The 144,179-nt window shown below is 34.5% G+C and overlaps 5 protein-coding genes across 9 annotated transcripts; all 5 read left to right on the top strand.

Moving 5' to 3' along the window:
- The first annotated feature begins 94,482 nt into the window (after positions 1 to 94,482).
- On the top strand, positions 94,483 to 94,812 carry LOC141659095 (uncharacterized). Its single transcript, XM_074465849.1, has one exon. It carries the CDS (start codon positions 94,483 to 94,485, stop codon positions 94,810 to 94,812), a length of 330 nt encoding a protein of 109 aa, XP_074321950.1.
- Positions 94,813 to 94,893: 81 nt separating this feature from the next.
- LOC141659094 (uncharacterized) lies at positions 94,894 to 95,829 on the top strand. The gene has a single exon (XM_074465837.1). The coding sequence runs from the start codon at positions 94,894 to 94,896 to the stop codon at positions 95,827 to 95,829; it is 936 nt and encodes a 311-aa protein (XP_074321938.1).
- Positions 95,830 to 97,697: 1,868 nt separating this feature from the next.
- Positions 97,698 to 99,532, top strand: LOC141659083 (uncharacterized). The gene is made up of 2 exons (XM_074465818.1): positions 97,698 to 98,844; positions 99,015 to 99,532. Exons 1-2 carry the CDS (start codon positions 97,698 to 97,700, stop codon positions 99,530 to 99,532), a joined length of 1,665 nt encoding a protein of 554 aa, XP_074321919.1.
- Positions 99,533 to 112,838: 13,306 nt separating this feature from the next.
- Positions 112,839 to 138,971, top strand: LOC141659641 (histone-lysine N-methyltransferase ATX2-like). Of its 5 annotated transcripts, none has more exons than XR_012549856.1 (26): positions 112,839 to 113,307; positions 113,998 to 114,046; positions 114,117 to 114,191; positions 114,280 to 114,505; positions 114,989 to 115,112; positions 115,245 to 115,349; positions 116,090 to 116,292; positions 117,064 to 117,156; positions 117,247 to 117,344; positions 124,467 to 124,634; positions 126,293 to 126,430; positions 126,744 to 126,791; positions 128,481 to 128,598; positions 128,691 to 128,756; positions 128,867 to 128,928; positions 129,040 to 129,096; positions 130,219 to 130,287; positions 130,474 to 130,672; positions 131,555 to 131,785; positions 134,894 to 134,955; positions 135,031 to 135,108; positions 135,523 to 135,699; positions 135,941 to 136,044; positions 136,120 to 136,262; positions 137,445 to 137,556; positions 138,342 to 138,971. XR_012549856.1 is itself a non-coding variant. In XM_074466584.1 (26 exons), the coding sequence occupies exons 1-26, from the start codon at positions 112,955 to 112,957 to the stop codon at positions 138,362 to 138,364; spliced, it is 3,069 nt and encodes a 1,022-aa protein (XP_074322685.1). In that variant the 5' UTR covers positions 112,839 to 112,954; the 3' UTR covers positions 138,365 to 138,971. The 5 variants fall into 5 exon arrangements, 3 of the variants coding, with proteins under 3 accessions (XP_074322685.1, XP_074322682.1, XP_074322696.1); XM_074466584.1 differs by having other exon boundaries at positions 135,523 to 135,618; positions 137,476 to 137,556; XM_074466581.1 differs by having other exon boundaries at positions 137,476 to 137,556.
- A 1,290-nt stretch (positions 138,972 to 140,261) lies between these two features.
- On the top strand, positions 140,262 to 142,044 carry LOC141659627 (crocetin glucosyltransferase 3-like). Its single transcript, XM_074466579.1, has one exon. The coding sequence runs from the start codon at positions 140,550 to 140,552 to the stop codon at positions 142,020 to 142,022; it is 1,473 nt and encodes a 490-aa protein (XP_074322680.1). The 5' UTR covers positions 140,262 to 140,549; the 3' UTR covers positions 142,023 to 142,044.
- Positions 142,045 to 144,179: the final 2,135 nt, after the last annotated feature.

Below are 144,179 nucleotides of genomic sequence, written 5' to 3'. Positions count from 1 at the left end.
AGAGTAGAAGTAGGGGTCTTTGGTTTATCACGTTGGTACGAGTTTCTAGCTTTCTGTTTTGCTTTCATTCCTATATATGTATTATTTTTCAAAAAAATAATTTTATTTATCAACAATATAATTGTTATCTTTAAATTGTTGAACTCAAATAATTTTTTATATGTATAAAAAATTTGTGTAAACATAATATTTTATATATATGCATACACACAATAAATTTAATATAAGAGATTTGATATTATTTAAATATTTAAATATAATATATATTTATTCGGATTCAGATATTATCGGATACAAATATGCCTATACCAGTATCTATATCAGCTTTGTTTTGGATACGAATAATATCCGCTTCATTTCGGATATGAATGCGGATTTTTCGAATTTTTTGATAGCCCTAGTTTTTCTAAGGTAAACACGAAAAAAGATCTTGACATCTTTTTGTACAATACTTTGGACTTTTTTTTATTGTGTAAATTTCACTAATATTCAATCATAAAATTATTGTAGACAAAATATGATATTTTTTAGGAAGGAAGAACATATACATTACAGATTATTGGTACTTTGTCGAGGCTGTACAATGCGAGGATAAGGAAGGAACATTATTTAATATGTACTAATAATGATGGTAATGATAAAATAAAAAACATGCCTGATCTTATTCTAGTCAAAGAGGTATATATAGATAAGTTGGACAATACTTATTCATTTTTACGATTTGGTTTTGAAATTTATTTTAACTGATTTGATATACATAATTTACAGTATATATAGATGTAATTATAATTTTAGATACTGAGTGGTGCAAAATGAGGTAAGACAAATGCAGAAAATCATCAAAAGATTATACAAACGCATAATGTTGGGCCCAAAAGCTTTGCGCAAATTGGAGAGAAAATAGTGTGTTCCAATTTTAAAAATTTCTTTAATTTGTATGAGTTTATCAAATCCCAACTCTTATATTCCTTTCCAACATATATTTAACATAATTCATTACTTGGGTCATCTCTGCAAAAAGTAGCGAAGAAGATCCGAGCTGCAAAACTTGCTCCAATGCATGATATTTATGAGAAAACATGCAAACGTTATCCAAAACACTAATATAAAGTAATAGTCTTTTTTCATCATTTTAAAAATATGTGTAGTTCTTCTATTAAAGGGACACTATCAGTATTAATGTGTGTTTTTATGTATAATCATCTTTATTTGCTAAACAAAAATACTTGACAGAGTTGGTAATTGGGAGCAAGTCAAAAAATAAGCCATGGACCGAATTGGCCTTTGGACAGATCTGATAAATGTAGAAAAACAAAAAAAATTGAACTCGAGGAGAAACTTCTTAGTTCCAGGACTACTATGACCACTAATATTGATGAGTTGATAAAGATAATTAAGAAGTATGTTATGACTTAAATGGACAGAAACAAGTGTGATAGAATGAGGAGGCTAATGGAAAAATTTGGAGAAATCAATCTTGATTTCATACACATTTATATTGACGAATTATGGGTTGATGGTTAAGAAAGTGAGGATGATAATCAAGAGGACACCAACGACAAAGAAGATGATAATGAGGAAGATGACAAGAGTGAGGAAGATGACATTGTCGAAGAAAATGGCAGTAGAGAGGAAGATAATAATGAATATCTTCGTGACTGATGATCAGTACTTTCTTTGTTAATTATTTGCAGAATTTTGGTACGTTGGTTGTTTTGGAATGAAATTAAATTTCATGTAGAATTGTGTAAGTCAATAATGTGTTTCAACTTTAAACTTAAGTTCTATAAGTAAGGTGATATAACCGGTAATAGCTGAGTTAGTTTTAGCCTAATATATTTTGTCAAAATTGGTGTGAGAATCAAATTTTGAATATTGTTGTGGTTTGGTATATTTTTATAATGTCATATTGAAAATGCAAACATAGAATTGTAATTTGAATTAAGGAAAAATATTGCACACATGTGTTGCAAATTTTGTTTAAATGTATTATAACAGCCTCATATTTGTTGCATTAATGTGTCGTAAAAAAATCAAAATGTATTGGAGAAAGTGATAAAATATTAAACATATAGGTTACTAAAATAATCAAAAACTGTTATAATATTATTTAAATATTGCAACTAAATGTTTCAAGTAATGTTACAAAAGATCACAAAAATGTTACAAAAGGGTCTCAAAGTTTTGCACCTATGTAATAATTGTTCCTTAAAAGCATTACAAATATGTGTTACCGTAACTTGTAAAAGTGTTAAACAAAGTTTCTATTGCAATACCAAAAAATGCATTACCATAAGCACCAGATACGATGCTATAGGGTTCTATCGTACCGGCAACAAATGCAATACCGATTTTTGGAAAATATATTAGATTAGAATATATTTTAATACTTTTGAGGCTTAACATTACGATTTTTTGGCAATGTAATACGCAATATTTTGTGTAGTTAATTTTAGATATGTCACAACACATGATTATTAACCATTTACAGGGCTACCAACACGTTATAATAATAAAAAAAGACAACATACAATTTAAAAATATCATTTCCCATTACATGATCTTCCAAAAATCATCAACATATACAATCCAAAACAATAAAAAGGTACAAGCTGGAGTTTTGCAAAAGAGAGGGCTTGATTCTTGTCACAAATGGGGCCTATAATTTTATTCTCTAATTTACTCAGTTATGCGTCCATTTTTATTTCCTATGAGCACCATTCATAACTTGAACGGTTTCTAGTCCATAATGTAAATTAATGTTAGACATTATCACCATATGTGTATTTTGTTCCATCATTATCTTCCACTATTTCGTGTCTATTTCGGGCTAGTGACACGCCTTGAAAATGCGTGTCTTTTACTAGCCCTTCAAACTATAGAAACTTGGGAGGTGCATCACTGAGATGTGAAACCGGCTTTTCGGAATGGCAAAATTCATGAACATGTATATGTTGCACAACTAGAGAGTTTCTTTTATCAGGGTAAAAAAATTAGTTTACAAACTTTTAAACGAGTGGTATGACTTGAGACAAGCCCCACATGCTTGGTATGAAAAACAACATAAGTGTCTTGAAAATGTCTGTTTCTTGTATTATATATTAAGATGTTGCAATATCATAATAAAACTTACTGTATTTAAAATGACTGAAATAATCAAATTTTATATTGGTAAAACAATTAAAAATATAACATAATGAAAAATAAAATTTACAAGCAATTAATCAGTTACTTATTTCTTACTAACATGATTACAAGCATTTCCAAGTACATATATTCATTTATTATACACAAATATGACCATATTTTTAATAAACTAACTATTATTTTATCTAGGTTTGGTCGATTATGTCTCTTTTTCAGTGAGAGCTAAGTATTGGTTCCATTGACACATTCACTCAAAAGTATTTTTCCACTCTAGGATTGTTTCTTCGAGTACCTCTGTTTCACCAATTGATTGTTTCCATAAGTCCTGATCTTCATCCACGATGGATCAGGAACTTCGGTCAATTTTCTGAATCGAAGCTCCATGCATCTTTATTCTTCGTAGCGCCAAATTTTTGAAAGGTTACAAAAGTTCTATAAATAAAAAAGAATAATTATTTTGAATCAAAAGTTCTTTCAAAGCATACATAATTGACTGAACAGACTAAAAATTATTGTCTCACCATTGCGTAGCGCCCATCTTTTTGGAAAGCTGCAAATTTTAAAGGCAAATAATTTTATAAATGAAAATATGCAATAAAGAAAAGTTTTGTAAAAAACATAACGAACTGTCTCAGAGGACAGAAAAAATCAATATCTCACCATTGTATTAGCAGCAAAATTTGAATTTTTTCTTCGAGTTTCTAAGTATTGCTTCACCTCAATCTTAGAACCAAATCTCTTTTTGGTTATTGGCTCTCATATTTTTGTTATACTCCTCGGTCCTCGTAAAATTTTGAATAGTTCTCTCAATCATCTCGATTATCGGTCACAAATATTCTTTGAAAGGCCTATCCTCGGATAGGAGCTGATTCAAATCATGTAGTTTTATTGGTGAGGATGGAAAAAATGAAGTTAAATAGTTATGTGGGACCTTGTATAAATCGGGAACTCATATTAGGGGAAATATATATAATACTTTACAATGGTTTGAAATACACATTTAGCTTGATATATATAATTGAAAATAAAAACAATACACCCCAAATAGATGTACGTTTATTAAATGCAATTAAATGGATTAAAAATATTCATTCTATAATTCTAGATAATAAATGATACAAAAGTACCGAGAAGAAGCTTACACCTTGGACGTGGAGAAATAGAAGGGATGTGGAGCATTTTCTTCATTGTTTACCTAACTAGCATGAAATAAGCAGAAAAATATAATTACTTCACATTCTTCTCAAATAAGGTCATGTACAAACATAAAAATAAAATAAATTTAGTAATATAAATAAACAAAAATGTTAATCAAAGACAAATAGTATGTTTACAAGTAGTTTGCATTCATATTTACATATGATACTTCTTTATACCATTTATATTTTGAAGTATTTGATAATTAACTAGTCACCAAAATATTCATATCTACATGTTGTACTTCTTTATACCTTTGATACTTTCAAGTAATTGATGAATAACGAGGAACCAAAAAGTTAATATTTAATAGAAAATATTTTCTTACCTACATATAAAATCTTTAAATGAAATACTTCTTGAGCTTTGAGGCCAAGTAAAAACAAATGGAAGCCATCTTGACATTTTATGTGAACAACCTACATATAGAGATACAAGATAAATGTAATATTTTGTGAGATGTTTAAAGTTTTAACATTAGTCCTCTAAAAAATACAAATATACAAACAAATGAAAATGGAGAATTAAAGAAATATAAATTATTACCGTAACCTTATTAGCCAACATCAATTCATGATCTTCTTCACTTAATCCTCCTCCATTCATTTCTGTTATGTGTTTAACGTGACCACATAAAACACTATTTAACACTATTTTATAGAAAATACATAGAGACTTATACAACTTCATTTATCTTATTTATAAAGTTGGGCGCCTGATAGAAGGCCTATACAACTTCATTCACCTTATTTATAAGGAGGCGCTCACATTAGGGTTTTTTTTCTAAATTTTAAATATTGCTTGCACGGCCCAATTTGTGAATCATGGCTTTAAGATTATGGGCCAATATATGATCGAAGATTATGGGCCAATTTTGTCTCAACTGATTTTTGAATAAATTTATGTGGGTTTCATATTATAAATTTTGAAAACTATTGTTGTTACCTTGAAAAATAGGATTTTACTTATAAAATTAATGGAATCAAGAAGATGTACAAGCCTAAGTAAATAATTTTACCCAAATTTATGTTGTCTTGTAAATAAAATAAAATTTTAAAATTAAGTGGTAAGCATTGTATAATAAATAATAATTTTAAAATGATATATTTTTAAAAAAATTATATTTAATTTAGGTACTTGATATATCAATTCTTTACGAATATGGGATAACAATAATATAACTACCCCAATAATACATACATGTCTATAAGACCTCACAAATTAATTATCATATACAAATTGATATTTACATAAAAAAAAATTAATCAAATACAAATTTTGGACAATTTTTTAAGGCAGAAGACATAATAGAAAATTTTATAAAATTTAGATAATCAAATAAAAAATTTAGAAGTTTAAGATTCAATAAATTTTTATAAAAATTATAACAATTTAAGTATACTCACACGAGTTTGGTAACTTAATACTAGAAATAGTGGATAATACTCCCTAAAAAAAGTGGATAATAGGTGGATGTGTGGACATCTACACCCAATGCAAGTAATTTAGCCCATGCTAATAGAGTTTTTAACATGTGTTAAGTTAAGCTATTAACATGAATATTGATATATAGATTTTGTATACTAGTTCTACTCTTTCTTGAATTGAAAAACATTTTAATATCATATCTCCCTATTTTTTCCAACTCTCTCTCTCTCAAAAAAAATCAGAGCAGCTCTCTTAGTCAAACCTAACTCTACCTCCCTTTTTCTCTCAAAGATGTTTGAATACAATCTGAAATAATATATTATTATTTAGTGTTAATTAGATTAAGTCAAAATAAATTTGATATATTTAATTTGTTTTAATCAGACATTATGATAATTTTGAAGGTTGTTCCTGCATAGTAGCAACCACCTTGTATCAGAGCTCACACGTCCTGGTTGTGTGAATGAATTAAGAATTAGACTATCTCTTACTCTGATAGGTGGTGTTCGTGTCAAGACACATGGCTGCATTTGCAGCAGGATCATGCGCGTTGGACTGTTGGATGAGCTTCAGTTAGAAAGATGACCATCCTAGAAGAGGATGTTCGAATCTGAGATGAAGTGTTCATCAATGGAGATATAGATCTACCTCAAAAGGAAATTCAGATGCGTTAGGTGGCCCTGGTAGTGGTGCACAGGCAGGTGACTCTAGTGGTGGTGCAGCGGTACACACATGTCAGTCCCTAGGTAGTGCCAGATATGCAAATAGGAGATATGGTGGAGCTGATGCATCTTTTGAAAATTTATCCGCATATATTGCAGGTGAAGTTCAGCTTCGGAGTTGTCCAAATAGCAATTTTAGTGCAGGCGGATTCAGGGGAAAGTAAGCCATGGCCAATGGAAAACTAGGACTTGCCAAATGGGCAAAAAAAGGAAGTTCCACACCGGAAAAAGTTGTAAGAGATCTTCGGCATGGATTTTGAAAGCCAAACCGGCCAAGTTGAAAGCCAAATTGGTTGATCACAAATTTTAGATTAAGAGTGTAATTGTTGAAATTTAATCTAAAATAATATTTTATTGTTTAGTGTTATATAGAATAATTGGAAATAAGTTTGATGTATTTAGTTTGTTTTAATCAGCAAGACTAGGTCGTAGTCCACTAGCTAGTAATTAGGCAATTATGTAGTAGTGGAGATAATTTAGGAGGTAGCAACCACGTTGTAGTTGATAAATTATTTCTATCTTTCATGTACACGGTGAATAAGAAAACTCAATAACACAATGTAAACTCAATAACACAATGTAAACGATCATGTGAAAACAACATAGAGAAAATGTTAAAATTATATATATATATATAATGTGTATAAGAATTTTAGAGTGTGTTCGGGTGCATACGGGGTAAACCCTAACCCGTAACCAAGAGGATAGTTATCCCTCTTTAATCAACTTAGCACATGTTCTTTGTTATTAAGACTTGAAACAAAATTATAGCCATTTATAAAAGTAAAAACAAATGCACACATAAAGTAGTGCCTACAAAATAAAAACTGAATGCACAAAATACTTCTACACTATATCAACTACCAACTCTCCTTAAAACCTCGTCTACTGATGTGACTAAGTCTTCGATCTCCAACTAGATACTTAGTCCTAATTTATTTCCCTAGTTTGGATTAAATAAAATAACTAATAAATATAATAAGCCAACATTCTCTCCCTTAATCCAAATTCCTTCGGTTTGTTGCATATGTGAATGGGCTCTAATAAAAATATTCTAATTATAAACACATTTTTTTATAACTGGATAACACACACTAATATTAATATCATAAACAAGATTTACAACTTCTATTACTTATACAACTTCAACCTAGAGCTTGATGTTCTTTCACCAGGCTTCAGCCTTTTTCTTTTCCTCTCACAAGAGCTTCGGTTCTTTTCTTTATCTCTAGATTCACTGGGATGTGTTATTTTATTAACACATCTAGGTTCTATTTATTACACACCAAGACTTTTGCGACTAAGACTTTTAATAAACTATGACTAATAACTATAGTTGTATAATTTATTTCTCGTGTGTACGAACTAATTTAGTTCTATTTTAATTCTAACCTCTCTAGGCAATCTTATGCCCAACTTTAATTTCTCATTCCTTATTTAATGGTAAAACATTAAGAGTCATGTATGAAATTTGGACTTCAACTCCTCTGCATCTTTAGATAAGTGTGTGCATCTTTTAGATAAGTGTTTCACCACCACCTTACATGTAGTTTACAAATTTCAATGCTCGCTGCATGTTGACAACCCACAGAAATAAATTCAGTAGTAGTTGATGATATTAACAAGCTGGGTTTGAATTCTAACACTCCCCCTCAAACCCAGCTTTGTATTTTGATATGCATACAAAGGTGGAGAAGTGCTTAAAGTCGGTTATTAAAAATATCTCATCATTGTGGCATTTAAGGTATGGTCATCTTAGATTTTCTGACTTAAAATTATTGTCAAAGACAAAGATGGTGAATGGTTTTGCATAAATCAACGAACCAGGAAATTTGTGTGAAACATATGTCAAAGGGAAGCAACACCGAAAATTTTTTCCCGTTGGAGATCATGGAAGCCACGAGACCATTGGAGATAGCTTACACAGAAATTGCGGGTCCATTTGATGTTGCATCTCTTGGTGGTAACAGGTACTACCTAACATTTATTGATGATATCAGCTGGAAAAATTGGGTGTATATCCTGCAAGAAAAATTGAAGGCACTTCATAAACTCAAGGAGTTCAATGCATTGGCAGAAAGGAAAAATGGCCAGTATCAGAAGATACTCAGATCAGACAGAAAAGTCGATTATACTTCATACTTGTTTAGAAGTTTCTGTAGAGCACATGGAATCGATCATCAGTTAACAACGACATATACTACTCAACAAAATGGCTTTTGCAGAAATAAAGAATCGCGCAATTCTTGATATGGCGAGAAGCATGGTGAAACCAAAGCACTTGTCAAGAACTTTTTGGGCTGAAGCCATTTTATGTAAAGTTTGTTTGTTGAATCGTTGTCTAACAAAAAGCAAAGTTGCTGGTTTGTTCTTTAATGGTGATGATGATTACAATGGGGACGACCCCAACAGTGAAGATGGCGGAGATGATGATCAAACTCCTCCACAAAGTCTGAATTAACAAACTCCTGTATCGACACCATCAACGGGAGGAAGCAGCAGTTTTGGGGGAGCACCGAGAAAAAATTGAAGTCTAGATAATATCTATGAAGCAACAAGTCCGGTACAAATATCCTTTGATTATTCTTTATTTTGTTTGATGGTTGAATGTGATCCAGTTATATTTGAGGAAGCTTCTGAGGAAAGCAAATGAAACAAAGTCATGGATGAAGAAATCGGCACAATCAAGAAGAATGATACATGGGAGCTCATAGATCTTCCAGAAGGACACAAAGCAATTATTTTCAAGTGGGTCTATAAAACCAAGACGAATCAAGATGGAGAAGTGGAGAAATACAAGGTGAGGTTGGTGGCTAAAGGCTACAAGTAGAGATATGGCATTGATTATGATGAGGTATTCGCTCCAGTTGTAAGAATTGATACTATACGACTTCTGACAGCAATTGCAGCTCAAAACCGGTGGAAGATATTTCAGATGGATGTCAAGTCAGCATTTTTGAATGGTTATCTTGAAGAAAAAGTCTATATTGAGCAGCCTCCCGGATACGTTCAGAAAGGCCGAGAAAAAAAGTCTGCAGACTTAAGAAAGCCTTATATGGTTTGAAGCAAGCTTCGCGAGCATGTAACATGCGGGTTGATGAATTTTTCCAGAAAAATGGTTTTGTGAAGAATCCATACGAGCATGCTCTTTACACGAAAATAAATTCAAAAGGAGATATTATGATTGTTTACTTATATGTGGACGACATGATCTTTACCGGAAATAACCATTAACGGTATTTTTAATTTATTTAAAATCTATATAAAAATTATTATAATTTTTGAAAAGACGGATATGACCCTAATGAATAAATGATTTTAAAATCTTTTATACCAATTATGTATAGGATATTATATATATGTATATATATTGATGATTGATTGAATATGAGAATTAGGGCCATTTCGTGATGATTAATTATGGGGTTAAACTTGTTCATTTTTTAATTAATTTGCTCGTTTATTTTAGTATCATGAATATAAATTGTTTATTATAATTGAAGTTAACTGGTGTGCTTGTTTATTCGAGTGTGGAGACGAAAAATATTCATTATTTGGGTGAAATTTATCAAAATACCTTTTTTAAAAATATACGACGGAAAATATTATTTCAGTCACCTATTTCTTAATTGAGTAATGATAATAAGTATAAGCTGTAAGGTATGTCAAAAAATTATAAAAGATACTTATTTTTAATTTGGGTATTCCTTTTGAGACAACATGAACTACTAAATGCGTATAATAAAAACATATTTTTTAAAAAAAATATTTATTTTGTATACTATTTCATCAAATGCATACATAATAAAAATATGATACCCACTTACAAAAAAAAAATGTGCATCCAATCCAGAATATGATTCCCAAATGACAAATATGAATCAACGGCCCGACAAAAATTGATTTTTTTGTCAGAACCCGGCCATAATTTTTTTATCTTTGTTATCTTGGAAGAAGGCCACAAATAACAATTTTTTAAAAAAAGTTTAACAAAAATACCAAAGCACGAGAAGGATGGCTTTTTTACCGGCCTATTACGAATTGACTATCTGGGTATTTGCTAATATGCAATTCTAGTATACATAATATATTTTCTTTTTAAAAAAAAATTAACAAAGCCTAATACGCACACCAAAAACGGGTAATCAGTAATAAGACTTTATAGAATGCGTATTACACACTATAACACATTGTTCCAATACGTATATTCATTTTTTTATTTATTTTAAATTATAAACTTTTACCCATTTCGAATACGGGTAATGACTAATATGCATTCCATATATGTGTATTACAACCAATAATTTTTTTAAAAAACAGAAAAGAATATACATTTTATAATAAAACATATTACGCATTGGCATAATGGGTGTTTCCATTTTAAAAAAAGCATATTAGCTCTTCTTTTTGATAATGTTGATGAGACTGTATAGTTGTATGAACAGTATACATGATAACTCAACACTAGAACAGAACAGGTAAATAACAATACGTCTACACAAGAAATCAGGAAGAAAAGAAGACACGACAAATTCAAAGAATCAAAAGATTAGAAGAAGGCTTGAAGTCTGTTTACAGGTCACTGAAAGAAGTTCATTAATATATTCATTTCTCAGTGAAGAATAAAGGTTAAAGACTTTCAGGGTTTCAGAAATGATGAAGATCCAGTGTAAAAGTGCCACCAGAAGATTTCAGTGTATTAGCATTGATTGAAGATAGACCGTGTTTGAAGCATAGAATTTTGAAGAATTAAAGACAACATATGGACAAAGGTTGAAGAAGACATATGAAGTCTTGAAGCTATACTCACTGAAAAGAGTTTATTTATATGTTCAAGCGTCAGTGAAGAACAATTAATGAATGAAATATTCATGATTGTAGTAGGAATGAAGACATTTCCTAAGTATTAGAAAAGATTCCAGTGCAAGTACATTTGTTTATTCAAGGATATAATATGAAAACCTGAATCGAAGTTAGTCGTCTGTGAACCAGAACAGTTGCACTAGGCGTCAGCAGTTAGTGAAAGGAATCTGAGTATTATCATTAGAAGAATTATTAAGTGAGGATTCGTGTCTGAAGATGAAGGTTATATGGTTTATACGAAGACTCGGAGAGAAGACTTAAAGACGGGGTAGTTTAAGGGTTACAGCATTCCACAGAAACTAAGTCAAAGTGATCACTAATTTGTAGTAGGATTCATCGAGATCATTATATTTCTTATTACAAGCAAGAACATTGAAATAAAACTCAATATCTAAGTAAAGGAATTGGTCTGGACCTATTTGGACCAACAGTTAAGAAACTATAGCAGAAACTGAGTTCATGTGAGCTTGTTTGTTACTGTAGTCACCACTTAGGAGTCAGGAATTATCCCAAGGCATAAGTGGTTACTCTAAGGGTCTTTAGGTCACAACTAAGCCTTCTAAGGAGGACCAGGGTCGCAACTAAACCTTACTAGTGTTCTAGAGGTCGCAACTTATGAAATTGGACAAGGCAAAGTTCCCTCCAATGAGATCCAGACATAAGTTTGCTTTCCGAGGGAAGCTTGATTGTAACCTAAAGCTACAAAGAGTACTATATGGTCGTTAGTTACATGATTTGTCTAAGGCAAACTTCCATCTGCTCACAAGTTAGCACTACAAGATATCCTAGGTCGCAACTTATAGACAAAGGAGAAGGAACTAGCAACTTAGCTTATCCAGCAGCCTATGATCGCAAGTAAGGCCTATGAGCTCCTCTCTAGTCACCACCTAGCTCTACAAAGGTGATCCAATTGTAAGTTGGGATGTTAGGGAGTACTATTAGTCTCCACCAACATACTTACTGAGGAAAAAATATTTCATAGGCCTCGCATATGCGCAAGTAAAAGAAAATAAGCTCCCAAGGGCACAAGTCAACTCTCAGCCATACTTTATTAATTCCATCAATTGATTTATGTGGTAAATAATTATCCATGTATTTCTAATTGATATAAAGTCTACACAACAGAAGCAGAATAAAAAAAATGGTAGTTGTTCTGTTTATCTTCTTCTCCAACGAGAGCTGATAAAACAAGAAATATGGACATACAGAGAAGACCAACACATTGAATATCTGTTAAACTTCACACCGGAGAAATGTTATAATATCCTGTTGAACTCTTGTATATTCATAAGGGGCAATAAAATCGTTATTTGGTAATTAGATCTTTACATAAACAAAAAACTAGATCATTGTAAATGATAATTTGTATATCTTTGTAGAAGTAAGAAAATTTTTGTTTTTGGATTGTAACTGGTTAATTTATTTACTGCAGTTTAGAAACACCCCTCGAGGATTTATACATGCTTATATACTTCCATGAATATCTTGTGTTCGTTATTTTATTGTCCTAAACACTATTCACCTAAAGAATACAGAACCACTAAGCCAACACTAAATTATATATTCGCAAAAGATTCGAAAGAATTTTTTAATTTAGTAAGTATCGTATTCAACCCCCTCCCTTCTATGATACTTCGGGACCTAACAATTGGCATCAGGGCTTGTTGATCGATATACAGATCAGATCCGGTGTGATAGAACAAACAGTTAAGTTCTCATATTTTCAAATTTTTTAATTTTCAAATATTATCAACTCTTGAGATTTTTTAATTTTAAATACTATGTACTTACCTAAGAAAAAGGTTCTTAAAGGATTGGAAGACTCAAAATTCTTCCGAGTGTTACAGATGATTTTAATCTTTTAAAGAAAATGAAGGCCATGTGCCATTTAGACGAAAAATTCCCGAATACGGAAATTAAAGATAATGGTTTTTTTATTACAATAAAGGTGATTTTAAGTCTTATAGAAGAAAATTATGGAATATCCTCAAAGTCTTACTCCATAGGATACCATTGGATTTTCAGATACGGAAAGAATGAAGTTTCTAGGGATACAATTTTTGCGAGGATTTTAAGACAGCTCTAATGATTCAAGATTATACAATCACACCATGGTTTGAACCAATGCTACATTTATCCAAGAATCAAAGACATTGTAAAGAAAGGAATTGATGAGGTGAGAGAGAATAGTGTGGACATACAAACATCTCAGTTGCAGGCATTAGTATTGGAACCTCTAAACAAAGTCGAAGAGTTATTGGTAATTGAATCAAAGGAAGCTCATGAAGATTAAAGTGCGGGATTGGACGACAGGTTAGTGTTTCACATGTCATGGAAGTTTAGTCACATCAGATTTAAAAGGAATACATAAACAATATCCAAGGATCAAGCCTATCTATTCTAAAGCAGAGACTATTTAGGATTCAGTTCAAGAGGTGGTTACAAGACTCAGATGGTGACATAAAAAAGATTTGATAGCTATAGTTTTGACAAATATGTCATGGAAGGGTTTTCTACAACAAAACATGAATATTGACAAACAAGAATGAGTAGGGACTCAGTTGACGAGTTGAGACAAAGGTGGAATATTTTTTAAGGAATCATCTAGTCAAAACTTATAGTGCATAGGGAAATAGTTGGGATGAATAAGATGACGAGAAGAAAGATCATGAGTATCTTGCTTTCATAGCAATCTTTAAGGATGATTCAACTCATATATCTCAGGTTTCAATTTTTTGAATCACTGCAATATTTTGCTCTTAATATTCAATGCATGATTGAGATCTTAGTGGTTTAATTTTTTAACACTCGCACAAGCATGATAGCAAGTGGACTTATTCACCTTCCCTTGCTCCTTATTTGTTGACTTTTTGCACTATGAAATGGAAGAAGATCAAGAAGAAGAATAAGAGTAACCAAAACAAGTGGAAAGTGAAGTAGAGGAAGAAAATGCAAGGGAAGGTGAAGAAGAAGAAGATGGTTATGATACTATTGACGTTGAAAGTAAAGATGAGTAAGAAATGTACTTTATCATTTTAGGCTAATTTCTATTCTTGTATGAATCAAAATATGTAATGTGATATGTTTGTGAAAGGAAATGAGATGATTTTATAATTTTAGTCATATTTTTATTTTAAATGTATTTTCGGTTTACTAACATTTTTTCGAATTAACTTTTCTCACAATTTCAACTTTTTAACTAATTAGACGGTTTGAAAATATTTTAAATGTATAATATGATGTGTTCATGCAAAAAAAAATATTTTTTTATCATTAACGACACTTTCTTAATTTTAAATGAATTAAAATGAATTTTTGGCTCACTAACATTATTTTCAACTAACTTTTCTTGCTATTCAATCTTTTTAACCAATTTGACATTTCGGAAATCTTATAAATATATAATATGATGTGTTGGTGCAAAAAAATTGGATGATTTATCATTCTTGGCAAATTTCTTAATTTTAAATGAATTAAAATGAATTTGTCGTTTACTTGCATTTTTTCAACTTTTTTCATTATCCTAATTTGTTCACTAAATTGAAGATTTGAAAATCTTAAGAATATGTAATGTCATATGTTTGTGCAAAGAAATTTGACAATTTTATCAATCTAGGCATATTCCTAATTTAAAATGAATTAAAATAGATTTTCCGCTTACAAATACCATTTTTAACTAACTTCTCTTACTATTCAAACTTATTAACCAATTTGATGGTTTGGAAATTTGATAAATATATAATATGATGTGTTGGTGCATAAATATTGGACAATTTATTATTCTAGGCAATTTTTTTAGTTTAGATGAATTGAAATGAATTTTCCTTTTTACTTGCATTTTTTAACTTTTTTTGTAATCCTAAATTTTTCACCAATTTGAAGGTTACGAAATCTTAACAATATATAAAGTGATATGTTTGTGCAAAGAGATTTACAGATTTTATCATTATAGGCACATTTCTAATTTTTAAGAATTAAGATGAATTTCCCGTTAATCCATCAAGATTTTCATATAAGGTTTGTGATTACTTGTGTTTTGCTAAGATTCTTTTATTATTTTGTTATAATATGATTTACAGTATTTTTTTTAGTTTAAAATGAGTGGTTTAGTGATGTAGATTTGGATAATAAATTGCAGCAGGGAAAAAGTTTGAAATGAGTGGTTTAGTGATGTAGATTTGGATAATAATTTGTCAAGCAGCAACTAACCCACTTATTGGGTAAACTGCTTATTAATAAAAAGAATGATTAGGTTTGAATAACCTATCAATAATGATTCAATTAACGTTTTTCCCCTATTTTCTCTTCATGTCGGGTCACTAAATTTTTTCTTTTAGCCCTTAGTCCGTAATAGTACTCCTGGGATGCATTCCCTATCTCAATTTACAAATGTTTATCAAATTCTTCACTTTTACTTCTGGCCCTCATAATACCCATATCCTACCTACATCATGGCATCTTATAATTTTTCTTTATCATCCTTTTGATTCCACCTTCTTTCCTATTTAAGTTCTTTATTCTCATAGTTCATTATTTCTTCTTAACACACGTAAGTCTTCCAATAGTATTGTTCGGTTCTTCATCAAATAAACCATTCTTGTGGCTAACTCTGGATCGAAATCTTTTAATTCATATACGTTATTATCATTATTAATTTCTACCATACGTTGGATACTTGTATTCGCGAGTTTTCCCGTATTTTGGAGTAATTCTAATTACATAGTCGTTCTATATTGGTATACCTTTAAGTCCTTTAATAAAACCTTATTACAAATGATAAAATCTATTTGATCGTCTAGAAAAATCCATATTTGTGTAGTTACTAATTTCTTAGTTATTCCACCTCCCTTTTTCCTTTCCTTCCTTTCTTCTCTTTGCTCTATCTTAAATCTTTAGTTCTTGAAAACATTTTTCTCATTTGTTTATACAGATAACTTTTTATTTCTCTTGTCTATTACAAAGGACATATTCATCCAAGTAAATCCTCACATGCTTGCAGCAACTTCTAAATCCTACAGTTGTCCTTACTTCTTCCAACCTCCTTATTGCTTTGATTTCGGATTTGAAAATCACATCATAATTTGACTTAATTTAATTGGATCGATTTTCATCTAACTAACCATTAATTGGTAAAATTAACCAATTAACTCACTTAATTGATCAATTGCACCAAACGATGACTAGCTAAATGAAATCAAAGACCAATTATATATAGTCGGATTGGCTGTAACAACCTCTTTCAAGAAACGAGATCAAAATTATTTGGAGTATCAACAGAAATATCAATATTATACGGAAGTATACATTCTATCTTTAAAAGTAGGGTATTTTCCGAAAATTTAGGCAGCATCTACTTTATATTATTGACTATCAGTCGTACTCAAGCCGACACCAACAATCAATCAAACAACCAACAATCAATCAAATAACCAACAATCAACCCACAAGTATGCCAATCAACTGCCACCTTCTAAACTCACCATTTCACCACCACATATAATACTAGCCGGTATAACCCATATTTTTAGTTCAACTTAAGATTATAGTGAATAATTCTTATTATACCATACATTTTCTTATTTCTTCTAATTATAACAGAGTATCAGTAATGAGTACATGTAATATCCAGGATATATCGTGTAATTATTTTTGCTAATAAATAATTATTATATGTGTTTCGTATCTATTCTGTGAATTATTTGTAAAGTGTTAAATGTGTTTGGATGTTTAAAAATATTATTAATTGAGTATTTTGATTTTTATATGTCCAAAATAAAATATAGATAATCGTCATATCTTCCTAATTATTTTTATGTTGATTTATGGATTTATAAGGATCATATGAAATTTATAAAATCTTTTTCCGAGTATTTAAAATCTATTTTATAAAAACGGGAACCAACCGACGTCATCCGTTGTTACGTTTTTGGAACCCGAAACTCTTCCGACAACTCCTTCCTAACCTAATTGTAATATTCCGAGCATATTCCATGTTTCGACTTTTTCGATCCGGTGTACGGTTTGTCCTGCGCGGGTCCCGGCGCAACATTTTCGATACAATATTCATTTCGGTAAATCAATAAAACTCATATTTTCGATAAACAGGAGCTTTCTATTAAACTATCCCAATTATCACCTCGTAGTACACGTAATCAGTCGTTGAGACCAAGACCGCAGTACAAATTGTACTGATTTGGATAATTATCCTGAAAACCGATACCGTTTGGATTAGTTTTTATAAATAAACGTACCGTTTTATATCCGGAATGATCCAACGGGATACTAATTTTTCGTAATTATAAATAGCCTTTTACCGTATTTCGTATCAAAATCATTTGCAGACAGATAATTATATAATTTTCCAGAGAAAAATCTTATATTCATATAATCTTTCGAGAATCAAACAAGCTTTTGGAGGTGTTATTGAATTCAGTTTGGAAAGCTCGAGTAACCTATCTGAAGGTTTTGAAGAGCTCTACCAGATTCTGTGATCCATACACCTGCAGAAATCAAGGTTTATTTTCTATATTTTCATATATTTTCGAATTAATTTTATTAAAATATGAATTTTTGTTCGGATGATTGTTTGTATGATTTGATGCTTGCATGTTGTAGAGCTTGTTTTCCTGATGATTTTGATATATTATATGACTGATTTGGAGTTCAATAACATGTTCAAAATTGAGTTTGATTTTCGAATTTTGAAATTAGGGTTTATAACCCGTATGAATGTTTTCAATTGAAATTTGGGGGTTTTTGATTTAGGGGTTATTAACTGTTGATTTATAGTGGGTTGTATTCCTTATGAAATTTGCAATCGATTAGTATATAGTTCGTTAACAGAGGATGTCAGAATCAAAGGGAGTTGTGATTTTAAAGTTACGTTGAGTTCGCCGGAAACCGGCGAACTTCTCGACCATTTTTCGGCCTATTCGGGGGTTGTCTGTGTGATTGAATGGTATGGTTAGATTCCTGGTGAATTGTAGATTAAATCTGGAGCTTGTGAAGGTATGAGGATTCCGGGAACGTCGTCTCCGGGGAGACGGGACGTTTTCCGGCGACGGGGTGCAAAATTGCACTTTAGCCCCTGTTATTTTGAAAACGATGAAGTTCAGTCCCTGAACTTTCCAGAACTTGCAAATTTAGGATTCCTGTTTTAAAAATATTTAAAAATCATATTTCCTATTTATTTTATTATAGAAATTCGTTTTTAATTTCTGAAAATTCTAAGAATTATTATTTTAATTCCAAAAAAATTATTTTTAATTCAAAAATAAATCTGAATTAATTAGTTAATTAATTTCAGTTAATTTTTAATTGATTAATTGGTCAATTAATTCGGAAATTAATTGATTAATTGATTTAATTAATTATTATTTGATTTTAATTAATTATTTAATTAGATTTAATTATTTAAAAATTCCGAAAAATAGTTTCGAGCTTTAAAATATTATTCTAAATTATTTCCAAGGCTCGATAATTATTATAAAATTATTTCAAAGCCAAAATCGGCCAACCGAACCCTGTTTGTTACTCTAAAATTGATCTAACGACCCATTTTAATTTCGAAAAATGTTTTAAAAAGCATTTTAACTAGAAAGCTTGTTTATGACCCGAGATTTATTTATAAATGATATATTATTGATTATGTGACGTGCTATGTGTTATATGTGACTTGTTGGTTGATTGTCGGTCTGTATATTCGATATTTACTTGTTTATTGTGTATCTTTCAATCCGTTAATCGGATTTGGGTGAAACGAAGGGTAGATAGAAGTATGTGTCGAATAGAATCGTATGAGTTAAATATTGATAGATGCTTATGATATGTGAGCAGAAGAGGCAAGGCATAGGAAAGGGAAACAAATAGTCAAGGAGTAAGACAATGGTGATTGAGAGCAAGTGCAGTGTAGTAAGCTAGTACCAGGCAAGTGTTCTGAACTTTCTCGAGATATTGTAGTAATTGATATTCCTGTTTTATATTGCAAGTGCTTTGAAGCACTGAACCCTAAACCTTGATTCCAGTTATTGATCTTGAGCCGTAAACCTGATTCTTTCTAGACCATTGATTGTTGTATACCCAAATACGAACCTCAAATATACGATACTACTCCACAAATACATACAAACTAAATATTAAACACTGAACCAGATTGCTTACACATTCAAACCATTGTATCTTATGCTTTGAAAGACCAAATCCTTAGAACCTGAAATGTTGATTCCTTTGTTATCCAATTCTTTCATTACCTAACAGCCAAGCTTTGGAAATGCCATATTGATCTTTACACAGATTGAAACCATTTTCATTATTGAACGTCCAATGTTGTTAATGATCCTGTTTATTATTTATTACTGCTTGTTCTGTTATTCTGGTAGAATTGGATTGTTTTTATAAAATTGTGGACCAGATTCGTGGTCAGACCATATAATGGTCAAGTTAGGCCAATGTGTGCCTTGGATCCAGTAGTTAGAGCAGTGATGTGTGCTCTGCTCGGGGTTAGTATGTGACTGATCAGCAGCCTAACCTTGGTTTTTAAAATGAAAATATAATATCCAATTCTAAATCATAATCCATTGTTCACTTGATATCATAACCATATTTCCCTGATGATCATTATTCTCAGTTTTGTCATTGTGACTTGCTGAGCTAGTTAGCTAATTTGTGCGATGTTGTTTATGTTCTTTTCTAGTTAAGAAGGAACCGGTTGATACCGAGGATCCCCAGTCCAGCGCGAGAGCTAGGGGTTCAGGTTGATCGAGTTGAGCTAGTAGGCTTCTTTTGGAATAATTTTAAGTTTGTAAAAGTTTGTAATAATGTTTAATACTCAATTCTGAGTTTGGTTAGTTGGGATTTGAACGGTTTGTAATATAAGTAGATGTGTTTGGCTTGTGTGCATACTTTAACCTATTGCGGTCCGTGGTAGTTGGTAAGTAGGATCACTGCATATTATTATTATCTTTATTACTGTTATAAGCAGGTTATAAATAAGGTATGTGTGTGGACCCCAAACTTCTGACCCAGGTTTGGAGGGCGCCACAGGTTTGGTATCAGAGCTACAGGTTATAAGTCACTGACACAAGCCTAGGTTGACGGGAATGGGTAGAGGGTTAGGATTTGAAGTAAGGAATAGAAAGATAGAACGTCGAGAGGTTGAGTGCTTCGGTATAACAGGTATTAGTATGATTCGCGTTATAGTTCGAGATTCTTATATTGCGATATGATTTCAGATAGCAGCGATGGCCGACTCTTTCATCCCCGTATTAGCTGATCACTCAGAGCCTTCGGTTGGAGGACCATCTTCAGACCCACGTCCAATTGTTCTACCAGTGTTGGCTATTCTACCTCCACCTGTGTTGCAGCCCGTACCACTGTAGGCCATTCCACCCCCAGGCATGAGGCCACCTATCAGAGGAACCCCACCAGCTGATTCAGATTCTACTGGGCATTCAGTTGTGAGTGCCCCATTCCAATCTACATTGCCCCCGGTTCCTTACTACCGGTATGAGGCTCTTCTATTGGAGCGTGATTCCTTGTTGGCCCAAATCAGAGAGCTACAGCATATCATTAGGACTACTGATGTTGATCGTGGTGTGAGGGAGCTTCGAGAGGAGATTCATGTGACACGGAGGGTTCTTGAGGCTAGGCTACATGGAGCTACACTACCTGGCAGAGGCCTTGATACACTGATGGGCTGGGCTACTGAGGTGATGGAGGACTTTGAGAGGCTGGCAGGACCAGAGTTTCCTTGGAGTTGAGTCAGAGATCCAGAGATAGAGATGCTGAGCAATGTTGTTATATTTGTGTAGTATGTACAGTAGTGTGTAGTGTGTATTAGTAGACTTTAGAGCTATATTTATAGACTAGCTATGCTGACTAGTGAGTAGGTTATTGTACCCTTTTACTTTTACTTTTAAATCGTTTTTACGCTTGTACTACCTAAAACTTTTGATCTATATATATCAGCACCTTTTCCTTTCCAGTATTGTCATTCATTTTACTGCACTTGTTTTACTTTACCTTATTTATTGTACCAGTTATACCCTTGTGATACCATATACCCTGTTTTTCATAACTGTTTATATTCGGTAAAGAAGCATGCAATTTACTTAGTTATAACTGTTTTCAAAAAGAAATATTTCTGTTTTACAAAACTTTTCTTTTATGCAAAGAATTTGATTTAAAAGCTAAATAAGTTGTTTGCTTCTTTACAGAAAAATGCCTCCAAGAAGAAATACCCGCACCAACACCCATAATGAAGAAACCAACAACAATAACAATAACAACCAAGATGATACAAATCTGAATGTGAACCCAGGACCCATAGACCCAGTAATAGCCCAGATTCTCCAAATTTTGACCCAACAAACAGTTCATATGGCACAACAACAACAAAGACAGACCAATCCCCAGGTAACTTTCAAAACTTTTCAGGCAATAAACCCACCAGAATTCAAGGGATCCCTAGAGCCGATTGAAGCAAATGTTTGGTTAAAGGAAATAGAGAAGGCATTTTCCTTAGTGAAAGTAAAGGAAGTACCAAAGGTTGAGTTTGCAAGTTACTATTTGAAGAATGAGGCCACCTATTGGTGGGAGATGGTGAAGACATTGGAAGGTACAGATGTTATTACTTGGGAGAGGTTTAAGGAATTGTTTTTAGAAAAGTATTTTCCTCAGTTTGTCCAAGATCAGATGGAGCTGAAGTTTTTAGAATTAAAGCAAGGGAATACGTCGATGGCAGATTATGAGAGTAAGTTTGAGAAATTGTCAAGGTATGTGTCGTCGTATGTGGATACTGATAGAAAGAAGGCTAAAAGATTCCAGCAAGGTTTGAAACCATGGATCAGAGGGAAGGTAGCCATTTTTGAATTGGATACCTATGCAGGAGTGGTACAGAAGGCTATGATCGCAGAGACAGAGAGTGAGATGTCACAGAAGGAGAAGGAAAGCAAGAAAAGGAAATTTGAAGGGAATGAGGGTCAGTCACAACCAGGGAAGTTTCCAAATTTTACGAAGGGCAAGTTTCAGCCAGGGAGGAATTTTAACCTCAGGAGACAAAATGCAAGCGACGGAAGCCAGGGCAACCGTCCAGTTAATGCGAATCAGCCAAATTAGTTGAGATTAACTTTTCCAGATTGTCAAGTATGTGAGAAGAAGCATGGGGGAGTTTGTAATAAGTTGAATGTAGTTTGTTTCAAGTGCAATCAGAAAGGGCACTATTCAAGGGAGTGCCGAAATCAGCCAGCAAGAGAGCCAGCAATTAAGGATCAGCCTATCCGGAATCCAGCAGTGAAGGTTCCAACCATTGGATTTACGTGTTTTAAATATGGGAAACCAGGACATATAGCTAGGGATTGCAAGACACTAGCCCCAGTCAGTAATGCATTGAGGATTATGGGATCTACCCCAGCAGTAAATGAGATTCCAAGGGCTAGAGTTTTTGACATGTCTGTGAAGGAAGCTATCCAAGATACGGATGTCGTGGCAGGTACGCTTAATGTGAATTCTTTATGTGCCAAAGTGTTATTAGATTCGGGAGCAACTCGATCGTTTGTTTCACAAGATTTTGTTAGTAAGTTAAATTGTCCAGTTGAGTATTTAAATGAAATAATGACTGTGGAATTGGCAAATCAAGAACGAGTATCTGTTAATAAGTTTATGGGAGTTGTGAGATTGAGATTTCTGGTAGTAAATTTTGTGTAGATTTGATACCATTTAAGTTAAGAGAATTTGATGTTATCTTAGTAATGGATTGGTTATCTAAGCACGATGCCCAGATAGATTGTCGAAATAAGAAGGTAATGGTGAAAACGCTAGACGAATGAATAGTAACGTTCAAGGGCCAGAAGCAAGTAAGGAAGTTCTTAACAATGATTCAAGCCAAGAAGTTATTATGGCAAGGATGCGAGCATTTCGTAGCATATGTGATTGATAGAAGTCAGGAGCCAGCAAAACTTGAAGATATTCCAGTAGTGAATGAATTTCCAGACGTGTTTCCCGACGAGTTACCAGGACTTCCTCCAGATAGAGAAATTGAGTTTGCAATCGACTTAGCACCTGGAACAGAACCAGTATCCAAGGCCATGTATAGGATGGCGCCCGTTGAGATGAAAGAGCTAGCGAAGCAATTGCAAGAGCTGTTAGAGAAAGGAGTAATCAGACCCAGTGTATCCCCGTGGGGAGCCCCAGTATTATTTGTCAAGAAGAAAGATGGAAGCATGAGACTGTGTATCGACTATAGGGAGCTCAACAAGCTTACAATCAAGAACAAGTATCCGTTACCTAGAATTGATGATCTGTTTGATCAACTGAAGGGAGCCAACTATTTCTCCAAGATTGATTTGAGATCAGGATATCATCAACTGAAGATCAAGCCAGAAGATATACCAAAGATAGCTTTCAGAATAAGGTATGGGCATTACGAGTTTTTAGTAATGTCTTTTGGATTGACCAATGCCCCGGCAGCGTTTATGGATCTGATGAATAGAATTTTCAAGGAGTATTTGGACAAGTTCGTTATTGTGTTTATAGACAATATTTTAATTTATTTAAAAACGGAAGAGGATCATGCGGAACATTTGAGAACAGCTTTGGAGATTTTGAGGAAAAAGAAATTATATGCTAAATTCACGAAGTGTGAGTTTTGGTTACAGGAGGTTCAGTCCTTAGGACACATAGTTAGTAACGAATGGATCAAAGTGGACCCACCAAAGATCGAGGCAATTGCAAATTGGGAAAGACCGAGAACACCCACCGAGGTAAGAAGTTTATTGGGATTAGCCGGATATTATCATCGATTCGTTCAAAAATTTTCAAGGATTGCAACACCATTGACAAAGCTTACATGGAAGAATGAAAAGTTTTTATGGAATGACAAGTGCGAAGAAAGTTTTCAGAAACTAAAGCAACGATTAATCACAGCACCTGTTTTGTCACTTCCAGACGATCAAGGGAATTTCGTAATTTATAGCGATGCTTCTCACAAGGGACTAGGATGTGTTCTAATGCAGCACAATAAGGTGATTTCGTATGCGTCAAAGCAATTGAAACCACACGAACAGAAATATCCTACTCATGATTTGGAGCTAGCAGCCATAGTTTTAACTTTGAAAATTTGGAGACATTATCTGTATGGAGAAAAGTGCGAGATTTACACAGATCATAAAAGTTTGAAATATATATTCACACAAAAAGAACTTAATATGAGGCAAAGGAGATGGTTAGAATTGATCAAGGATTACGATTGCTCGATTAATTATCACTCTGGTAAAGCGAACGTTGTAGCAGACGCGTTGAGTCGGAAGGAAAAATTAAATGTGTTATCAGTACCTGAAGAGATATATAAGGAATTTCAGAAACTGGAATTGGAGATTAGAGTTTGCAAGCCTGAGGAAGTGAAAGTGTATAGTATGACTTTCCAGCCGGAATTGTTAGAAAAGATAAAGAAATGTCAGGAAAATGTAATGGATCAAGATATAAATCATTTAGTAGGTGAGGAATTGTGCACGCAGAAGGATGATCAAGGTATTCTGAGGTTTTCTTCAAGAATTTGGATTCCACCGGTGACGGAGCTAAAGAATGAAATTCTACAGGAAGCTCATAATTCAAGGTATTCAATCCATCCAGGAAGTACCAAGATGTACAGAGATTTAAAAGAGAATTATTGGTGGCCAGACATGAAAAGGGAAATTACGGAATGGGTTAGCAAATGTTATACATGTCAGAGAGTTAAAGCAGAACATCAGAGACCAAGTGGATTACTACAGCCATTGGAGATTCCAGAGTGGAAGTGGGAACATATTGCCATGGATTTCATAGTTAGATTACCAAGGACAAGAGCTAATCATGATGCCATTTGGGTTATAGTGGACAGACTTACCAAGTCAGCTCATTTTCTCCCTATAAATGAAAGATTTTCACTCGACAAGTTGGTCTATATGTACCTGAAGGAAATTGTAGTTCATCATGGAGTTCCTGTGTCTATCGTATCTGATCGAGACCCAAGATTTAATTCAAGATTTTGGAAAAGTTTTCAAGAATATTTGGGAACAAAATTGAATATGAGTACGGCTTATCAGCCCCAGACGGACGGCCAAAGTGAAAGAACGATCCAAACAATCGAGGACATGTTACGTGTTTGTACTATTGATTTCAAAGGAAGTTGGGACGAGCATTTACCTCTCATAGAGTTTGCTTATAACAACAGTTATCACGCCAGTATTGGGATGCCACCTTATGAAGCCCTTTATGGACGCAAGTGTAGATCTCCAGTGTATTGGGACGAAGTAGGAGAACGCAAAATACTTGGACCTGAATTGGTGCAGCAGACAAAGAAAGTTGTTGAAGTAATCCAAAAAAAGATTGATAGCAGCACAAGACCGTCAAAGGAAATATGCAGACCAGTCAAGGAAAGACATGGAATTTGAAGAAGGAAGCTTTATATTACTGAAAGTATCACCATGGAAAGGACTAACGAGATTTGGAAAGAAAGGAAAGCTGAGCCCAAGATATGTCGGACCTTTTGAGATTCTAAAGCACGTTGGAAAAGTAGCTTACGAGTTGGCGTTACCTCCGCACATGGAGCACATTCACAATGTTTTTCACGTATCAATGCTTAAGAAGTATAATCCAGACTCCAGGCATGTAATAGAATATGAGCCAATAGAGCTTCAGGAAGATTTGTCATATGTAGAGAGTCCAATAGAGATTCTAGAGGAAAGAGAGAAGGTATTGAGGAATAAAGTGGTAAAGCTAGTAAGAGTGTTATGGAGAAACCCAAAGGTTGAAGAGTCAACCTGGGAGTTAGAAAGTGATATGAGAGAAAAGTATCCTCATTTATTTTCTTAGGAGATTCTGAGGACAGCATCCTTTTAAGGGGGAAGGATGTAATATCCAAGATATATCGTGTAATTATTTTTTCTAATAAATAATTATTATATGTGTTTCGTATCTATTCTGTGAATTATTTGTAAAGTGTTAAATATGTTTGGATGTTTAAAAATATTATTAATTGAGTATTTTGATTTTTATATATCCAAAATAAAATATAGATAATTGTCATATCTTCCTAATTATTTTTATGTTGATTTATGGATTTATAAGGATCATATGAAATTTATAAAATCTTTTTCCGAGTATTTAAAATCTATTTTATAAAAACGGGAACCAACCGACGTCATCCGTTGTTACGTTTTTGGAACCCGAAACTCTTCCGAGAACTCCTTCCTAAACTAATTGTAATATTTTGAGCATATTCCATGTTTCGACTTTTTCGATCCGGTGTATGATTTGTCCTGCGCGGGTCCCGGCGCAATATTTTCGATACAATATTTATTTCGGTAAATCAATAAAACTCATATTTTCGATAAACGGGAGCTTTTTATTAATCTATCCCAATTATCACCTCGTAGTACGTGTAAACAGGCGCTGAGACCAAGACCGCAGTACAAATTGTACTGATTTGGATAATTATCCCGAAAATCGATACCGTTTGGATCAGTTTTTATAAATAAACGTACCGTTTTATATCCGGAATGATCCAACGGGATACTAATTTTCCGTAATTATAAATAGCCTTTACCGTATTTTATTTCATATCAAAATTATTTGCAGACAGATAATTATATAATTTTCCAGAGAAAAACCTTATATTCATATAATCTTTCGAGAATCAAACAAGCTTTTGGAGATGTTATTAAATTCAGTTTGGAAAGCTCGAGTAACCAATCTAAAGGTTTTGAAGAGCTCTAACAGATTCTGTGATCCATACACCTGCAGAAATCAAGGTTTATTTTCTATATTTTTATTTATTTTCGAATTAATTTTATTAAAAATATGAATTTTTGTTCGGATGATTGTTTGTATGATTTGATGCTTACATGTTGTAGAGCTTGTTTTCCTGATGATTTTGATATATTATATAACTGATTTGGAGTTCAATAACATGTTCAAAATTGAGTTTGATTTTCGAATTTTGAAATTAGGGTTTATAACCCGTATGAATGTTTTCAATTGAAATTTGGGGGTTTTTGATTTAGGGGTTATTAGCTGTTGATTTATAGTGGGTTGTATTCCTTATGAAATTTGCAATCGATTAGTATATAGTTCGTTAACAGAGGATGTCTGAATCAAAGGGAGTTGTGATTTTAAAGTTACGTTGAGTTCACCGGAAACCGGCGAACTTCTCGACCATTTTCCGGCCTATTCAGGGGTTGTCTGTGTGATTGAATGGTATGGTTAGATTCCTAGTGAATTGTAGATTAAATCTGGAGCTTGTGAATGTATGAGGATTCCGGGAACATCATCTCCGGCGAGACAGGATGTTTTTCCGGCGACGGGGGTGCAAAATTGAACTTAACCCCTCTTGTTTTGAAAACGATGAAGTTCAGTCCCTGAACTTTCCAGAACTTGCAAATTTAGGATTCCTGTTTTAAAAATATTCAAAAATCATATTTCCTATTTATTTTATTATAGAAATTCGTTTTTAATTTCTGAAAATTCTAAGAATTATTATTGTAATTCCAAAAAAATTATTTTTAATTCAAAAATAAATCTGAATTAATTAGTTAATTAATTTCAGCTAATTTTTAATTGATTAATTGGTCAATTAATTCGAAAATTAATTGATTAAATGATTTAATTAATTATTAATTGATTTTAATTAATTATTTAATTAGATTTAATTATCTAAAAATGATTTAAAAATTCTGAAAAATAGTTTCGAACTTTAAAATATTATTCTAAATTATTTCCAAGGCTCGATAATTATTATAAAATTATTTCAAAGCCAAAATCGGCCAACTGAACCCTGTTTATTACTCCAAAATTGATTTAACGACTCATTTTAATTCTGAAAAATTTTTTAAAAAGCATTTTAAATACCAGAAAGCTTGTTTATGACCCAAGATTTATTTATAAATGATGTATTATTGATTATATGATGTGCTATGTGTTATATGTGACTTGTTGGTTTACTGTCGGTCTGTATATTCGATATTTACTTGTTTATTACGTATCTTTCAATCCGTTAATCGGATTTGGGTGGAACGAAGGGTAGATAGAAGTATGTGTCGAATAGAATCGTATGAGTTAAATATTGATAGATGCTTATGATATGTGAGCAGAAGAGGCAAGGCGTAGGAAAGGGAAACAGATAGTCAAGGAGTAAGACAGTGGTGATTGAGAGCAAGTGCAGTGTAGTAAGCTAGTACCAGGCAAGTGTTCTGAACTTTCTCGAGATATTATAGTAATTGATATTCCTGTTTTATATTGCAAGTGCTTTGAAGCATTGAACCCTAAACCTTGATTTCAGTTATTGATCTTGAGCCGTAAACCTGATTCTTTCTAGACCATTGATTGTTGTATACCCAAATACGAACCTCAAATATACGATACTACTCCACAAATACATACAAACTAAATATTAAACACTGAACCAGATTGCTTACACATTCAAACCATTGTATCTTATGCTTTGAAAGACCGAATCCTTGGAACCTGAAATGTTGATTCCTTTGTTATCCAATTCTAACTACCTAACAGCCAAGCTTTGGAAATGCCATATTGATCTTTACACAGATTGAAACCATTTTCATTATTGAACGTCCAACGTTGTTAATGATCCTGTTTATTATTTATTACTGCTTATTCTGTTATTCTGGTAGAATTGGATTGTTTTTATAAAATTGTGGACCAGATTCGTGGTCAGACCATATAATGGTCAAGTTAGACCAATGTGTGCCTTGGATCCAGTAGTTAGAGCAGTGTTGTGTGCTCTGCTCGGGGTTAATGTGTGACTGATCAGCAGCCTAACCTTGGTTTTTAAAATGAAAATATAATATCCAATTCTAAATCGTAATCCATTGTTCACTTGATATCATAACCATATATCCCTGATTATCATTATTCTCAGTTTTGTCATTGTGACTTGCTGAGCTAGTTAGCTCATTTGTGTGATGTTGTTTATGATATTTTCCAGTTAAGAAGGAACCGGTTAGTACCGAGGATCCCCAGTCCAGCACGAGAGCTAGGGGTTCAGGTTGATCGAGTTGAGCTAGTAGGCTTCTTTTGGAATAATTTTAAGTTTGTAAGAGTTTGTAATAATGTTTAATACTCAGTTCTGAGTTTGGTTAGTTGGGATTTGAACGGTTTGTAATATAAGTAGATGTGTTTGGCTTGTGTGCATATTTTAACCTGTTGCGGTCCATGGTAGTTGGTAAGTAGGGTCACTGCATATTATTATTATCTTTATTATTGTTATAAGCAGGTTATAAATAAGGTATGTGTGTGTGGACCCCAAATTTCTGACCCGGGTTTGGAGGGCGCCACAGTATAATTTTAAATTATCCTAGAATTCTTCTAGTTCATGTTTCAATTCAAGCTCTCTAATTAACAATTTATCTATCCTTTACGATATACATTTGTTCTTATTAGTTAACTTGTTCAATTTCTGATAACCAACACATGGTCTCAACCAACACTATCATAATATTGTGAAAGAATTCAATTAGTTTTAAAGCATTACTTCTTAAAAATATTTGTAGTTGAATCACCATATCCTCATCTCCACTTATGTCTTTTTATACTGAACTTCCTTCACTGGCTCAGTTTTGAGCATCAAATCTACCATGACTCATTTACTTAAGTTGAAAAAGCCAACCATTCCTTGAAGAACACCCTTGAATTTTATTCGTAACTAGAATTTCTTCGATCTTGAATCTTCATGACAAGTATTTCCCACATTATTGAGGTACCTTCATAATATATTAATCGATTGTCCGGTTATTATTAAAAATTTCTTTATTCGCTTATGTTGTACAATCAATCATTTGCCTTATCTGGAATATGCAGCTTTACTTTCTGATTTCTACGGTTAATTTACCTCATACGATTCGCTAACTACTCCAATTCACGCCAAAATCTCAGACTTGAAACGTATCATGTATACAGATTTCCGCCTCTGATTTAATGTCCTCGTAACAACCACGTTATTGGCATAATGATTCTCCTTTGCCGTAAATGTCCACCATTTATTGGCTTGTAATTATCCATACTCAACATGTAACTTTATCTGCTACACGGAATCATTTCATTTCCTTTTAAAACACTCAAAGAATAGACCTTACACAAGAAGGAAATTTGTATATATGATTCTGATTGGAAACCTTTTGTAAAGAATATATAGTGCAAGGAAACAATCGGAAGGATCCATAAATTAATAAATCATAAATGAAGAATAAAGAATGAATGATGATTTAAGTATGAGTGAGACAACCATATTTGTACTCAAAATGGCCAGTCTTTCATACTATTTGGCATACAGCACATGATTTGGTGGCGTCCCACCAGACTCTTCGTTATTTTGACAAAGAGTCACACTATAGCACTGCCTGTCTCAATAAGAAAACAAGACTTGAGGGGGAAAATGATTTTAAAAGGAATACAACGATTTTCTTATTACCTCATAGAGTTGATTATGAAAGAAGTTCATACTTTATTCAAGATTCACAATAATATATAGTTTTATAGAAAATAATGATATCATTGGTCGTCATCCATATTTCATCTATTTACAGCTTCAATGCTGGTTCAATCAATATTCCATTCCGAGTCATATATTAACTTCAGAAAGTTCTCTGAAATGCCTTCATAAATTGATCATTATAATAGATTCCTACTTATTACGTCTTGTACCTTTAGCGTCGCGCTTCCATGTTCAATATTTTTATAATTCGACCCTGTTTGCAAGCTTACGAGATTTACAATCATAACTTCAAATTTCTCTTTTGCTACTGATCATCCAACATATCGATTCTTTTGTTAATAATATTTTTCCTTTAGAAAAGTCTGGAAATTTGATCAAACTCCTTCGATCATGCTCAGGCTTCTTTTAAATCAACTTATTCATTAAACTCTAATAGTCTCAGAGATTTGATGAATAGTTTCTCTGCACGCTGAGTCTATTATTAACATTATCAAACAAAATTTGCATTCCTCTATTGAGAACAATCGAAACTTCTTCGTAATAGCGAGTCTACTTGACCACCTAAATTAACCATACTAATTCTAGAACAAGTATTTTTCTGGATAATCTGAATCTTATGACAAACAAGAAACTCCAGTAGTGGTTTGACAACCAGGTTTCTAAAACTTTCTTTGTTTAAAGGACTTTTTAGAAAAAAAATTGTTTGGAAAGTCTCTTTTGAAAACTGGTTTAAAATTTTGAAAATCATACACCTGGTCGTCATTACTATATGAGTTGGTTATCGGCTTTCTCAACTACCGCAAGGTATCCAATTAGGGAAATAGTCAGATAAGAGCCCACTTATTTCCATATATCTTCTACCCCTTATTGGGTCTATTTTGCCTTTATTGGTCGATAAAAACTTCAGTTATCGTTGCATATTATCTTATTCGTAACTTCACTTCTAGTCTTCCATACTGGTAACACTCCTATCATCATCTCTTACGATTGCTAAGTATAACAGGTCTATCCAATAATCATCAAATCTATTTTATAAAACAAGATCGGCTACTATCATATCACATTATTATTATATGTATCACGTATGGTCATAACACCATCATCTAATTCGAAGAAAACTCTCGATCTCCAATCTTCTCAAACTCCTTTAAAATCCATCTAGCTCACTCCACAAGATAATCATGGGTGGCATACTTACTAGTGGCTCTATATAACCTGGTAGAAGCTATTCTCCAGAACAGACGAATCCTCTCTCCAGGTTTCTTCTCACCTTTCTTAATATCTCGTGTACTCACTATATGTTGTAGCTCTCGAATCCATCCTCATAGGTGTTGTTATAAAACAGGCTTCAAACGAATGGTAGGGGATAAGATGTGGCATAAATTGAAAAGATACACTTACAACTGAATGTTCGGTAGAACCAGAATCAATAGGTGGGGAACCTTGAATAGATGGTCTCACATCAGGGGATAGAATAATAGCTTGAAAAGGTGTAACTGTCACAACAGGAGGTAATATGGCTAACACTGGTTGAAGAGCAGAACATGAATCAAATGATGGTCCTCCGACTGAATGCTCCGAATAATCAGACGATCCTGGAATAAAAAAATATGACATCGATGCTATCTGAAAATTGCATTGCTAGATAAGAATCTCGAATCTCATCACGAATCATACCAAAACCTATTATACAGTCGCACTCAACCTCTCGACATCCTACCTTTCTATTTCTTAATCCTAATCCTAATCCTAACCCTCTATCCCTTTCCGACAAACTAGGCTTGTTTCAATGACTTATAACTTGTGGCTCTGATACCAAACCTATGACACCCTCCAAACCCGGGTCAGAAGTTTGGGGTTTACAATACACATAATATATAAACCTGTATATATAAAATACTATATGTATTGACCCTTCTTTACACAACCACATATTACAACAGGTTAAAGTATGAAAAAATGCCACAACCTTAACTTTTATTACATCGTACCAAATCCCAACTAGTTCAACTTACAACTGATAATGATGTCATTCTTACAATCTTGCATAACTCATCTACAATAATAAGCTCCTGCTAGCTCGATCCAACTTAACCTAGAATCCTAGCTCGCACACTGGATAGCGAATCCTCGTTACCAATAATTTCCTTTTCCACTGTAGAATAACATAAACAGATTTGCAAGAGTGAGCTAACTAGCTCAACAAGTCATAATAGCAAAAACTGAGGTTAAACAATTATCAATTCAAATGATTCAGAAGAATCAAGTCTCTGGATAAGCAGGGATTAGAATTGGATATTCACTTTCATTTTAAAAATCAAGGTTAGGCTGCTGATCGGTCACGCACTAACCGCGAGCAAGGCACACAGCTCTGCTCTCTATACTGGATCCAAGGCACACATTGGCCTAATATGACCACGAATCTGGTCTGACCATGAATCTGGTCCACATGTATAAAATTATCCAATTCTAAAATGATTCAATATGATAACCATTGTAATTCAATAAAAACAGAATCATAATTAACATTGATAAAACATTTATCTCAGAGCATAAAACATCTTATAGGTATCACCAGGGTATATCAAGATATACATATATATATATATGAAGAATGGCTTCAAGTCTGTTGAAGAATCAAGTATCTTATGAACAATGGTTCAATGATAATACAGGGTATAGATCTTTGATGTCATAGGGTATTCCAGGATATATAAGTTTATGTATGCTCAAGAAATTCTGTTGCTATACTTGGTTTATGGTGTGTATGTATTTGTGGAGTAGTATTGTGTTTGTATGGTTTAACATCTAGAAAATCAACCATCAGTGGTTGAAATAAAGCTTACAGTACAAGTTCAATGATATGATCAGGGTTCAAGCACTACACCATATTTGACCTGTAGCAACGCCAAAAAAAAAGTGTTAAAATGGCCAAAAAAATGTTACCTAAAGCAAAAAAAATGGGCTATGGTTACATTTTTTGAAAATTTGGGGGTGTTGGATTTGCCCCTGCTACAATAGGTGTCTACGGTTATACTTTTTAAAATTTTGGTAACACCTCTCAATGTGTTACAATAGAGTACATATAGTTACATTTTCTATTTCTATGGTAACAAGTTGAAGGTGTAACCACAGTTCTATTGCAACACATCTTACCCTTTAGTAAAACCAAAAATATGTTGGAATAGACTCTTTTGTAACACCATATTTGCTATTGTAACACTCAATTCAATCTTTTGGTAACATTTGTATATCTTATTGTAACATTTTTGTGAACACTCTAGTATTTTTTTTAGGTAAATGAGGTCTAAGCCTCGTAAAATATATAAAAGAGAAAGAATTTACACGAGTCACTTCTCTAAATTTCTCTTAGAACAGGCTCTAAGAAAAACAAAGAGAAAAAAGAAAAAACAAAAATAAATTACATCAAAAATCAAACCTAACTTAAAATAAGAAAGGCAAAGCTAAAAGACTTAACCAAAAATTCCACTAGCAATCTAAAAACAAACACCAGCCCACCATCTCCAAAAAAGAGAGCCCAAAGATATCCCTGGCCCATACGGCCCAACAGCAACCAAAAGAAAATGCCTTCCCTGATCCACTCAAATTTGAACAGAAGAAAAGAAAAACCACAAAAATACTACTGCTCTCGGGAAATTCCTACAGAAAAAAAAACCAGTCCAAAATTACATGATAAATATAAGCACAAGATCATAAAAATAAATCACTTCAAACAGGAACCTATAGTGGCCTATCTAATTAAACTCCTAAAATCATCCATCCCTTTAGCACCATTAGGAAAATAAGGTGGAGAAATTAGCAAGTTCAAATCTAGAAACTGACCACTGCCTACATATGATTTATTAACTGATTTACCAAAACATTAGTATAGAAGATGTTAGATCTGTCAAGCATGAACTACACGCACTAGTTACTAATAAAACATAGTGTCAAGGAAGTTTTACCTTCAGTTTCAGCTTCAGAACATAAATCGCTCTCATATGTACTTGGCTCGAAATTGGTTACTGCATCCCTACCATTGCATTTTATTGCCGCTTTGTCATAAGCTCTGATTAAAATGACCAAAACAGAATTAGGCCAGAAGGTCTATGTGGATATATCAGTGGATAAATGCAAGTGAATATAAAGGTAAGCTATTAAGCAAAAAAGTAAACATTAATGACTTTGATAACCTAAACACAGTCATGCAACACAACTGATAACTGCCTCGCAGCAAGTACAATAATGACATCGCACATCAGATGATAGCTTCTCTAAACTACCCTGACCAATCATTATGAAAAACATGAAATTTACTTAGCTTTTGTCATTGATTTAAACCAATAAAATATATTAACCACAAACCGAGATTTGAACCTGATTGAAGTCTGATTACCAATATCAAACGACCTCTCAAGGCTTATAACTTCTCCATTATTTAAAAAATTATAACGGAGTTCCCTTTTCCAGTATGCAACCAAGAACGCAAAAAGAACCAATAAAATTGCGATCTCTTTCCACGTCCCTCGTGATGAACTTAGCAATTTATTTTGAAGCGGTCTGCCACTTGCTGTAATGGTACCTCTGGCACCACAGTCATGCAAACATATTAATAAAATAATAGATACTATTTTACAATTGTATAGCTAAATATCCGGATAGCAATAATATTTAGGTTAAGCAAGCACATTGGAAGAATTACATACATGCTTGATGTACCTAGGCAGAAATGGATATTGGTATAATGGTTCGTACACCTGCAACTTTGCAATTGAAATTTCAACTAAATCTTACAAAATACCTTCATTCATCTACCTAAGGACACCATTACCTGTACAACAATATTAGTATGAATATATTAGCATCATATCAAGTACATGGTCGAAGATAACATTCGATAACTATGATTGCACAGGTTTATCATCTACAAACAATATCTCAACCCCAGTGGAGGGTAACGCATCACTACAATTTTAACAATTTGAAACAGTAAATCAAGTAATATTATATATACCTCAGGTACGAGGAATATGACCATAAAAGTAGTATTCCTTGGAGCCTCAGAAAACCCTGTAGCAGTTTGACACTTTGTAATATACCGGTGTTCTTCAAATTTTTCTATTGAGGTCAATTCTATGCAGGCATGATTCGCTGTTCATCTGTGTCACAATAATTTTAATTTAGATAAATATCGTAGACATCCACTCTTGATATCATACACATACAATCTTCATAATGTGCAGCTGAAAATAAAAAGAAACATTATCTGAGAATCTAATGAACACTCCAATAGATTCACCCAATTTTCTTCAAATGTCTAAACCTTTACAGAAAAAATTTATCCCTATCTCCATATCCCAATATCTCCCTGAATAGTTAAATTGCCTACACTATCTGTTGACTCTGATAATGACATGATAAGATAGCAATATACTAGGTACACTATAATTCGTTTGTTCATAAAAATATCTGGATTCCTATATATATTTAAACAACTCTGATGTATTATAAATGCGTCGACATAAACTATTTCCATACATCATACAAACAGTAGGCGGTAGATCCAGAAAACCGTGATGTGCTGCATATAAACATTTTAAACCGCTTTGTAAACATTTATTTAAAATTTTACCTTTTTAACGACCTGATTCAGAAAACCGTGTTGTGCTGCATATATTTTTCCACTTTATCTTTATCAAAGATTGAAAATGAAAAGTAATTACATTAACTAGTTACACTTGCCATTAAGCAAAAAAGCAAGTTCAACAAATTTAGAAGCTGATTTCACAAGTTAGTACGCGGAACTGAATATTAATTCTTCAAGTTAGTAACAAAATCAAAAAATCTATATCTAAAGATAGTAAATGAAACTAAAAACTAGTTTCTCAAGTTAATAAACGAAACTAAAAGCTAATTCCTCAAGTTCGTAAGTAGAACTAAATATTGATTCTTCGAATAAGTTAGTAAATGAAACAAAATAAAATATTTATCCTCGGATTAGTAAAACCAGACCATGTTAGTAACAATTCCGGAAAACAAGGCATTAGCATCAGTCAAAAGTACAGCATCAATCCGCCTAGCAGCCATCCTCTGACAAGCATCATAAACCGTAGTCCCCTCTGGAATCGAAAGAGCCTTCGATAATCTCAGATTCTTCACGGTCATCTCACTACGAACACAAAAACACCAAAACAATTCATAACAATCAAAACTTTATCCACTAATTAAACTAATAACTAATTCAATTAAACTAAATTAAAACACAATAATCAAAATTAAACATACATATATATAAATACAAGCAGTATTAAATGGAATAAAAATAAAACGAACTGACGTGGAGTGAACAGGAGAAAGAGGCTTCGATAAGCTTCCATTAGTGGCGGTGGTGGCAGTGCCGTTCTCCGATTGAGTAGCCGGTTTTTTAGGGTTACTTTTTTGTACTAAACTGCTGCGGCGAGAAGCTTGTGTACTCATTTTTCAATTCTAATATTTTAATTAATGATTGTATACTTGTATGTGTAGAGGCGATGTATGTTGAATCGAACAAGAAGACAGCCTCAAATTGCAAATTCCAACTGTTGAACTCATTAGAGAAGAAAACCCCAATTTCTACGAATCCCAATTACTAGAACCCTAATTAAAATCCCCGAGACCCCAACTGAGAAGAAAGCTCAATTTCTTCAAAAATTAGAATCAGAATATTTGAGAGCGGTTTTTTGACTCCGAGTGTTTTTGCAGAAGTAAGAATGTCTAGTTGAGTGTAAATTTTATTATGCAAAATAAAATGAGCGGGTCTTGGGCCGCTTAAAATTTGGTTAAAATTTTGCCAAAATTTGGTCCGCCAATATAATGCCCCCAAAATATTAGTCCTATGGTAAAACTAACTACAATATCAATACTAACACTCTATTTTGTGTTACAATATCACTGTCATAATGTCTATGGTAACATTTCGTATCCTCTGCTGTAAAAAAAAATAAAATGTTATCTTATATCAAATTTTAGTGCTCTAAGGCAATATTTTTGCTTGTAACATAAAAATAAGTGTTGGTACAGGTCAAATATGGTGTAGTGAAGGTTAAATAGTTTAAAGCGCTTAAAATATAAAATAGGACTTATTTTGAAAACTAACAACATGTTATGAGAAAGTTCAGAAATCTTTGTAAATTATCTCAAGAAAGGTTCATAAGTACTTGCCTTATCACATATGATTTCAAACTTTACTTGTACTCATCTAACAGTTCTACTCATCAATCACGTTCCTTCCTTTTCTATACCTTGTTTTTATTCATCGATCACTTGCTTTCTTTTTCAACGCTTCAGTTCAATTTACTGATCACTAGCATTCTTTTCTATGCATCACTTACTCTGCTAGACAGCACAAGTATCTATCAATATTCAATCTCATATTATTATAATCATCAAATGGACGTCATAAGCTTTTATCTACCGTTCGTTTTACCCAAATCCGATTTACGGATTGAAAGTTACAGTAAAAACCGTAAAATAATAACCACATGGCATATAACACATCAATAAGATAGCACGCAACACAAAGCACGCAATATATCTGATCAAAATAATTTTTCATAGAAGATTCGGGGTTAATATAATTTTCTAGGTATTTAATACAAATTTTTGAACATTTCTCGGAATTAAAACGGGTCTCTGAATCATTCTTTAATAAAATAATAGGGTCTGAACACCCGAATCTGGCTTTAAAAATCAATTAATAATAATTATCGAGCTTTGAAAATAATTTAAAATAATATTTTAAAGCTTTAAACTATTTTTCAGAATTTTTAAATCAAAATAAATAATTAAATCTAATTAAAAATAAATATATAATTAATTAATAATTAATTAAATCAATTAATCAATTAATATTTGACTTTATTGATCAATTAACTAATTAATTAAATCTAATTAAAACTGCAATTTGCCCCCTTCTTCCTCGGTCGCCGGCGGGAGCCATTGTCGGCCAGCCTCGAGCTCGCAAACCTGTCCAGAATCCCCTCAAAAACTGCAGATTACTTCGTTATCATGTGAGAAATTTATCCATGTAATTATCTTTTGCAAACAAGTAACAGGATTAACCGTATTTTTGTCTGAAAGAAAACAAACGCCGCCGGTACTAAAAATTTTTGGCGAGCTCGATTATGCCATTACAGGAATCATTCGCACAATTCATTTACACCAATAATTCCCTGTTCTACGATCATTCCATTCATGCAATCAATTTCAATAGATAATCCTTAACAGAGAAACGCCTAATTTCCAATTAAAAACGTTCAAACACATAAACCATAATTTTAATATTTCGAGAATCAAACTCAATTTTATATATGCTATGGAACTCCAAATCCATCATATAATATACCAAAATGACCAGGATAAAATTCTCCATCAAATCACAAAAACAACATCAACCTCAAAATTTCATATATTAATCTTTAATTAATTTGAATTAAAATTAATAAATAAGAAAATCACCTTGATTTCTGCATTAAAATGGATACTTGATTATGAAAGAACTTTTCGAGAGCTTCGATTCGATATATGGCACGCTTGCTTTCGAGTTCGATAACGCTTTCATTTTTGGATTTGATTCTCAAGAACGCAATGATTTTAGGGGTTTTTCTCTGTAATTTCTATGTTTTTAATGATCAATTATGGTTATACGAATAAAATGAAATAAGAAATAGGCTATTTATATTTATGGAATATTAATACGTGTTGGATCGTATTGGATCGAAAAATAAGTTACTTAGCCGCTAAGTGACTGCAAAAACGATCCGTTTTGGATAATTTTCAACCTGTTTTGGATAATTATCAAAACTTTTTGATAACTATTTTTGGATAATTATCAAGACCGAACTTCTTATAAAACACTTTATATGAAAATAATGTTATCGAAATGATTATCATATCGAAAATTTTGCGCCGGGACGCGCATGGGTCCAACCGTAATGCGGATCGAAGTCAAAATACGAAAAATGTCTCAAGTAATCAGATTAGGGTAGAAAGGAGTTTTCTGAAGAGTTTTGGGTGGTAAAAACGTAAAAACGGTTGAAGTTGGACGATTCTCGGCTTTATAAAAATAGTTTTGTAATTATTCAGAAAATAATTAATAAATTAATAAATCATTATAAAATCATCTAACACTCCAAAATTACCAGAAAAATATCATAATTATCTATATTTTATTATGGACATAATAAAATTAACATACCTATACTTTACCACATATATACATCCGCATATCAACACCAATCAGTAGATAATTCACCAAAAATCACATAACAATCACATAATAATTATGTACTGATAAAAATAGCATACGCTATGTCTCGGATATTACACCAACTCTCCTGAAAACCTCGTCTACTAATGTGACTAAGTCTTCGAGCTCCAACTAGATACTTAGTCCTAATTTATTTCCCTAGTTTGGATTAAATAAAACAACTAATAAATATAATAAGCCAACATTCTCTCCCTTAATCCAAACTCCTTCAGTTTGTTGGAGATATGAATGGGCTCTAATAAAAATATTTTAATTATAAACACATTTTTTTATAACTGGATAACACACACTAATATTAATATTAGAAACAAGATTTACAACTTCTCTTACTTTTACAACTTCAAGCTATAGCTTAATGTTCTTACACCAGGCTTGAGCCTTTTTCTTTTCCTCTCACAAGAGCTTCCGTTCTTTTCTTTATCTCTTTATTCACTTGGATGTGTTATTTTATTAACACATCTAGGTTCTATTTATTACACACTAAGACTTTTGCCACTAAGACTTTTTCCAGCTTACAAACTATGACTAATAACTATGGTTGTATACTTTATTTCCCCTCCATGTGTACGCACTAACTTTTATAAAATACATCTTCTTTTTTAATTCTAACCTCTCTAGGAAATCTTATGCCCAACTTTAATTTCCCATTCCTTATTTAATGGTAAAACATTAAGAGTCATGTGTGAACTTTGGACTTCAACTCCTGATCTGCATCTTTAGATAAGTGTGTGCAATTTTTAGATAAGTGTTTGACCACCACCTTACATGTAGTTTACAAATTTCAACGCTTGCTGCATGTTGACAACCCGCAGAAATAAACTCAGCAGTAGTTGATGACATTAACAAGCTAGGTTTGAATTCTAACACTCCCCCTCAAACCCAGCTTTGCATTTTAATATGCATACAAAGGTGCAGAAGTGCTTAAAGTCAGTTATTAAAAATGACTCGTGGTTGTGGCATTTAAGGTATGGTCATCTTGGATTTTCTGGCTTAAAATTATTGTCAAAGACAAAGATGGTGAATATTTTTCCATAAATCAACGAAACGGGAAATTTGTGTGAAATATGTGTCAAAGGGAAGCAACACCGAAAAAAATTTCCCTTTGGAGATCATGGAGAGCCAGGAGACCATTAGAGATAGCTTACACAGATATTGTTGGTCCATTTGATGTTGCATCTCTTGGTGGTAACAGGTGTTACCTAACATTTATTGATGATATCAGCAAGAAAAGTTGGGTATATATCCTTTGATTATTCTTTATTTTGTTTGATGGTTGAATGTGATCCAGTTATATTTGAGAAAGCTTTTGACGAAAGCAAATGAAACAAAGTAACGGATGAAAAAATTGGCACAATCAAGAAGAATGATACATGGGAGCTCATAGATCTTCCAGAAGGACACAAAGCAATTATTTTCAAGTGGGTCTAGAAAACCAAGACAAATCAAGATGGAGAAGTGGAGAAATACAAGGAGAGGTCGGTGGCTAAAGGCTACAAGCAGAGATATGGCATTGATTATGATGAGGTATTCACTCCAGTTGCAAGAGTTGATACTGTACAACTTCTGATAGCCATTGCAGCTCAAAACCAGTGGAAGATATTTCAGATGGATGTCAAGTCAGCATTTTGAATGGTTATCTTGAAGAAATAATATATATTGAGCAGCCTCCCGGATATGTTCTGAATGGATGAGAAAACAAAGTCTGCAGACTTAAGAAAGCCTTATATGGTTTGAAGCAAGCTTCGCGAGCATGGAACACGCGGGTTGATGAATGTTTCCTGAAAAATGGTTTTGTGAAGAGTCCCTACAAGCATGCTCTTTACACGAAAACAAATTCAGGAGGAGATATTATGATTGTTTATTTATATGTGGACGACATGATCTTTACCAGAAATAACCATTAACAGTATTTTTAATTTATTTAAAATCTATATAAAAATTATTATAAATTTTGAAATGACGGATATGACCCTGATGAATAAATTATTTTAACTCTCTTATACCAATTATGTATAGGATATTACATATATGTATATATATATTGATGATTGATTGAATATGAGATTTAGGGCCATTTCATGATGATTATTTATGGGGTTAAATTTGTTCATTTTTTAAATAATTCGCTCGTCTATTTTAGTATCATGAAAATAAATTGTTTATTTTGATTGAAGTTAACTCGTGTTCTTGTTTATTCGAGTGTGGAGACGAAAAAATCCATTTTTTGGGTGAAATTCATCAAAATACCCATTTTGAAAATTTATGACGGAAAATATTATTCCAGTCATGTATTTCTTAATTGAATAATGATAATAAGTATAAGTTGTGAGGTATGTCAAAAAATTATAATAAAAACATATTTTTTAAAAAAATTATTTAACTTGGGTATTCCTTTTGAGACATACAACTACCAAATGCGTATAATAAAAACATATTTTTTAAAAAAAATTATTTATTTTGTATACTATTTCATCATATGCGTATATAATACAAAATATGATACTTACTTACAAAACAAATGTGTATCCAATTCAGAATATGATTCCCAAATGACAAATATGAATCAACGGCCCAGCCAAAATTGTTTTTTTTTTGTCAGAACCCGGCCAAAATTGTTATATCTTTGTTATCTTGGAAGAAGGCCACAAATAACAATTTTTTAAAAAAGTTTAACACAAATACCAAAGCGCGAGAAGGATGGCCATTTTTACCAGTCTATTACGCATTGACTAACTGGGTAATTGCTAATATGCAATTTTAGTATGCATAATACATTTAATTTTTTTTTAAAAAAATAAGTAAGCCTAATACGCACAACAAAAATGGGTAATCAGTAATAAGACTTTAAAGAATGCGTATTACAAACTATTACCCATTGTTCCAATGGGTATATTCAGTTTCTTATTTATTTTAAATTATAAACTATTACCCATTTTGAATACGGGTAATGACTAATATGCATTCCATATATGTGTATTACAACCGATAATTTTTTCAAAAAAAATAAAAAGAATATACATTTTGTAATAAAACATATTACACATTAGCATAATGGGTGTTTCCATTTTAAATTAAAAAAAGCATATTAGTTCTTTTTATGAAAATGTTGGTGAGACTGCATAGCTGTATGAACAGTATACGCGATAACTCAATACTACAACAGGACAGGTAAATAACACTACGTCTACACAAGAAATCAGGAAGAAAAGAAGACATGGCAAATTCAAAGAATCAAATGATTATAAGAAGGCTTGAAGTCTATTTACAGGTCATTGAAATAAGTTCATTAATATATTCATGTCTCAGTGAAGAATAAAGGTTAAAGACTTTCAGAGTTTTAGAAATGATGAAGATTCAGTGTAAAAGTGCCACCAGAAGATTTCAGTGTATTAGCATTGATTGAAGATAGACAGTGTTTGAAGCATAGAAATTTGAAGAATTAAAGACAGTGTATAGACAAAGGTTGAAGAAGACATATTCAGTCTTGAAGTTATACTCACTGAAAGGAGTTCATTTATATGTTCAAGCATCAGTGAAGAACGGTGAATGAAATATTCAAGATTGTAGTAGGAATAAAGACATTGCCTAAGTACCAGAAAAGATTCCATTGCAAGTACATTTGTTTATTGACAGTCACTCTTTGAAGCGATAAAGTTATTACAAGATTAACAATGTAGTCAAGGATATAATACGAAGACCTGAATCGAAGTTAGTCGTCTGTGAACCAGAACAGTTGCACTAGGCGCCAGTAGTTTGTGAAAGAAATATGAGTATTATCATTAGAAGAATTGTTAAGTGAGGATTTGTATCTGAAGATGAAGGTTATATGGTTTATACGAAGACTTGGAGAGAAGACTTAAAGACGGGGTAGTTTAAGAGTTAAAGCGTTCTACGGAAACTAAGTCAAAGTGATCACTACCTTGTAGTAGGAATCACTGAGATCATTATATTTCTTAGTAGAAGCAAGAACATTGAAGTACAACTCAATATCTAAGTAAAGGAATTGGTCTTGACCTATTAGGAGCAACATGCAAGAAACTAGAGCAGAAATTGAGTTCAAATGAGCTTGTCTGTTACCCTAGTCACCACATAGGAGTCAGGAATTATTCCAAGGCATAAGTGGTTACTCCAAGGGTCTCTAGGTCACAACTAAGACTTCCAAGGAGGGCCAGTGTCGCAACTAAACCTTACTAGTGTTCTAGAGGTCGCAACTTATAAAATTGGCTAAGGCAAAGTTCCCTCCAAGGAGATCCAGACACAAGTTTGCTTTCCTAGGGAAGCTTGATCGCAACCTAAAGCTACAAGGAGTACTATGGTTGCTAGTTACATGATTTATCTAAGGTAAACTTCCATCTATTCGCAAGTTAGCACTACAAGCTATCCTAAGTCGCAACTTATAGACAAAGGAGAGGGGAACTAGCAACTTAGCTTATCTAGCAGCCTATGGTCACAAGTATGGCCTATGAGCTCCTCTCTAGTTGCCACCTAGCTCTACAAAGGTGATCCAATTTCAAGTTAGGATGTCAGGGAGTACTAGTAGTCACCACCAACATACTTACTGAGGAAAAAATATTACATAGGCTTCACATATGTGCAAGTAAAAATATAAATGAGCTCCCAGGGACACAAGTCAACTCTCAGCCATACTTTATTAATTCAATCAATTGATTTATATGGTAAACAATTATCCATGTATTTCTAATTGATATAAAGTCTACACAATAGAAGCAGAATAAAAAAACTGGTAGTTGTTTTGTTTATCTTCTTGTCCATCGAGAGCTGATAAAACAAGAAACAAAGATATACAAAGAAGCCCAACACATTGAATATATGTTAAACTTCTTACTGGAGAAATTTATAATGCCCTGTTGAACTCTTGTATATTCATAAGGGGAAATATATTAATTGATTTATGTGGTAAATAATTATCCATGTATTTCTAATTGATATAAAGTCTACACAACAGAAGCAGAATAAAAAAACTGGTAGTTGTTCTGTTTATCTTTTTCTCCAACGAGAGCTGATAAAACAAGAAACAAAGAGATACAGAGAAGCCCAACATAATGAATATATGTTAAACTTCTCACCAGAGAAATGTTATAATGCCATGTTGAACTCTATATTCATAAGGGGCATTATAATCGTTATCCGGTAATTATATACTTAGACAAATAAAGAGCTAGATCATTGTATAGGATTTAATTTGTATATCTTTATAGAAGCAAGAACATTGTTGTTCTTGGATTGTAACTGGTTAATTTATTTACTGCAGTGTAGCAACACCCCCCGAGGATTTATATATGCTTATATACTTCCATGAATATCTTGTGTTCGTTATTTTATTGTCCCAAACACTATTCACCTCAAGAATACTGAACCACTAACCAAACACTAAATTATATATTCACAAAAGAGTCGAAAGAATTTTTTAATTTAGTGAGTATCGTATTCAACCCACCCCCCTTCTATGATACTTCGGGACCTAACAATTGGCATCAGGGCTTGTTGATCGATATACAGATCAGATCCGGTGTGATAGACCAAACAGTCAAGTTCTCAAATTTTCAAATTTTTTAATTTTCAAAAATATCAACTCTTGAGATTTTTAAATTTTAAATAATTTGAACTTACCTAAGCCAAAGGTTCTCAAAGGATTGGTAGACTCAAAATTCTTCTGAGTGTTAAAGATGATTTTAATCATTTAAAGAAAATGAAGGCCATATGCTATTTAGATGAAAAATTCCTGAATACGGAAATTAAAGATAATGGTTTTCTTATTACAATGAAACTGATTTTAAGACTTAAGGAAGAACATTTTGGAATTTCCTCAAAGTCTTACTCTATAGGATACCATAGGATTTTCAGATACAGGAAAAGAATAAAGTTTCTAAGGATACAATTTTTCTCGAAGATTTTAAGAAAACTCTAATGATTCAAGATTATACAATCACACCATGGTTTGAACCAATGCTACATTTATCCAAGAATCAAAGAGATTGTAAAGAAAGGAATTGATGAGGTGAAAGAGAATAGCGTGGATATACAAACATCTCAGTTACAGGCATTAATATTGGAACCTCAGAACAGAGTCGAAAAGTTATTGGTAATTGAATCAAAGGAAGCTCATGCAGATGAAAATGACTTATACACTTTAAAAATCCTTGAGGGACTGGACTACAAGTCAGTTTTTCACATGTCAGGGAAGTTTAGTCGTATCAGATTTAAAAGGAATACATAAGAGATATCAAAGGATCAAGCCTATCTATTCTGAAGAAAAGACTTTTTAGGATTCAGTTCAAGAGGTGGTTACAAGACTGAGATGGTGACATAAACAAGATTTGATAGCTAAAATCTTGACAAGAAATATGTGTCAAATAACTATCAAGGGTATTCTACAACAAAATAAGAATATCGATAAACAAGGATGAGTAGGGACTCGGTTGAGGAGTTGAGACAAAGGTGGAATGTTTTCTTAAGGAAGCATCCAGTCAAAACTTATAGTGCATAGGGAAATAGTTTGGATGGATAAGATGATGAAAAGGAAGATCATGAGTATCTTGCTTTCATAGAAATCTCTAGAGATGATTTAACTCACATATCTCATATTTTAATTTCTTGAACCACTGCAATATTTTGCTCTTAATATTCAATGCATGATTAAGATCTTAGTGGTTAAATGTTTAACACTCGCACAAGCATGATAGCATCACACATAGATAATGCTGAACTAGTTCTCTAGAATATTTTTTGGTAACTAGAAATGATGTTAACTTGTGCATGATACTTTAGATGATCTTAAGTACCTGTTTGAATATTTGTCGAACATGATTTATTGCATTAGTGAGATATATGTTGTCCAGTATATAAGACCTTTGTTTCTGCTTATTTTCTATATCCTATTACAATGTGATTTGCTCATTTTATCTGAATTGTTTGTTAAGGTTTATAAGTTGGATAGAGACGTTAGATGTCATACAACAATATGATTGGACTATATAGAATTAGTGATTTATTTGTTAATTCTTTTTATTTCATATCATGCTTGTATTGCTTAAGCCTTATGTGTAATATTTCTGAATGAATGTCATGTATTCTTAATGCAATGCTTGCTTTTTTGAATGTCATGAATGCATCTCTTATTACTTGCATTAATTGTAGAAAAGCATGCTTAAGAATTACAATAGGGCAAAGACTGTTAGTCCTTCTTATGTAAGGTTGGAGCCATTTCTCTCCAAGCCTAGAGAAAATTTTGTCAAGGGTAATAAAATGGTGAAAATGGTCAGTCAAAGATAAGAATTAACATGTTAAGGTTGAAGTTGTTGTTATCACTGTTAATAGAAAAATATCTAATCCATCCAGACCCAAACTAATAAGTTGGGTATCAAGAACTGTTATTCCATTTGTGAGTGTAGGATATAATAGGTTAAATGATTCATATGTATTCTTGGTAATTGACACTCAAGGCATATGATCAAGAAAGAGCCTCACAAATAAATATAATTGACAAAAGTTATTCCGTCAATCATCTTTGGAGATGACAATAAAGGTTTTCATTATGGGGCAAAGCTATGTAGAAGAATGAATGTCATCATGGATTTAACAATTGGTATCACTGATAAAAAATAATCATTGGTGTCACTAATAACAATTGGAAGCATCTTTCATGTTGGAGAATTAAGGTACAAAACTTTTTATCAGACGGTTCTGCATCAAAGGACAGAATGTCAATTCAATGATAGAGTAGTGTTTTATCTCAAGCAAGAAGGTTGAGAAGCTTGCTCTTGTTAGAGTAAGGAAATGATATACTCGTAGTTGAACTGGAAACTCAATAAAAGGTGAAGTCAATGATTTCTACTGTAAAGCTTCATCTAGTAAAAGTTTAGTTATAGCAATAGAAGCTCTAACCCTTGAACATCAACACAAGGAACTCTTCTGTAAAAAAATGTTTAATGAGAGGACTGCCTCATCTGGAATTCAAAAGGATGAAATATGTGAGTCATGTCAAAAAGAGAAGTCAAAGACAACATCAAACAGAAGTAAAGATATTGTTAACATTACTGAGCTGCTTCAAATTCTAAGAATGAATTTCTATAAACCATAAAATGTCATGTCTACATCAAAGTAATGAATTACTTTAGTGATGGTGGATGACTAATGTAACGCCCTCCAAACCCGGGTCAGAAGTTTGGGGTCTACAACACACACACACACACACACATACACACTATATTTAAACTTGTATATAAAATATTATATGCATTGACTCTTCTTTTCACAACCATGGATCGCAACAGGTTCAAGTATGAAAATAAGCCACAACCTTATCTTTTATTACATCACACCAAATCCCAACTAATTCAACTTACATCTGATAATGATATCATTCGTACAATCTTGCAAAACTCATCTACAATATAAAGCTCCTGCTAGCTCGTTCCAACTTAACCTGGAATCCTAGCTCGCACACTGGACTTGAAATCTTTGTTACCCACAATTTTCCTTTTCAACTGTTAAAAACATAAAAAGGTTTGTAAGAGTGAGCTAACCAGCTCAGCAAGTCATAATAGCAATAACTGAGGTTAAACAATAACCAATTGAAATGATTCAGAAGAATCAAGTTTTTGGATAAGCAATGATTATAATTGGATATTCACTTTTCATTTTAAAAACCAAGGTTAGGCTGCTGATCAGTCACGCACTAATCCCGAGTAAGGCACACAGCTCTGCTCTCTATACTGGATCCAAGGCACACATTGGCCTATTATGACCACGAATCTGGTCCGACCATGAATCTGGTCCTTAATTTAAAAACAATCCAATTACAGAATAACAATATGATAAACAATGTAAATCAATAAACTGAATCATAAACAACATTTATCTCGAAGCATATGGTGCTTCACCACACCATGAAGGTATAACAAGGATTTCAAAAAGATTGGCTTTTAATCAAGAAAAGAATCAGAAAGTAGAAGACCAAGGGGCTCAAGGGTTACAAAAATTGGTCTTCTGATAAACAAGCATAAGGGTTGGTATATTAAGCAATTCAGTATCAAGAATCAGTATGTGATAGATATGTATTTTTGGAGTAGTATCATATAGGTGTGGTTCGTATCTGAAAATTCAACGATCAATGGTTTATGAAGAATAAGGCTTATGGCTCAAGATCAATAAGAATCACGGTTCAAGGTTGAATAGTTTAAAGTGCTTGCAATATAAACAAGAGTTATTTTTGTATCATAGCAACATATTATGAGAAAGTTTGAAAATATTTGCAATATATCTTGAAGAATGGTTCAGAAGTACTTGCCTTATCACAGATGATTTCCAACTTTACTTGTACTCATCTAACAGTTTTACTTTTCCATCACTTTCCTTCTTTTCCTATGTCTTTCTTATATTCATCAATCACTTGCCTTCCCTTTCTACGCTTCAATTCTATTTACGGATCACTGGCTTTCTTTTCTATGCTTTATTTACTCTGTTAGGCATCACAAGTATCTATCAATACTCAATCTCATATCATTTTAATCGTCACATAGACGTCATAAGCTTTTATCTACCCTTCATTTTACCCAAATCCAATTTACGGATTGAAAGTTATGACTAAAACAGTCGAACAATAACCACAGAGGCATATAACACATCAATCAGAGAGCATATAGCACATAGCACGCAAGATATTCGATATTATTTCAAAGAAGATTCGGGGTCAAAATGATTTTCTAGGTATTTATTACGAATTTTTGAACATTTTTCGGAATTAAAACGGGACTCCGAATCAATTTATAATTAAATAATAGGGTTCGAACACCTGAATCTGACTTTAAAATAATTTTATAATAATTATTGAGCCTTGAAATTCAGTTTAAATAATATTTTAAAGCTCGAAACTATTTTTCAGAATTTTTAAATCAAAAGAAATAATTAAATCTAATTATTAAATCAATTAAAATCAATTAATAATTAATTAAATTAATTAATCAATTAACATTAAATTAATTGATTATTTAAAATAATTAAAAACTAATTAAAATAAATTAATAAAATAAATCAGATTTATTTTTGAATTTTTAAATAAATAAAAAATGATTTTTGGATTTTGAAATAATTAAAAACCATTTTATGAAATTAATATAAAAAGGAAATACTATTTTTGAAAATCTTTAAAATAACAATACTGTTTTTGTAAGGTTTTGAAATCGAAATATAGGATTGGGAAGTTTTGCAAACCATGGGGGGTTAAATTACACTTTCCCCCTGCCGCCTGTTCCGGCCACAGCGCTGCCACCGGCCGGTGACCAGCCGTCTTCTACCTACACAGAACTCCTCCAGGAACTGCAGATTCAAAGAGTGGCTTCCCAGGAACCCGTTTCTGTAGTTTAATTCACTAATAGACTCGTTTCTTGGCCGTGATTCGCGAGCGAAGCTCGCCGGCGGCGGGCCTCGTTTCCAAAATCCGGCGAGTGAAATCGAGGTCGTTGATTCGATTTAATTATACGAATAGATTCCTTTGAACAAGATAAATACTCTGGTATACTCAGTTTCATCCCAGAATTCCCCAATCACAAACCCCCAAATTCCAATCAAGAACATTCATCGACCTAAACCCTAATTTCAATAATTCGATAATCAAACCATGATATCTCTGTGATATAGAATCCAAATATAGTAGTATGATATACCAAATTGACCAGGAAAAAAGATCTACATGATTATAGTATCAAATCATATCAACAATATCAAGGACAAATTTTCATAATTTAATCTTTAAATAATTCGAATTAAAATAATTAAATAAGAAAAATACCTTGATTTCTTCATAAAAACGGATGATTGATTATGAAAGTACTTTTCAAGAACTTCGTTTTGATATATTGCACGCCCGAATCAGAGTTCGATAACGCCTTCGTTCGTGCGTTTGATTCTCAAGAACGTAATGTTTTTAGGGTTTGTCTCTGTAAATCAATAGTTTTAACTGACTGATTGTGATTATACAAATAAAATGAAATAATAAAAGGGCTATATATATTTATGAAATATTGGTTCCTTTGGATCATTTTGGATCGTTAAATTAGTTTCTTAGCCGCTAAGTAACTGCAAAAACGATCCGATTTGATACCCGTATTGGATAATTATCCAAACCGGGCTTCTTATGAAACACTTTATATGAGAATAACGTAAAAATATCCCGTCTTTCGAGAATAAGGGTTTTGTTGGTACATTGAAATGATTATCGTATCGAAAATTGTGCGTCGGGTCGCGCACGGGTCAAACCGTAATCCGGATTGAAAAAGTCAAAACACGGAAAATGTCTGGAATTACTAGATTAGGTTAGGAAGGAGTTTTCGGAAGAGTTTCGGGTTGTAAAAACGTAAAAACGGTTGAAGTAGGACGATTCCCAGCTTTATAAAAGAATTTTATAATTATTCAGAAAATAATTAATAAATTCATAAATCATTATAAAATCAAATTAACAGCCCAAATATTAACAGAAAAATATCGTAATTATCTATATTTTATTCTGGTCGTAATAAAATTAACATACTTATACTATATCACATTTAAGCATTCACATATCCACACCAATCATCAGATAATTCACCAAAAAAATCACATAATAATCATATAAAAATTATTTATTGATAAAAATAATTTCACGCGATATCCCGGATATTACAACTACTCTTAATAAAAAAAATTATGGTTCATGCATTCTCAAGATAAGACATCACAAATAGTGATTGATCACATCAAGATGATCAAGCAAGAAGCAATTGTAATTATAATAATCTTGTGGTCAGGTAATGGGACTGAATTCAAGAAGCAGTTCTGATTAATATCTGTAACAACAAGAATATTTTGAGAAAATATTCAGCACTGGGAACTCCATGTCAGAATGGACTGGTACAAAAGAAGAACCGGAACTTGATTAAAGCAACAAGGACAATGTCAATAAAATCAAAACTTTTTAAATACCAAAGGGATGAAGTAGTCAATATAGTTTGCTACAAGTAAGATCGGGCTTTGATCAGGAGGTATACATGATGACCACTAACGAGTTAATGGCCAACAAAAGCAAATACTGAATAACCTGAAAGTGTTTGGAGAGAATATTTTACAGAAGTAAACAGTGAAATATTTTTAGTTATTTGGAGATCTTGGCATTTACAGCTAAGACTCATAAGGATATTTTTCATGGCTACTCAGTGGAGTCTACAACTTACAGGTGTTTGTGGTTGATCAACAGAATATTATTGAAAGTCAAAATGCATAGTTCAACAACTCCATGCTCCAAGCTATTAGAGGTGAAAATAATGGCAATGATGATTCGTATCCAAGCTGTGGAGTGATAGTGTATTTACACAACTCAGTACTTCAATGAAGCCACTGATCAATTAGTCAGACACGACACCATATTGAAAATTAAGAGGATACAACAAGAACATATCTGCTGAGACAAAGGGTTTGATGTAAAGACCATTCCCAGAGTCTAGTTCTTAAGTGATCCAGAGGTGGAGTAATGATTAGCAAGGCTACTAAGCATGAATGAGCATTTCTCTAGTTTCTATCTAAAGAAGAAACTAAGAAAGTTACAAGAGCGCTGTTAGATCCGGATTGGGTGATTACAAAGCAAAATGAGCTCAATCAGTGAAAAAGCAGATTTTAGGGAAGCTGATATCCAAACCAAATGGCAGTTTTGTAATTGGGACAAGGATAACCAAAAGTCAAACTGGATGATAATGGCATTGTTACGAGGGACAGGGCCAAACTGGATGTTAGGCTATTATCAGGAAGCAATATCTAACAGAGAGCACCAGTGACGAGACTTAAGAATATTATGACATATCCAGCACTTGATGCACATTCAAAACTTTAATATCTATAAGGACAATGTGAACAAGTATACTCCTAGTTGGTGAGTCAAAAGAGAAAGTCAATGACAATAGTTCATGGACTTTGTAGTTGCAGATCAATTGGACCCTGTATATCTCTTCTTCACAAGCTCACTACAGGTTGGTATAAACTAGTATCTTACTCAGAAAATCGTCAAGGACATGGTATGACACTCTAACTGAATTTATAATTGAATATGAATTAGTAAAGTCATCGTATAAATAACTCTCATTATCATAAGGCATAAACATATTATTTTATATGAGCAGTGATATAATGATAATGTTATGTGTTGGTCCACTAACAAAAACTTGTGCAAGGTTGTTTTCTTAGAAAATTACAGAGTAGGTATAAAGGAGCGTGTTGGAAAAGTTTCAATTATATTTAGAGTTACTACAAGCAATCCAAAAGACTAATTCTTTTAGAAGCACAGGTAAACCAAAAAATGATGGCAATAGAAGTAAGTTAAGGATCTTTGAAAGACATAAAATTTTGAAAATTCTAAACATGCCAAGACTATTTACCAGCAGAAACCACTAAAGCTTTATCAGTGCAACTCAAGTATAATGACAAGCTATGGAGGTATGACCAGCTCACTCTTTTCCTCAAATGCAAATAGATAACATGTGATGTTCTCAAGATGCCAATATGCAAGGTTCCAAGTGGATCCTAGAGAATCCAATCTTATAGCTATTAACAACATAATTAGATATTTTAATGGACTACCAACACTTGGAGTATTGTACCCTAAAGATAATGTGCTTAACATGTTTGGCTATATATTTATAGATTACGCAGGTTGTAAGAAAGACAGGAGAAGCATCTCTGGAAGTTGTCAACTTAAGTGACAGGAGAAGCATCTCCGGAAGCTATCAACCTCGTGGAAGAGGATTAATTTCTTGTTATGATAAGAAGCATATTCAACATCTACCATTGCAGCAAAAGAATAATCTCATGCAGCTGATGATTATTGTACACATCTTATAGATAATAAAACAAATTCAACTCCAACAACTTTGTGGAACACTCTAAGTTAATGCACCTTGACACTAGGTATCATTTATTTTGAGAGCATGTCTTTTAGTCAAAGAGTTACTTGTAGAAACGTGTACTAAATCACTTCATGAAATTAATTTTTCAAGACTGGTTTGTGCACTTGGGATACTACTTATTACATATTAGTTGGAAATCCCACTTACAAGGAATTCTTTAAATAAGTTCACAAGTATTAAATCTTCAATATTTAAATGACTTTTGAATTTATCAGTAATCCAGTACCTCGTACTTAGTGCTACTATCTTGATTATCATAATTACAATGTCATATACATTTGTGGTAATTAAGTCTTATAACATTAAGTTTGAATATTAGTTATTTGTCTCATTTACAAATAATTGTGACATTTTTATTATTAATGATATTATTTAGAATTTTTATTATGAGTAATCAATGTTCATTACTAAAATTACTAATATTGGAAGTTGAAGTATTTTCTAAGTCATGTGTATAAAACTTTTAATATTTTATATGCTTAGGAACTATTTATAAAAGTATTAATTATCTAGAAAATAATTATCTTGTGTGTAATTCATATATTTTACTGATAATTATTCAAGGATAATTGTGACGCCCTCAAACTCGGGATTAGGAATGAGGAGCCACAATACCACTAATATTATTATAATACCAACAGAAAAATATTAAACCCCGACACTAATAGGATCTAACCGGATAAAGTATGAGATAAGATTACAACTACCAACCAAAATATTTTTATTACAACCCAAAATATAATTAAAACCAAATTATCTGATTTTGACTTGGAATCGACAGATAACCCAAAAGTATCCGATTCAGCTAATACATTTCCCACCATCTAATTATCGCTTCCTCACACAGCATCTACCTTATCTGGCATCTGAAATCCCACAACATGGTAGGGACCGCCAGGAACGCTCTTGCGAGCGGTGCGCCTAAGTTTGACCATATTCTTGTTTAACTGTCATTGTTAGATCAAAGCAAATAAATGAGCAAAATAAGCTCAGCAAGTAACTATATAAGCAGTTCTAAATATCAACGTAATCAATATTTTTTGAGGCATTCTATCTTAGAAAAAACTAAGCTAGGTGGCGGTATTCTTTTAATGGATAAGTAAAGGTGTTGAAAAAGGATCCTGGGCTTTCAAGATTCAAAGTTGAGAGAAAGACGACATTCATCACAATCAATAAAGGGGTTTTCACGGAGTTTCTCACTTTAAAAGAAGCAATCATTCAAGATTCGAGAATCAATAACAAAGTAAAGTTACAGGTTTCTCGATCAAGTTTCATAACTTTAAAGAAGATGAAATTCATTATGTTTCATTTCAAGTAAAAGAAGCAAACTACTTTACTAAAGATAAACATTTCCTCTTTTATAAATTACTAAAAGAACCCTTAATTGGAATATCCATATTTTAAATGTAATACGGGTGATCAACCTGTACCGACCTCCATCTGTTTATTAAGGTACCTATGGCATTATTTCAACCTTATATTGGACTAGCCCCGCTAGCCTCTTATATGACTGAACTACTCCCACTAGTCTCTTATGTCTCTATCCAATCTTCAAGAAATTCATTTGGAAAATATTTGTGTTGGACTATAAGAAAGTTTGACTATATTCAGTATTAACATTACCGATAAGTGAAATCATTTGGACTCTTTCAAGTCGAAACTCATTCTTGAGTCCAATTTAAAAGTTCAAGGAAAAAGAACAAATCGAAAGTAAGCAGGGATCATAAATTAAAGATATTGATCAAATGTTAAATAGGGTGTATAAGGTCGCAGTAAGGATAGTTCCAAAGAACGATGCATAACAAGGCATAAGGGATTATCAAGGAGTCTAGGTTAACAAGATGTAGCTGAAAGGAATATGTCCTAAGTCCAATCATGTATGAGGATTTAGGAATAACTTTTATGTAATCTGTTTTGATTTCATTGATATTAATAAAAGACTTGTTTTGTTTTTATTACGGGCTTTATCTATTTAAGTGTTTAAATAAGATATACCATAGTTTAGAGTAAAGCTTTTTATGGATTATGATGAGATCATAATAGTGAGACCTAAAAAGATGATAACTCTAAACTTAAATAGTTCCTGGTCATAGGATTACTAACTGGTAATTAATAATCCGCAAAGATCGGTACATACTATGCTTGCTTCATTATGAAGGATGTCTGTTCTCATAGACATTTGTGTGGTGACACTATAGCTAGTATGTAGGTGCTTATTATAGAATAAGTTCATTAAACATGACTCGCACAGCTGAACAACTGATGAAGTTCACTCACGTGTCAGCAGTTGTTCACCTAGTGATAGTTGTACAAGTATCCTTAGACTTGAGGTCATCATAGTCATCTTGTGTACACTGAACTATGCTTAGGTTTAGTTCTTAGTCTCCAGGGACAATTATTAGGGCTCTACTGGGTATAGGAATTTGTACACGAAGATAGTGTATGATCAATAAAGGATCTACCCCTTCCAGTGAAGGAAGCGAATGTTCAAGGCTGATCCACTTATGCTAGTTCAGGAATCTCTGGCCAGAGTAAATGAAATTAGAAAGGAGTTTCTGATTTGCATAGAACTACGCATAGTAAATGGTAAGCAAGTGATTAAATTAGATAGGCTTGACACGAGATCCATGCCTTGTATTTAATCGGGACATTGTAGGGTAGAAGGAGTTTATTGTACGGTAACTATTCACTGACAGGTTCTTGGTATTCTAAGCAGTGAATTCATATTATCCGGATAGTCGCGATATGTTGAGAAGCATCACTCACGATGTAGAATAAATGTGATTAATTAATTAATCATATTTAATAAATTAGAGAATTTATATAAATAATGATAAAATAGTTTTATTATTATTTATTTCTACTACCGGCTTAATATTGAACCTACAGGGTCACACCATAAAAGAGAATGATTTTTTGGTGGAGGAATTAATTAATAATGGCTAATAATTATTTATTTGTGAAATAAATAATTAATTGGCAAATTTAATAATTGATTAAAATGAGATTTAATTGATTATAAATTAATTAAGAAAAGTTCTTAATATTATTAATTAAGGATTTAATTTTTTGGAAATTAAATCAAGAGAGAGAATTATTTCTAAAGTGTTTAGAAAAAGGATTAATAATTAAAAGGTGTTTTAATTATTAATGAGAATAATAAATGGGATAATAATAATAATATTTATGGGAAAATTTCAGCTGAAAATTTTGCCTATAAATACACTATTATAGACCCTAATTTTATTCTAACCTCGAAACCCGAAAACCCAAAAAGTTTGAAAAACCCAATTCTCTCCACCTCCTTCCTCCTCCTTAACATCGTTTTCTTGGTGGATACCGGTGGAGTGCTTCACACTTGAGGAGCAACTGCTAAGGATCTTTGATCGTTGTCTCCGAATTATTTTTAAAGGTTAGATTCGATCCCTCGAATTTTTATTCACGATTTATATGCTTTTATTTGGATTTTGTGTGTGTAAAAGTGTTTTTCTATGCCCCGCTGCGTTTAAAAATCCAACATTGGTATCAGAGCATAGGTTGTACGCATATAGATCTGTGGTAAAAATTTCAGAATTTTATGTGCTTGTATGAATTAATTATGATTTTTACAAGTTATGTTATGGATTAATTTTGTCTGATGAGAAATCGTTTCTCAGAATAATTTTTAATGTTGATCTGGGTTCTACAAGTCTTGTAGATCGTCTGGGTATTTTTTTCATAATTTTAGGATGTATAGATTTTTTATTATGAATTTTTGAAGTTATTACAATTAAATTCGTAATTAAATAATTATATATATGTATATATTGTATATATATATGTTTGTATACCTGTTGAAATCTGCATCTACTGTTGTGCTGCACGGACAAAGAAAAGCAAGGGTACAGGGTACAGTACGGCGGCACGCTGTTCGAGGCAAGAAAAAGAAGACGGCTGCTACAAAAATTAAAAAAAAAAAAAAATAGGGGTGTAACGCATTCCGGGAATGCGTTACACACCTGTGGCGCATTCACGGGATGCGTTACACCCTTTAATGGCTTAAAAGGGGTGTAATGCATCACCGGAATGCGTTACAGGACTTGTAACGCGTTCGTGTAATGCGTTACAGCCCGACTGTCCATATTAAATTTGATTTTCTGGGAGTTTCGTAACTCCGTTTTGGGCGTGTAATATACCATTGGATTTGTTTTTCCGAGACGGATCTAATGGAGTGATCAATTTTAGTTTATATAAAAGTTTTGAACTGTTTATATTTCCATGAAGTGTTTTAAAGCTGTTTTTGACTGTTTTTGATTGCTTTTAAATGCTTCATGTGATACATAGAGATGTATAATGCTTAGACTAATGTGCTAGATGATGTAACATGCCTACCTTGATATTTATTCATATTGATATATGTGATATATGCTTAGTTTATCATGCGATGATAGATTTAGGTGAACTTAAATGAACATAAGGCGTTTGTTAGACAACCTAGTATAGTGAAATTGTTTCATAACCTTAAGAATAATATTATGAATACAATCATGAGATTCTTGTGTTTTTGAAACACGTAATTGAATATGAATTTTCGATATGAGAGAAAGGATGATTCTGTCAACAACAGATTTCTATCTGTAAGAAAGGGTTATTAAGTGACGCCTCTTGACAATGCTCCACCCGATCTGGGAATCATCTGATTATTGATTATTGATTTGAAATATTTAATTTAAAAGGAAGAATTTCTTTATAATATGATTATGATTGTAACGTAATATAATCCCTCTAAAATTAAATAATATCAAGTAGTAATTGGCCAATGATACAACGGGCTTGTGTCGGTCATAGCCTTCCAACATGATAGAAAGTAGTTCTTATTTTTGAATCATTGTCGATTCGTGCTACAGCTGAGGGCTTTGATTTCGAAATAAGAAATAATTGTCTATTACATAGAGATGTGTACATTGAATAAAAATCTAAAGGTCGGTACGTGCTACAACCGTGGGCCTTTGGGGACTGATTCAACTGTACGGAATGTTGGGTTAGACTTGACTTAGAATATTGAGTTTGTCGTGCTACAGCCGAGACTCAATTATTCAAGAGGCTAAAGTTTGATTAGGGAATAACATGAGATGTAATTGACAAGAGTTGTCTGCCTATTGAACATTACATGGCGGTTCGTGCTACAGTCGGGGTCGTGTAATGGAATGTAGGATCCCTTTTCCCACTAGCATTATGAATGCTTAATTTTTCACGTAGGGGGTTGAATAAATTAGGAAAACTAGTGGGAGCCACTTATGAATAAAGACCCGATTCATATAGTATTTTAAAATGAAATCGAATATTTGCTAAGTGTTGTTTTGTGTTTATCATTTACAGATTTACTTTGTACGTTATGTCTTCTGCACTATCACTCAGGAGCATACTAGATGCTCATAAATTGACTGGTCCTAATTATGCTGACTGGCTTCGAAACTTGAGAATTGTTCTCAGGATTGAGAAGCTGGAATACGTGATTGACTCACCTAAGCCTACTGAACCTGCTAGTGATGCACATAATGATGAACATGTTGTGTATCGTAAGTGGATAGATGATGCAAATGCTGCTCAATGCATCATGCTAGCTTCCATGAACATTGAGCTACAGAAGCAACATGAGCATATGGATGCTCACACTATCCTAATGCATCTACAAGAGTTGTATGATGTGGCGGGGAGGACAGCTCGATATGAGATATCGAAGGAGTTTTTCGGTTGTAGGATGTCTGAGGGATCATCTGTGAATGACCATATACTTAAGATGATCAATTTGATTGAACGTCTTGGACAACTTGGTTTTGCCATGGATGGGGAGCTGAGCCAAGACTTGGTCTTGCAATCGCTTCCGAGTTCGTTCTCGCAGTTTGTTGTGAACTTTCACATGAATAAGTTGGATGTCAGCCTGCCTGAACTCCACAACATGTTGAGACTGCGGAATCGAATTTTCCCCCTAAGAAGAGTTCTGTTCTTCTAATTGGTGAAGGTTCCAATCCTAAGAAAAGGAAGAGAAACTCTTCCAAGAAGAAGAAAGTAGGTGAGAAAACGCCGGTTCCACCAAAAGATGAAGACCCCAAGAGCAAAGTTGTTTGCTTTCACTGTAACAAGGTGGGGCACTGGAAGAGGAACTGCAAGGTTTACCTTGCAGAATTGAAGAAGAAGGGTAGTGAGACTACCGCTTCTGATTCAGGTATGTTCGTGATAGAAGTGAATATGTCATTTCTACTTGGGTATTAGATACCGCCTGTGGTTCTCATATCTGCAATTTGTTGCAGGGACCAAGGAGAAGTAGGACTCTTGAGGAAGAGGAGGTGATTCTACTGATGGAAATGGAGCAAGAGTTGCTGTTGTAGATGTAGAATCGTTTCATTTACATAGGCCTACGGGCAAGACTATTGTTTGAAATAATTGTTATTTTGTTCCCTCGATTGTGAGGAATATTATTCCCATGTTAGACTTAGGTGGATTTTTCATTTATTATTGAGAATAATGAATGTTCTATTCTTAGAGATAATATTCTTTATGGACGTGGTACTTTAAATAATGGTCTGTATATATGTGACATAATTTACTTCAGATTGAACAAACTAATAAAAGAAAAGGGATGATGAAAATCTCACTTCATAGTGGCACTGCAGTCTCCATTTAGTGGACATGGAGAGAGGGCTGCAGATTTGCTAGGAATGGTACACAAAGTTGTATGTGGACCAATGTCTACGCAAGCCATGGGTGGATTTTCATACTTCATTACTTTCATAGATGATAGATCTGGATTCGGATATGTGTTTAATGAAACACAAGTCTGAGGCCTTTGAAAAGTTCAAAGAATATAAGTATGAAGTGGAGAAACAACCGAACATAGTATTATAACTCTTCGATCAGATCGAGGTGGTGAATACTTTAATGGAGTGTTTCTAGATTATCTCTAAGTAAATGGTATAGTCTCCCACTGGACTCCTCCAGATTGGTATCTAAAAGGAGAAATCGAACTTTGTTAGACATAGTTCGGTCCATGATGAGCTATGCAAATCTTCCAGTATTCCTATGGGGTTATGCATTGGAACCTCAGCATATTTACTGAATAAGGTGCCTTCCAAATCTGTTCCTCAAACTCCATATGAGATATGGAAAGAAAGGAAACCGAGTCTTAAACACGTTAAGATTTGGGGATGTCCAGCTTAAGTCAAGTAAGTTGACCCAGATAAGGTGGAATATCGATCTGTAAAATGTAGTTTTGTGGGATATCCTAAAGAGACTTTAGGGTGTTGCTTTTACACCGATCATCGGGTGTTTGTATCCAGACATGCTACCTTCTTGGAAAAGGAGTTTATCCTTGAAGGAAACAGTGGGAGCAAAATTAAACTTGATGAAGTTCAAGAAGCACAAACTACTACGGATCAAGTGGAAACACCTGTTCTGACTAAACAACCTTTTGTGGAACAGCCCATTCGTAGGTCAGGGAGAGTGTCTCGCCAACCTGAGAGGTAATATGGCCTTGTCATTGAGAATGACAATGAGTTGTCAATCATTTGATGATGACGACCCTGTGACCTATAATGTGGCTATGAGTAGTGTTGACTCAGAGAAATGGCATAGTGCCATGAAATCCAGAATGGAATCTATGTATACGGTATACAAAAGATAGATTAGAGCAGATGGCCAGGTGGAGACCTTTAAGGCCAGGCTTGTGGCAAAAGGATTCAAACAAAGGCAATGGATTGACTTTGATGAAACCTTTTACCTATAGCCCTGTTATAATCAGTTCGGATTTTGCTTGCGATTGCTGCTTACTACGACTATGAGATCTGGAAAATAGCCAGATGGTTTTCTTTCCAAGAGAAATGAAAACCTAGTGTATAAGATACTGCGAACCATATATGGTTTAAAGCAAGCTTCTCGTAGATGGAACATCCGTTTTAATGAGACAATCAAAGAGTTTGATTTTATCAAAAATGTGGATGAACCATGCGTCTACAAAAGGGTTAGTGGGAGCACGGTAACATTTCTTGTATTGTATTGAATTAGAGTTGACACACATAACAACATAGCAGACCCACTCATAAAGCTACTTTATGAAAGTCACTTTGATCGTCATAATGACGGGATGGGTATTAGATACCAGAGTGATTGGCTTTAGTACAAGTGGGAGATTGAAAGGAATATGTCCTAAGTCCAATCATGTATGAGGATTTAGGAATAACTTTTATGTAATCTGTTTTGATTTCATTGATATTAATAAAAGACTTGTTTTGTTTTTATTACGGGCTTTATCTATTTATGTGTTTAAATAAGATATACCATAGTTTAGAGTAAAGCTTTTTATGGATTATGATGAGATCATAATAGTGAGACCTAAAAAGATGATAACTCTAAACTTAAATAGTTCCTGGTCATAGGATTACTAACTGGTAATTAATAATCCGCAAAGATCGGTACATACTATGCTTGCTTCATTATGAAGGATGTCTGTTCTCATAGACATTTGTGTGGTGACACTATAGCTAGTATGTAGGTGCTTATTATAGAATAAGTTCACTGAACATGACTCGCACAGCTGAACAACTGATGGAGTTCACTCACGTGTTAGCAGTTGTTCACCTAGTGATAGTTGTACAAGTATCCTTAGACTTGAGGTCATCATAGTCATCTTGTGTACACTGAACTATGCTTTGGTTTAGTTCTTAGTCTCCAGGGACAATTATTAGGGCTCTTCTGGGTATAGGAATTTGTATACGAAGATAGTGTATGATCAATAAAGGATCTACCCCTTCCAGTGAAGGAAGCGAATGTTCAAGGCTGATCCACTTATGCAAGTTCAGGAATCTCTGGCCAGAGTAAATGAAATTAGAAAGGAGTTTCTGATTTGCATAGAACTACGCATAGTAAATGGTAAGCAAGTGATTAAATTAGATAGGCTTGACACGAGATCCATGCCTTGTATTTAATCGGGACATTGTAGGGTAGAAGGAGTTTATTGTACGGTAACTATTCACTGACAGGTTCTTGGTATTCTAAGTAGTGAATTCATATTATCCGGATAGTCGCGATATGTTGAGAAGCATCACTCACGATGTAGAATAAAAGTGATTAATTAATTAATCATATTTAATAAATTAGAGAATTTATATAAATAATGATAAAATAGTTTTATTATTATTTATTTCTACTACCGGCTTAATATTGAACCTACAGGGTCACACCATAAAAGAGAATGATTTTTTGGTGGAGGAATTAATTAATAATGGCTAATAATTATTTATTTGTGAAATAAATAATTAATTGGAAAATTTAATAATTGATTAAAATGAGATTTAATTGATTATAAATTAATTAAGAAAAGTTCTTAATATTGTTAATTAAGGATTTAATTTTTTGGAAATTAAAGCAAGAGAGAGAATTATTTCTAAAGTGTTTAGAAAAAGGATTAATAATTAAAAGGTGTTTTAATTATTAATGAGAATAATAAATGGGATAATAATAATAATATTTATGGAAAAATTTCAGCTGAAAATTTTACCTATAAATACACTATTATAGACCCTATTTTTATTCTAACCTCAGAAACCCAAAAGTTTTAGAAAACCAAATTCTCTCCACCTCCTCCTAAAAGTCGTTTTCTTGGTGGATACCGGTGGAGTACTTCACACTTGAGGAGCAACTGCTAAGGATCTCTGATCGTTGTCTCCGAATTATTTTTAAAGGTTAGATTCGATCCCTCAAATTTTTATTCACGATTTATATGCTTTTATTTGGATTTTGTGTGTGTAAAAGTGTTTTTTCACGCCCCGCTGCGTTTAAAAATCCAACAGTAGCATATGAAAAGTTCATAAAGACTCTCTTATGTTCAAGGGATGATAAGTTAACAAAATACAAGGATAGGGTATACGTACTTGAAGCAAAGGGTTACTAGTAGGGTACATCACAAGGATTGATAACAGGTTTATCACAGGGAACAATAACAGGGTTTTCATAAAAATCAATAACAATTTCTAAAAAAGAACCTTTACTCTATCATGGTATCAACAATAATCTTTTTGTAATCTTCATTATAGAAGGCAGAGTTACTTGCCTCAAAAATATTTCATGTTGAATGGAACCTGAGCTACTGCCACCTAAAACTTCCTTCCCTTTACTAGCCTGAATGCCTCTGCTATCCAAATCTAAAATACAAAATAGAACTCTAATTAGATACTTGATCAATTCCCGATGTTTATCAGAACGTCTAAATTCAATCCCAATCACATTAAATATTTATCTTTTATATGCATACATAACACATAGCACATAATAAGATATACCCTTATATTCTTTATATCACCGACTATCTCAATACTTTACATATAGCAAGTAAACACATAGTCTCATAATACGACACTAAATCTTATTATAAGTCATATCAATTAGACCTCATATACTTATCTATATACTTCTTTCTCGTGAATCGGGCATGACGTATTCGTACCACGCTTACCCTTATCATCTCAATCAATCAATCAATCAAGTATACTTAATCATTTTGAACACTTAACAATCATCTCAATTCTATACGATTAAAAACTAATGACTTAGCATAACGAGTCAAAGCTACAATACAAGACTCAAATCCTTAGTTCTTTTAAAACCGAATACAAATTCTTGCGATCATCTTAACGATAAACACATACCACTTCGTATGCAATTCGAATTTAGTATATTCAATCCAACTAACATATAATCTCCTTAACAAACTATCATGCATATTTTAATAATGATCCAAATCATGAGTTAATCCTTATCATCCTTAAAACCATTCTTTTTCACCATTTTTTATAAAAATTTGAACCACAAGTTTCCCTAATTCGACCCAAACTCAAAATTTTAACATACAACAAGTTTCTTAGTTTTTACACAATTCTCAATCAATCAATACAATACTTCTAAACAATAACTACCTTTAAAAATCATTTCCCCACAATTTTTATCAAAATTTCAAACCTAACCTATGCCAAAACCGAATGAAACTTTTAAAAATCAACATGCATCCATTTTTAATGATATGCATAAAGAGTTTAGTGACATGCATCAACATTTACGCAACTAGTCACATAAACAACTACCAATAATTATTATCTCCAAGCTTATAAACATAAAATTTGATTTAAAAACGAAAAATCCAAGAAAACACTAATCAAGTAACATGCACTTTATATTACATCATTCTTATACTAAACCAAGTTGAGAATCAAACTTAAAAAAACCCACCGGCTCCCATTTGGTCATGGCCGGTTGTGGTCGAATTCGAAGGTGCCCATGTAAGGGTCTCCCTTCGGATTTTAGACCTCTAAGCTACAAAAAACTAGTGTACTATGCACTCTTTTGAATCCACATCAAGAAATTATATTTTCTTGAATAAATTCTAAGAGAGGGTTTTGTAGAACTTGATCAACGACTTACATGCAAAAGGGTGTAATGTAGAGGTTGGAAAAGAGGAAGATTGATGGTAAAATCTTTAAAAACCAAGTAGTTCTTGATGTTGCATGCGAGAGAGAGGGAGAGAGAGAGAGAGAGAGCCAAGAGGAGGAAGAAGAAGAAGAATAAGGTGGGGGCAGAAGGAGGGTGTATTTATAAGAGAGTGTACGGGAAAAAGGGTAATTGCCCATTTTTTTCTATTTCTTTTATTAACAAATTGCTATAAAAAGATTTAAATATTAAAAACAACTTTATAGGACCCGAAAATGCCACAAATCCATTTTTAATATAAGTAATACGAAATTAACTATCTCTCTGTATTTTCGGAATAATTTTTGAGTGAATGGATTAATTACTATGGATTTTACAAATAAATCCCAAATAATAGAAATAAACTCTATAAAATTATTTTAAAATTTCAGAAAATTTAAACAACTTCAGCTATCATTTTTAAAAAGTCCCTTGGACTATTTTAGAGATAACAAAAAAAAATCTCACACCTTGATCGTATTTTAATAATTTTCTAAAAAAATACAAGGACCAATAAATTCCTTATTTAAATCAAATAAATCCTTTTAAAAATATTTAAAAGCTCACGAATTCACAAATTCACATACGTACTCACAAATAACACATTATTCACATGATAACATCAAACATATTCCACATTCGTACATATAAACACATTATTCCCCTTTTTCATTTTATTCCCTTTTTATATTCCGGGTTCTGTTCAACATGACAGCCCGACAATCCACGTATCTCATGCCTTCACTAACTCATCAAACTGGAACGAGACTTTGTTCGTTCCTTCTTACGATTTCACAGAAGTTCATATTAACCACGAAATCATATAACTTAATATTTTATACTACATAAATCCCCATAGTCCACAATTATAACACAAAACTGTATTTTATTCATATAAATATTTCGCGAAAATCCCAGTCGTTATAATAATAATAAATATTTAAGTGCTAGTATCTAACTCATAGATATTTAGTATGTATTTATTATTTATTTATTTATTTATTTATTATTTTAAGTAGTTTATATTATTGAAATTGAAACAGTTCAATTATTTTTATTTGCTCCATAATTCAAACTAACTTAAAATAAATAAGTAGAATGATTAAATATGACTAAGGGGTCATTTGGTTCGACTAATTCTGGTATCAGGTATGGGTTTCGTTCATTCCAAACCCATACCTGGTGTTTGGCTGACTGTTTTTAAATTCTGATACCCATTCCTTATACCCGTCTGGAATCAGATTTGATACCCTAAGGGGGAGGTGGGTTTGAGAGAGGGGTATGAGGTATCAAAATAAATTTTATTATTTCATTACTTATAAAGTTAAATACAATCTTAAAACATATATTCGACATATGCAATATATAAAAGTTTAATTTAATCAATAAATAAAAAATATTTAAATAAAACATATTTCATTCCAGTATCGAACCAAACACATGATATTAGGAATGATTCCTCAACCCCATATCAGCCTAACCCGATTCCTTATTCCAAACCCATACCGTCTTCTGAACCAAATGACCCCTAAATCTGTTAACAATTGATATCTAGTATATTGATTGTAATTAACTTACCTGTTATAGGTTAATTATAAGATTTTGGTTCTAGTGAATTTAGCAATGTCTATAACTCCAGAATTCACTAAAATTAAAATCATGTTTGGAGCATAATTAGTCGTATGCTAATTTTTGACTTATATCAGTTAATGATATTTAGTTAAGAGTGTTACTATGAACTAGTTATGAAATATTAGTATTTGTTAAATTACTTAGAACCCCTATAAGTAAGCATTATACTAATATATTAAATGTGAAAATTCTTTTCAGTATAACTATGGTTATTGTGTTTGAAGTTTTATTAGAAGTAACCATATGTTGTCTACTTAGAATAATTTTTTAACTTATTTGCAAATTCCTAAATACCTTGATATAGATGCAATACTCAATGGGTCAAAGTACATGGAACTTGGAATATTTTCTAAGATTGCAAACAATACAATGTTGGTTAATGTTGTTTTATTTATCGAACCAATATTGTTTGACATATTATAGTTTTTAGGAGTTAACAATTGTATAGTATATGAAATTGAATGCTGATAGATAGTTTAATTTTATTTATTGATATCTTATTTTGATATAGTTGAAATAAGATGTAGCATAATTATTGGTAATTAATGTACTTGACAAGTATCAGTCAATGATATATTGTTAATATTTTGTTGTAGATAGTTGTGAGATTTTAAGTTCTAGTGAATTTTATATATTTTATTATATCTGATAGTGTCACTATAATATTAAAACAGAGCATAATCATTCTTATTAAAATTGTTTATCAATAAACGATATTGTTGATAATCATTTTATAAAGATAGATTATGGAGCTTTTGACATGAATGAGAATTACTTAGACCTTACCCTAAGTGATCAATGCTTTTCTAAAAGCTCGTTCATATTAAAACATAAATTCTTCTTCTTCTTAATACTGCTAAGTCATAAGTATGTGCCTTTTTATATCAAAGACATGATTATTTATCGTTTATGCATAAATGCAGACTTGTGTACTCGAACAGTTTTAAAAGAAAAATAAAAGTTCTTTCTACAGTGGTGATTACTTATTTCATGAAAATCTTTGTGAAATCACTATTGTAAATAATTTCTCTCAAAAGATTAAATGCATAATTTTCATTCATTATATTTTCTAAAGTGCATTTTATCTCTACATTGACATATGTTCTGTGATGCAGGTTCAGTCTCCAATGGCCTTCTTTCATTGATAGTCATGAGTTTGAAAACCCACAACTTCTATCCCAAACTGTAAAGACATACACAGATGTAGAACCAACCAACACTCTATTACCACTAAAATGAAGTACGAATGAGCGTGAGAAAAAAAGTGCCTTAGTGCACCACATAAGGAAGGTTGTGAGGTCAATCTAGCAGCCCTGTCTCCTCTAAAGTTGAGTAGTATTAAAACTGAGGCAACTTCTAGCCCCCATACATCTTCTCAAAAAGATGTAATGGCTGAAAATAAACAAAAATAGTTACTACATTCATCTTCTCAACATGGTACGTCTATTGAAATTCATCTATCGGTCAGGGTATTCGATATAGTGACACCACCTCAAACACAAACACAAACATTTCTTGATGCACAATGTGAGGTTACACACAAGAAGGAAGAGTTGACGGGAAAAAAAAAGTTTCGACCATTTTAAGGTCAAATTTGATTGTACAAGCCTCTTTAATGGACCAATTACCTTTACAGGTGTTAGGAGAGGATATTGATCCAATAGTCATATGTTAGTGGTCAGTGTCTACCTCCCCAGGCTTAAATCCCCTTGATGCATCTGCGGATAGTGGGTCTGACATAGGTGCAGATCGAAAACTTGTTTACAACGATTCAGATTTATATAATAAGTCACAAAGAAATGTCTTCACACGCATTAGAAGAAAATTTGGATCTTTATGCTAAATTCTTTTGATAATTGTTTAACTTCCCAGAGTTCAAATCTGGAACCCTCAACGGGAAACTAACAACATGTAGATTATGACTCAGATTCATCTAAGGGGTTTAACAAGGATGGAGATTTGTGAACTCTCATTGCACCACCTATGACCTCCTGAAGGATGGTTAAGGTGATTTTCCTTGCAGGTACAGCTGGATTTTGGAGCTATGAGAGGAGTGATACACTTATGAGAATGAGTGTAAACACTTGTGGAGATAAGAGTGAAATACTTGTGAGGTACACGAAATAGAATCATACACTCACAGTACGGAAAAAAGAGACACTAAATCCCATTCCTTTTCCCTAAACATGGTTCGTAATGTTCACCTCAAATCTGTTTATGATTGGAACCTAACCCTTAGAGACCTAACGTTTACATATTAGAATGGAGTAGTTGGGGCCTAAAAATTGTGATCTAACAGTTGGGAGGCATAAGGATATCGGGAAATTTGGTTAACAGGAAGATCAATGGTAAAGCCATTGTTGCAGTATTTAAAAGGACATGGTTGATCAGATTACAACTTGTTAATTATTTTCTAACCAAGTACTATATGAGAACACCTTCAGACATTAGCGTATATTCCTTCTCTTATTCTAAGGGGAAGAAATGTTACATAAGAAATATTGGAGGATTCCTCAACTAAGGTGGAGAAGTGGCAGGAAAAGCAATGGCAAAGCATATGTACATCACACTACACCATCGTTTGTTTGACACTATGATTCCTATTGTATGAGAGAGGTGGTAAACACGAAGGTGATTTCCTAGTAATCAGAAGAAGTGGATTGGTTCATCAATTTTCTTTATAAATGGGAGAAGTAGTTTTCCTAAAAGGGGAGTACCATTGGTTTTTTCTGCGGATCTTATTGTATGGGAGATGAGGTAAATGAAGGTGATCTCCTTTAAGTAGTTGACTCTCATAGGGGGAGAAGCAAGATAGATATGTGCTTCTCAATAGGAAATGTGATTGTATAAAAGAAGCTGATGATGATTACTTCAAGACTGAGAAGAGTTATCTGGCAGAGAATTGAAGAACTAATTAAATGAATATGAGATTACTTGAAGATCAGTTCAGTGCTAGAGGAACAAGCATCTTTCATTTCATTTACTCAAGTAATCTAGAAATGCAGAATTTGATCCAAAAACCAGTAGCATTATTTACAAGTCCTGGTACTTTACTTTTTCTAGTTGTTAGTTGAGTTATCCTCTCTATTAATTTATTTGTTAGGCTTAACAATCAAATAGGTGTGTAGCTGTATGAACGGTATATGTGATAACTCAATACTAGAACAGGACAGGTAAGTAATACTATGTCTACACAAGAAATCAGGAAGAAAAGAAGACAAGACAAATATAAAGAATCAAAATATTATAAGAAGGCTTGAAGTCTGTTTATAGGTCACTGAAAGAAGTTCATTAATATGTTCATTCCTCGGTGAAGAATAAAGGTTAAAGACTTTCAGGATTTCAAAAATGATGAAGATTCAGTGTAAAAGTGTCACCAGAAGATTTCAGTGTATTAGCATTGATTGAAGATAGACAGTGTTTGAAGCATAGGAATATGAAGAATTTAAGATAGGGTATAGATAAAGGTTGAATAAGATTTATACAGTCTTGAAGCTATACTCACTTAAAGGAGTTCATTTATATGTTCAAGCTTTAATTGAAGAACAGTAAATGAAGTATTCAAGATTATAGTATTAATACAGACATTGTCTAAGTATCAGAAAATATTTTAGTGAAAGTACATTTTTTTATTGATAGTCAGTGTTTTAAGCAATAAAGTTATTGCAAGATCACTACTAGAAAATTGCATTAGACATCGGTTTATAACCGATGTTAAAAAAAATCTAAACTGATGTCTTCGCGTGTGATGTTAAATCTCATAAGCGTTTAACATCGGTTATTAGCCAATGTCTATTGAACTGCTACACAACATTTTACAGATTATAGATAATGTCTTTTCCATAAATTGAAACTAAAATTACAGTGTTTCTAACTGAATATGAATATATTATGAGCTATATATCCATTAAAACATGTAACCTACAAGCCATAAAAAGCCATTTATATAAATTTATTCCGACAATAACGATGTATTAAGTAGTCATCAACATCAAGGTTTTTTATAAACTGATGCGAAAAATAGGTTAAGACATCAGTTTTATTTCATAAAGTAACATGAAATGTTTATAAATTATAAAAGATCTTCGGAAAACCAATGTCTAATATAACATATTCGAAAATTAAAGACATCATTTTTTTAGAAACTTTCAATGTTGTTCGCCTTATTTTATATTCGGTATCTTTTCAAAATCGATGTCAAATGTCTATTTAGACATCGGTTTTTGTTGTTCTTGTCAATGTATTTTCCAATTTTAACATCGTTTACAGTCATACTACATACTATTGTGAAGTCAAATTGATGTCTTTTTTTATTTTTAACATCGATTTATAGTTACCATTGTGATGTTAGTGGAATTTATTTTTAATGTTCACATGAACGAAAACATCTATTTTACACCAAAACCAAAATAACCAAAACTACAATCATCCAATTCCATAACATTGAATATTTCATGTCTAAAACAAACATTCCCAAAATACCTATAAAACCCGAGTCACATATGGTTCATATGGTACAGTAAAACAAACATTATTGCTAATGGGAACAAACTTAAAACTAAAGTCAGTCTACAAGATAATATAGTGAACAAAAGGAAGTTCGAATGGAGATCATCTAAAACAAAGATGTTCCTTCCTCCTTCTTGTCTCCACAAATCTCAAAATGTTCGCATCTCTATAGACCAATAAGATAATGATAAGCTGATTAAGTCTACAAATTCAAATGAACTTGAAAGGTACGGGAACTCAACATGTAAAAGCTGACTTTGATAGGATGTTGGGATGCATGTTTTCAGCCCTGGCATTGCAGCCTCAACACAATCTTTTTGATTGATTTTTCATGATAAGAGAGAAACAACAATTTAGCACAAGCTATCTTACACCAGATTATAAAGCAGTTGAGCACCACAGACAAAGTTAAATCAAACAAGAGAATAAATCAGAACCATTCAACCTACAGCTCTAGCCCGGAGCAGCTTTTTATTACAAAACATCGATGATCTATATTTACAAGTACATGTCTTTAGAAAGTCTAGCAATGCACAAGCATAAATATAAACTATTCGGTAAGCGAACATGTATCCTACATCTTATCCGATAAATATAAATATAATATCACAACTTTGCAGAACTACAAGAAAATTTAAGGTACATTTTATATGTTTTCCCCAATAAATGGTTGTTTATACTTGTTAGAACCCAACAAGCAATAGAGTATTATTAAGGGAGTTTCATGTTAGTTGATTTATAACACCATTCATAACAAGATACAACTCAAAGATGAAATAATTTCCACTAAAGTGCTGATTATAATTCATATTTTTCATGTTCGATGAAGTATAACAAAATACAATAAAGTTGATCACATTAAAGACCTTGATGACAAGGTCAGAACTAGTTTGTGAAAGGAATATGTCCTAAGTCCAATCATGTATTAGGATTTAGGAATAACTTTTATGTAATCTGTTTTGATTTTATTGATATTAATAAAGACTTGTTTTATTTTTATTACGGGCTTTATCTATTTAAGTGTTTAAATAAGATATATCATAGTTTAGAGTAAAGCTTTTTATGGATTATGATGAGATCATAATAGTGAGACCTAAACAGATGATAACTCTAAACTTAAATAGTTCCTGGTCATAGGATTACTAACTGGTAATTAATAATCCGCAAAAATTGGTACATACTATGCTTGCTTCATTATGAAGGATGTCTGTTCTCATAGACATTTGTGTGGTGACACTATAGCTAGTATGTAGGTGCTTATTATAGAATAAGTTCACTGAACATGACTCGCCAAGCTGAACAACTGATGGAGTTCACTCACGTGTCAGCCGTTGTTCGCTTAGTGATAGTTGTACAAGTATCCTTAGACTTGAGGTCATCATAGTCATCTTGTGTACACTGAATTATGCTTTGGTTTAGTTCTTAGTCTCCAGGGACAATTATTAGGGCTCTTCTGGGTATAGGAATTTGTACACGAAGATAGTGTATGATCAATAAAGGATCCACCCCTTCCAGTGAAGGAAACGAATATTCAAGGCTGATCCACTTATGCTAGTTCAGGAATCTCTGGCCAGAGTGAATGAAATTAGAAAGGAGTTTCTAATTTGCATAGAACTACGCATAGTAAATGGTAAGCAAGTGATTGAATTAGATAGGCTTGACACGAGATCCATGCCTTGTATTTAATCGGGACATTGTAGGGTAGAAGGAGTTTATTGTACGGTAACTATTCACTGACAGGTTCTTGGTATTCTAAGCAGTGAATTCATATTATCCGGATAGTCGTGATATGTTGAGAAGCATCACTCACGATGTAGAATAAATGTGATTAATTAATTAATCATATTTAATAAATTAGAGAATTTATATAAATAATGATAAAATAGTTTTACTATTATTTATTTCTACTACCGGCTTAATATTGAACCTACAGGGTCACACCATTAAAAGAGAATGATTTATTGGTGGAGGAATTAGTTAATAATGGCGAATAATTATTTATTTGTGAAATAAATAATTAATTGGCAAATTTAATAATTGATTAAATGAGATTTAATTGATTATAAATTAATTAAGAAAAGTTCTTAATATTATTAATTAAGGATTTAATTTTTGGAAATTAAATCAAGAGAGAGAATTATTTCTAAAGTGTTTAGAAAAAGGATTAATAATTAAAAGGTGTTTTAATTATTAATGAGAATAATAAATGGGATAATAATAATAATATTTATGGAAAAATTTCAGGTGAAAATTTTGCCTATAAATACACTATTATAGACCCTAATTTTATTCTAACCTCGAAACCCGAAAACCCAAAAAGTTTGGAAAACCCAATTCTCTCCACCTCCTTCCTCCTCCTTAACATCGTTTTCTTGGTGGATACCGGTGGAGTGCTTCACACTTGAGGAGCAACTGCTAAGGATATCTGATCGTTGTCTCCGAATTATTTTAAAAGGTTAGATTCGATCCCTCGAATTTTTATTCACGATTTATATGCTTTTATTTGGATTTTATATGTGTAAAACTGTTTTGCCATGCCCCCGCTGCGTTTAAAAATCCAACAATGGTATCAGAGCATAGGTTGTATGCATATAGATCTGTGGTAAAAATTTCACAATTTTATGTGCTTGTATGAATTAATTATGATTTTTACAAGTTATATTATGGTTTAATTTTGTCTGATGAGAAATCGTTTCTCAGAATAATTTTGAATGTTGATCTGGGTTCTACAAGTGTTGTAGATCGTCTGGGTATTTGTTTCATAATTTTATGATGTATAGATTTTTTATTATGAATTTTTGAAGTTCTTATAATTAAAATTCGTAATTAAATAAGTAAATATATGTATATAAAGTATATATATATGTTAATATCTGTACTGCTATATATCTATTGCATCTGTTGAATGCTGTCTGTGTTGGCACGGAAAGAAAGAGAAGTCAGGTACGGCTGCGCGCTGTTCGAGAAGAAAAGAAAAGGCGGCTGCTGAGAAAAAAAATAAAAATAAATAAGGGGGTGTAACGCATTCCGGGAATGCGTTACACATCTGTGGTGCATTCACGGAATGCGTTACACCCTTTAATGGCTTAAAAGGGGTGTAACGCATCACCTGAATGCGTTACAGGGCTTGTAACGCGTTCTTGTAATGCGTTACAGCCCGTCTGTTGATATTAAAATTAATTTTCTGGGAGTTTCGTAACTCCGTTTTGGGCGTGCAATATACCGTTGGATTCGTTTTTCCGAGACGGATCTAATAGAGTGATCAATTTTAGTTTATATAAAAGTTTTGAACTATTTATATTTCCATGAAGTGTTTTAAAACTGTTTTTGACTGTTTTAATTGCTTTTAAATGCTTCATGTGATACATAGAGATGTATAATGCTTAGACTAATGTGCTAGATGATATAACATGCCTACCTTGATGTTTATTCATGTTGATATATGTGATATATGCTTAGTTTATCATGCGATGATAGATTTAGGTGAACTTAAATGAACATAAGGCGTTTGTTAGATAACCTAGTATAGTGAAATTGTTTCATAACCTTAATAACAATATTATGAATAAAATCATGAGATTCTTGTATTTGTGAAACACGTAATTGAATATGAATTTTCGATATGAGAGAAAGGATGATTCTGTCAATAACAGATTTCTATCTGTAAGAAAGGGTTATTAAGTGACGCCTCTTGACAATGCTCCACCCGATCTGGGAATCATCTGATTATTGATTATTGATTTGAAATATTTAATTTAAAAGGAAGAATCTCTTTATAATATGATTATGATTGTAACGTAATATAATCCCTCTAAAATTAAATAATATCAAGTAGTAATTGGCCAATGACACAACGGGCTTGTGTCGGTCATAGCCTTCCAACATGGTAGAAAGTAGTTCTTATTTTAGAATCATTGTCGGTTCGTGCTACAGCCGAGGGCTTTGATTTCGAAATAAGAAATACTTGTCTATTACATAGAGATGTGTACATTGAATAAGAATCTAAAGGTCGGTACGTGCTACAGCCGTGGGCCTTTGGGGACTGATTCAACTGTACGGAATGTTGGGTTAGACTTGACTTAGAATATTGAGTTTGTCGTGCTACAGCCGAGACTCAATTATTCAAGAGGCTAAAGTTTGATTAGGGAATAACATGAGATATAATTGACAAGAGTTGTCTGCCTATTGAACATTACATGGCGGTTCGTGCTACAGCCGGGGTCTTGTAATGGAATGTAGGATCCCTATTCTCACTAGCATTATGAATGCTTAATTTTTCACGTAGGGGGTTGAATAAATTAAGAAAACTAGTGGGAGCCACTTATGAATAAAGACCCGATTCATATAGTGTTTTGAAATGAAATCGAATATTTTCTAAGTGTTGTTATGTGTTTATCATTTACAGATTTACTTTGTACATTATGTCTTCTGCACTATCACTCAGGAGCATACTAGATGCACACAAATTGACCGGTCCTAATTATGCTGACTGGCTTCGAAACTTGAGAATTGTTCTCAGGATTGAGAAGCTGGAATACGTGATTGACTCACCTAAGCCTACTGAACCTGCTAGTGATGCACATAATGATGAACATGTTGTGTATCGTAAGTGGATAGATGATGCAAATGTTGCTCAATGCATCATGCTAGCTTCCATGAACATTGAGCTACAGAAGCAACATGAGCATATGGATGCTCACACTATCCTCATGCATCTACAAGAGTTGTATGATGTGGCAGGGAGGACAGCTCGATATGAGATATCGAAGGAGTTGTTCGGTTGTAGGATGTCTAAGGGATCATCTGTGAATTACCATGTACTTAAGATGATCAATTTGATTGAACGTCTTGGACAACTTGGTTTTGCCATGGATGGGGAGCTGAGCCAAGACTTGGTCTAGCAATCGCTTCCGAGTTCGTTCTCGCAGTTTGTTGTGAACTTTCACATGAATAAGTTGGATGTCAGCCTGGCTGAACTCCACAACATGTTGAAGACTGCGGAATCGAATTTTCCCCCTAAGAAGAGTTCTGTTCTTCTAATTGGTGAAGGTTCGAATCCTAATTAAAGGAAGAGGAACTCTTCCAAGAAGAAGAAAGTAGGTGAAGAAAAGTCGGTTCCACCAAAAGCCGAAGACTCCAAGAGCAAAGTTGTTTTCTTTCACTGTAACAAGGTGGGGCACTGGAAGAGGAACTGCAAGGTTTACCTTGCAGAATTGAAGAAGAAGAAGGGTAGTGAGACTACCACTTCTGATTCAGGTATGTTCATGATAGAAGTGAATATGTCATTAAATCAAATTTCTACTTGGGTATTAGATACCGCCTGTGGTTCTCATATCTGCAATTGTTGCAGGGACCAAGGAGAAGTAGGACTCTTGAGGAAGATGAGGTGATTCTACTGATGGGAAATGGAGCAAGAGTTGCTGCTGTAGATGTAGAATTATTTCATTTACATAGGCCTACGGGCAAGACTATTGTTTGAAATAATTGTTATTTTGTTCCCTCGATTGTGAGGAATATTATTCCCATGTTAGACTTGGCTGGATTTTCATTTATTATTGAAAATAATGAATGTTCTATTCTTAGAGATAATATTCTTTATGGACGTGGTGCTTTAAATAATGGTCTGTATAAATGTGACATAATTTACTTCAGATTGAACAAACTAATAAAAGAAAAGGGATGATGAAAATCTCACTTCATAGTGGCACTGCAGTCTCCATTTAGTAGACATGGAGAGAGGGCTGCAAATTTGCTAGGAATGGTACACACAGATGTATGTGGACCAATGTCTACGCAAGCCATGGGTGGATTTTCATACTTCATTACTTTCATGGATAATAGATCTAGATTCGGATATGTGTTTAATGAAACACAAGTCTAAAGCCTTTGAAAAGTTCAAAGAGTATAAGTATGAAGTGGAGAAACAAACCAAACATAGTATTATAATTCTTCGATTAGATCGAGGTGGTGAATACTTTAATGGAGTGTTTCTAGATTATCTCAAAGTAAATGGTATAGTCTCCCAGTGGACTCCTCCAGATTGGTATCTGAAAGGAGAAATCGAACTTTGTTAGACATAGTTCGGTCCATGATGAGCTATGCAAATCTTCCGGTATTCCTATGGGGTTATGCATTGGAAACCTCAGCATATTTACTGAATAAGGTGCCTTCCAAAATCTGTTCCTCAAACTTCGTATGAGATATGGAAAGAAAGGAAACCGAGTCTTAAACACGTTAAGATTTGGGGATGTCCAGCTTATGTCAAGAAAGTTGACCCAGATTAGCTGGAATATCGATCCGTAAAATGTAGTTTTGTGGGATATCCTAAAGAGACTTTAGGGTATTACTTTTGCACCGATCATCGGGTGTTTGTCTCCAGACATGCTACCTTCTTGGAAAAGGAGTTTATCCTTAAAGGAAACAGTGGGAGCAAAATTGAACTTGATGAAGTTCAAGAAGCACAAACTACTACGGATCAAGTGGAAACACCTGTCCTGACTGAACAACCTTTTGTGGAACAGCCCATTCAAAGGTCAGGGAGAGTGTCTCGCCAACCTGAGAGGAAATATGACCTTGTCATTGAGAATGACAATGAGTTGTCGATCATTGATGATGACGACCCTATGACCTATAATGAGGCTATGAGTAGTGTTGACTCAGAGAAATGGCATAGTGCCATGAAATCCGGAATGGAATCTATGTATACGGTATACGTAAGAATGATTAGAGCAGATGGCCAGGTGGAGACCTTTAAGGCCAGGCTTGTGGCAAAAGAATTCAAACAAAGGCAATGGATTGACTTTGACGAAACTTTTTACCTGTAGCCCTGTTAAAATCAGTTCGGATTTTGCTTGCGAATGCTGCTTACTACGACTATGAGATCTGGCAATTAGCCAGATGGTTTTCTTTCCAAGAGAAATGAAAACCTAGTGTGTAAGCTGCTGCAAACCATATGTGGTTTAAAGCAGGCTTCTCGAAAGATGGAACATTCGTTTTGATGAGACAATCAAAGAGTTTGATTTTATCAAAAACGAAGATGAACCATGCGTCTATAAAAGGGTTAGTGGGAGCGCGGTAACATTTCTTATATTGTATTGAATTAGAGTTGACACACATAACAACATAGCAGACCCACTCACAAAGCTACTTTATGAAAGTCACTTTGATTGTCATAAAAATAAGATGGGTATTAGATACCAGAGTGATTGGCTTTAGTACAAGTGGGAGATTGAAAGGAATATGTCCTAAGTCCAATCATGTATTAGGATTTAGGAATAACTTTTATGTAATATGTTTTGATTTCATTGATATTAATAAAGACTTGTTTTGTTTTTATTACGGGCTTTATCTATTTAAGTGTTTAAATAAGATATACCATAGTTTAGAGTAAAGCTTTTTATGGATTATGATGAGATCATAATAGTGAGACCTAAAAAGATGATAACTCTAAACTTAAATAGTTCCTGGTCATAGGATTACTAACTGGTAATTAATAATCCGCAAAGATCGGTACATACTATGCTTGCTTCATTATGAAGGATGTCTGTTCTCATAGACATTTGTGTGGTGACACTATAGCTAGTATGTAGGTGCTTATTATAGAATAAGTTCACTGAACATGACTCGCCAAGCTGAACAACTGATGGAGTTCACTCACGTGTCAGCCGTTGTTCGCTTAGTGATAGTTGTACAAGTATCCTTAGACTTGAGGTCATCATAGTCATCTTGTGTACACTGAATTATGCTTTGGTTTAGTTCTTAGTCTCCAGGGACAATTATTAGGGCTCTTCTGGGTATAGGAATTTGTACACGAAGATAGTGTATGATCAATAAAGGATCCACCCCTTCCAGTGAAGGAAACGAATATTCAAGGCTGATCCACTTATGCTAGTTCAGGAATCTCTGGCCAGAGTGAATGAAATTAGAAAGGAGTTTCTAATTTGCATAGAACTACGCATAGTAAATGGTAAGCAAGTGATTGAATTAGATAGGCTTGACACGAGATCCATGCCTTGTATTTAATCGGGACATTGTAGGGTAGAAGGAGTTTATTGTACGGTAACTATTCACTGACAGGTTCTTGGTATTCTAAGCAGTGAATTCATATTATCCGGATAGTCGTGATATGTTGAGAAGCATCACTCACGATGTAGAATAAATGTGATTAATTAATTAATCATATTTAATAAATTAGAGAATTTATATAAATAATGATAAAATAGTTTTACTATTATTTATTTCTACTACCGGCTTAATATTGAACCTACAGGGTCACACCATTAAAAGAGAATGATTTATTGGTGGAGGAATTAGTTAATAATGGCGAATAATTATTTATTTGTGAAATAAATAATTAATTGGCAAATTTAATAATTGATTAAATGAGATTTAATTGATTATAAATTAATTAAGAAAAGTTCTTAATATTATTAATTAAGGATTTAATTTTTGGAAATTAAATCAAGAGAGAGAATTATTTCTAAAGTGTTTAGAAAAAGGATTAATAATTAAAAGGTGTTTTAATTATTAATGAGAATAATAAATGGGATAATAATAATAATATTTATGGAAAAATTTCAGCTGAAAATTTTGCCTATAAATACACTATTATAGACCCTAATTTTATTCTAACCTCGAAACCCGAAAACCCAAAAAGTTTGGAAAACCCAATTCTCTCCACATCCTTCCTCCTCCTTAACATCGTTTTCTTGGTGGATACCGGTGGAGTGCTTCACACTTGAGGAGCAACTGCTAAGGATCTTTGATCGTTGTCTCCGAATTATTTTAAAAGGTTAGATTCGATCCCTCGAATTTTTATTCACGATTTATATGCTTTTATTTGGATTTTATATGTGTAAAAGTGTTTTGCCATGCCCCCGCTGCGTTTAAAAATCCAACAGTTTATGCATCCCATAATTTCAGGAAATAATCATCTTCTATGCTGCAAAATTCATGTGCACTTCATCATTGATGAGATAATGTGAAAAACGCAAGTTACTTAAATTATGAAATATGCTTGCAACAAACTAATTAATGTGCAGATAGAATCTAAAGGGAAACACTAATACATTTTGTTCCTATAAAATGGTTGGAAAAATTTTAAATGCTACCAAGGCCCAGAAATCATGTTATAGGTTTAGAAGCCCTTTCCCAAAAGACATTCATTAATTTTTATCTAACATTTATTCGAAGATGAGTTTACTATATGCTTCGAATGATAATCAAGCATAAGCAAGATACCTAAATAAGCAAAATTGAACATCTTCGACTATATCCTCGTGATATTTAAAAATCCCACGAGGTGTGATAGAACGGTTTTCAACAGTTTTAATAATCAACCCACCAGAAGCTACAGCTATATGATCTTACAAACACCACAAAATTACATTTTTGTCTTTTTCTGCCATGTGTTGATGTGTATTTTTAGAAGTTCACCATGAGATAACATCATTAGAGTACAAGAAATAATGCAACCTGATCTCATCAATGAATAGTGAACAATGACTAGGCAATTTCTAAGTAAGGGGACTTTGTTTTATAGGTGGCATCTCACCCTAGAGATAAAAACAAACTTAGCATTCATACATAGCTTATTAAGACATGGCATGAAACGATGAATATTGAGAGAAATGGTTGTTATTTACACAAAATTTAAGAGGCGGTGTTTTTAAATGAAAAAAAATAACAACTTCTAACCTCAAGAGAGCACATATAGCTCAGTTGGGGACATCTCCAGGGCATACTCTGCATTATCCTTGTTCTTAGTCAGTACTCACAAAAATACACAATATCAGAATCGACACAAATACTGCGAGCATAACACAAAGTCTTTGGATCTAAGGAGAAATTGTACTATTATTATTCTCTATATCCTCGTGAATTGCTTCTAGAGAATTTCAATCTAGGACGAAAGACGGTCGTGCTTTGCATACTGAAGTAGGCATTATGGTTCCCTGGGCCTTAGAGGCTTATAACTATAAATAATAAATAATTATTTAACTAATTGACGTTCAGGTCACAAAACCAACAACACCAGTAAATCGAAACAATATTACAAACTATTCAATTCCAAGGAAAAACATGTTACTTACCAACTAGAAAACACGTGCAAAGCCGGTTCTCTTCAAACCCAGTTGTATATACCAGTTATATATACTAGTTCCATGTGGAAGCAATAGGCCATTCATAAGGTGAATAGGCTAAGCTGAAAAGTAGAACAGAGAGGCAGAGTGAGAGACCGAGATAAACATAGAGAAAGAGAGAGATGGATACAGAGAGGGGGTGAGAGACCAGAGATAGGGGTGAGAGAGAGAGATATATAACAAAATATATAGTAACATGTACACATAAATCAACTAATTGAACACTAAAATTACACAAAACTCAAATAATTTAAGAAAAGACAGATTTAGGGTTTGACCTTCATATAATTAAAAAGAATCGAACAATTAAGGATTCATGTAATTAAAAATCGGGTTTAAATAACTATAATCGGTAGATTGTAATTTAAGAAAGAGAGATGAGTGAGAAAGTAAGGTCGAGATACAGAGCGACGTGAGAGATGACGGAAAAAGTTCGAGTGAGGTAGAAAAGTGAGAGAGAGTCGAGGTGTAGAAAGGAGGAAGAGGAATATATTATCGGAAATGGGGAATAAGATATGTGTTAAAAGGGGGAAATAAATTTTTTATTGAAATGAAATGGGGGAAATTTGTGTGTACTGAAGGGGGAAAATGACTTGTCATTTTTCATTGTTTTTTAAAGTGATCATAAAAAACGTCCAGTATAAATAACCGATCTCAAAGTTAAAAATGTTTAATTGGTATTTTTTAAAATTTAATATAGACAACAGCTGGTATACAAAACTGATGTAAATAATTTTGGTTAACACCGCTTTAAGAGAAACCGATGTTAAAAACTCTTTTAACACCGGGTGCATTACGTGCCGATGTCTAAGCACCCGTGTTGTATGTAATATTTCTAGTAGTAGATTAAAAATGTAGTCAAGGATATAATACGAAGACCTGAATCGAAGTTAGTCCTCTGTGAAACAGACCAGTTGCACTAGGCGTCAACCAGTTCGTGAAAGGAATCTGAATATTATTATTTGAAAAATTGTTAAGTGAGGATTCGTATCTGAAGATGAAGGTTATATGGTTTATATGAAAACTCGGAGAGAAGACTTGAAGACGGGACAGTTTAAGGGTTAAAGCATTCTATAGAAACTAAGTAAAAATGATCACTAACTTGTAGTAGGAGTCACTGAGATCATTCTTTTGCTTAGTAGAAGCAAGAACATTGAAGTACAGCTTAATATCTAAGTAAAGGAATTGGTCTTGAGCTAGTAGAGCAACCGGGAAGAAACTAGAGCAGAAACTGAGTTCAAGTGAGCTTGTTTATTACCCTAGTCACCACTTAGGAGTCGGGAATTATTCTATGGTATAATTGGTTTCTCCAAGGGTCCCTGAGTCAGAACTAAGGCTTCCAAGGAGGACCAAGGTCTCAACTAAACCTTACTAGTGTTCTAGAGGTCACAACTCATGAAATTGGCTAAGTCAAAGTTCCCTCGAAGGAGATCCAGTCGCAAGTTAGCTTTCTTAAAGAAGCTTGATCGCAAACCAGAGCTACAAGGAGTAGTAGGAGCAACCGGGAAGAACCTAGAGCAGAAAATGGGTTCAAGTGAGCTTGTTTGTTACCCTAGTCACCACTTAGGAGTCAGGAATTATTCTAAGGTACAATTGGTTACTCCAAGGGTCCCTGAGACGCAACTAAGGCTTCCAAGGAGGACCAGGGTCGCAACTACACCTTAATAGTATTCTAGAGGTCGCAACTCATGAAATTGGCTAAGGCAAACTTCCCTCCAAGGAGATCCAGTCGCAAGTTTGCTTTTCTAAGGAAGCTTGATCGCAAACAAGAGCTACAAGGAGTACTATGGTCGCAACTTAGAGACAAAGGAGAAGGAACTAGCAACTAAGCCTATCTAGCAGTCTATGGATGCAAGTAAGGCCTATGAGCTCCTCTCTAGTCGCCACCTAGCTCTACAAAGGGGATCCAATTGCAATTTAGGATGCTAGGGAGTATTAGTAGTCACCACCAACATACTTGCTAAGAAAAAAAATGTTTTCTAGGCTTCATGTATGTGCAAGTAAAAGAAAATGAGCTCATAGGGACATAAGTCAACTCTCACCCACACTTTATTGATTCCATCAATTGATTTATGTGGAAACAATCCACATATTTCTAATCGATACAAAGTCTGCACAATAGGAGCAGCATAAAAAAACTGTTAGTTGTTATGTTTATCTTCTTATCCAACGAGAGCTGATAAAAACAAGAAACAAAGAGATACAGAGAAGCTCAGCACATTGAATATCCGTTAAACTTCTCACCAGAGAAACATTATATTGCTCGATTGAACTCTTGTATATTGATAAGGGGCATTACAATCGTTATCCGGTAATTAGATATTTAGACAAACAAAGAGCTAGATCATTGTATAGGATTTAATTTGTTTATCTTTATAGAAGCAAGAACATTGTTGTTCTTGGATTGTAACTGGTTAATTTATTTACTGCAGTGTAGCAACACCCCCCGAGAATTTATACATGCTTATATACTTCCATGAATATCTTGTGTTCGTTATTTTATTGTCCTAAACACTATTCACCTCAAGATTACTGAACCACTAACCAAACACTAAATTATATATTCGCAAAAGATTCGAAATATTTTTTTAATTTAGTGAGAAAAGTATTCAACCACCCCCTTCTACGATACTTCAGGACCTAACAATTGGTATCAAAGCTTATTAATCGATATACAGATCAGATCCAGTGTGATAGACCGAACAATCCAGTTCTCTTATTTTCATATTTTTCAATTTATAAAAATTATCAACTCATGAGATTAAGTTAGGGTTCAGGCTCTAGAGTTTAGGGCCTAAAGGCCCTAAACTTTAAATCCTAAATTGTTCTGTTATTTTTATTTTATTTTTTAAATTTTTAAATCCCAAACATGCATGTTTGAACCCTAAAATATTAAAAATTATTAAAATATTTTTTAAATTTCTTAATCCCAAACATGAATTTTTGAACACTAAAATATTAAAATTGTTAAATTAGAGTGACACAAACTTAAATATAAAAAAATGAAATTAAACAATTTTTTAAATTTTAACCAATTTTTTTTAAAAGAATAAAATAATAATCGATTAAAACATTTTGAACGTAAATATATATTTTAGAGTTGGGTGAAGGTAATACTCATTGCATAAGCGTGTAACAACCATAATTATCGAGGTTTGTAACCAAGTATGTGGGTACCGAAGAAGAGAAGGTTAAAGGTTCCAACATGGGCTTGAATATTGGATCTGAGATAGAGTATCAATGTTTGAGATTGATGCATATGCAGGAGTAGTTCAGAAAGCGGCCTTGATTGAAAGTAACGGAGTCCAATCTAGGAAGGAAAGAGATAACAAGAAGAGGAAAGTGTTTCATCAGGGGGAAAAGTCAGAATCGGGGAGTCAGTCAGATAAGAATATGAAGATAATTGGATTCTAGAAAGGATGGAATGCATAGAAGAAAGGAGAAGTGAATAAGAGATAAGATAATAGAGGGAACTATCAGCAAAATCAAGGACAAGCAAGTGAGAACAGGCCGTCAAGAGTTGAATGCAAGCATTGTGGAAAGAAGCATGTGGGAATTTGCAACAAGATTAACATGACATGTTATCGATGCAATCAGAAGGGGCACTTGGCAAATGAGTGTAAAGCTCAGAAGACGGGAGTGACGTGTTTCAAGTGTGGGAAGCCACGACACATGGCTAGGGAGTGTAAATCGGCAGGACCAATCAGAAGTATGATGAGTGTAGGAACGACCAGTTCGACTGTACCACCTGAGGTATTAGCATTACATCCACCATCAGAACAAGTTCCACAAGCATCAGCAAGAACTTCTAATTTGAAAATGAAGGACGCTGTTCAGAATTCAGAGGTGATAGCAGGTAAGCTTTCTGTGAACAATGTTGAAGCTAAAGTATTAATTGATTCAGGAGCTACAAGATCTTTTTTATCAGAAACTTTTGCTGGTAGATTAAATTGTGGTAAGAAGAGTATGAGTGAAGTAATGAACATAGTAATTGCTAACCAAGAAAAGGTACCTATGAGTCAATTATGCCCAGAGTGTGAGATTGATATCTCCGGGCACAAGTTCCCAATTGACTTGATACTCTTCAAGCTAGAAGAGTTTGACATAATCTTAGGGATGGATTGGTTAGGGAAGAATAATGCTCAGATAGATTGTAGATCTAAGAGAGTTTATTTAAGAGCAAGGAACGGGAAGAAGGTGATGTTTAAAGGTCAAAAACAAGAACAAATATTTCTCTTAGTTGTCCAGGCTAATAAGTTACTGAGGAAGGGTTGTGAAACATTCTTAACGTATGTAGTGAATATGGAAAAGGAAGTTCCTAGTATAGAGGAGATTCCGGTGGTGAAAGAGTTTCCATATGTGTTTCCAAAAGAATTACCAGGACTACCGCCAGACCGACAGATTTAGTTTGAGTTCAACCTTGTTCCAGGAGCCGAACCATACAGAATGGCACCAGTATAGATGAAGGAGTTAGCAAGTCAGTTACAAGAACTTTTTGATAAAGGAGTCATAACGCCAAGTACGTCGCCATGGGGAGCGCCGGTCCTGTTTGTAAAGAAGAAGGACAGAAGCATGAGACTCTTTATAGATTATCGGGAGCTAAACAAGTTGACGATTAAGAATAGATATCCGTTACCAAGGATAGATGATCTATTCGACCAATTAAAAGGAGCTAAGGATTTCTCCAAAATTGATTTAAGGTCGGGATATCATCAGTTGAAAATTAAACAGGAAGATTTCCCGAAGACGACATTTAGGATAAGATACGGACATTACGAGTTCTTAGTAATGCCATTTGGGTTAACGAACGCCCCTGCAGCTTTAATGGATCTAATGAATATAGTTTTCAAGAAATATTTGGACAAGTTCGTCGTGGTATTCATCATTGACATTCTGATATATTCAAAGTCGGAAGAGGAGCATGAGCAACACTTATGGATAGTGTTGGAAATTCTTAAACACGATAAGCTGTACGCTAAATTTTCAAAGTGCGAGTTTTGGTTGCGAGAAATTCAATTTTTTGGGACATATAATCGGAAGTGAAGGAATTAAAGTGGACCCTACAAAGATTGAAGCAGTTATGAGTTGGGAAAGTCCAAAGACTCCTACGGAAGTAAGAAGTTTTCTAGGTTTGGATGGATACTACAGGAGATTTGTGAAGGATTTCTCAAAGATTGCCACGCCACTGACCAAGCTGACAAGAAAGAATCACAAGTTTGAATGGAATGAGGAATGTGAAGGAAGTTTCCAAGAGTTAAAGCAGAAATTGGTTACCGCTATAGTGTTGGTGCTACCAGATGACAAAGGAGAATTTGTGATATACAGCGATGTTTCGCATAAAGGATTAGGTTGTGTGCTAATGCAACATAATAAGGTGATTGCATATCCATCCATACAGCTTAAACCTCATGAACTAAAATATCCGACTCATGATTTGGAACTAGCCGTCATAGTGTTCGCACTCAAGATATAGAGGCATTACTTATACGGAGAGAAGTGTAAAATCTACACAAATCATAAGAGTTTGAAGTATATATTTAGCCAGAAAGAACTCAACATGAGACAACGGAGATGGTTGGAGCTAATCAAGGATTATGATTGTTCGATACATTACCATCCAGGGAAGGCGAATATAGTAGCCGACGCTTTCAGTAGAAAGGAAAGAATGAATATGATCATGTTGTCAAAGGAGTTGTTCGGAGAGATTGAAAGATTCGACTTAGAACTTTGTGCTCACGGAAGGTTAGAAGAGATTTGTCATGTTATGATCTTTCAGCCACAACTGATAGAGAAGATAAGGAAATGACAAGAAGAAGTGATAAGTCAAGAGAACAACCAACTGACAAGAGTAAAAATATGTACGCAAAGAGATGAACAAGGTATATTAAGGTTTTCATCAAGAATTTGGATTCCTCAAGTAATTGAACTGAAAAATGAGATACTGCAAGAAGCCCATAACTTAAGATTTTTGATCCATCCGGGAAGCACTAAAATGTACGAAGATTTGAGAAAGAAGTTTTGGTGGCCGAACATGAAAAGAGAAATTGCAGAATGGGTCGTAAAATGCTATACATGTCAACGGGTAAAAGCGGAATACCAAAGACCAAGCGGTTTAATCCAACCATTAAAGATTCCAGAATAGAAGTGGGAAAATATTGCCATGGATTTTATAATAGGTTTACCTTGAACAAAATTCGGACACGATGTTATATGGGTTATAATCGATCGCCTTACAAAATCGGCGCATTTTCTACCAATCAACGAGAGGACTTCATTAGATAGGTTGGTTCATATGTATATGCGCGAAATCGTGTTACGTCACGGCGTACCTGTATCGATAGTTTCAGATCGAGTCTGCGATTTAACTAAAGATTTTGGAGACAATTCCGAGAAATTTTTGGCACCAAGTTGAACATGAGCACGACATATCATCCGCAAATGGATGGTCAAAGCGAGCGAACCATACAAACAATTGAAGACATGTTACGAAGTTGCGCTATCGATTTTACGGAAAGTTGGGATGATCATTTACCACTGGTGGAATTCTCCTACAATAATAGTCATCACTCCAGTATTGGCATACCGCCGTACGAAACCTTATATGGAAGAAAATACAGATCACCAACATGTTGGGAAAAAGTCGGAGAAGGAAAGATTCTAGGTCCCGAATTAGTCCAACAAATAAAAGAGATGGTCAAACTGATCCAGAAAAGATTGCTTGCTGCTCAAGATAGGCAACGGAAGTACGCAAACCCTTCTCGGAAGGATGTGAGTTTCCAAGTAGGAGAAGCTGTATTGTTAAGATTGTCACCATGGAAAGGGTTGACTAGGTTTGGGAAGAAAGGGAAATTAGCACCTCGATATATAGGTCCTTTTGAAATTTTGAATCAGGTCGGGAAGGTGGCTTACGAATTAGCTCTGCCGCCTCAGTATCAGCATGTTCATAATGTATTTCATGTGTCTTTGCTTAAAAAGTATAATCCGGATGTCAATCATGTGATGGAGTATGAGTCGATAGAAATTCAGGAAGATTTGTCATATGTGGAGCAACCTATTAAAATACTCGACTGGAAAGAGAAGATTCTTAGAAATAAGTCAGTAAGGTTGGTAAGAGTGCTATGGAGGAATCCCAAAGTTGAAGAGTCAACATGCGAGCTAGAGTCCGAAATGCGATCCCGGTATCTTCACCCGTTCTCTTGGATTATGAGGACAGAATCTTTTAAGGGGGAGAGGATGTTACGACCGGTATTCCATTTAATCTGCAATTGAATATTATATAATTGTAATGAAGTCATTTATAAAAATTATATGGATATGTGCTTGTGTGATGGTATTGGTGCATAATAGTTGTGTTAATTATTTAAAAAAGAAACAAGCAAGGAATGTATTATCTGCTCTTTTACGTGATTATTAGAGTGTATTTCTTATTTTAAGAAAAATCATTTTAAAATATTTTTATCAATAAAATTTCAAAGGTGATCTTATAAAATTCCTAAAATTCTAAGCTATTTTATGATACCACTATTGTAATTTATTGATTTCTATTTTTATTTATAAAATTTATTCTTTTATAATTAATTTGATTATTAATTAGCAAATTACCTCACTACCCATGCATGCATTCTACCCCCAATTCAAAGCCAATGGCACAATGGGAATTTCCAACCCCACTAACTATTTCTAAACTAGCCAAATTACCAAGATAACATTGCATGCAAACTTTGCTTTCAAAAAGAGAGGGAGTATTTGGTAAATGCATAACCCACTCACAATTTGAATGTGGGTAAAGATAGAATATAATGATCAAACCCAAATCACACTCCAACACACCACACTTCACTCCACTCATTTTTCTCTCTTCTCCCTCCTCCCCCACTCTTCTCTCGGCCGAAGCCCCCATCCCTCATTTTCCTCCATTTTTCATTCAATCTCCCACCTTTTTTTAGTGTAATACCACTACCTATACCTATTTTATACACTTCCCAAATATTCTTATATTTAAAAGTTGATGATTCATGGTTGCATGTGATGTTTTTGTTTAAACTTAAAGAGAAAACCCTTGATTCTTGTGAATCTAAGGCTTCTCCATGAGATACATTACTTATGTGCTAGTAACATATGTTTTTGCTAAAGAAACTTGATAAAAACTCATTGCATATTAGTTTTATAATGAGCTTTTGATGAAAAACTATGATATTTTACAAGTTCATTCCAAAGCATGCATGTTTTGTTTAAATCCTCGAATTTTGAATTTGTTGTGCATATTGAGAGTTGTTATCATGTTTTTTTGTTAACCATAGTTAAGGTAAGATGATATGCATGATTATTATTATTGGGTAAGTGTTAAAAGTCGAATTTATAAGGAGCAATCTCCCTTGTGTAGTCAAAATCTTGTTGATTGTTAAACTTAGGGCTTTCAAAAAAAATCAGAAAATCCGATATCCGTTCGAATAATTCGCATCCGTATCCGAGAAAAAGCGGATATTATCCATATCCGAAATAAAACGAATATTATCCGTATCTGAATCCGAATATTTCGGATACGGATACAGATATAGGCACATCCGTGTCCGAAAATATCTGGATCCGAAAATAAATAAATAAATAAATTTTATTATATATTCTTAAAATTTTAATGATATGTTATTTTTTAAAAATATTAAAATATAATATTTTTTATACACGTCTTTATACTACCAAAAGTAAGGGTATCTCATTTATATTTTATAGTTTATACCACGTCTCAATAATCTATATCCTGTAAGTGTAAACTAAAGTGCAAACCCTTATCTTTTCAACTCTCTCACGCCGCCTCTCTTCCGGACCTTCAGACTTCAAAACAAATAACTAAAATTCCTCATTCATCCCTGTAATTCATAATCTAAATCCCAGTTCTGTAAAGGAGCACTGCCCTTCCTCTCCCATCTCCCCTGTGAATACTACAGGTAATCAATTTCTTTTAACAATATCAATATGTTAATTTATGTGGAAATGTAGATTAATATTCAAAGAACATAGACTTTTTATGTACACTAAAGCTGACTTTGCTCAATTTTTATAGTGTTCAATATAATTCTTTACAAGTTGATTTCGTAATGATCCGGCATGATTTAGTTTTATTTACTATAATAATTAAGTTGCTTCGTCATTTAGGTTATTATTCTTTCAATAAAACTATATGTGATCTAACCCCGATTCCGATTCCAATTCCTTTATTCGATAGATAAGTAAAGATTGATATGGTATGTAATTATTTCAAGAGTCTTAGATTAATACAATGCTTTAATTAATTTACAAATCAACACTTTTGCTTTTTAATTCATCAAGGTTTAGGGCTTCTACTAAGTGTCAATGGAACAAGGTAAATTTTTGTTTCCTCTTTTGAAATCTTAATTAACTTTTCTTTGTCATTTTGTGTTACTTACACTTCGTTAATTCTATATGTTTGTATAAAATTGCAGGTAATGCTTCAAGTTCAACTCCGGGTGCATCATCAAGTTTGGTTGGTATGAAGTCAACGACGTGTGGTAAAAATATTTCTAAAAGCGCTGATCTGGATTGTGTGATAATTTCGCAAGAAGATAATTTTACTGTTAAAAGTGCACAAGATATTCAAGAAAAAGAGCAATCAGTCAAAAGACAGAAGATCTTGAAGTCAGAAGTTTGGAACCATTTTGATCGGATTGAATGTGAAATAAAAGGTACAAAGAAAGTTGTTGCAATTTGTAAGTATTGTCACACTAAATTTAATGGGGCAAGTGATCAGGGGACGACACATTTAAAAAATCACACAAAAACTTGTCGGATGAAATTAATAAAAGTTCCTATATCACAAATGTTATTGGGAAAACAGGTTAGTGGTGAGGATTCTCGCCCAAAAGTAGGAGTTCATAAGTTTGATCCTGCTGTTGAGAGAACTTTATATGCTAAAATGATTGCTAAGCATGATATGCCTTCTTTAGTGGCTGAATATGAGTATTTTCGTCTTTGGGTATCTTATGTAATGCCTGGTTATAAATATCGGTCGAGAATGCAACAAGTTGTTGACTATCGCTGTTATTCTTGATCCTAGATACAAAATGACCATTGTCTCTTATGATTATAGAGGTATCTTTGATATTCATGCTGAATTTCATGTTGATGAAATACGTGAGTTCTTGCTAGAGACTTTTAATGAATATTCTGAAAAATTTGAAAATAGTAGAGGTTTTGTAGATAATTCTGGTAATGCAAGTTTTGGTAGTTTAAGTTCAATTGGTGGAGAGTGGTTGGGAGGTTTTCAGGATTTTATTGCAAGTAGCAATTTGAGGGAAAATACAAGAACAAGTGAGCTGGAAGAATATTTAGAAGAAGGGCTGTTTTCGATGGATAAAGAAGTGGAATTTGACATTCTTCATTGGTGGAAGCTCAATGGACCTAAATTTCCCATCCTTGCATGGATGGCTTGAGATATATTAGCTATACCTACTTCTTCTGTTGCGTCGGAAAATTCTTTTAGTAAGTGACGTAAAATTATAACGGACACTCGGACTTCTCTAAATGATGACTCAATTGAGACTTTGATGTGTGTGAAAGATTGGCTCCCCGAACTCAAGGATGGTAAGTTTTACATTTTATATTCTTTAATTATGTTATACTTGTTGTGCATAAATTTAAAATGGTTGTTGCTCTTCAATGTTTTATAGGTAATCAATCTGGAAAAACTTCAGAGGATGACATTTTTAATGATTTGGATAATGAATGGGATTTGGATTTCTAAAATAAGCAGGCCTGTGAATCTGGTTAAGCAGTGAACTGGTATTTAATACTCTATGTTATGCCCGCTTTCGGTCATGGGCCCTAAATAGGTCCCCATAGGTGCATTGAATGGTTGGACTCTCATGTGTGGGCTAGAATCATGGGCCAATGTGACTTGGGCTAGCACATGCGAGCTGGGCTCATGACATGTGAGCTGGGCTCATAACATGCGAGCTAGGCTCATACTTGCCGACTGGGCTCTCATACGCGAGGTGGGCTCGAGTGACAGTACTCGAGTTGGGCTCGGTTTCCCACACGCGGGCTGGGCCCATGAGCTCACATCTAATGGAGTTGAAGATAATATTGTATTTATTGATTGAAAATGAAGGCGGTGCGGGCCGAGGCCGCCAAGCCGGCCCGCATTAGAGGACTTTGTATTCGATATGGAAAGTAACTCATAGATGATTGAGTTGCTCGTAGATTTCGGGGCCGACACGGGTTGTTCTTACAATCACGGGAAGGATTGCGGAGATGCCGCGAGATTGTAGGAAGCGTGTAGAGCCGGTTGAGATTTACATGACTAAATTGACTGAAGGCCTGACTCTATCATGGGCTTGGGCTGCACGGGCTGAAGAGTCCTAACCCTAGCCTATGTGACTTGTTCCCCAAGAACTACGTGAGGCTTGATCCTTATAAATAGGGTACGTAGGCACTTGTATGAGACATGAGTCGACACTTGATAGAGAATAACAAACCCTATTCTTTCTTAAGGAGTCAACATACAAGCTCAGCCACCACCAAACAACCATCCTCCGACCTCAAACACCGTCCTTGATCTTTGTTCCGCCCATTAATCTCCACAACACTGTTATATGAAATTCTCCCTATAACATTTGGCGCTAGAAGGAGGGGGGTTTTCATCTTAGGGAGAAAGATGACCAAAGAAAGCAAACAAGCGGCGACACCAGAAGCGGAGGCAAGAAGAAGGACCATAACGAGATCGAGCACACGCCCCCAGAGAATCAGGCGCCACCTCCACCAATTACAACCGTGGACGGGCAGGCGGTCATGACGTATCTTGAAGGGCTGGCCGATCAGATGAATCAGATCAACGCCCGGATGTCAAAGGTAGAGAGAAGCTCGGTCTAGAACGCCAAGTGTAAAGCGCGCCGCCTCAAGGTCTCTCAGCGTAGCTGGAAGGGCAAAGGTCCTCAGAAGAAGCGATCCACGATTTTGATGATGTGGCAACTGAGACCAAGCAGAAGAAAGAAACATCGCGCGAAAAGGAAGATGTACCCCGAGGCCATGATGAGCGGGGCAGCCAGATCTCTACGAGATCGGGGCAGAAGCCAGCTTCATCTGACGCAAGGTCGACTAGCGTGCTAGACCGAGTAGGTAAAAAACTAAGTGAGCATGACCTCAGGCTCAAATTAGAAAATTGCAAGAAGGAGAGAAAGAAGAAAGAGCCCGGGGATCAGAGAGGCTCGAAAAGAGAGCGGACCGCGACCCCTCCGGAAAGATGATAACACGCCTCGCCCAGGAGGGAAGAGCAACGTAGGCGCAGAGACAATCGTGAAGATGAGTCGTAAACGCGAGCCGGATGACGGGGACGCCGCGAGCGACCTCAGGGCTCACACCATTCGAGTAACGCGGGAGGTGACAGAGAAGGAGAAGTTGTCAGAGTAAGAGACATAAGAAGGATCTTGGATGATATGGAGTGAGAGAAGAGGGGGCCCTCGGCCTCAGCTGCCCCTTCTCCATTTACGGCTGCTATTCGATCATCCACCTACCTCGGGTGTTTAGGCACAACCCCGACCTTCTATTCAACGGCGAGGCCGACCCGGCGGAATACCTTATACAATTTAACACAAAGATGGAAGTCTATCAGGTGCCGGAGATGACACGCTGTAGACTCTTCGCGGCATCACTCAGAGGTAATGCCCAACAATGGTTCTCCAAGTTGGGACCGGCTAGCATAAGAACGTGGAGGCAATTGGAGGACTTGTTCGTCAGACAATTTCAGTCCACCCTCCACTGCTCACCTCCTGTGGCCACGTTAGCCAACATTAAGCAAAGGGAGGGGGAGCCCCTGGCAGAATACTTTCGTCGGTTCAACGCCGAGGTCCCCAAGGTGAGGGGAGCCAGCGAGGAGACTATCAAGAACTTCTTGATTACAGGGTTGAAAGAAGGGTCGAAATTCTAGAAGAACCTCCAAGCAAGTGAGCCGAGAACCTTGACCGAGTTTTATGAGCAAGCCGAACCCTTTAAGAGGGTAGAGAAATCGATGAGAGAGCTGAAAGTCAGCAAGAATTATCGAGATAAAAGAGACCGGTCTTCAAGCCCTGACGAGAGGAGAAAGACGTATCGGCATAGCTCAAGCCCCAAAAAGTCTGCCCGAGGTAAAGAGATAAACAAAGATTCGGGGAGACCTTATACAAGCAAATGGCACACACACACCCCTCTGGTAGCCTCTATTGACCACATATATGCTATCTATGCTGGGAAGGGGGTATTCAGAAATGCAACCCCTCTCACAGACTATAACAAGAGGGATACTTCGAAGTATTGTGCGTACCATGAGGCCACGGGGCACGATACAGCTGATTGCAGACAATTGAAGGATGAAATTGAGACATTGATAAGACAAGGGAAACTTACAGAATGGGTTGTCAAGGAGGTTCGGAGGCACATTACTGATTATCATACCGTCCCTCCTCCACCCCCGGAAGATAAAGAGAGGGTACCTCGGGGCGGAAGCATTCACATCATTCTAGGCGGGTCTCACATTGGCGGAGACAGCTGGAAGGCGATGGACAGGTATGCCCGAGAAGCAAAGGACAAACCCCTCACCAACGTCAACCATTTGAGCCAAAGGCCCCAAGAGCTCTTTGAAAGGGAGGTTGACGACATCGTGTTTAGGGAGAGCGATGCCACATGGGTGCATTACCCTCATACAGATGCCCTAGTCATAAAAATGAAGATTGGTACGGTGAATATTCACCGGGCAATGGTGGATACCGGGAGCTCAGCTGATGTGTTAACTTATGATGCATACAAGAAGCTAGGACTTCTGGATAGAGAGCTAACCTCAACAGGGGGACACTTGTACGGGTTCACCGGAAACTCGATCGGGGTAAAAGGGACAATTCGGCTCCCGGTGACCATAGGAGAAGAGCCTTATGTGGCCACCCAGATCGCTACGTTTACAGTAGTAGATTAGCCTTGTGCCTACAACGTTATAGTGGGAAGACCCCCTATGAGGGCAATGAGGATGGTGACCTCAATCCACCACATGACGGTTAAATTCCCAACCCTCATGGGGGTCGGGTTCCTGAAAAGTTGTCAATATGAATCAAGGGTCTGTTACAACCAGGCACTCAGGGCAGCCGAGTCAGGGAATGCCTCAAGGGAGATAGCTGAAACGGGTGAGTGCGACGTCCCCATGGAAGAGGCAGAGGGCAGGAAAAGAGTACGTCCCGAGGGTCACGAGACTTGTAATTTGATTTTAATTGAGGAGTTGCCCGAGAACTACTTCGAGCACATGGGGATTCAGGTGGAACCGCGCCCAGGGGCCTTGCTAATGGAAGCCTCTCAGCCCATCATGTTGATATAAGAAGGGATTGTGGAGGAAGCAAGTGATGAAGAAGAGAGCCCGGAACAAATTACTGCAAGACTCAGGAAAGGGAAATGGACATGCGAAGAAACGACAACTAAGGATCTTCCTAACGGGATCACTCGTACTGTCACTACGACCTCTGAATGCTTGATAAAACCGGCCCGAGCTCATCAGCCCGAGCTCGAGGATACGGATGGTTTGACAACCATGGCAGTAGGAGAATCTAGTGAGGCTCGAGCATACTTAGACCCGAGAATGCCCCCGATGGTTGAGAGGGCTGGGCCGCAGAAGATATAATCCCGATCTTGGTAGACCCAAATGATCCCTCCAAGGTACTCAAAATAGGCTCTAACCTAAGTCCTGACTTGAGGGAGGATCTAGATCGATTCCTGAGGGAGAATTTGGATGTCTTTGCATGGTCACACTCTGATATGATAGGGATTGACCCAAATTTCATGTGCCACCGGCTCAACTTGGACCCGAAAAAGAAGGGGGTCAGACAGAAGAGACGGCCGATTAGCGGAGTGCGAGTAGAGGCCCTTAGAGAAGAGGTGGATAGACTAATGGAGGCATGACTTGTAAGGGAAGCCTTCTACCCCATGTGGCTTGCCAACCCCGTGCTTGTCAAAAAACCCAATGGCAAGTGGAGGACATGTGTAGACTTCACCGACCTGAATAAAACTTGTCTGAAGGATAGTTTTCCTCTTCCCCGGATCGACCAGATGGTTGACTCTATAGTTGGGCACGCGTTACTTAGATTTATGGATGCTTATTCGGGATACAACCAAATCCCCATGTATGGGCCAGATCAGGAGCACACCTCCTTTATTACTGACCGGGGCCTCTACTGTTACATCGGGATGCCCTTTGGGCTCCTTAATGCGGGGGCAACCTATCAGAGGCTGGTGAATAAGATGTTCAAACACCGGTTAGGGAAGACTATGGAGGCCTATGTAGATGACATGCTCGTGAAATCAAAAGAAGCAAGGGATCATGTCCGCCACCTAGCAGAAATGTTCCAGATCCTAAGGGAGTACAGGATGAAGCTCAACCCCCAGAAATGTGTGTTCGGGGTCGAATTAGGGAAGTTTTTGGGGTTTATTGTCAACCATAGGGGCATTGAGGCCAATCCTGCCAAGATACGAGCCCTACTCGAGATGAGATCCCCTCGATGGGTGAAGGATGTTCAAAGCTTAACAGGGCGAGTGGCTGTCTTGAACCGCTTCGTCTCAAAGTCCTCCGATAAATGCCAGGAGTTCTTCAAAGTAATTAAAGGAGTGGGGAGGAATTTTGAGTGGACAGAAGAATGTGAGGAGGCCTTTCAGAATATAAAGAAGCATCTCAGCAGCCCTCCAATGTTGTCCAACCCAAAGGCAGGAGAAACTCTGATCCAATACTTGGTTGTCTCCGACTTTGCAATAAGTGCGGTATTAGTCTGAGAAGAGGATGGTATCCAGCTCCCGGTATATTATATGAGTAAAAGGCTAGACGACGCCGAGACTCGGTACACAAGCCTCGAAAAGCTAGCATATGCTCTATTCCTGGCCTCCCGAAAGCTCAGGTCTTATTTTCAGGCGCACAAGATAGAGGCGCGAACCTCCTACACCCTCAGACAAGTGATGCACAAACCAGATTATTCTGGTCGGATGCTGAAGTGGACGGTTGAGCTCGGCCAATTCGAGGTGGATTATAAGCCAAGGACCGCAATCAAAGGCCAAGCCCTGACCGATTTTGTGCTAGAATTTCCTCCACATCAAGAAGTGGAGCCGGGAGCCCTTGTTGTCGCACTTAGCATAGAAGAAGTTGGGCTAGAAAGCAAAAACAGTGCCCCATGGTGGAGCCTATTTTTGGATGGAGCCTCTAATGGTGATGGAGCAGGGGCTGGAATTGAGCTAATTAGCCCAGAGGCGCACAAGATCAGACGTGCGACCCGTCTGGCCTTTCACGCAACCAACAACGATGTTGAGTATAAGGCCCTGATCAACGGTCTCAAGCTAGCCTTGGAGATGAAGGTGGAGAATTTGAACGTGTTTAGTGACTCCATGACTGTGGTCTATCAGATAAACGGGGGGTATCAAGCTAAGGGGCCGAGAACAGAGCTTTACCTGAAGTGTGCGCATGGGATAATCGCGAGGTTCAACGAGGTGAGGTTGGAACTAATCCCGCGTGGACAGAATGAAGGCGCAGACGAGCTATCTAAGCTCGGCTCACGTCGTGAGGCCACTTTGCTAGGGATCGTACCACTTGATATACAGAGGCAACCTAGTGTGCCCGAGCACGAGGTGGGCAGCCTCGGTAATGAGCTCGGCCCCACGTGGATGACACATATTCTAGCATACATAAAAGAAGGTTCACTTTCGGACAAAAAGAATGAGGCAAGGAAAATAAAATACAAAGCAGGCCGCTATGTGATATACGATGGGATCCTATACAGAAGAGGGTTCAGTATGCCTCTCCTCAAATGCATAGATGGGGATGAATGCAACTATATCCTAAGGGAAGTACACGAGGGCATTTGTGGCAATCACTCGGGGGGTAGCTCTCTAGCTCATAAAATCCCCCGTCAAGGCTACTACTGGCCAACACTGAAAAAAGACGCCTTTGAATTCTCCCGAGCTTGTGATAAATTTCAGCGATATGACAATTATTATAACAGCCCCGTGGCCTCTCTCACATCCCTCATGAGCCCCTGGCCCTTCTCCATGTGGGGAATTGATCTGATTGGGGAACTCCCGAAGGCCAGTGGAGGTGTCAAGTATGTGGTGGTTGCGGTAGACTACTTCACTAAGTGGGCAGAGACCGAGCCCCTAGCCACCATCACGGCAAAAAACTCAGGGAGTTTGTACACAGGGCTATTGTGTGTCGCTATGGCATCCCTTACAAGTTGATATCTGACAATATGAAACAATTTGATAGCAAGGAAATGCGAGAATTTTGTGAGCAGCTGGGGATTCAGAAAAGCTTTAGCGTAGTCTGCCACTCCCAGAGTAACGGGCAGACGGAGGCTGTTAATAAAATCATTAAGCATACCTTGAAGGCAAAGCTTGAAGAAAAGAAAGGAGCATGGCCAGAGGAGCTCGCCCAGGTCCTATGGTCTTACAACACTACACCCCGAACTACAATTGGAGAGACCCCTTTCTCTCTGGTGTATGGGTGTGAAGCTATGGTGCCCGTTGAAGTGGGAGCAGGATCTTTTCGAAGGGACAACTATGACTCAGAGGCAAATGAGGTCAATCATCAGCTCTATTTGGATATGATCGATGAAACTCGGGAAGATGCTCAGATCAGGGTAGCAGCATATCATTAGAGGACAGCTAGGCACTACAACAGTAAGGTTAGAGCCCGAACTTTCAAGGTGGGAGATTTGGTTCTGCGCCGGGTCATGCCAAACACCAAGGTGGTGAGTCACGGAGTCTTTGGAGCGAATTGGGAAAGCCCTTACAAGATAAAGTCAGTGCGCTGGGAGGGAACCTACCACCTCAATGATATGCAGGACAAGCTGATCCCGAGAGCCTGGAACGCGGAGCACCTCCGTAAATATTATCAGTAATATTATTCTTTTCAGACTTAGTATTATCTTACAATACTCTTAAGTCTCGGGGGGTAGTGCCATATAGGTGCCTCCCTGAGACCACAAGCATGTACTCCTTTCAGTTCCCATTATCTATGAATAAACGATTGATCTCTATTTGTGCACTTGATATTTTAACTTTTTGTTAAATACCCAGCAGGGGAGCCCATCCTTGGGAACCCATGCGAGGAAAGAACGGTTTTTTTATTAACATGTTAAAATCACAAATCAGGCCGGACCCCGGCCCGCTTGACAAAAAATATGGGAGACAAACTGGGCCATGGCCCGCTTAGAAAGATATGAGCACAAAGCAAATAAAAGATGAAGCTTAAAAGAGGGATGGGCACGCGATGCGAGCCCATACCCCGGCTCGCAGACTCCCAAATACGACCCAGGAGGCCCAGCCCTCAACCAAACATGGACAGGGTCGCATTATGCGGGCAGAACTTGTGAATTAGTAATGACGCGAGCCTGTTCCACTTAGTATTTTCTGTTAAATTTTGCTTAAACAAAAGGTGTGAGCTGATTAAACTGGGCTCGTTGTGAAGGTGTAATACCTGCCATACGCGGCTAGGGCTATGATAGCTTTTGGTCAGTAGGGGCATGATAAGATTACACAAAAAATAAAGAAAACCAGCTAGCACAGTAAAGACATACGCGGGCACAAAAGACTTGATATTTTATACAAGCAAATTGTAAATAAGTTATGCCCCAAGGCAGAATATTTCAAATACAAGCGCGAGGCGAGAGGGGTGCCCGCTTACCCAGTCAAAAGTCTAGTTCTAATAAAATTGCACTAAGGGTTATCAGCCTCTACCTCCCCATAATTTTCATCATCAGCGACCCGGGCCTGCTCGGCCGCGAGCCGAGCCTCCTCAGCAATTTGGGCATCCCTTTCCATCTCTAGCTTCAGCTTTTCAGCATGCCTCGTTGTGCTCGCACCCAGAGCCGCCCAATCGAAGTCAGGAACCTTCTTCATAAAGACTTTCATAAAATTCCTGGCCCCCAGGTTCCTAACATCAGCGAGGGCGGCCTTACGGCCCTCGTTCAGGGCAGAAACTGACCCCTCCAGCTCGAGCATCCTCTCCTCAAGGCTATCTTTCTCCTTCTTCCACGCCTCAGCGGCCAGGTCGTGAGCCTCCTTCTGCTCCCTTATAGCCTTTTCATGGGCAGCATTCAGGTTAAGTATCTTCTGATTATAGCTATTTACCAGCGTAACTTTCTCCTGCCCATGCTCAGCGACCTTACTTTGAAGAGATTTGACTTTAGACTCGAGCCTTGTGTTGGCCTGGCTGAGGACTCGCATCTCTCGAGCCTTAAATAACTGACGATAGTATACTTCGGCCGCGGCTCGGGAGAGTGCATCCTGGTTGACCTCGAGAGCAGAGGAAGACCAGTCTTTTACATCCTGCTCGATGATGTGACCTTGAACGAGCCGGCCGAATGTGGTCGCAACCATGCTGGCAGAAGAAGAGGAGGGGAGAGGAGCATCAGATGGAGCAGCCTTCTTTGGCTCAGGCTCGCCAGTTTTTCCTTCTTTGTGACCTCGATGCCTTTTTAGCCGAGGAGAAGGCCCTAAGCCTTTGAAATGCTCAGTGAGGGTCCTCATGTGAGCTGGAAGGGGGACTTGGGAGTGAGCCCCTGTGGTCGTTGCAGCGGGCTGAACAGGGCCTGAAGCTGCAGCTTGCTCAGCCTCTTTCATGAAGGGGATAGGAGAGATGGCCATTTCTGAAAAAGAAAACAATGAAGTGATAGATTAGTCAAGGGAAAGAAGCAATGCGGGGAGATAAAAAATGCGAAAAATGAGTGTAATGTAAAGTGAGATGCATGCAGGAAATATAAAACACGCGAGCACACGAGCTCGCGCATGCGAGCAGACAGGCCCGCACAAGCGGGCCCGATGTTTTACCCTTTCTGGCTCTCTTCTTAGATTTCTTCTTTTGAGGAGTCAGCCTCACCCTGTCCTTCAAAAACCGACACACGACCTGGTTCGAGGTCGTTATGAGTTTTCAAATATCCCTGTCCGCCTTAGGAAGATCTAGGAGGCTGTCCGCATTTATTTTTTCTTGCTCCACAAGGACAGTGCGAGGCGGGGTGGATGGAGATAAGGAAAAAACATTTCTTGTTAAAGGAAGGAATTAGGGTAGAAAAGACGAGAGTGGCCAGGGAAGACTTACATGGATTGTAATAAAAATGAGTCTGGACTCGAGGCACCTCGTGGATATAGAAATAAGGGTTCTTCCACTTCCCTGAGTTGCTCGGCCCATTGTGGATGAGGTTCTTTTTGTTGAAGCATGACCAGACAGAAAAATAGAAATATCCAAAGTCATTAGGAGAATGCTTTAGATTAAGGAAGTAGCCCAGCTGCCTCGCTGTTAGAGGGGGAAACCCACATTTGCTGTACATGATGTACAATGCAAGGGCGGCCCAGTATCCATTCAGGTTGATCTGCAAGGGTGCGAGCCGGTAGTACTCACAGACATCCTTGATGAAGGGATGAAGAGGAGAGGAGATTGCTAGCCTCAGAAGGAAGGTAGACAAGACCATGCGAGGCACCCTGCCTCCATTCTCTAGATGGTTGAATCTGTAGCACCTCATATGAGGCAGGGGAAAGACAACATGGCTCTCGAGCTGGAACTTCTCAATATGTTCGGCCAGATATTTCTAAGTCAGCGAGGTAGGCAGGTCGCGGCAAGCGAGCACCTTAACCTCCTCGTTGACAGTCGAGCTCTCCTCCCCATCAGGAATGATCTGCTTCTTAAAAACAATTTCACCCTCCAACTCGGGCTGGGCAGGAGGCACATAAGGCTCAGGAGAGGCCGCGGGGATGTATTTATAGTTACAAATCTTGTACTGACTTGTAACATCTGCCACCTCCTCGCTCTGAGGAGAGTCATAGGACCAGTGTGAGCCGTCCTCTTCACCCTCGAGCCCCAAGATGGGGTATTCAGCAGCTATGGGCTCTTTTCCTTTTTTCCTGGTGTCATAGTATGCACTCCCCAGGTCGCTGTCAGTAGATTCTGAGTCAAGATGAATGGGGTCGAGGTTGTTAGCTGCAGCTTGCCTCAGGCGGGCTGCCCTCTCTTCAGCCATTTCCCTTAAAATCTCCTCAGCTCGCTCTTTATCCAAGGGAGCGGGCTCGCGGTTTAGCAGCTCTTCTACCCCAAGGAAGGCTGGTATATGAGAGAGGTCCACAGGCCTATCTCTCCAATTATAGATATTCTTCTACCTGGTAAAATCCTCAGGGTTCGGGTCGAGGTGAATATCAAGCGAGCCAGATCCGGCTTCTCGCATCGAGTTCTCAACTCTGGCAATGTTCAAAGCCCCTTGAGGGGTGATAGCTGAGCCAGGAGAGATGGGTTGGCTAAGACGATCAGAAAGAGAAGTCAGCTTGCGTTGAAATTCCTTGGAGCCTCGCTGCTCGGGTGGATATTGGTTTAATGGAGACGGAGTGGCTGAAGAATGAACTGGGCTAGCAGAGGTATGAGCTGGGCTCGAGGAAGAGCGAGACGATCCATAGGAGCGGGCTGAAGACGCACTCGACATCTGTAAAAGATGGTGAAAATTAGTGTGTGGCCTTAAAAAGAAAACAAAAGCAGGTATGGGGTCGCACCTAAGTGTCCTCACATCTCACACAGGATCGCACCTAAGTATCTAAGCAAGCAGACGGGCTCGCATCGCGTATTGTGGTTGTGTGTGAGCTCGCATTGAACAGGTGGTGTGTGCTCGCATGGTGCACATGAACAAGCATGAATGAAAATGGGCTCGAATCGAAGAATACCTGTTGGAGAGGTGTATGAAGATCCTGATGAATCTGTGCCGGGAGAATATCGCCGTCGGTAGAGGGTTCTTGTGGAGATGATGATCTTCGCCGTGGTAGATCCTTGAGCAAATTGAGCAGCAATTCGAGAAGTATTTTTGGAAATGTGAGAAATGAGTTGAAATCTCACATATTTATAGGAGATAGGAGAGAGAAAGGGGAGGCGACACGTGTCACCATCCCAGATGATGACACGGATCCCCACGCCAGCTGTCCAACGGCTGTCGAAATGAATGCTAAATGAAAGGCATGCGAGGCGAGGCACGCGAGGCGGTTTGGTGCGACCTGGTGGGCTCGCACCTGCGAGGTCATAAAAAGATAATATTGAAAAAAAATTCCTAGCCTCAAGATGCGACCAGGAATTTTGGGGGGGTAGTTGTTATGCCCACTTTCAGTCATGGGCCCTAAACAGGTCCCCATAGGTGCATTGAATGGATGGACTCTCATGTGTGGGCTAGAATCATGGGCCAATGTGACTTGGGCTAGCACATGCGAGCTGGGCTCATGACATGCGAGTTGGGCTCATGACATGCGAGCTGGGCTCATAACATGCGAGCTAGGCTCTCATACGCGAGGTGGGCTCGAGTGACAGTACTCGAGTTGGCTCGGTTGCCCACACGCGGGCTGGGCCCATGAGCTCACATCTAATGGAGTTGAAGATAATATTGTATTTATTGATTGAAAATGAAGGAGGTGCGGGCCGAGGCCGCCAGGCCGGCCCGCATTAGAGGACTTTGTATTCGATATGGAAAGTAACTCATAGATGATCGAGTTGCTCGTAGATTTCGGGGCCGACACGGGTTGTTCCTACAATCACGGGAAGGATTGCGGAGATGCCGCGAGATTGTCGGGAAGCGTGTGGAGCCGGTTGAGATTTACATGACTAAATTGGCTTAAGGCCTGACTCTATCATGGGCTTGGGCTGCACGGGCTGAAGAGTCCTAACCCTAGCCAATGTGACTTGTTCCCTAAGAACTATGTGAGGCTTGATCCCTATAAATAGGGTACGTAGGCACTTGTATGAGACATGAGTCGACACTTGATAGAGAATAACAAACCCTATTCTTTCTTAAGGAGTCAACATACAAGCTCAGCCACCACCAAACAACCATCCTCCACCCTCAAACACCGTCCTTGATCTTTGTTCTGCCCATTAATCTCCACAACATTGTTATACAAAATTCTCCCTATAACACTCTGTATCTTTCATTCTTTGTTCCTGTTGTGTTCCATTGTCTCAATTCGGAAATATAGTGTAGCTTTCTGTTTCATGACTTTGTTGCTTTGTCAGACTGTGGTCTCTTTTGGTCCTTTGTCAGACTATGGTTTTCTGCACTTTTAAGCTTGGGGTTAGATTACGTAATCCATGGTTTGTCGTGTGTACTTGTGTAATGTGTAAACCAAATATTGATTTGGCATTTTGATATGTTAAAAGGCTGATTTCTCTAGGATATATCACAAGTTCATGGTCTAGCATAATCAAGAGCTGTAAGTAACTACAACTAGTAAGTAAATTGATATCGTAACTCTTGGTTTTTAATGGCTTGTGGCATGTAGGCCTGTATGTTGGGCCAAGTTGAGACTTGAGAGAAGTAATGTTATGTTTTCAATTGATATTTAGTGAAGGGTGTGGCTTTTCTTTATTTTTAAGAAATTTAATATCAGTTTTCTTGGAAAATTTTAAGTTGATATAGTTATTTCCTTTGTTAACTGAAAATCTTAGTTTTCCTGAAATCAGTTAAAATTAAAGCACTTAACCTAATTTTTTTCCTGAGAAAGCACTTAACCTAATATTTAGTTAAAATCTTGCATGTTTTGTGGTACTGGATGATGCCTTTTCACTTCAATTCTGAAAAATATGGCAACAGTTTACTTGGGTAAGCTACATGTTTGTCATTTTTGTGTTTTGAAAAATTCTTATACTCCCTCCGTCCCAATTTATCTATCATGTTTGACTTTTGTGGTCAAATTGACCCAACTTTGACCATAAATTAAACATCAATATTTTATTAGTTTAAAAAACCTAAAAATATATATTAAAGTAGATTACATGTACTTTCTAATGATATAATTTTTATAATTTTTTTATTATATATTATGTGAAATTTTTGGTCAAAATTGGGTCAATTTGACCACAAAAAGTCAAACATGACAGATAAATTGGGACGGAGGGAGTATGTATTATTTCCTCCTGGACAGTGGACATATCTGTTTTTGGCCTATGATTTATATTATAACTTTCATTAATTTCTTTATCCTGGTTTTGTAGATTGGAGATCATCTCAGGTATTTTCTTTCCCCCACTCTATCTCAGCGCTTCTGTTTGTAGTTTTAAAAAATGGAAAGTAAATCTGCTAACATTGTCTTGCTTGTGTAATAGGTACAAGCTCATATTGTCGGGGTCAAGAAGCACTGAAGCAGTTAAGTCTGATAGATGGGCAAAATCAGCAGTTAAAATCTTCGCCTGATATATGAATGAATGTAAATTATATGATTGATCAAATGTTGTAGTACTGTAATTTTTGAATTTGTACAAAATGTGAATGATCTTTCGTGAGTTGCATTCTGTCCCTTGTAATCAAATTCTGAGTTTATGCTATGGCTTGTCGGTGCTTGCAGTTTAGAGAGAATTTTTTAATCCATTTTTTATTTTTTATTCCCCCCCCAAATGATAAATTTCATTAAATAATTATTTTTTGAAAATTAAATTCGGAATCGGATATTATCCGTATCCGGATAATATCCGCCGGATACGGATAAGGATATATAATTTTCAGATATTTCCGAATTCGGATACGAATTCGGATAAGGTTTCTCAACGGATAAGCTGATCAACTGATATATGGTGTAGCTTCGACGGATATTCATATATAGGTATCAACGAATGACTGAATAAATTGTTAACGGATGACAATGAAGCTTTCAACGGATAATCATATCCTGATAGTTGATCATATTCTGATTGTTAGACAGATCCTGATTCTCGACTTAGCTAATTCTTAACAATCTCTCCCAATATATGCTTTACAGAATAAGCATAAGTTCTAATAGAATTGTCCAGTGCCAAAAACCAGATAGACAAAATAAGTAGTGTAAATCATACTTTATTTTAGGATCTTCATATTTCTTGATAAACTCTGCAGTATCTCTGAACAAAAGCTTTAACTCTGTCATCAATCTTTTTCAACAGAATATCTTCTAGCTTGATCTTCAAATTCTTCTCATACTCTGTTTTATCAGACAATAGATAGATAACAGCTCTTCGACTTCCGATTTGAACTCTTTATGTCATCATTTCTTCTAGTGACACATAACAAGTTCTTTTTCCATCAGAATTCATGGTTATATGCCTTTGAGTAAGAACATTTTCAATGACAGCTCCTCCTTTCTTTATATCATCATTTCTTCTAGTGACACATACCAAGTTCTTTTTCCATCAGGATTCATGATTATATGCCTTTGAGTAAGAACATTTTCAATGACAGCTCCTCCTTTCTTTATGTTGACTTCTTGCCCTTTAAAATTTATGTAAGTAGGAATATATGATCCAAAGTAATATTGACCATCATCCAGTATCCTTTTTCTGATATTGGAAAGAATCATGTTTGACCATTATCTTGAAGTTCCATCTTCAACTCTTAGCAAATAGTGAATATATTTCAATTCCTTTGTTGACATGATCATCAGCTCATCAAGTGAAAGAACTTGAACTTGATCATTTTACAATAAGAAAAGATCTTCTGTTTGGATTCAGAACCATCATGTTTGTCAAGTATAATCTTCACTACTTCAAGTCTGTCCAAGTGATCAGCAGTTACTTCATGACCAGGACTATCAGCAAGAGTGAAGTTCAACAACCTTAAGTTGACAATTTTAGCTTCATGATGTCCTATTCTAGCTCTTGTGAATGGTTCAATCAACTTGAGATTCTTGGCTTGTACTAACCAAGACTTTTATCTCCCTTGGTATTAGAGCTTGGTAAGCCATCTATCCTTATACCTTTAGGAGTAAATCTCAATTCATCATTACAAATAAGATCATCATTTTTTCTCCATTTGTACTTGTTCTTGATCTTTGGAAAGACTTAATCTTTCCTTTCTGCTCTTTCATATAACATTTTCATATCTGTACTCCTCCATCTATTCCTTTCAGATCTTCAAAGCATATGCCTGTATGCTTGATTTGCTTTATCGTCAACAGCAATTCTGATTTTTCCTTCATGTGCTCTTTCTTCTCTGTCAAAATCAATTTCTTCTTCCTTGAAGTTTTCAGCATTAAAGGCTTCAACATAAGTAGAAAGAATCTGTGAAAACATCCGAAATAGAATTTTTTCTTCTTCTTTAGTTTTAACATAATCAGGAATAACTATCACTCTGTCAGTGTCGGAAACAGAATCAGATTTTGTATCTTTGTTGTCAGGAATTGAACTTTGAGTAACAAGAGAAGCTTCTAATTTAGATCCATGTGATCTACCCTTAGAGACTTGAGTTGTCTGTGTAGTTTTATTTTGAATTCAAGATCCAGTTTGAACTATCACAGTCTTTTTTGCTTGCTTATCACCATCATCATTAGAATTGGCATTTTTCCTCAGAACTGACTCAGGTTGACATTTTGTCTTTGGTACTATCTCCCCCTTTTTGGCATTTAGACTTTGTAGAAGAGAGAGAATATCATCCAATTTAAAATTCGTAGTATTCTGACCAGCTTCCAAAGCTGTCAGCTTCTCAGACATTTGATCTTGCTTAGCTTCCATGCTAAACATCCTTTTTATCAAGCCATTGTGTTTGTTTGTACTTTTGATAGTCACAGAAACATCAACAATCTCTTCTCTAAGATCAACATTATCTTGCTTGAGTGCAGAGATAGAATAATGCAATCCTTTGACTAAAACTGTTGTGGTCTTGATGGATGCTTTCATATCAGGATTAGAAACCAAAGGAACAACATGATCAACCAGAGTCTGAGCAGATTCCAGAGAAATCTTGTCACTATGTAAGCTCCAAGAATGATTCCATTCATGAGTTCTATGAACATTAAGAGTAGGAACATGACTAGATGATGAACCAAAGTTAGACAATTTAGATGCTTCTATTCTAGCTTTCAGAGCAGCATCATCAGGATTGTCATCATCATCGGAATCTCCAAATTCATCATCAGAATTAGAGAATGTCTTAGGATCTTGAGAAATAGCATCAAGAACTTTATCTTTGAGCTTTAAATCAAGATTTGACTTAACATGTATAGTTGCCTTTGAAGAGCCTGAAATAAGAGAATGAAAATCTAAATCTACCTCTTCTTTTAAAGTGATCTCATCACTTCTCACACATATATTACTTTCAATAGTAATATCTAGCTCACTTTTATCACTAAAATCTACCTCACCTTTTACCAGTACAGGAGACTGCCTCTCAATAATTATATTTTTCTCTTGATCTTTTCTCACATTCTCACTAGAAAGGCTCAACTCACTAGGAACTAAAGAAATAAGAGGTGGCAAAAAGGAGTGGTATGTAGTCATATAAATAGAGGTATCCCTATCAATAGGTCCATTTTTAATCATTCTATCAGATAAAGAAAGAATTATACCTTGAGTAGTAGAGACCATTGGTATTACTTTAAGTGGTTGCACCAAAATGGCTTCAACGTTATCCTTAAAATTGACCAGTACATTAGGATGTATAGAATCAGGAACAACTTCATCAAGAATTGATCTTGTATCCGAGATTTGCTGCTTGTCAGGAATTGACCCTACGTCAGGATTTGATACTAAGTCTGCAACAGTACTTTGAACTGTTGGTTCTTGTGGGACTTGAGGTTAGAAGTTTCTTCAATCCTTTGAACTGAAGGTTCTTGTGTGCTTCCCTCAAACATGGAATCATTGATGACAACATCCAATATAACAATATGTTTTTGATGAGCTTCCTTGTCTTGTACTTTCTTCTGAATATCAGCATCCATAGGAATATGACTTCTTTGAGCAATGTCAGAAATAGTCTGATGAATTTCACTACTTGCACCTACACTTTGGGTAGGTGGTTCTTGTGTAGCAGGGGCCTGAACAGTTGCATCTTCACATTGAGAAAATAGTTCTTGTGTACTGTACCCCTTTCGTGGATGCTGCTTCTTGAACTGCTTTCTGACATACACTATGTTATCTACAGTCTTTCTTTTTGTATGATCAGGATTTGACTGTATGAGATCAGAAACTGATGAAAACTTGTCAGGATTTGCAGTTTCCTAGCCAAGAGCAACTTGAGATAATACTTCTAAGCCAGCTTGCTCTTGTTTAGCATGATCATGACTAGCTGCTACCACTATGGCATAGATGGCCTAACTGAACATTTGAGTAGGGGTGTTAACTTAGATTATGTTACTATAGATGTGAAATCTTCACCCTATCACAACACCTACACTACCTACACTATGTGGGTTACTAAAGCTATAGGTTTGTGTTGCAATAGGCGATTGAGCTGTTAAGTAGAGCTAACATGATACAATGTGTTGCTATACACTAAGAATAAAAGAAAAAATAAATTTAAACCAAAAATAAAATTTATTTTTATAAATATCTGATTTGGATAAACAAAAATAAATTTTTCATTAAAACTAATTGATTTGAATAAAAATAATTTATAATTTTTTATGCGAAAGTAATAGCATAACACATAAATGATTTATTTAAAATTTTAAATATTAAAATAGTTTTTTGATTTAAAAATTAAATGAAAGGATTTTAATCAGTAGTTTAATTAAAATAATAAATTTTAATTAAAATGATTAATATATATATATATATATATATTTATAGAAAATAATATCCCATATTATTTTAAATTTTTATAAATTAATTAAAGTAATAAAATTAATTATAACAGATAAACTATGAACAATATAAAAATATTTTTTTAAAAAATAAAAATAAAGTAAATAATGAAAGTTGGGCTGGGCTAGCAGTTAAAATTTGGGTCAAGCGGGCAACAAGCTACTAGTGAAGAAATGAAATTTTGAGACAAAAGAAAAGGGGGAAAATGATATCTACTAGGAAACACATTTTGTATCACCGAGCAACAAGCAACATAAGTTTACTAACAAGATGAGCAATTTGGGTTTTGATCAAAGGATTTCTGTAACACATTCCGGCAATTAAGGTTTCAAGTTCAATTAGGGTTCTAAATACATTTGGGTTTGATTTGAAGGTATAATCTCATTTCGTCTTCTATTGAATCCGCATGTATGTGTTTATTTGATGAGTAATTTTCATGTTTATTTCATGAGTAATCGAAGCAGGTCTACTTTCCCGTCTCTTCCTCTCACTCTCATGTATCTCTTGGGGATATATCTGTTTAATTATCTCTTTAATTGAAGCAGGGTTTTAAATGCACATGAGGAACGAGTTTTAAAGTTTCTCACTCTATTTGGTTGAGAGAAAGAAACTTTAGACAGTAAAACTTTAGTATCAGTCCAGACTGATTTGATCACTTCTGTTGAGTATCTTTGTAAGTACAGGGTAGATGTATCTTTTGTAGTGGAATGGGCTTTTTATGCTTGTGGTGGTGCTACTGCAATTTTGTTGAGAGATGGGATGACTAGAGCTCCAGTTGTTAGGTTCCCAACTGCAAAGAGAGCTTCGGATTTAAAGTTCTTCTTGGAAGAGCCTCTTAACTTTTATATGCTCGCTGTCGTTTTTAATATGCAATTCTTCTTTTTGTTTGTTTGTGCTTACTACTTGTTGTAAATGTGTTTGATATTTTGTAGTGATGTAACAAGTATTGTGTTTTGTGCCTGTAGGTCTAGCAGGTTTCCTAGGGCAAAAAAATTTAGTGCTCAATGGCGAGGAAGAATCTTTATATCAGATTTACTTGCAATGAGAATGAACATGGTGTCTAAGGGTGTTCAGAATGTTTTGGAATTTCTTCAAAGGGATTTTTTAGAGATGGATGTAATTGGTATTTCCGGTGAGTTCTTGTTTTTTAGCACGGATGAACGTAAATGGATTAAATTGAAGTATTTGGGATTGATTGGGCTCAAGAACCTTTGTGGATGTTCTTTGTTACGCCTACATGAAAATAGTAATATGCTTAAGGATCTACCGCACGATACCTAAGACGACTGCATCTCTTAAACATACATGAAAACAGTAACATGACTATGTATATATAGTCATCACAAACTTAGCCAACAAGACATATTTAATCTGATTATAATAATAATTGTCTATCCATACAATTAATACTCAATCCCATAATAATAATAATAATTGTCAACACATAAAATTATAACTGAATCTAATTATGTCTTGTATCACTAAACCCATACAACATATTGGGTTTAACCCAACAAAATTGATTGATTTTCAGCAATATATCACAATAAATTATGTTTTTAAGAGAGGGACTCATGTTTATTGTTTGTAATGATCTGAAATAAGACGGAGGACTAATAAAATTGGGCAGGTTATAGAGATGTTATTAATGGTCGTGCTAATGAATAATACATATTTGAGATAGGGTTAAAAGAATGGGTTAATTATCAACTAGGTCACTTACTATGTCCAAATGTATCAAGTGAGTCACCGATAAAAAAACGGATTCAAATGAGTCACTCATTTGAAAATTTGTATAAAAAATATCACTCTATCGTTAGTCGAAAATTTTAAAAGTAATATATATCGAGTTTCACACATTTTTTATGAATGATATTACATCCAAATGAAAGATTCTGAGTTCTAGTATTTTAAATAATATTTTTAGTTTTTTAAAAATTTGTCTACTATTTATTTTTATTTAAATCAAATAAAATAGTCAAAAATTAAAAATAAATAGTTGATAAAATTTTAAAAATCTAACAATATTATTTAAAATAGTAGAAATCGGAACCTTTCATTTGGATGTAATATCATTCACAAAAAATGTGCGAAACTCAATATATAATACTTTTATGAATTTTGAGTAACGATAGAATGATAATTTTGATACAAATTTTCAAATGAGTGACTCATTTGAGTCCGTTTTTTTATTGGTAACTCACTTGATACATTTGGACAGAGTAAGTGACCTAGTCCATAATTAACTCTTAAAAAATGATACTTTTCGCCATTTGAGATGGGCTCACAAGAATGGTACTTTTGGTCATTTACATGTTATTTGGGTAACGAAAACTCTAAATAGAAGTAATTATTACGTCATTTTTTCTATTATATTTGATCAACAAAATGTCAATTTTAACAATTTCCCTTTATTCGAGAGTACCCACGGATCAACATTTCTTGTACCCTAGAGTGTACAGGTCTCTCTCTCCCTGAATCTCTCTCCGATCAATCCCTCTCTCGGTCTGTATATATGAATTTGAATGATAATACGATGAACGGGGAAGACGTGGAAGAAATCGCCGGAGCTCCACTCAAGTACGTTCCACTCCGCGAGGTCTATGATGCTACAGCTCCTCCTCCTCCTCCTAAGCACCACACGATTCGCAAATGCTCCGAATCCGATCCAGCCGATTATCGCAATTCCGAATTAAGGAGGAAAAGTCAGAGAAAGAGAGTCAGGTCTGCTAAGATGATTCAATTAGATAACCAGAATGAGCACAAGAAGGAGAACAACTCAACTGTTGTTGTTGGTTTAGGATCGCTAACTCATCGGAATAAGATGATGAAGAGTAGTCATGATTTTGAAAGCAAGCAATGGACTCGGTATGCCTTTTCTTCGGCTAATTTTCGATTACAAATGAAAATTCGTAATTTGAGTTTTGTAATGACGGTTATTAAAGTCGGAAATTGGTTAACTCGTTTTAGTTCCAGAAAATTAGTACTCGGAAATGAGTAACCGGAGAACTAATTGGATATCATTATTGTAATTTTTCTCCAAACATTGAGTGCACTTTGTGTACAATTGTTAAAAGTAATGTGATTTTTGTTATATAATATGATTTAATACTAAAAACTTGAACAGTTTATAATCGGGTTTGACTCCAAATACTCAGAACTTGCCTAGTTATGTGAAAATAGAATTTTTAACCAATTCCATACAACTCGGATCAGATCAAACCTTGTAAACTAGTATGATACTTGGCCAACTCAGCGATTTAGAGAACATTGTTTGCAATATGTTAATAATATTGCCGAGTAGTGTAGTGTACTGAGCTATACACTAAGCTTTTATTATAATTTGAATTTAGGAGTCATAAATTAAACAGTGTATTTTGGCAAAAAAATAAATAAATTGGACTGTATCAGTTTCAGACTGTGTTGTTAAAATTGGTTAACTCGTCCGAGTACTCAGAAAACGGTCATCAACATAATCGAGTTTTACAACTTTAATTTGGATATATGGACTCTGTGTTATTATGTAGTTGAAATTTAAACTTTATTTCGTGGACACAGGTTAGCAATTGATGCTGACTATAAGAGATTCATCGGATTGAAATGCAAGGCAAGTACCTTTACTTATCACTTTGTTTTTAACCTGTTTTTAAATTTTAATATAATTATTCTGTGAACAGGTTCATTGGCCTTTGGATGATGACTGGTACTATGGCCATATCGTTGGGTATGATCCAGCGACTGACCGACATCATGTAACGCCTCTTGTATCTCCCACTTCGTTCACATACATGTATTATTGTAATTGATTACTAATACATCTTGTAATATTTTGTCTTGTAGATAAAATACAAGGATGGTGATGAAGAACACTTGATTCTGTCAAATGAGAGAATCTCATTTTATGTTTCTCCTCAAGACATGCACCAACTACAATTAAGTTATGGTGTTCAATGTCCAGATACCAATAACTGTGACGTAGATGAGATAATTGATTTGGCTGCTACCCTAGATGACTGTTGTGACCTTGATCCTAGTCCTGGGGATATTATATGGGCCAAGGTTACAGGTATATAATGGACAAGGTCTACGTGCATAATATTTGCTTTCTATGGTCTATATAATGGACACAGGTAACAATGGTGCCCAGTTTTGGTAGGTTAATTTGTGACTAGTCCTATGGAATTTTATTGTAGTTCTGTCCACAGTATGAATTTTTATAGTGTAATATACACATTAAAGGGAGCCTTACTAAATTTTTAATCCTATTAATAGGTGGACGATATATTGCATGAGACAAGTACATTGATTCCTCCTAGCTTATATATTACAGTCATTTTTAGTAACCTTACTAAAACGTGTTTATAAACTGATTCGTTCTTGCTCTTGATCTAGTTATGTAGGAAATACATGTAGTTGTAAGTAAAAAAAACTGAAAAAAATAGAACATAATTCCAAGTCGTTAAGCTAGTGATTTTGACGATTATTCTCTTCTCCGACCATGAACCCACTAGGTGTTTCTTTGTACACTTAAAATTATCTGTAAATGCAGGGCATTCTACGTGGCCAGCAGTTGTTTTGGATGAATCTTCGTCTAGTAATCTTGAAGAGTTAAACAAAATTTCAGGAGAGAAATCATTTCTGGTTCAGTTCTTTTGTACCCATGATTTTGCTAGGTTAGCACTTCTACCTGTATGGATAGAGTCTGTTTCCAACATAGTAAATTTTCATTGGGTTGTGTGATCCTGGGTAAGGTCATATTGGTTATCTAGTGCTGACGGCAAGTCCCTCTGTCTTGTTTCATTCAGGCTTAGCAAGAAACAAGTTATCCCATTTCTTAAAGGACTTCTTTCTGATTTCCATCTGAAGTGTAAGAAGTCAGATTTCGTGCTGAGCCTGGTGGAAGCAAAGATGTGAGCATTTTTGTATATTTATTGTATTCAATAAATTGTAGGAGATATAACCTAATAGTAGCAACATTTGTGAACATATATTTGTTAAAGATATATATATGATTAATACTTTTATGAAATGAAATTACCATCTTGTCCTTATAGAGGAAATTTTTTATTATGTTAGTAGTGGTTTACCTCATTCTGTTATATCACCTTCACTTATGATTTTTTAAAGCTGTCGCGGCATTGTGTTTTCTATTTAGTTGTACTTGGCATATCTATCGCACTTATCTTCTGCTTAAGGTATCAGTTATGAAGCCTTAGCTGGTTTAGAACTTTACCGCCAGTTACGTTTTTGACGTGCATGAGTAATACAGGAGTGGAGGGACCGAATGAGATCCAGTTATATGTTTTTTCTGTGTGAACGATGACTTACTGACTATCACTTCTTGTTTGTTTAGCTTTTACCCAAGGTTTAGAAAATTATGTTTGAACTTTTTATTGTATGTACAACATCTCACTCGAAATAATGTATTATCCGTCCGCATTACTATCTTTAGACCGTTGAAATGCATCTCTCTAATAATTCTTGCCGATTCTTTTCTGTCTATATCTTTACAAATTGTTCTTGAAATTAAACGCGATTACTTGAATTCCAGTAATTCATCCCTGCACTAGGTGATTGAGCTTAATTTCTTTTTGGCTGTTTTGTTTCTTATATTATCTGCCATGAATAACTTGCAGATCGGTTTTATCAGGTATCTTAGCAGCCAAAAGCTTCCAAGTAGGATGTTATCACTACGGAATAGTTGCGCGACTAACTATGAAAGTCCAAGTGGAGAGGATGAACGCATTTCTAATTTAGGCGATAAAGGGTCAAGAGAAGAGGAGATCCATAAAGTTTTAGAGAACCTTAAAAGTTGCCCATTCGAAATTGGGGGTTTGAAAGTAATGAGCCTCGGTAATATTTCCTGTTGTGAACTCAGAATCATTTTTCGCTGTACTCAATTTTAATGCAGGGCGACTTAGCTTGTAAGATGTAATTATTGAATAAAAATAATAAAAAATGAACTCAGGTTCATGAGAACCGTAGAACACCCTCTATTCCAAGGATTTCCGAGCTGAAAGGAAAAAAGATAAGGGTCGCAACCTAGGAAAAGACCTAAATCAATATTCAATCGTATTTCGATTATTTAGTGTAATTAATTCCAGTAATCAAATCTAATTTAATATGTGGGTAATAGTAATACATGACATAAATTGGGAATAGCAATCCCTAATACACAACCTAATGGACCAATGCCCATGGACTAAGGCCCATGAACGATTGAGCTTTATTAAAAATAAACCTATTTATTACTTTTAACCCTACATATAAAGATTATAGATGATTACATTATTTCCCTCTGCAACAATAATCGTTAAACTAATTAGTGGCATGAGTATGAAAACTTCTTCATGTTCGCTTCCGTTCCCTGTTGTAACTTAAATTTGATTGTACTCCGTGCTTGGCTTATTCTTCAAAGTATTCGTTTTGCAACTTCCTCTGGTAGCTTATTCACAATAGTTTAATGCATAACCCAATTACTTGGTTGGGACAAAAGTAGTAATTAAGCATTGATAATTTGGTAGATGGGACAAATACATGCCCTGGTATAATCATTTTTGTAGCAATTACTCTGTAACTAAGATGCTTCATTATTTAAGTTACTGTTCCTACTAATGGATACAGGAAAGAACGCCAAAGATTCAGATTGCTTCTACGACTGTAAATATATTTGTCCAGAAGGATACACCGCTGTGAGAAAGTTTCCATCAATATCGGGTACATTTTTTTTTCAAAGGATTCTTATGCTTCTATTCTTAAGTTTAATATTATTGGATTTTGTTTTCTTCCCTAAATGTGGTATTCCAGATTTAAATAAATGCATATCTTATAAGATGGAAGTGGTCCGAGACAGTATAGCGTTGAACAAGCCGCTGTTTAGAGTTACATCCGAAGAAGGAGAGCAGGTATTTTGTGATTGAATTATTGAATTGTATTTAATTTATTCTTACTTTTTTTTTCTTTCAGAGCACGTTCGATGTTCACTATGATTAAAAAAAAAGGTCCTTATGCATTTGTTTGACAGGATCCTTTAATGCATGTTAGTTATTCTACCATTTGGTTTGTCCAAAAATAGTTCTTACATGTAAGATGGTAACATCACAGATTTTATTGGAGCCATCAGGACATCAGTTTAGACTATCTTCATCTTATCTTTGATTTGTATTGATATTGCCTATTACGATTTAGTGCACATGTTTGTTGGCAGAAATTTTTGTTTGTAAGCCAGTCTATTTTTTTTACTTAATGTAATGAAACGAGGAAAGTATATATGAGGCCATTATGAATAGACTACACTGATCTTTAAAAGAGAGTGAAGAATGAAAATCTACCATAACCAAAGAAATACTCCTTTGGAAAATGAACATAAGGAAAAAGGTTCAACAAAGTGCGTACTTGTGAGGATGCTCCTGGGATGGATGTGATTGGGAGTGCCAAAAGATTTATTGAAACACAGGAGATGGTAGAGAAAAAAAAAGGTTCTCTTAATAAAAATAGATAAATTAAGAAACACTCAAATGATTGGAAAATAAGAGATAAATTATAATTTTTATCTGTTAATAAAACGAATGCTATGGAAAAAGAAGTTAATATTAAGGAGTGTTTTGCCATTTAATTTTAGTTGGAGTTCATAGTGATCAGGGTGCCCTTTCTTATTATTAGTTGAGTTGTAGTTTACAGTTGGATATATTCCAGCTAATCTTTTGCCAATAAGGATTTAGTTTCAAGTCACGCCTTGCTCCCCTGGTTTTAAAGTTAAGTCATTTCTGTAAGCTGATAAGCTGTTTATTGCATCCTTTGTTGGGCCTTGAATGGTGACATCTGGGTCGACAGATGCGGTATCTTATTGTAAACTACCCTATATACTAAAAATATAATCCTTACATTATCTTGTGAAGTTGTAGCACTTTTTTTATGTATCACATAAATTCAAAACTTAGTATTGTTAAAAAGTAATGCACCACTAGGGTTGGTGAAGATTCAGGTGCCATAATGGATAGTGTTTCCAAACATATATTGCTGGCATTCTTTGATGTCTTATAATTTGTGTCAAATGTTAGAGGTGTTACAGTAATTACTCCCTTGTATAACTTTTGATTTGAATCTGTAATTCATATAAATTGAATTTCTATCCGTTTTACATTCATAATAACCATCTTTTAACATTTAAAAAAAAATTCTTATTATGAGCCTTAGTTTTCCTTTTTTAGATTTCATATGCATCTCAACTTTATGTAGGAATATATTCATTAAACTTGTCATACATTAAACATCTTACAACGTCCTTATCTTTCGTCTCACTAATTTTTTTACCCATTTCTATACTGGTCTTCTTTTATCGCATCATGTAGCTGGAAATAACCAGTAAAAGACAACTAGAAGCAAGTGGGGGTACGTAAACGAGGACGGATCACAGTGTTTTTGTACTGGTCAACTTTAAGGTGTCGAGTGAGAGATGGTTCTATCTCTTATGAAAGAGGCATTGGTGCCTTATTATTAGAGAAAGGGGAGTACTATCTGACGCTTCGCTCGATTATTGTCGTATTCCGCTCGATTATTTATATATTACGCTTGATAATTGCGCCCTTTTCTTTACTTTTCTTTAGGGTCGGGGACAGGATTAAGACGCGCGGAGATACCACGATTTAGGGCCGGGGACAGGGTTAAGACGCATGGCGATATCCGCGAAAAAAAAAACTTCAACTATTGATATAATTTTAGTTGGTGGAAAGAGTTAATGGGCTCCAATGCCTATAAATAGAAGTTCTTTTCAGTTTGTATTAGGCACAATGCAAATGACACTTAGTAGAAGAAAGTAAGTAGTCATGGATCTCAATGGAGGAATTGACAAACTTTCTATTATTTCAAATGAAATCGCACAAGTGGAGGCAGCAAAGCCCACGGGTAGCACAGGCTACCACTTTCCCGGGAGCATTTGCCTACTATCGATCCTGAGATGACACCAGACGGTATGCAACAAATAAGGGACCACATTCGTGGTCTGGAAGACCGGAGGAGGGCTCTGGTACAAGAGCAACAAGCACTTGTTGTGCAAGTTGCGATAAATCATGCCAACAGTAGGGGAGACTCGATGAGTCTGTCGACTCTAGAAGATTTAAATAAGTGTCTGTAGGCCCAAAGTAGTGTGTTTGTTTTCATGTATGGTGTTCTTTATCTTTGTTTAGTGGAGATTTACAAATTCTTATGCTGTGTGTAGTTATGTGGTTGGTCCATGTGTGTGTAATCTTTCCTATTGGATGTACTCTCATGTATAAAAACTTGCTCGTAGTGTGCTAGAAAGAATAAAAAAATCTGCTATATTTTAGTTCGCTGTATTTCCCTGTTTTGTGCATAAAAAATCTATTATTGTTAATTTCTCATATATACAAGCTAAAACTACAGCCAACAGGGTGGAAGTTGTGTGTTTACACTATCTCTCATCTAATAGCATAGCAGAAAGCTTCTATGCCTTGTATTCCTATTTTTAAAACTGCTGGTGTCGTTAAAGCACAGTAACGAGAAGTGTTTAGATAACAAGATCCGATATGTAAGTTTTAAGTAAGCGCAATTAGCCGTAGAATAGAACTCTGATCGTAGAGCACTGAACGCTACTACGTTTGCTCGATTTGACCCCATAAGCGGGATCACCACCCAATAGCATGTCGTTGCCAGAAGCAGAACCCCGTATTTCTTCTAGAGAATCTCTTAATGGTCTCGGAGCAACTAGAAAGAGATTCTTTAACCAGAAAGAATTTGGTTTAGATGCAGGATACCTATAAAGATGCTTTCGCAACTCAATAATAGATGATTCATCATCAAAGATTTGACCTTTTCAAACTCTGACTGTAACTCACTACAGGCCCAGGAAACAAAGATAAGATGTGTACGAATGATAAAAGAAAGAGCATAAAATGCGAGAGTGCTGACCTCTGAAGTCCATTAAACGTTGTTGACCCCATGCTATGATACCGGAAGCTGGGGCTTACTTTATGTGAACTCTTCAGGGAATTGGGCCTCTGTACAGTAATTGTTCAAAAAAACCTACTCTTACTTAGTTCATGCTTCCTGGACCAGTTCGGAGTCAGTTGATCGGATCCCTTTCTACCAGCATTTGCGGATCAACATGACCAGAAGAGCTTGGTGCCATGGAAGCTAACTCACCCTAATAGAGTTTGCTTTAACCAGCTGTTCGGGGCAGTTGTTTTTTTTGTTAAGAGGAGGTGTGTCCGGGTGCACATACATAATAATAGGAGGGTCCATTTCCCGCCTTTACTGTGAGTTTTCTTCTTAGCTGGGCTATTTTGTGTTAGGAAGAGCTGATCAGAGTCTATTCTACAGCTAATTGTGCTTACTTGAAATCTTTCATATCAGATATATTGTTATTTAAAAACTTCTCGTTACTTGCGCTTTAACGAAGCCGACAGTTTTAAAGATAAGATTATGAGACATGAAAGCTTTTTGCTATGCTATTAGATGAGAGTTACTGTAAACACACAACTTCCACCCCGTTGGCTGTATTTTAGCTTGTATATGTGAGAAATTAACAGAAATAAAAAAAATTTCTAAACATAACAGGGAAATAGAATGAACTAAAGTAGAGCAGATTTTTATTATTCTTCATTCTAGCACACTACAAACAAGTTTTTATACATGAGAGTACATCCAATAGGAAAGCTTAAATAGACATGGACCAACCACAACTAAACACAACATAAGAATTCGTAAATCTCCACCAAATAAAGAAAATAACATCATACATGAAAACAAACACACTACTTTGCGTGTACAGACACTTATTTAAACCTTCTAGAGTCGACGGACTCCTCTAGTCTCCCCCGTTGTTTGCACGATTTATTGCAGCTTGCACAATAAGTGTATTTTGCTCCTGTACCAGCACCCTCCTCCGGTCTTTCAGATCACGAATGTGGTCCCTTATTTGTTGCATAGCGTCTGCTATCATCTCAGGATTGATAACATGCAGATGCTCCCAGAAAAGTGCTAGCTTGTGCTCCCAGTAGAGCTTTGCTGACTCCACTTGTGCGATTTCATTTGAAATAATAGAAAGTCTGTCAATTCCTCCATTGGAATCCATGGCTACTTACTTTCTTCTACTAAGTACCCTTTGCTTTGTGCCTAATAGAGACTTAAAGAAACTTCTATTTATAGCTGTTGGAGGCCCTTAACTCTTTCCACCAACTAAAATTATATCAATAGTTGAAGTTTTGTTTTACGCGGGTATTGCCATGTATCTTAACCCTTCTCTGGCCCTAAATCATGGTATCGTCATGCGTCTTAATCCCGTCCTCGACCCTAAAGAAAAAAGCGCAATAATCAAGGGTAATAGGACAATAATCGAGCGGAATAGGCCAATAATCAAGCGAAGTGTCAGATAATACTCCCCTTTCCCTAATAATAAGGCACCATTGCCCCTTTCATAAGGGATAGAACAATTCTTACTCGACACCTCAAAGCTGACCAGTACAAAAATATTGTGATCCGTCCTCGTTTACGTACCCCCACTTATTTCTAGTTGTCTTTTACTGGCTTATTTCCAGCTACATGATGGGATTAACGAAGAGACCAGTATAAAATTGAGTAAAAAGATTAGTGAGATTAAAGATAAGGATGCTGTAAGATGTTTAATATATGACGAGTTCATGAATATATTTTTAAATAAAGTTGAGATGTATATGAAATCTAAAAACTGGAAAACTAAGGCTCATAATAAGAATTTTTTTTTAAAATGTTGATGGTTATCATGATTGTAAAACGGATAAAGATTCAAGTTAAACTGGTGCTTGTTATTACACCTGGAGCCGTTGCACTGGGTGCTAAAGCATGGGTGTTTTGTATCCATTGAGCGAAGACATGTTGTAATTGGATAGCGGTATCCGAAAACATTTCTTGAGGACGCCTCAAAGTGCTCATGGTATCATTATGAATAAACAAACAAAAAATGTGAAAGCCTAGAAATATAAATGCCCAGTTGAGATGTGATATAATTGCATCGCGATGCCTAAGGACACTATCTAATAGATCATTGTATTGAGTTGTAGGATCATAGTCTCTTACCATAAAAATGGTTGCATGCGCAGCTGCGCCAACTATGAGAAATTCACCGATCCACATGTGATGTGTAAACAATGACAGTTGTGTACCATAGTCAGTAATTAGATACGGATAAGAGGCATAAAATACATGTGGTGAGCTACAATAATGGTTAAAGAGCCTAACATAGCTAGGTTAAGAGATAATTGAACATTTCATGATATTATTGGGATCCCATATAGGCCTTTATGGTCCTGACTCGTAAATGAACCTTTATGAGCTTCTAAAGTGTCTTTTAGGCCATGACCACTGCCCCAGTTGGTCCTATACATATGACCTGCTATCAGGAAAAGAATTGCAATAGCTGATGGTGTGCAATATCGGTCAGCCATAGACCCCAATTACTCCAATTACTGGATCTAATCCTCCACAAAAAGTACGGAAGTCTGAATATTTTGACCAATTTAAGGTGAAAAGGGAGTTGCTCCTTCAACAAAATTGGGATAAAGTTGAGCCAAAAGATCCCCATTCAAGGTAATCATGAGCAAGTGGTATCTCTTTAGAATCTACTCTAGCGTTTAGAAATTGGTTAATCGGTAAAGATACCTGTACTTGATGCCCCGCCCAAGAGAGAGACCCCAGTCCTAGTAGCCCCGCTAAATGGTGATTCCTACCTAGTAGCCCCGCTAAATGGTGATTCAATAGAAATCTACATATATAGCCACTGTAGATGGTACTCAACTTTCTTCTATTTTTATCCCCTTCCGCCTATTATACCTATACGCCCTTATCAGAGTGGTCAGTAAACGCTTTTCCAGAGACACGGACTTGGCCAGAGAGATAGGTGGACAAGAAAGACAGGTCCAAGTTGCTCAAAGATACCAGTAGTCACAGTGAAAGAAAAAGAGGAAGAGTGAAAGAAAAAGAGGAAGACGACCATAAAGCCATGAAAGCGTTCCACTCGTGGTTCTGTAAAGAGAATAACCCTATCTCTGAAAGGCTTCGGAAGCACTTCGCTCACCACTTGAATGGACCGAAGGACACACCACAAGCTTCATTCAAGCATTTCACCCAAAAAAATAGATTGGGTACTATTATATAGCTTTGTATCAGCTAAGTTCACGATCAAGAAGCTTGTTACAGCTCTCGATATATGGGTAGATACCAGTCATACGAATTCATACTATTTCAGCCTAGAATATAAGGTTTTAGGCAAAATATTGCATGGAGAGGACATTTTCTTTCTTTGAAAATCAACTACGCTACCGATATTAGTGTCACATAAGTATATAATATATGTTAACTCCTAGAAAATATATTTTGTCTACTAAATTAATTGGTAATTATATGCATTTGTACCAGCACACAATTTCGAATTAAGTGGGGGATAATTCGTAAATGGTCTACCAGCATGAGTTCATATCCATACTATTCAATTCAATTCGCCAAACGAGAAAATTTCTATGTTACTGAGACTTGGCTAGAAGTGTACGACATGGACACGTGTCCAAGTATCGGACTCGGAAATATTTTCAAAAGTATACATGTTTTTTGCTTAAAATAAGTGTTCATGTCCGACTGTCGAGTATTCGACACGGGTACTCGAAGGAAAAATGAAGAGTCTGAGTAACATCGAAAAATTTCCTGTAGTAAAAAAAATGTAGTGGCCAATAACTAAGGACAAGGTCATAGGTTTAGTTTTATTGTTTTAATGCGCCATTTAGTTGGAAGATTAAAAGTGTTTCTATGTTATCATCAATTTAAGAGTTTGGATAAGAATCTTCTCTACCAGTATCCACTCTCATCCCATTTTCCCTCCTGTGAACCTGGATTATAATTGGGAACCTTACTACCTGGAGCCCAGTCCCTATTTTGTTCCAAGAAGGCTTAGTTACGCATACTTGCAGTTATTTTCTGTGAAGAGGCTATTTATATTTTATTAAATAAAACTCTGTCATCAGTATCTCTTTTTTCTATAGTTTGGAGGACCAACCTCATCTTCCTGTTGGAATAAGATTTATAGTGAAGTAAGAAAGATGCACGTCTGTTTGGATGCTTTAAAAGGTTATGGAGAACAGGAAAAGATTGATAAGCCTGGTCCCGACATGTTTGGATTTTCTGACCCTAAAATCGTGAAACTTATACAGGTATGAAGGCAATCTTCTTTTATGTTATTGTTTTTATAATGTCCCCCCCCCCCCCCCCCCCGTTTCCATTTGCTTGACATAACCCTCTCTTTGTATTTGCTTGACATTCCCCACACCTATTTGTGCTCAAATCTACAAAGTACCATGTCCTTCAGATATGGCAGTTATAGAATTCCCGTGATCCTGAAGCGGTATACAAAACTTTAAAAAGATAGAAATAAGAATAACTGGAAAAGAACCACCGCTCCTGGGTTTGTTGACTGCATAAGGGAGATAAGATGATAGTCGCATCCTATACGAAGCGAGACTCAATTTGAGAAAGTCCAGAACTTTACTTGATTCAATGCTGGATTACATAAAAACCTCATAAAATAGCCTAGGGGACCGAAGCCCAAAATAATTTTGTTTTTAATGAGAATAATAAATATATTGATACAAATATATAAAAACATTAATTATAACCTTTTACAAGAGATGCTAAAAGAAAATTAAGAAGAAAAATATTAGAAGTGGCTATTTAGTAATTTTTTATCTATTACAAACTATTATAACAAAATTGGATTTTGTAAACTATTACAAATTTAGTTTGTAATAAAAATAATCATACTAATACCAAAATAAAATTAGAATATATTAAAATATTATATAAAAAATGAAAATATATAATTTAAAAACTTTGTCTGAAAATATGTATATATTACGAAATAATTTAAAGATAAGTTGAAAATAATCATAATCTATTTTATAGATAAATAAGACATTTATTATAGAGGATCAATTTTCTTTTATATTTAAAATGAACAAAACCTTTGGAAACATTATTTTGGCTATCTAATTAAACGAAATCAAGGAATTCAATTTGAAGAATTAAATTTTACAAAAAAATCGAAATTGTGTAGTTAACCATGAAAAAGAAATAAAATTAACGAGTAAGAAAGAGAACAATGATCATAACTATGAGATAAATGAGATTAAAAATAGTTCCCAACTATGCAACTTGAAATGAACACAGGTACGCTGTGTAACTAAGTTCCCTGATTTTGAAGTAACCCAGGATAGCTTGGAAGTGTGACTTATAGTAACTATTCATGTTTTAAGGGAGTTAAGACTGACCTAGTTGGTTACAGGCATGAGGCGACCAAACAGGATTTTATAGATGCATTGGGTTGATTTGTTCTTGTTGTCGGCTGAATCTCTTTTGAAAACTATCTAGGTCATAAAATGTGCTCAAGGGAAAACCACATAATATGTTGATTTGTTAATTGCTACACTCTCACTGGAAATGATGATCCTTCGCCTCAAATTTGGTTTACATGTGATTTTCACCAATAAGTTCTTTTTAGTTATGAAGCAACCTTCGATGTCCAGCGATAAGAGTGGTCCTATCTTCTATCCCCACATGCAAAGAAATTCCAAATTGTCGTAGACCATGTCCATTTATATTGAGATTTTAATTTGTTAGAGAAAGTTTTTTATTGATAGGCCATCATATAGTTGTATAGTTGTAGAGTTGTATATTCTTCTTTGACCCACTAGTCTAAGGAGAGGGGTTCTTCTCAATTGTTTGTAGATTTCCTGTGATTTTGAGTGCACATTCTACCTGATTACTTGGTATCTCTTGCCTTCTCAACTTTGAACTTGTCACGTGATATGTGCAGCTTTCTTCAACTTCTAAGCTGCCCTCAGAGTCTCTTAAATCGACATCCAAAAGGTGTCAAGACCTTCCGGTTGGGTACAGACCTATTCAAATCACATGGAAAGACCTCGACAAATGTAATGTCTGCCATATGGATGAGGTATAATAGTTATTATCTTATTATACCACATTAGTTTTAGTGTTCATGTTTTTCATTCCATTTTTGCATGTGTACGTAGAATTGAGAGCTGAGCAAGTATATTTACAAAGTTTTTATGCTCAAAAATGCTTTTTTGAGTTTGACTGTGTTCAGATGGGAAGGTGCGAGTAATAAAATGAATAATTTCTTCCTAAAATTGTCTTCAAACTTTTCCTTACCTCGAAATTCAAATTTACAGGGTTGTGCAACAGCTCTTTACTTCTACATGTTTCATATTTTAATTATAAAATTAAAACTCTTCTGTTTTTTTCAGGAGTACGAGAATAATCCGTTTCTGCAATGCGATAGTTGCAGGATGATGGTAAGTGACTTACTTTTGCCGTAATATTCGCTCTGTCAACCTGAAGTAGATACATTATATTTACCTCCAACTCCCTGACATTTTTATTAAAGATTTTTAATTGAAAAATATTGTTTCTTCTCTTCTTTGTACCTGCTTATTATGCTTTTTGTATAGCAGTAAGGATATAGTTACAGAAAGTGTCAGTCCACCTTAAATGAGCACAAATTAACACATTGTGCACATCGTAGCTGTTAAGGTGTATCTAGGCAACTTTTAGACATCGACGCAAAATATAGGTTGAGTACTTTGCCTTCAACTATTATTTAAGGTAATATTTTGCGGGCAATCGCCAATGCCATGTTAACTATTATATGCAGTGTGCTACTAAGCGCTATACATAAAAGCAAGCTTACAAATGTTTGAATTATGTTAAACTTTCTAAATTAGGAAATTGCTAACCCTCGCGAGGCACTGACCTAGAGTTGTTCCTCCTATATAGGGTTAAATATCAAAGTAGTCACTGAAGTAAACACCGTATATCACTTCCTTCACTGATCTTAACGGGGTATAATTTTGATCACTAAAGTCATATAAATATCAAATAGATAACTTCAAAAATGCGACGAGAAAGTAAATATTATCTTCTATTAAGTTCTACACATTTTTCTTCAACGCTACTATAACCAAATGAAAAGTTTGTGAACTCGAGTATTTTAGATAATATATCTAGATTTTAAAAAAAATTATTTACTATTTATTTTAAATTTTACAGTTAATTTATCTTACTTAATTAAAAATAAATAGTAAATTAAAGTTTTAAAACCTATATATATTATCTAAATTACTATAGTTCATAATTTTTTATTTAATTATAGTAGCGTTGAAGAAAAATGTGTAAAACTGAACAGAAGATAATTCGCATTTTTGAAGTTATCTATTTGATATTTATATGACTTTAGTGATCAAAATTATACCCCGTTAAGATCAGTGAAGGAAGTGATTTATCGCTTTCACTTCAGTGACCAATTTGATATTTAACCCCTCCTACATATAATTCTATTGTGCAGACTTTTTAAGGAATGTAATTTCTATTAGATTAATATGAGAAGAATTGATGTTAATGATCTTATATAGTCAAAAAGAGTAGCAAGTTTGTGTCAAAAGTTAAATTGTACATGTATTTATTAACTGACTGATCAAAGATAAATATATATTTTTTATAGAATTTTATGTATTCTATATTTTAAAGTGTTTACTGGTCTGATTTGGAATGACTATATTTAATATTCTAAAAATTCTTGAGCGATGGAAATTCTGAGAATGAAAAGTGAGAAAAACATATGGAATTGCAAGGTAGACTAAAGAGGGCCCTGATATTCTGACCCTTTTTACTGTACCTGCAAAGTTAAATGAAAAGCCAGTGTAACGTAGAAATTAGTATGAGGTTCTGGGGATATGAGAGCTAAGTAAATATATTTATTGTATAGAGCTATATTGCTTGTGTAACGCATCAGCTTAAGATACTTGAAATCACGTATATCAAAGTCAAAATTAGCTATGAAAGGAGAATTTATCTTAAGCATCAAAAATGTTTTAGCATATTTTTATTAAGCTTTGGGTTTAATTAAAATTTGCAAATATTTATTATCCGCATGCCTATTTTTTTTTGTCAATTCAATTGTTTCATCAGTAGTATTATGTAATTAGGTTCATACCAGATGTTATGGGGAGCGCGAACCTGTTGATGGCAGACTTTGGTATTGCAATCTTTGCCGTGTGGGGGCTCCTGAATTTCCCCCACCTTGCTGCCTTTGTCCTCTTACAGGTATTTAAATTTTTGATGGTTGTTATTTGTTATCTTCTGTAGTCCTTGTAGAAGCATGTTTATACAGTTTTATCAATTTTTTCATTATGAAGGAGGAGCTATGAAGCAAACAACAGATGGGCGTTGGGCTCATCTTGCATGTGCCATTTGGATACCAGGTTCTCCTTGTTCTGATTATATTAGTTGAACTTGTTAAACCGATGGTACCATAAAATACTTTTTAAAGCAGTAGTATATGATCAGTCATTGATAAATATCCTTTCTTCAGAAACTTGCCTAGTTGACGTCAAGAAAATGGAACCCGTTGATGGGCTAAACAGAATCAACAAGGTATGTGTCGATGTTTGTTTAATAATTTATAACATAGCTAAAAAATTATGTGTCAAATAATCTGCTGTCCGAATGTTGAGGCAACAATTTTGTTTATCCATATTCATGTAGGATCGTTGGAATCTTTTATGTAGCATTTGTGGGGTTCCTCATGGAGCTTGTATCCAGGCAAGTTATAAGTAGTAAATATTGTACTCAATTATTGTATTTTTGTGGTTATGTATTTTCAACAGCCTTCACCTACCATTTAACTAAATAAAATTAACTTTAAATGTGCTCCGGAATAATATGCTGTCGAAAAGAGAGAAGAACAAGGATCAGAAAATTGAAGAAAAATCTAGGACTACATTTCTTAGTTTTCTGATATTATTTTTTCTACTTTGACAAATTTTCACAGAAGTTATTTCATTTTCTCTTAAATGTGTTAGGTTTCAGTACCTCTTAAACATGTTAGATTTTGGACTATTGGTAACTCTGAATTCTTCGGATCTAGCTAGAAATTTTCAATTCTTCTTAATGTAAGAAGTACTGTAATTCTTTATATTATGGAATCCGGATTGCTGTAATTTTGTATAGACTTGGCATTGAATTGTATTGAAAGCTAATCAGGTGATGTTTAGGAATTAAATAAATTGTTTGTGTTTTTGAAGAAATTCTAATGTCTCGGAACATTATTAGTTCATCTCTTAAAAAAATCAGTACCATATTTTAAACAGCAGCAGTGTAGTACTAGTGTTCAGTAATCTAAACATTACTCTGACCGATACAGTCCCCCCTCAGCAATACAACAGCGTTGAATCTCTGTTTCCTGTATCCTTTTTATTTGCAAATTGCTCTGTCTCTCTCTCCCTCCCTCCCTCTCTCTCTCTACATATATATATATACATATATATATATATATAGGGGGCTACTCTAATAGAAACCAATTTTAGAACAGAAACTAGAAACCAAATGATTTTATTTTTTAAATTAGTTCGAAATATAACACATATGTATGCAAATCGATCGTTGAGAGATGGAGAAAAATACAGTGAAGTCGAATTTAAAAAAAACTTACCGTTTGACGGGAAAAATCAAATTAAAAACCGAGGGGAAAAACTGAGATTGTGTGTGGGAGGATGCAGATTAGTTGGGTGTTGTGCTTTTAGGGGGACCGTTAGATTAGATTGATATAATGGCTTAGATTAGTTTCTAGTTTCTATTTTAAGTTTAGTTTCTATTTGATCAACTGCATATATATATATATATATACTGTTCACATACTGACATGTTTGTTTCTGGTCATAACAGTGCTCAAACAACAGTTGTTATGTAGCGTATCATCCCCTTTGTGCTCGGGCTGCTGGATTTTGTCTTGAGGTAGTTGTTATGATGATCTGGAAATTGATGGATGTTTAGATGCAATGGATGATAATGAATAATGTTATTATTTATTCCCTACCTACAATGCTTCTTTGTGTATATAAAGATGAGTCATGAATGTTCTATTTTCTTGATTACTTAATGAATAATGTTTTTGTTTTTTACTGTTGTGTATGAACATAGCTTGAAGATGAGGACCGATTACATCTCATTCCTGGTGAGGATGATGAGCAGTTCCAGTGCGTTCGTTTGCTTTCCTATTGCAAGAGGCATAGGCCATCTTCAAATCAGTGTACTGTGGTTAAAGATCACATCAGTCAAAATGTTTGTCAACAATCGGATTTTATTCCTCCAACTAATCCATCTGGCTCTGCCCGAACTGGTTTGTGTTTCAATTATTCTCATTTTCTATTTCCATACACATACTTCTTAATCTATCTATATTTCTCTTTTTATATTATGTTTTTCAGTTTACTAGTATTTGTATATAAAAAGAATCTTACGCATGTGTGCGTACACCACTACGTAATATTTGAGAGATCATCCACTTTCCAAACATCAATACGTGATATTCGAGAGATGACCCACTAGTCCACAATACGTGATATTCGAGAGATGACCCACTAGTCCACACACACTGAGAACTAATACATGACTGCCGACAATACATACCTGTTTTGTAGTTATACTAAGATATTATTACTCTCGACAATCGTCTCTTTTCAGATTTGTATCTGACACCATGCACAATTAGCTCCACCAAATTCTCCGTAATTGAAATTTAACAATTTTTTTTTAATTCCTTTAATCAAGGGCACAGTAATTATGTCTGACTCAAATAATGTTAAGGGCCTAACTTTACCACCCGCCCAAACTCGAACCATGTCCTCAAGGTTTAAATGAGGAAATTGTTCGTCAATTTTTTTTCCTTTCCTTTCTGATCAAATACTCCCCACATCTCCGCAAAAAAAAAAATTCTGAATTCTTCTCGGTTGTAGGATTTAAATAATAATGTAGAAATCATAATGTATGCAGGATTTAAATAATAAACTGTAGATGTTGATGTAAACTTTGATGATCTGACTCCTCCCCCCCACCCCACAGTCCATACTCTTTTCCTTTTTGGTTTACATCGTTGTCAAGTGTTATTACATATGGATCAAATGTTCACCTGTGTGACTTTTATATGGATCTTACTAGAAGGCCTGTAAAGTAATGTTTCTGATTGTCAACAATATTGAAATTATCTCTTTAACTTTGGTAGAGCCATATAACTATCTGGGCCGGAGAGGGAGAAAAGAACCTCAAGCTTGTGGGACAATATCTCAGAAGCGTTTATATGTAGAGAACATGCCATACTTGGTTCATGGGTTCAGCCAACATGAATCCTTGACTAAAGTGGTTTCTTCTCAGTACGATACTTCCAGGTCCATCTTTTCCATGGCTGAGAAATATAGCTACATGAAGAAAACCTTTCGAAAGAGATTAGCATTTGGTAAGCATTTTATCTTATTATATTAGATTATTTTCTCTCTTTCAACTACCTATTAGATTCGTTGAACTAGGTTAAAACCCATGCGATGCACGGATTGCAAGGATCTTTTTTTAATATTTTATAGTTTTTAAAAATTTATATTGAATTGAATTTTTTAATTTGTTTATTTAAAATTTTAGATGATTTAGACGATATGACTTCATGGTAATTATATTAATATACGTATATGTTCATAGTTTTTTAGAAAATTTAAATCTATTTAAAGTAATAGGATTGATACCCGAAAAAAATATTATTATAGCGAGTTTACTATTTTATTGAGAGTAAAATACATTGTATCTATTATGTTAGGAACTTGAAAAAATATAATTTTAGCGAGTTATTACTTAATCGATTAACTATATGAGTTCTTTGAAAAAGACAATATTACTGATTGAATGTTATAGTTTTATTAATAATTCCATATTTGTTTTAAAAAATCATTATTGTTTTTTAAAAAAGTTATTATTATGTTTTAATTAAAAGTTAATTTTTAATCTAGATCTATTGAATACGAATTATGCTTAGCCCGAGGCCCATTACACCGTCCAAATCCAACTAATTATTTTCTTTTTAATTATAATTTTCGTAAGTTCGGAACTATAAGATAATTTTGTTTTAGTTCGGATAATTATTATATATGATTTTGTTTTTTAGTTGCCCGAATTATATTTTGATTTCAATTTTGTGTTAGTTTGGATCAATTGTAATATATATTTTTTCATGGATGAATAATATATATTATTTTGTGTATCCTAAGTCAATAATATAATTTTTTTAGTCGGATCAATAATATTTATTATTTTGTCTTAACTCAAAACACATTATATCAAGCAAACTCAACTAATTATATTTAGTTTGCTTAAATATATTTAGGCAAATATACCAAATTAGAATTATTTAGAACTCAATATGAAATAGAATTTAAACTGGTAGAAGAAATTGACTTTAATATCAATTATAACGATATAGAGTTTGACATTAGATAGAATTTAAATTGGGTGAGGAAGGTGATTTTAATATCAATTAAAATTAAACTGACCGACCAAATGACTAATTAGAATTCAAATAATTAAGTAGGGGTAAATAAGTAATTTTAGCAAGTATCGACCGACGTGCTCCACGCCCGGCCTACTGAGAAATAGAAAACGAAGGTACTACCGAACTTTTAGGGTTTCATCCATTATAATTTAATAGTATAATTTTTTTAGCCGGATCAGTAGTATTTATTAGTTTATTTTAGCTCGAGACACATCATATCAATCAAATTCAACTAATTACTTTTTGGTTTGCTTAAATTTATTTTAGCCTGAAATATCAATTAGAATAATGTAAAACTCAACATAAATTAGAATTTGACTTTAATATCAATTAAAATGATATAGAGTTTGATATGAAATAGAATTTAAATTGGTAGAGGAAGTTGACTTTAATATCAATTATAATTAGAAATAGAATTGACCGGATATAAAACTCAATTAGAATTTAAACTGGTAGAAGAATTTGACTTTAATATTAATTATAATGATATAGAGTTTGGTATGAAATATAATTAAATTGGTAGTGTAAGTTGATTTTATTATCAATTACAATAAGAAATAGAATTGACCAGCTAACCAACTGATCAATTAGAAGGATAATAATTAAGGGTAATCAAGTAATTTCAGCAAGTACCGATCGACGGACTACCAAATTTTTAATGTTTTTCTTTTATAATATAATACTAGCCTAAAACCCGTGCGATGCACAAATTAATTTTAATATTACATAATTTTTTTGAATATAATTTCAAGTAAAAATTTGAAGTTATGAAACTTATTTATTTGAAATTTTAATAATATGACTTGATAATACTTATTAATATACACATAGGTGTATAAGTTAGTGATACTACAGTTTTAACGAAAATCATTAGACATATTATAATTCTATTATGAATATTTATTTATTTATAAGAGTTTTTTATTTTAAATATAACTATAATTACGGTGACCAGATCGACTACCAACCAAATTTTCATTGTTTCGTCTTTAATACAGTAGTATAAATAGATGTGCTTATTTTTTATTATCAATTCAGTGGATAGTGGATAGTTTTTTTTGTTCATCAAAATTTAAAACACAAAATATTGTAACTGGTTTGAAGTTAAGAAGAAAAAATATAATTTAAATGGATAAATTTTAAAATTTTTAAACCTGATAAAATTAATTAAAAACTTAAAAATCAAATAAATACTCATTTTTTGTGTAAAAGAGTGACAAAATTTCGGGTTTTAAATTAAAAAAGATTAAAAATCATTTCTGTGTGTAAATAAGTAATGACTTATGAAATAGAAAAAAAGAAACAAAAAGGGAAAATATGACTTAAAAACGTTTTAAAAACTGTACGTGACTATCTATACAAAACATGTACATATAGAGGACAAATCCATGGACGAAATTCTATTTTGACATATATAGATATGTACATATAGATTAAGAATTGGATAAGTCTTGGGTTTAAAAAATTCTGTTTTGACTATTTGGGCCGGGTCGGGTAAAATCCATGGACAAAAAAACTTAAAGTCGCTCTCCGACTTTTTTATTTCCAGCGACTTGGTCGACTTGATAACCATGACTCAGTGTAAAAGTGGACTTCATAACCATGACTCAGTGTATAATGTGTCTAGAACAAGGTGTATTTTGTCTGAGTTTCCTTTTGTTTTGAAATTTTAAATGTTGGTTCTGTTTTCTTAGTTTTTAAATCATCTTTGTTGTAGTTGTGTTCTTCTCCAAGCCAAAGCTTCGATGGCCATGTAATGTTTAACAGTTAGGTAGTCCAAATCTGTTAGATCTGTTTATGTTCTATGAACAAAATCTTCCAGTAGAGTACTCAGCTTTAACACTTTAATTCTATTTAATTGAACTTCACCGCCAATATCTAATGTTTGACTGTCTATTTATGACTGTTTAACAATTCAAATATTTACCTCAGGTCAGCAAGATGTCTCGACACTGCACTTTTTGTCCTACAATTTACAAAAAAAAGTTATGGTTTTTTAAATTTGTGTTGTGAAAAATATTTGGACAGGAAAATCTGGAATACATGGATATGGAATATTTGCCAAGCAACAACATATAGCAGGAGACATGGTATATTGAAATGACAGTTATTCGTACATTGATTTAACTTGCAAGATGGTGATTATCTGAATTCTTTTGCTGCAGGTGATCGAGTATACTGGTGAACTTGTCAGAGCTCCAATAGCTGACAGAAGAGAACACTTAATATACAATTCGTTTGTGGTAAGTATGATTAAAACAGCGTCCAGTATTGCAAATATTTGTTTCTATCCCTGCATCTACACCAAATGTGATATTTTCAGTGATTTTAAATTATTGTTGTGGCTCGAGAAAGGTAAAAGTTTCAAGTAAAACCACCGGTAGATATGCCATTCCTACTGTAATCATGTCTAAAAGTTGCGACTTTATTAGGTTATTGCTATTCTAAAGACTGAGTTGCATTTGTGATAGTGCACATGCTTTGTAGGACTTCTATTAGTCTTATGAATGCACAATCTAATGCATGCTTGTACAAAGAGAAGGTATATACTAGTAGATAACGGTTTACCTGGCAGATGTTGAATACTTAAACTTTCTTGCGTGAAAAGAGGAAATAGTCAACTCTGAAGACTCTTTAATGAAACTTTATTCATGCAGGGTGCTGGCACTTATATGTTCCGTATTGATGACGATCGTGTAATTGATGCAACAAAGGCAGGAAGCATAGCACATTTGATTAATCATTCATGTGAAGTATGTATAAGACCCACTGCTCTTACTGTACAGAATCTTCTTTTACAGGACTCTTTTCTGGCCCCACCTAAAGAAATTTGGGTATTAAAAGACATTAATTTCAGTTTTGCATCAATATGAATATTTTACCTTTACTGGTCTTGACTATAGTGTGAAAGATGATTTTTCTTAATGTAAACCAAAAACTTAAGTTCAATATCACTAAATTCATCTGATCATAATTTCTCATCAAACGCCATTGTGGTTCCAGTATGTCTGGGTTTCTGTTACTCTTAAATGGTTGCATCCTCTCTGTAAGAACTTATTTTTTCAATTATTGCAGCCGAATTGTTACTCAAGAGTTATTACTGTTAATGGTGATGAACACATAATTATATTTTCAAAAAGAGATATAAAGCAATGGGAGGAGCTGACATATGATTACAGGTTTTTCTCGTAGAATACTCTGCTTTGCATTATTTTTATTATGTATCTTAACTATTTATTTAACTTATTTTGTAGATTCTTATCAATTGATGAACAACTTGCTTGTTATTGTGGCTTCCCGAGATGCCGAGGTGTTGTTAATGATGTTGATGCCGAGGAAAGAATTGCTAAGTTATGTGTTCCCCGCAGTTACTTGACATCAGAGTCTAGAATAAATGGTAAATAGGCTTCTTGTAATTTTGATCCTCTCACATTACTTTAATGTTATATATAGTTTGTCCATTGGTTTGTTAAAGATTTTCTTAATCAAATTAGTTTAATCTCAACTCTTGCCATGACTCCTAAATCCTAATTAGTTCAACCTCAATAAGGTCAAAAGATAAATGAAGTTGTAGTCACCACTCATAACTCTTGTGAACTTCTATATAATATAACTCAGATCAGATGCCACACTAAGTCGCGAACAATTGGAAAAGATTTTCATAGTGTTATATGTAGTTTGTCCATTGGTTTTAAATTAAAATTCTTAAATTAGTTAAATATCAACTCTTGCCATGGCTCCTAAATCTTAGTTAGTTAAACCTCAATATTTTCAAGGTCGAAGGATAAATGAAGTTGTATTCCCCACTCATAACTCAAGTGAACGTATATATAAGTCAGGTTGTCAGAATAAGTGGCAAACAAGTTATATTGTAATGTTAGCGGAGACAACCTCATCACTGACCCCAGCATCTACCTCAACTTCTGCAATTATAGTTTACAGCATCATTTATATTGTTATTTGTTTGTAATTAGAACCAAAATTGATTTCGTACTAAAATTTTCCTTTTTAATTTCTAAATATGTTTATGGTAGTAAACTAGAGCAAATAAATGGGGGTGTCACTTATCTATGTTTAGTCTGGTTAGGCATTTTACTTTGCCTCTACGGAGGAATGACTGGAAAAAATATAACCACTAAATTCCAGACACCTAGTATCTAGGACGTCTAGCTTAAAATTACCTTACATTTACATGAGGTTTCGTGCATTTCTGCTTTAGTTCCGGATCACAGTTGTTAAATAATAATAATAATTTTGTTAAATAAGAAAATTTCTTCTATATTTTGTTTGCATCTGGTTAGTGTAACAATATGCTTCTCGACTTTAAAGTTAATATACGTGTTAATTTTTGTATATGAAGATGTTTCCATGTAAATCCTTATCTTTTTTTTGGTAGATCCCCGTCTAATGATTTTCTGTTTTTGGAAGACTTTACTTTCACAAGATTTCTCTTGCTTGAACTGTAGAACATTTGCATCCTAAATATATCACCATCATGTTTCAATAGTGAAGCAAGTTTTCTGGTCCTTAATAAATTTGAAATATTAATTTTAATGCACTTTTAAAACGTCTTTTGTAGATTGTCCACTTTAAAAATTTAAGTCATCTAGGTCAAATCGTGGATGTTATTAGGCCGTCATTTTATCTGGAAAACGCTTTTGTGGACGTGATTACCATGCCTTTTCGGAGAGGTCAGTGTTCTGAATTCTTGTAATTAATTTTTGTTAAATCTTGTCACGAGTTTCCAAATGCTTTTATAGATATATATAGATTGACATAAGATGGATTCATTTTTGTGATGTTCAACACCCTGTTCTACAGAAGCAGTTTCATTTAGCGGTAGGTATGGCTCTTAGTGCTTCCCTAAATCACTAAGAGCAAGTCGGCTGTGATACTATACTTGGTTGCATTTCAGTTGAATAAATGCATGATTCCAAATTTGCTACGAATGATAGATACATGTATCATTGCCAAGTCATTAATCAAACTATGGCTGAAAGGCAAGTTTGTGTGCTTCAAAGGTAGTAGGAAGAATTAGATAAAAAGTTAGTGATTTTGGAATTACTTGATTGCAAAATGCAACTAGTACTGGAATGCGTGCAAGTCCTATTTTACCAGCAAAAATGACTTTTTTGTGCCATATTACAGCAATGGCATTTTGCATTTAGCATATGACTTTTAAAAGCCTCACTTCTCTCCTTACTCGTAAAGAGTCACTTGTAAAGATCTCCTTCCGACTCCTAAATTATACTTTGATAAATTAATAAAGACCCTCTTTTTTCCTTTATACTCTTGCGAATTCAAATTATTTATAATTATAACAAAATTTGGGACGGATATGAAGAGTATTTTTGAATTACTATGAGCCAATTGTATTTCGAGAGTGAACTAAGAGTCTTTTGGAGATGCTTCAAAGGTTGATGTCCTGTATAAAATAATGTTCCTGTTTTTGCTTGTGCTTATTTTATTCCTACAGGGTGGAAAATATTTTTGTATTAGAAGAGGTGAACAATTACCATTCCAGTGACTGAGGTAGCAACCCCTGCTGTACGTGTAACCAGCTTTTGCCCAGAGTAGTTAATTTTTGGTTATAACAGTGGCTCATTACGAAATTTAAAGAGGAAGAACTGGGTGAACTTCTTCAAAAGATGAAGCTGTTTGGGGAATAAGATGGGAGTTATGCAGTTGCATTGCAGGGTTTTGGGGTATAAGTCTGTTACACCTTTTAAGGAGAAATCGAGTTTGACCAATAAGGAGGGAAAATGTGTTGATTTTGAAATCCAAAGAATTGAAGCGAGAAGGAAGCAGATGAATATGAGGTGTAGTGTTCCTTGCATACAATAGTTGTTCATATTGTGACCATGTATAGCTGAGTAGGAATCAAAGAAGCAGTTCTATTTGTATTTGTTGGCATTATTACAATTAATGCTATTGTGTTTTGTTTGTTTTCCTTGAAAAGAAGGCACATTTGAGTTGAGGCAGAGTTTAAGTGGGCAAATTTTATACTGTCAGTAGTGTTTCTAATTATTTAAACATTCAAACGACATTAATGCGTATTATTGTTACCCAATTAAGAATTGCGTAACTGAATGCGTATTTTCAGTCATGTTCTCTCAGAATGGTTATTTTGATAAATTACGTTCAAAAAATGGATATTTTCACCTTCACCATGTTGCTGAGGTAAATATTTAGGGACAATGCACTTGTCAAATAAAAATAAAAATTTGTGCTAAATGCTATTGAAATAAGCAAATTTGTGCCAGTTTCCAAGAAGACAAATGTGCAAGATGGCAAGAGTACTCATTTTGGAGTTTAAACTAAAAATATTAATGCTACAAACAATTATAAATTGTTTTGACAAAAATAAACAACAGAATGACGGATTTGTATAAGATTGCCTATTTTTAGTATAACTTTGAAGCTAAAGCAAAATGAATGCCTCGAAATGTGTGCTTTGGTTAGGCTATCAATTAGCATTTTTATTGCAGGTATCGACATGTGAATACAGTACGAAACGAAACGACACAAATAATTAATATTTGGATTTGAAAATTTGATACAAGAACACGAAAAAATATGAATATAATTAGTGTCGGGTTTGAGTTTCCAATATAGGTACACAACACGGACAAATAAATAATTAAATTTTTAAAAATATATAATATACATATATATACTAAATACTAAATGTGAATTTTACCTATTCTAATATATATATATATATATATAATTGTAAATACTAAAATATGTTTTATTGTTCCTTAATTACGTGAGTGAGCACTTCAACATTTAATTATGTATTATATTTTTTAACAATTAATATTTTTCGTATATAAATCTGTGTACTTTAGTGTACTAGAATGGGTAAACACGAATATATTACTTCCGCGTTAGTGTTATCAAATTGATACACAAATACAAATCAGGGTCGGGTTCGGGTTTAAGATTTGATACATGAAAATACGAAAGTATAAGCAACATTTGTACACCACAAGAAACATTGCCAGGTATAATCTAAATGCTGGTCTTTGAATTTTCATTCTTGTTTGTGAATTCAACCATTACCTCCTAGGATTTCTTCTTGTTTGGTAATTCTTGTTAATTACCAATTTGTGGAAATTAACGTTTATTTCTTCTAGGATTCTGTGTTGTGTCAGATATTTGTTCGGAAAAATATTTCTTGTATTATTGTTAAGGATTTTAACTAAATACTATGGGCTTATTTTCATGTTATTTCTTGTTTCCTCATGATCTGTAGACTTTTCCTAAAATCATTTTGTTTGGTTGATTTTACATGATTTTTATCTTGTACAACCTGGGTTCCATTTGCTTATACACATATATAGGTACATGTGTTTCATATTCTTTGTCTTAAAATTTTCTTTTCTGTAATCTGCAAATGGGGTCATAAGATGTTCTTTCTTTTTTCACTTTGGAATAATAAGATGCAAGTCAATGATATGCATGTTTAGCACTATTATAAACCACAGAACCTTCCCCAATAGATGCATAGCCCTTCATAGCACATCACTATAATCAAACACTTTAGTATTATTTTATTTATAGTTTGTTCAATCCTACACAACTCTTTCACAACTGATCAAACCAATTTTTTCACTTCATCATAAACTTTAGATCAATTGTAACTCACTATTTGGTCAAGAAAAGTAGAGGAATAGAGAGAATGAGTGATCCTCAAGAACATATTGTTATGATACCATTCTTGGCACAAGGCCATATTATACCATTCTTGGAACTAGCCAAAAAGATTCAAGAAAGAACAAATTTTAGCATCACCCTTGTAAACACACCTCTCAACATTCAAAAACTCAAATCAACACAATCCAACACTTCCAAAATTCATTTTGTTTCTCTTCCCTTCAACAGCTCTGATCATAACTTACCACCAAACACAGAAACCACAGAAGCCCTTTCTCTGCCTCAAGTAGTAGGCCTTTTCCATGCCTCGACCTCACTCGAAAGCCCATTTAAGGAACTCGTATCTGAACTAAGTGCCAAACAAGGTAAACCCCCACTGTGCATTATCTCTGATGTGTTCATGGGATGGACTAATCATGTTGCAAAATCTTTAAAAATTGTCAATGTTAGTTTTAGTACTTGTGGAGCTTATGGTACTGCTGCATATACATCTGTGTGGCAAAATTTACCTCATCGATCCCTGAAATCGGATGATGAGGAGTTTGTCTTGCCAGGGTTTCCTGAAAGATGTAAGGTCACAAGATCCCATCTTCATAAATTTGTGAGAAATGCTGATGGTAGTGATCAGTGGTCTAAATTTTTCCAGCCACAAATATCTCTTTCTTTAGGCAGTTCTGGTTGGTTATGTAATACAGTTGAGGAAATTGAACCATTGGGTTTGCAAGTACTTAAGAGCTACATTAAACTTCCTGTTTGGTGTATTGGACCTCTACTTCCTCCAAGAATGCTTGATAGCTCCTGCAACAATCAAATTTTTAGCAAAAGGGCTGGCAAAGAACCCGGATTATCACCTGAAAAATGTCTACAATGGCTTGATTCTCACCCTGAGAATTCAGTACTATACATATCTTTTGGTTCACAGAACACAATTAGTCCAGCTCAAATGATGGAGTTGGCTAAAGGCATAGAACAAAGTGGGAAACCATTTTTATGGGCAATAAGGCCTCCTATTGGTTTCGATCTGAAAGCAGACTTCCAAGATAAATGGCTACCAGAAAAATTCGAGGAAAAAATGTCGGTGTCCAAACGTGGACTGTTAGTCCACAAATGGGCACCTCAGTTGGACATCCTGTGTCACAAATCAACAGGAGCATTTCTTAGTCATTGTGGATGGAACTCCACATTGGAGAGTTTGAGCCAAGGAGTGCCACTCATTGGTTGGCCATTGGCTGCAGAGCAAGTTTATAATTCTAAGATGATAGAGGAAGAGATGGGAGTTGGAGTAGAGTTGACAAAAGGATTGGAGAGTTGCATTACAGAGAATGAAGTGAAAAGAGTGATTGAGATGGTAATGGACAATGAGGGAATAAGGAAAAAAGCTAGTGAAATTAGTGAAATGATTAGACAAGGTGCAAGAGAAAAGGATGGTAAGAAAGGCTCTTCTTTACAAGCAATGGATGAGTTTGTTTCTACCCTTCTTTCATCTTCAACAAAATGACCAAGCCACTTGTTTCTTTTCTCATTGTTTTGTGTTCCAAATCATGTGTAACAAACATGCTAGTTGTTGGTTGAGAAGAATTTGGTTGTTTGATGAATGATATGAATGGACAGTATGTACCAGTGGCTCTTGCATGTTATCCTGCAAGGGCGGATCTTGAAATTTTAGTTCAGAGGGGCACCAAATAATTTCACGTTTTTCCTAAATTTTGTCGGTGCATTTTTTCCAGAAAATGTGAGATTATCTTGAACTATATTTTCCTTCTATATGGACATGAAGCATAAAATTCTAATGAAATTGTTCCGAGGACAACGTTTTACTTAAAAGCACTACATAAAGAATACATTACATATAAAATTTTGATCTCAGACATCAACGAGCGGTATCTATATATTATAAATTTCTGGATAACCCTATCCTAAACTTTGATATCCATATTTTAGTTCGTATATAATTTTTAACTTTAATTTGATCCAGTAGACTATCCATTTTTAGGTTTGGTATCCATATTAGGTTCATAAAAAATTCATGTACTTATTATGACCCATTTTAATTATTATGACCCATTTTAATTATAAAAACTTTATAATACAATTTTAAATATGAATTGTGTTATTTATGGTAAGTTTTTTTTTGAAAACCACTTATGGTAAGTTTTTAATACAAATTTGAAGTAAATTTATAAATTTTAACAAATCTATTTATAAAAATAATCTCATTAATATATAACATAAAAATAACATATGTAACGGAAGTAGTTTTTAAATAAATTTATCATAATATGTAGATGTAATACACTTATTATATAGATAATTTAATCTTTCATAATTATATTATTCAATTTAAATTATAAATTTATTTATTTTATTAAATAATTTTTGAGCTCACCGTGTACAAACCACGGGCTATAAACTAGTGTATAATAAAATTTGGATCTCGACATCTCGTAAAATTAGGATACCTGTTGATAATATAATATGATGTGGTAAATTCATTGTTTCAAAAATCGCTAAGCGTGCCAGGGCGGTGAGGGTACCTTCGAGAGATTAATCGACAAGTCGGAGATTAATCAAACCGATTAATCGGAACATTAATCGAAAGAATATAAATATTATTTTTATTTTTTATAATTATATAATGATCAATATGTCATATTTTTTTTAAAAAAAGAAATTAGAATGGTATTAAACAATATCTACACATTTGACATGCGTTATGTACTAATTATTGAGTTTACAATATTAACTATATTTTAATTCATACTTTTAAATTAATTATAATGTGTTATTTTTATATTTTAAGTTAAAAAATAAATATATTAGATTAATTGTTACTTCTTACCAATACTTTATATTAGACTTTGACATGATATTGTGTGAAATTATGAAATAATGAATTAAATTTATAAAAATGTAAAAAAAATATTTTTTTAATTTTTTGCCGCCTAGACTGCCTAGGACCGATTTTTGACTGCCTAGCTCGCCTAATCCCGATTTTGAACCGATTTTTTAAAAAAACGCCTAAATAATCGCCTAATTCGAGTCGGGGCGTTTTACCACCGTCTAATGCCGCGTGTGGACCGATTTTTAGAACACCGGCTAAATTCAATTGCTAATATCTCGACATCTGTAAAGCCTTTGAACTTGGGCCTCCCTGGTTTCACATGTGACAGCCCACAGGAATATAATATGCATCAAATAATTGATTGTAGGTGGGATTCAATCTTCATCAACTTGATCAAAGCTGTGGACATGCTTCAACCAAATTCTAGCCACAAGTATGATTCCCGTGACACCATATTTTACACACTCCATATTATTTAACATTCTCAAAACCCTTCACGGGCTGTTTATTCATTTTGTCCTTCTGCTGTTACATGGAGTATAATAATTTTTAGTTCCATTTTACATGAGCTCCTTTTTTTCTTTCTCACGCATCGTTTAAGATCTTATACAAAATAAAAACGCGTAATAAATATTATTTACAAATACATTTTCCGAGTATATTGAAATAATTGAAAAAAAACGACTTGATTATTTTGAATCGAGAGAGTATTTATGTGTTAGAAGACCTTTAGAATATAATATAAGATCAGGTATTATTTACAAATATATTTTTCGAGTGTATTGAAATCATTGAAAAAAGTGACTTGTTTAT

This window comes from Apium graveolens, chromosome 1 (genome assembly GCF_009905375.1).
Source record: "Apium graveolens cultivar Ventura chromosome 1, ASM990537v1, whole genome shotgun sequence".
Classification (NCBI taxonomy): Eukaryota; Viridiplantae; Streptophyta; class Magnoliopsida; order Apiales; family Apiaceae; genus Apium; species Apium graveolens.
This window is presented reverse-complemented; position numbering and strand designations above follow the sequence as displayed.

Coding starts and splice junctions, on each gene's coding strand:
- LOC141659095 (XM_074465849.1), top strand. CDS start 94,483: ATGGAAGTCTATCAGGTGCCGGAGATGACACGCTGTAGACTCTTCGCG.
- LOC141659094 (XM_074465837.1), top strand. CDS start 94,894: ATGAGAGAGCTGAAAGTCAGCAAGAATTATCGAGATAAAAGAGACCGG.
- LOC141659083 (XM_074465818.1), top strand. CDS start 97,698: ATGAGTAAAAGGCTAGACGACGCCGAGACTCGGTACACAAGCCTCGAA. Junction 98,845..99,014: donor CTTTGAATTCTCCCGAGCTT/GTGATAAATTTC, acceptor TACTTCACTAAG/TGGGCAGAGACCGAGCCCCT.
- LOC141659641 (XM_074466581.1), top strand. CDS start 112,955: ATGAATTTGAATGATAATACGATGAACGGGGAAGACGTGGAAGAAATC. Junction 114,047..114,116: donor TCATCGGATTGAAATGCAAG/GCAAGTACCTTT, acceptor TTCTGTGAACAG/GTTCATTGGCCTTTGGATGA. Junction 135,700..135,940: donor CCCCACCTAAAGAAATTTGG/GTATTAAAAGAC, acceptor CAATTATTGCAG/CCGAATTGTTACTCAAGAGT.
- LOC141659627 (XM_074466579.1), top strand. CDS start 140,550: ATGAGTGATCCTCAAGAACATATTGTTATGATACCATTCTTGGCACAA.